The sequence below is a fragment of the Heterocephalus glaber genome, unplaced genomic scaffold (assembly GCF_053883595.1).
Source record: "Heterocephalus glaber isolate CG9 unplaced genomic scaffold, H.glaber_assembly_v1.0 deba00001572, whole genome shotgun sequence".
Lineage (NCBI taxonomy): Eukaryota > Metazoa > Chordata > Mammalia > Rodentia > Bathyergidae > Heterocephalus > Heterocephalus glaber.
This window is the reverse complement of record NW_028258357.1, coordinates 20,897,974-21,022,763: the sequence shown is the minus strand read 5'-3', so window position 1 is coordinate 21,022,763 and position 124,790 is coordinate 20,897,974. Positions and strand designations below refer to the sequence as shown.

At 47.8% G+C, this 124,790-nt stretch overlaps 2 protein-coding genes and 1 pseudogene across 13 annotated transcripts; 1 reads left to right on the top strand and 2 right to left on the bottom strand.

The window, feature by feature from the left end:
- Positions 1 to 18,362: 18,362 nt before the first annotated feature.
- On the bottom strand, positions 18,363 to 110,486 carry Txnrd1 (thioredoxin reductase 1). Of its 12 annotated transcripts, none has more exons than XM_087192731.1 (18): positions 110,388 to 110,486; positions 84,361 to 84,417; positions 83,495 to 83,565; positions 49,184 to 49,225; positions 48,897 to 49,003; positions 47,184 to 47,297; positions 45,625 to 45,697; positions 44,937 to 45,056; positions 39,690 to 39,832; positions 39,112 to 39,227; positions 37,863 to 38,088; positions 35,533 to 35,625; positions 34,918 to 34,994; positions 34,074 to 34,230; positions 32,087 to 32,194; positions 28,560 to 28,655; positions 25,614 to 25,748; positions 18,363 to 19,561 (listed from the first exon to the last, which is right to left on the bottom strand). In XM_087192731.1, exons 3-18 carry the CDS (start codon positions 83,532 to 83,534, stop codon positions 19,493 to 19,495), a joined length of 1,716 nt encoding a protein of 571 aa, XP_087048857.1. In that variant the 5' UTR covers positions 83,535 to 83,565; positions 84,361 to 84,417; positions 110,388 to 110,486; the 3' UTR covers positions 18,363 to 19,492. The 12 variants fall into 12 exon arrangements, with proteins under 12 accessions (XP_087048857.1, XP_087048856.1, XP_087048860.1 ...); XM_087192730.1 differs by lacking the exon at positions 110,388 to 110,486 and adding an exon at positions 109,620 to 109,768; XM_087192734.1 differs by lacking the exons at positions 48,897 to 49,003; positions 110,388 to 110,486 and adding an exon at positions 109,620 to 109,768.
- Eid3 (EP300 interacting inhibitor of differentiation 3) lies at positions 52,809 to 63,779 on the bottom strand. The gene has a single exon (XM_004844823.4). The coding sequence runs from the start codon at positions 54,098 to 54,100 to the stop codon at positions 52,967 to 52,969; it is 1,134 nt and encodes a 377-aa protein (XP_004844880.2). The 5' UTR covers positions 54,101 to 63,779; the 3' UTR covers positions 52,809 to 52,966.
- On the top strand, positions 73,768 to 74,924 carry LOC147823616 (serine/threonine-protein kinase 26-like; annotated as a pseudogene).
- Positions 110,487 to 124,790: the final 14,304 nt, after the last annotated feature.

The following is a 124,790-nucleotide window of genomic DNA, read 5'->3' as shown; positions in this document are numbered from 1 at the left end:
TCTCAGAGCAGTGAGCCAGCCGCAGGTCTGGACAGCCACAGGTAGAAAAGCCAGGCCGTCATCCCCTCAAGAGACCTGGGGGTAGGGGCAGGCGGGTGGCTCATTCCCAGGCCCCAGCCTCATAGGAGCCCCAGGAAGTGCTTCCGGGGTCAGGGGAGAATACTTCCGGGGTCAGGGGCTGTTTCTGGGTCCAGGGTGGAAATGTTCCCGGAAGCACATACGTGCAAGGAGATGCTTCATGGCCTCCCAGGTCTTGGGAGCTCCAGAAACTAAAACTGCAGGCAACGTCCAGGCACCCCGCCTCCCAGCTAGCTCACCCACTCCATGCTTGCTTCACCTTTCTACAACGTTCCTTGTTCTGGTGTCCTCATGCACTCACGCCCTCCCTCTCTCCCATTTGTGCTCACGACGCCCTCAGAGAGGCCAGCCCCGTCCACCCTGCGCAGAAAGCCCCGCTGCTGCTGTCCCAGCCACCCTTTTCCTTTGCTGCATCTTGGTGCCTCTCCTTGGAGTTACGCTTCACATTTACTGGCTACTTCGTTTATTGTCTGTTTTTGGTATTTAACCTGAACGCCTGTAGGGCAAGGACTCTGTTTAGTTCACCGCTGTAGCTGGACCCAGTGGCCAGGAGGCCTCCGATAAATGTGTCTGAGACATCATTTCTGTCCGCTGATGGGCTGGAAGCAGTACCTACCAGCTGATAAGCGCCCATGTGCACATTGGGTCCCAAGGTGTATTCCATGATGTGGGGTCCACATTGAGAATCCACCATGATGAAGGATTTACACCACAGCCACGGGCCAGGACTCTGTCTGCAAAGACTTCCCTGGGATGTTAGTGGTTAAACGTGAACTAGTACATCCTTTGACACATATGAATGTGTGTTATTAGAACACATCTCCTATGTTAAGAGAGGTCATTCCATACAACTCTGAAGAAAACACACTCATTAGAGGGATCAAGACCCCACTGTTTCAATTCCAAGTTGCTCTTTCTCTGGTGGGTCTAACAGATGGGTTGAATGGCACAAAGCCCAGCCAATACCTTCTGTGTATTTGCTGCACACTGTCAATATTAAAGCATTCTTAATGACACCAGAGCCATCTCATCTGAGGGATGACAAGTTTTATTGTTTTTTTTTTTGTTTCAGCAACTAAAAAATGCCAATTGCTAGTCATTAAAATAAGGAAGTAGATAAATAGCTGTGATAATTACCCCCATTTTTCTCTGCAGAGAAAACAGCAATACTGTATATAGTCATTTTCGATAAATACGAAAATAAGTAATTATTGCCAGAGCTACTCATTATGAATTGCTATTCCCAGTCTCACTTCTGCAAACTCTGTTCATTGCTGGGAAATTGCTGTTCTCATTAGAAGCAGCCCTCCCTGGGGCAGGCACCGGGGTCTGCCTGGGGACTCAGCCACCTTCTCTGACGTGGAAAAGCCAGGAGAGAAAGAGCAAGCAGAAGCCAGGGCAGCTTGGGGCGGCTGCCATGGGGAGATCTAATTTGCTGTCCACTGGGAAGGAGCCTCTGTCCCCTTGACCAACCGCAGGGCCGCTTTGCTGTCTCACCTTGATTGAACCACGAAGCTCGGCGAGCCCGGCCTTAATGGAAAATAAATTCCACTGGATTCCAATGGAACCATTAGTGTCTCCCTTCTGGGGGAGCTGAAGCATTTATTTGCTTTTGAAATACACACTCATCTCAGTTCCATTAGGAGTCAGCGGCAGCGTTGCCTCCAGAGACTTATCTCTGCCCACACCCTCTGCTCTGCTGCCCCAAGCAGGGACAGGAGACAGGGGCTCCCTCCTGGGGGGCTGGTGAGAGGGGCCTTAGCAGCACGCGGGAGCTCAGCCCTGACTCACCCCATGCCCGTGCTGCCTGTCGGAGCTCACCTCATGACCCCTCATCCAAAACACAGGTACCAGAGGGGTTCAGACCTCAGCTGTCTGCAGATCCATAGAGACATCCAGGCGATGGACCCCGGTCTAAACACAAAACTCATTTCGATTTCATGCACACCTAACACACATAGCCCAAAGGTAAATGTGTACAACACTGCTTAATAATTTAGGGCATACACAAAATGTTATGCACTGGAATTTTTCCCCTGTTCTTGTCACAAGTGATCCGATGTCCTAACACTTCAGCTTTTGGATTAGGGACACTCAGGCTGTTAAGAATGATTGGAGAAAGATTATTGGGGTGACATAAAGATCTGTGGCCAAACTCTGGGGTTCGAGGAGGCCTTCCTCCCTCCCTGGTCTTTGGTCCCGCCTTTCACTTGGGCAGGCGGATCGGACCAGTGGGGCACTGTTCCCCAGTGGGAGCTACAGGTCCGCAAGAGCCTCTGTGATGACCGCAATGGCTGGGTCACCTCTGGCTTTAGTGACAGGGACACTCTGCGTCCTGCAGTGCTCAGGACAGTTCACGCAGCAATTTATGCTGCCTCCCAGTGACCGCAGGTCCTGTGCCTCTGTGACGTTTGGAAGTCGCCTTCCTTTCCTCATCATTAGCTGAGAAGTATTGGTCCTGAGGCCCCAGCCAGTGTGGGCAGCATAGGAGTGTGTGAGCATGACCAGAATAAACACATTCAGCACAACGCGCATGTCCGGTGGGCCGAGTTTGTGCCGTGTACCAGGTTGGGTGCTGAGGATTTGGCACAGTCAGAGACCAGAGTCCCCAATTGTGTGGGGCTTGTGGCCCAGTGCCATAAGTAGTCCTGGAGAGACACAGGTGTTAGGCCCCTAGAAAATCGGCATTCAGAGGCTGGGGATTTAGCTCATTGGTTCCACCACCTGCCACACAAGAGCAAGGACCCGAGTTTGAGCCCCGGTACCAAAAAAAAAAAAAAATCAACATTCAGGTGTGTGGTGGCCCATGCCATGCCAACCGGAAAGTGCATCACAGGATTGTGGCCTTGCAGCCTCACCGAGTAGATGTGCAGGCGTGTGTGTGTGTGTGTGTGTGTGTGTGTGTGTGTGTACGTCCACATGCTCACATGCTACCATTGCAAATTTCGCCATTTCTCCTAACACCTGTTCTGTTATTGAAATGTTCTCTTACCTACGCTGAGACAGTTGGGGTAAGCCAGTATCTGCCCTAAATAATAATCTCTGAAATGATAAGGCTGACGAGGACATTGTGTGTGCAAGGAGATGTTTGTGTACCCCAAAGCCTCACAGGCTGAAATCCCAACACCCCAACCCCCAGTGCAATGGGATCAGGAGTCCAGGCCTTTGGAGGGTGACCGGGTAAGCAGGGTGGGGCCCACAGCACTGGGATTTGTGCCCTATAAACAGGCCCGGGAGCTGCCTGGCTCTTTTCCCACCGTGTGAGGACTCAAGGCCAAGACAACAGTGTGCATCTCAAGAGGGCCCTCCCCAAACCCCAGTGCGCACGCACCCTGAGCTCAGACTTCCCGCGACCAGGACAACGAGAAGCAAGCGTTTGCCCTCTGAGCCCCCAGCCTGTGGTGCTTTGTTATAGTAGCGCAGATGACCAGGACTCGAGTATGAAATGACCCGAGCCGAGTCACGTTCAAACCTGCCTGGGCGCCACCCAAACCACCCGCCTGTCCGACATGTTGGACACTGCAGGTCAGAGGTGCGGGTGGCCGCTGCTGTTCGGCCACTGTGGCCCCGGTCACTTTTGCTCACGGAACATCCAGTGCCGTGATGGGGGAGGGAGTCCCCACCGGGCATCAGGAACTCAGGTTTCCTCACTGGAGAGGCGCCTTGGCCCACGGAGCCCTGAGGGCCGCGCTGTGTCTCTGCTCGGTGGGCCCGCGTGCCGCATTGGTCAGACGCCAGCCGGGTGACCCCACCAGGGCAGGGCACTGACACAGGGTGGGTCCACCCGGCGTGAAGGAAGACACTTTGGCTTTGGCGAAGACCTAGCATATCTGTGACTCCCGAGAGAAGAATCCCTGTTCCGTGAACACTAAGGCAAGAACGACCCTCTGAGAAGCAAGGAAATGGAGGCCCAGGAGGGTACCGTGTCCTGCCACGGGGACGCCAGCATTGGAAGGTAAAGCCCAGCCTCAGCCTGGTTGGAGCCCAGACTGTAGCTGCCCTCTGCAGGGCCCATGGCTCTGCCTGCTGTGAAGGCCTCGCTCCTGACCCCAGACCTGCAGTGTGCATCTTTGCCTCAGGGTCCTCAGACACTGATGTGCTCCAAGCTCTGGTCATTGTTCTGCTCACTTTCCCAGTCCCCACGCCTTCTCCTTCTGAACTTCCTGGAAAATGAGTCCTCTGACCAAGCCTGAAAATCTGGTCTTCTAGAACTTTCCTGTTTCCCTTACAAGGCTTTTAGCTGCAAGTAATACAAAATCCAACTCAACATGGAAGTGTCCCACCTCCTATAAAAAAACAAGTCCCCGAATGTGGCAGTTCCAGGACTGGTAAATGTGACGCAGCCCCAAGGACTGAGTTCCTGTCTTTGCTCAGCCATCTCGGCCTGACGCCATCCAGGGTTCCAAGATGGCTGCCCTGGTCCCAAGATGGCTGCCCTGGTAATACATGGAGACAGCAGTGTCCAGAGGGGAAAAGGAAAGATTCCACCCAGTGGTCTCCTTTACAGGGCAAAGAAACCCTTCCCAGCGGTGCGACAGCGAAGAGCTCCTTCACGTGTCCTGGTCAGAGTGGTGTCACGTGCCATTCCCGAACCAGCCATGGGCAGGACTCCCCATGGAACTCCCAACATGGCCGAGATAATTGTAAGCCACCTTCTGCACCAGCCGGCCACCCGACATCAGACCCAGAATCACGGTGGTGCTCTCTCAGCGAGAAAGATGGGGGCATGAGCATCATATGGTGTGGCACACTCACTTCTTTAGTCTCATTCTCCACAGTTGTCAACATTCCCTCCTTCATTTCTCTTGGTTCCACATCTTACCTGGATGTCCACTTAGGCCACCATAATTTAAACTTCATGACGGACAAACTTCTAACAGGAAATGACTTTATCAACACATAAATGAGTCCTCAAACTCCAAAAATAAAACATTCTTTCTCTGTAATAGTTTGTACTGTCTAGTTTCTCTAAAAGTCTTTTCCTTTATAGATATATGAAGATAAATTTTTTTTTGGTACCAGGGATTGAACTCAGGACCTTGCACTTTTGAGGCAGGCACCGGAATCACTGAGCTACATACCAAGCCCAAAATAAATTTAATCATGGTTTTTGTGTAAACGGTAAAAAAAGATAAAGAAACTCTAAAAGTGAGACACAGATGTACCCGCACGGTACCGTATGTAGTGCTCTTTGTTTACAGAAATAATTATGACTTGAATTATTATAGAATCTGGATTTTGAAGCTATCTTAATTAGCTTTATTTTAAAGTAGTTCAAGGGAGAGATACACAGCATATATATTAGGAGCCAAATGCCATATGAAAAATTCATGAGATGCACTATCACAAAAGCAGAAATATGTGTGTATCGTATATATTCCAAACCAAACTTGAGACTTTTCTACTGAAAAAACCTTTTACCTCTATCTGATAATATGATAAATGGTGATTTTACTCTTGGAGCTGTTCAAGCTCCTCATGCATCCGTTGTGTTACTGCTGAGTAACAAATTACCCCCAAACTTAACCCTTCAAACACGCACTGCGACTTCATGGTTGCCAGGAGGAGGAACCCAAGCCCACCCCTGGTGCCTGCTCAGGATCTCTCAGGGTTGCAGTCCCACTGCTGACTGGGGCAGGACCTGTTCCAGGCTCAGTTCTTCCTGGGTTCTTCCAGGTTGTTGGCCGAGGGCTCAGCTCCCTCAGACCCCACCTTGTGTCACCTCTGCCGCTCAGGCTTCCTGGAGCCTGTGAGCCAAGAAAGCCACCAAACCTCCTGCCAGAGGACAGGCAATCCTGTGAGCATCACCACACCCTGCTCACTTCAAACAGCTCCAAGTCCTGCCCAGCCCGGGGGAGGAGAACGCACAGGGACAGGAGTCCTGGCAGGCAGGGACCGTGGCCCGGTGTTGCGAGCTTCCCGCTCTCTCCTGTCACAGAGTATGTCCGGTCCACCAGGCCCCTGCAGACCTCACTATCTGCTCCACGTCACTGTTGGGGATCTGCCAGTCCTCCTCGACATCTCATGCATGTCCATGACTCCTCCCTCCTTGCAGCCCTGGTCACCGTCCAGTCTCGACAGTGTGTTCATCCGTGAACAATCTGCTTGGCTTGTGCACAGGCTTCGAGAGGGCAGGGACGTGTTTGTGGCTGTATTTCCCACACTGGAGCCCCTCAAAAATATTGCTGAATGGGCCAGGGATTTAGCTCAGGGGTTCTGGTGCCTGCCTTGCAAGCGCAGGGTTGCAAATTCGATCCCCGGTACCAAAAAATATATATATATATATATATTGCTGAGTGAATGAATATGAAAACATACGGAAATGGATTCTCTTCATCGGAAAGCTCAGTACAGTAAGGAAAACCTTACTCAAGATCTGCAGACTCCATCCTCGGATCCTCAGAAGCCTGGGCTCCTCCAAGTCAGCCCGAGCAGCTCTGATGCCCGGCCCTCGGCCCTACACCCTGAACTAGATGAGGTTGGGCAAAGGCTCCATTGGGCCTCAAAATTCCAGGGTGGTCTCTGACTCGACCTTTAAAACCGCAGCCCCCGGGCCTCTCCATGGGGTGCCACAGCCCCGGTGGACAGCGCTGGACGGCAGCCCGGGACTAAGGGAGCGCCGTGTTTCATGGCTCCCTGACTGATGGCCAGAGGCTCAAGGGTGTCTTTGTGAAGCCAAGCTGCTCAAACTTTTCCACAGCGCTGCAAGGATCGCTCAACCCCGGGGGCTGAGGCTTCTGTCTGAAGGTGACCAAGAAACCAGAAATCTGCTAGCTGTGATCTCCTTATAGAATTAGTTCAAGTTCACATTTTTCTTGGTTATATAGCTGCCTTTGGTTTAATACCCAAATAATGCTGTAAATCATTTATGAAAATTTCCACTTCCTTTTTTCAGTCAATGAATAACAAACAGTGCTAAAGTATCACGTAGGGAACAGGGAAAGGGGACGTTACTAGAACCTCTGCAGTGAGTCCTAGTCTCCTGCGAGCCACAGCAGCACAAGGTGAATTAACTTATTATACAGGAAGAGTAGAAAAATGAGACTTGGAGAAGAAGCCAAGCTTTGGGTCTGATCAGTGCTGCTCTGGACAGCAAAGACAAAAGCCCGAAGCTTACTGTACCTCGGGAGAAACAGATATAACAGATGACTGGAGAGCAGCAGAATTCCTAGATCAATGAGGAACTATGCAGATGAAGAATTTCTTCCTCCCAGGATGTCTTCAGCTGGTGTGATCTTGTCCTGGAGAATCACAGCATCACCGGATCATTGAGGTCTCAGTTGTGACCAGAGGCCAAAATGGAATTATGTCTCGGAATGCCACAGCTGGCCTGTAGGCAGGAGAACTAGGCTAACCAAATGATTTTTCCCCAAAATTATGTAGCATTACTCCTGACAGTACCAAGAACTTAATACTATAACACACGCTATTATGTTATATATGCACCACTAAGACAGAAAAAGTGTTGCTACCTTATGATATGCTTCCTTATCTTTTACATTTCTTATTTATTTGTTTGCCTGTTTGAGACAGGGTCTCACTGTGTAGTTCAGGCTCATCTTGAACTCGTGGTGATCCTCCTGCCTCAGCCTCCTGACTGCAGGGACCTCAGGCATGCGCCACCACCCCCGGGTCAGTCTTTTAGGCTTACTGAAAGCACTTGAGTGTGTGGTGCTGGGGCTCAAACCCAGGGCCCTGCTCCTGGTAGCAAGCACTTTACTCCTGAGCTACACTGGAAGAACTCTTGGACCTGCTTAGACGTATTGCAGTCCCTTTGGGGACAGCCAAAGAGGAAGTAAGAGTGAAACAGAGTGATGCCCAGACCTCCTCACAGAGCCCACATCTTCTTAATGCTTTTCAACTCAGTCTCTTCAGTGTTCACTTTCAACCCAGCGTCGCCCTCTCACCGCCTTCAGCCCTGATGGGAAGTGCTGCTCACACCGGGCCTCCAGTCTGGCCCTGCAGCTCATTCTCAAATTCTGTCGCAGCTGGCAATGAGATGTCAGTCAATGACAACTGTGTCATGACCTTGTGTCAACAACTATAAGGCACTGATGAAAGACAGGCCCAGGGCCGGGGATTTAGCTCAGGGTTTCCGCTGCCTGCCTCACAAGCGCAAGGTCCCAAGTTCGATCCCCCCTGCAAAATAATAAAAAGACAGACTCTGGGTGGTGATGGGGGGAGTTGAGACAGGGTCTCACTATGTAGCCTGGGCTGGCCTTGAACTCACGGTGATCCTCCTGCCTCAGCCTCCTGAGTGCTGGGATACAGGTGTGCACCACCATGCCTGGTCCCTGAGGATGTGTCCTAATTACACACCTGCAAAAATCCTGCGTGTGGGATGGCCTCTTAGAATCAACGAAATATGTTAAGATTGTTTCATTCTGATTATGAGCAACTGGAAATGGTGCAGTGGAGAGCTTTGACCCTGGGCAGATGGAAAGCAGCCACTCCCACGCACCCTTTGGGCACACTGAAGCCGTCCTTCTGGAAGGGTACGCTCTTCAGATGGCCGCTGCGTCTTGACCCAGATGAGGTTCACACGGCGCCTCATCCCAGCTTCTCCTGGGATGTGCAGGTCAGAGGGGGAACCCGGGCTTTTCCCCAGCTGGGCTGTGCAGTATGCACTTCCGGGCACGAGGCCCAGCCAGGTGTCCTCGGGTCTTGGGGCTGCGGTGTCATCTTAGTGAAAAGACAGTGACGAAGTCCCCTGGGGGCTGGGAGGGGAGCAAAGGCAGCGACTCCCAGAGCTCAATCCGGACCCCGTGCCCTCCTCAGCCTGGGAGCTCTGCCTCTCGAGCCAAAGAAAGTGGGTACTGTGCTCTTGGAGGCCACCAGCCAGCTCGGCCCTGAGCACTCACTGAGGGCTCCGTGGGAGAAATGGAATAGAGTCCGCTGTAAAACTGGGTGCGGATATTTTTAACCACTCATAATCCCAGCAGTCTTACAACAAGCCATTTTCATTCATTAATTATGGCCTTCTAATTTTAATTTTTATAAACCTGCATAATGTTTACATAGCCATAATCACTATATATATATCTACAGCTTTGTGAATGCTTTTTCTCTTAATGTTACTCTGTCAGCCTTTCACACATTCTGCAGTCGCGCCACGATTTTGAATAATAGCATAGCGGGCTTTTAACTGATGCACCGCAGCTCATTGACCAGAGCCCTGGGGTTTCCTCACGCTGCTCCCTGTTCCCGGCAATGAGACCTGTAGCGCTCGGCGCCTTCACAAGCCCACACCTGTTCTCATCTTCATCTCCTCTCCAGTGCGGGCAGAGAGAAGAACAGCTCCTCCGAGGCAGGCAGAGGTCTCGGGTCCGATCCTGAACCAAGCACCAGCGGCCGGCCCAGCGCTGCCCAACGGTGCCAGGCCCTCAGCTGGCCCCAGGCACTGTGCCCGAGCGGACGGCGGCAGCACAGTTGTCGCCCGGGTCTCCGACATGCGTTTGCCTTGAAGCTGAAAGCAGGGGGAGAAGGCCGCAGCCTGGGGAGGCCCTCAGGTGTCTCCACGGCACGGGGTTCGCTTCTAAAGGCGCACCCTGGGCTCTCTCCCCACTCCCCGCTTCTTTCTCTCACCCCGGCAGGGATTCTAGCCCCCCGCCCCCCAGTCTGTTAGGGAGGAAGAAGTGGAGAAGGCGGTGGAAGAGAAACAGCGATCACGGACATGAACCAGGTTTCAAGTCACTCTCGCCCACCCTCGCCCACCGGCAGCGGCAGCTGCGCTGTCTGCTGGTGCGACCCAGCGAGCCCTGCCGCCGGGCGTCAGCAGAGGCCGCTCCTCCGCTGTCCTCCTGGGGCCGACGGGCACACGTGCTCGCCCTTACACGAGGATGACGACGGGCACACGTGCTCCGTCCTGCAGCTCGAGAGGCTGCACAGCTGCGCTCGCCGGCGAGACCAGCAGAGGGCGCCGCGGACGGCGAGAGTCTGACACAGAACCGGTCTTGGACCCCAAAGACAGGCAGTTCAAGGCCGCACTGTCTCCGTTGGAATGGGGGGCTCCGCCACAGGGACTGGCACCCCCAACTTTCTGAGTTTCTTCCCCTCTTCCCGTGCGCTGGTCAAGCCACTGACCCCAGGAGAAAGTGGCCCCTTGTCACGCCCCGGCCCAAGGAGCAGCGAGGAACTGGAGCCCGAGCAGCGGTCACGGCCACCGGGTCACTCGTTGGGTCCGTAGATTCTTTCCGGGCCAAGGGCAGCCGCCCACACTGCTGTCTTCGCCTCTGTGCTGTCACATGGCGCCACGGACCCGGCGGCTCCGGCTCCAAGAGACAGAAATTGGCTTCCTTGCGCTGAAGCCCCGGGCGCGGTTGGTAGCTGGCCCTGGCTCTGCTGTGTCATGGCGTGGCAGAAGAGCTGCTTTTATACGGCCTCCGAGTCCACCGGGGGGGGGGGGCCCTCCACCCTCGTGGTCTCATCTGCACCCGGCTGTCCCCCAAATGCCCCACCCCTAACACCCGCATCTTTGGGACTGAGCGCTCAGCATACGAATTTGGACACCACAAATATTCAGACACCAGGGATATAAAGATAGAAGTACGCACAGCCCTTTCCCAAACCTTTCTTGTCTTTTTTTAAAAACCCCATCTGAAGCTGGGCGTGGTGGTGCACGTCTGTAATCCCAGCACTCGGGAGGCTGAGGCGGGAGGATCGCCATGAGATCAAGGCCAGCCTGGGCTGCACAGTGTGAGAACCTGTCTCCAAAAACCAAATCAATTAATTAATTGATGTATGACCACATCTGTTCTCCCACTGCGGGAGGCTAAATGATGCCCCCAAAGAGGCCCCAGTTGGAATCTTTGAAGCCTGGGGATAGTGCCCCACGCGTGGTGAAAGGGGATCTGCAGCTGTCACGAGGGTCCCTGAAGTGAGAAAAGGGCCCGGGTGTCTGGACGGGCCCAACGTGGCCGCAAGGGCTGAAGCTAGCGTGGACGGGGCCCCGGAAGCAGGAGGCTGGGCACTTCCGGCCTCCCCAGCCGCAGCGAATAAACCCGTGCCATCATAAATCGCCTTTTGGATTTCCCAGCGCGGCGGGCACAGGGCCATCTCGGGAGGGTGCAGCCCAGGGCGAGCCCTTCAGCGTCCCCGGCGTCTCCCCGAGCCCCTGGCTCCGTCCCCTCCGCAACCGCAGCCTCGGCCCGCAGGGCGCCCGAGGAGGACGCTGGGCCGGGCCGGGCCGAGCTGCCCGCGGGTCCCGAGCGCCACCTGGTGGTCGTACCCGGAGCCAGCGGCCCTGCCCTCCAGCTGCGCGGCGACCTCCAGGGCCGCTGGCTCCCAGGGCCAGGACACTCAGGGGTGAGTTCACGCGGGACCCCGACTGAGCGTCCAGGACGCTGTCTGGGTCCAGCAGGATGAATGCCCGAGTCCGCAGCTCAGTTCACTGGGCGGAGCCCATAGAAAACAGTGGATTTTAAATCGCTGAGAGCACACATTCATCCGAGACTCAGATAAAACACCAGGTCCTTGGGAAAACAAATGACTACAACTCACCAATAGGAGCTAGATAATCTGAATGTAGCTACAACTGTTAAGGAAATTGAATCTGTCATTTAAAATTCACCAGAAAAGAAGTCTCCCGATCCAGATGGCTTCTGTGGAGAATAAAGAGAATTAACACCGTCGTGGTCCATTCTCTTTCAGAAAACAGACGAGGAAGAAACGCTTCTCGACTCATTTTAGAAAACTAGCATGACTGTTTCAAAGCCAAAGATGGTGCAGAAGAGAAAATTACACACCACAATCCCTCATGAATATGGACACAACACTCTCAACAAAGTCTCAGCGAAGAGAATTCAGCAACATATAAAAGAATTGCACACCACAGCCAAGTGGCTTTATCCTCTGGTGCCAGGCTGAGTACATGTTTGGAAATCAATCAATGTATCTACATATTAGCAAGCTAAAAAAGAGAAATTACACGGCCATATAAATTAAGGCAGTGATAGTATTTGACAAAATGCAATACTTATTCGTGATAAAACCCCAAAAAAGTGAGAATAGAGCACTTTCTTAGTTTAATAAAGAATATCTACAGAAGACTACAGCTGACCTACTAATAGTCAAAGATGGAATGCTCTGCCCATGAGACTGAAGAAGGCAGAGATGTCCACTGTGCCTCGAAACAATGCTGGCATTCTAGCTGATGAAATAAGAAGCACACAAACTAGAAAGGGAGATGTGTTGCAGACCCTCCTGCCTCAGCCTCCTGAGTGCTGGGATTACAGGTGAGAGTCCCCACACCTGGCTGGCAACAATCATTATGGAAGCGGGGAACCCGCACACCCCAGGGAGGAATGGACCACAACCTTATGGTGCCCCCAAGGCTGCAGGCGGCTGCATTTTCTGATTGAGGACAACCAAGAGGGGGCTCTTCGGGGTCAGGAAATGGCAGGCTAAGGCTGCAGGCTTCCCGGGGTCCCCTGTGTGTGCTGGGCTGTGTTCCCCAGGGAGAGCCAGTGCCCCAGCCGGGTCCTTCATGGTGGGTCACACACCAGGAAGCGGGACAGAATGGCCAGACACGAGGAGCCCTCTTCCCCCACTTCCCCTCGACTGGAGAGACAGCGAAGGACAAGAGCGCCCTGGACGTCACAGGACTCGAGTCTTCCACGTAACCGTCCTTGACTGAGGACCCAACCGGATTCGCTCTGTCCCCGCCCGGGGGGGGGGTGCACCCTCCAGCTCTCTGGGCTGCACCCAGCCATGCCCTCCCCTGCCCCAGGGATGGCCTTTCCCGTGTCCCCGAGGGACAGGCCACCAGCAGAGCTTCCTCAGGCTGGCTTGTCACCTCCCTGTCCCAGCTGGGAGTGATTTAAGGATGGGGACCACATTGCTCCATCTTTTATTAGTGAGCCCTAAACTGAGAGGCCCAGGCTTGATGCCACCCATGGGAGACAGCGGGGAGGAGCCCCGTGCCCCGTTCGTGTCCCACCCTGGCATCCTGTGTGGCACATGGAAGTCACTCCTGTAGAAAGACTGCACGAAAGCCCCCGCGTGTCCCCAGACCAGGGTGCATTTTGGAAGTGGCGCCACTAACCGCACTGCATCGCAGCTGTGGGGAGCCAGGCCTGCCCCACTCTGTCCTTGGGGAGGGGCAGCTATGGGGACAGGACCCCTGAGAGCCACACGAGGGCTGCAGTGCCCTTGCCCAAGTGTCCTGCGGGGGCCCCTTTGCCGAGAGCCCTGCAGACCCGGCTGTGCTTCCCCGGGGTGGGGACTTAAAAACCCTAGAGAGGGGCGGCGGAGGGACCCGGTGCACTTTGCACTTAGCCACAACCGACAGCGCACACTGCCTGGTGGACCCGCGTGGTGCTGCCCGCTGGGACCCTGAGCCTCCGGGAGGCTGGTCACAGCCAGGAAAACCCAGCGCCTCCCGTGCCCGCCCTGCGATGGCTCCCGCGCCAGTCCCCAGCGGGACACAGCGAGTTCCAGACGCAGCCTCGCTGTCACTGCCTTGCCTAAAGCCAGCTCAGCTCCTACCTGATTTGCTCATTAACTTTCCTTCCCTCCTGTGTGAACGTATTTAGTCTCCATAGCAACCACGCAGGAAGTTAACTGATGTCATCACCCCCGTTTTACAGTGGAGGAAACTGAGGCTCGGAGGGGTTCGTCGTAGCCCCATGTCGCACAGCAGGTGGGTAGGCGAGTGTGGGCCAGCCTGGGGGTTTCGGGGTGCGGCCCCCTCGAGCCCTAAGACGCCCGTTCGTCCCAACCTTTCTGAGGACCAGGATGCTGGGCGGCTGGCCGTCCGGGTTCGTCCTCTGATTTCTCCACGAAACCTTGGGACGCCAGATTTCCGAGGACGGGACGGCCGCAGTGGGGAGGATCTGAACCCGCGTCTCTGCCTGGGTCCCGGAAGCCCTGAGCTGAGCCGATTGCCCGGAGTGAGCGCCTGGGGTTCAGGCACTCGAGCCGCCCAATCCCGGGGTCTGGACCGGGGAGCGCAGCGGGCGATTAGGACTCACTCGCCCCCCGCCCGCCCCGCACCCCGTACGTGTCCACCTTGGCCATCCACAGTGATCCCATCTTGTGCAGCACCTCACAGAGCTCTTCACACACGCAGTCTTCTTACAGCTCAGGCACTGGGGTGAGAGGCGAAGCCCAAGGAGGAGAGCGACACAGAGCAAAGACTAACTCTCCCCTGCCTCGGGAGCCCCTGCGGGACACACGGAGATACACTGCTCTTGGCCCTACAGACTGTAAATGCTAAAAACTCACTTTCCCAGACGCCCTTGCGGCAAGCCAAGTCATGGGACATAAATCTGGCCAATGAGGTCAAAGCAAAAGAGTCCCAGGGAATGCTGGGACGGGTGTGTGATAGGTAAGGAGGCCCTTCCATGATGTGATGTCTAGCGCACAGCAGCTGTCTTGTGATGTGAGGGAAAGAGAGACCTGCAAAGTGTCAGACCCAGAGCCCTAGCATCTGCCTGCAGCTTCTCCTTTTGTGAGAGAAATAAACATCTACTGGCTTAAGGCCCTGTTAGTGGACATTTGTCACTTGCGCCAGAAACACTTGGAGTAATCCACTTGGATATCACTTTTTGAAATGTTTCATTAGTGCCTATTCATTTTACAAAATAATGGGGTTTTGGTTTGGACTACATGCATATATTTTCATCATCTGCATCGTCCTTTTACCCTCCTTTCTGCCCCTCATCCTTCATTTCTTTTCTTTTCTTTCTTTTTTTTTTTTTTGGTATTGGGGATCAAACTCGGGACCTGGCGCTTGCAAGGCAGACGCCGGAACCACTGAGCTAAATCCTTGGCACTCTTCCCTTATTTCTTTCCTCTTGTCTAGTAAGTGTCTCCCTCTTACTTTCCATGTTCCTCTTTTCTTAAGATTCCACATATTAGGGAAAGCATGGAACCCTGCCTTCCTGAGTCTGGCTTATTTTGCTTTACTTGACGATCTCCAGTTCCATCCATTCTCCTGCAATGACATAATCATGTTCTTCTTTATAGCTGAGTAATACTCCACTGTGTATAGACACCACACTGTCTTTATCCATTTATCTGTTGGATGGGCACCTGGCTGGTTCTGCATCTTGGCCGCCATGAGTTGTACTGCGATAAACATGGTTGTGCAGGTGTCCCCATAACACACTGGCTTTCCTTCCTTGGCATACACACCAGGCAGGGTACAGAAGGGAGTGTGGCAGTTCCATGCTTAGCTTTCTCAGGGACCTCCGTATAGATTTCCACAGTGGCTGCCCTGACTTCCATTCCCCCAGCAGTGTCAAGGGTCCCTTTCCCCCTGCACCCCTGCCAGTATTTATTGCTGTCTGTGTCCTTGGTGACAGCCATTCTGACTGGGCTGAGGTGAATGACCAGTGATTTGCATTTCTCTAGTGGCTAAAAAGGTTAACACGGGTGTTTCTGTGTCCTCTGTCCTGTTGCATGGGTCTATGTGTCTATTTTTGTGCCAATGCCTTGCTGTTCATGTTACTGTGGTCTATGGATCTGTATAGTTTGTAGTCTATGATGCAGTCTAGTTTGAAATTGGGTATTGTGAAGCCTCCAGCTTTGCTTTTTGCTTAGGATTTTTTTTTTTTGAGGGCCTCACTGTGTAGTCCAGGCTGACCTCAAACTCGTGATAATCTTCCTGCCTCAGCCTCCCGAGTGCTGGGATCACAGGCGTGCGCCACCACATCTGACTTTGCTTAGGATTGATTTGGCTAGTCTGGGCCTTTTGTGTTTCCATGAGAAATTCAGGGCCATTCTTTGTAGTCCTGTGCAGACTGCCACAGGAGCTCTGATGAGCACTGTACTGAACCTGTGGATCATTCAAAGACTGTCACTGTGGTCACTCAGTGTCGATCCTGACGCCTGCACATGGTGGTGTCCCACCTTCTACCAGCATCTTCCACTTTGCTTTTCAGAGTTCTCTAATCTTCATTGCAGAGGTATTTCACCTGCTTGGTTAGGTTGATTCCTAGGTGATTTGTTCTTGGAAGCTATCGTGCATAGAATTGTTTTCTGATTTCTTTCTCGGCTAGTTCATTATTGGCCGAGAAAAGCTGCCATCTCTTCGTGTTGATTTGATGCCTCCTTGCTGACCAACTCCAGCCCGCCCCGCCCCACACCCGCATCACAGCGCGAGAAGCCAGCGACCGGAGCGGCTGTCCGCATGCGGGCAGCTCCCGAATGTTCCTGGGTCAGCGGTGCGAGGGTTCGTGTGCAGGAGTGTGCCACGCAGGCACCCCGTCATCAGCACCTTGCACCCGAGGCGCAGCTCCCAGGCCCAGCGCTGACAACCGCCACCCAGAGTCCGCGGTTTGCCCTGGGCCTGCGCCTAACGCGCACATGGCAGGGGTCTGGACAAAGAAAGATCCGACTTCATAGCTATGCCAGTAGCGAACCCACTTTCCGGGAGTTCCTGCTAAGCGGCTTGCCCTTCCCTTTGAGATACAGGGCCTCCACCTCCTAGTTTGGGGCCCTTCTGCTTCCGCCCATAGCACGCAGTTTGGGCGCTCACAAAACTTCCGGGGTCAGGGGGAAGCGGGAGCTGCTCCCAGGCATGGGCACCAGGGGGCGCACCTTAGCGCGGGCTTCGCTGCTTGGTGTCACCAACAGTGGAAAGGACCTTCCTGTGCGGACCCTTGCCACGCCCCAGGGTCTGCACTGGTGACGCCGGGTGTTTTCCAGAGTAGCCGCAGCAGCTCCCACCAGCAACAGAGATCGCCCGAGTTGCTCCCGGGCCTTTCTAAGGCATCAGCTCCTGAGACGGCCGACCTGCAGTCCCGCAGTCCGTGCACAAGGTGAAGGCCTAGTGAAACCAGTGCAGTTCTGGTTCGAAACCAAAGGCCTGGCCCAGCATGGTGGCACACACCTGCAATCCCACCACTGGGAGGCTGAGGCAGGAGGATGGCAAGCTGGAGCCGAGCCCGGCCAACTTGTGACTAAATGAGAACCTGTCTCAAAATAGAGCTGGGGGTGTAGTGCGGTGTAAAGGCCTTAGGTTCAGTCCCTAGTACTGGGAAAACAATAAAACAAACCCTCAAGGCCTGAGACAGAGGGTGGGAGAGTCCCCGCCTGTGTCCGAATGCCTGAGAACTGCAGGGTTACACCGCAGCGGAGCCCACCCTGCTGCTTGTGTTCTGTGGGGGTCATCAAGGCCTGGATGGCACCGAACCAGGGAAGGGTGGGTCACTGATGCCAGCCTCCTCCAGACACCCGGCACACGGCTTGCCAGCTGCCAGGCAGTCTGCACTGTTGCTGAGCAGCTCAGCACGCCCGACAACTAGGGCCCTGTGGGCAGAGGCCAGGCTGCTAGCGACGCAGGGCAGGTGATGAGGCGTGCAGTGCTCAGGGGCAGAGCAGGAGGGAGCCCAGGGTCTGCAGGGCCCAATTACCGGCCTCAGAAGCCCTCAGGGATTCTGGGCAGGGCAACCTGAGCAATGAAATGCTGGCGACAGCCCAGTGGTGTGGTGGCACACACCTGTAATTCTAGCACTCTGAGGCCGAGGCAGGAGGATCACAAGTTCTAGCCCAGCGCTGAGGCCCTGCCCAAGTCCGGTCCTCAGCACGCTGCACAGTTCTGGCTGTTGTGTAGAAGGCAGTGGGCAGAGGCAAGAGCGGCCAGGCAATGTGAGGACGCTGCAGATGGTGGCCGTGTAGACGCCAGTCTGATGGTGAGCTGAAGTGGTCAGGGCCCAGGCGCGACTCTACCGCCTCAAAGCTCCTGTCAGGGAAACAGGCGCAGGGTAGCAGGTGACCGGCTGGGTTCCAGCCCTGGCTCTGTCCTCAGAAACTTCCTGGGCAGCAACCTGTAGGCCTGGGCAATCGGCCACCCCCTCCCCCAGGCCTGTAAGAGGCACCACGTGCTGCAGGCCCAGCACCCCACTCCCAGAGGCAGGACGTCACCGGGTGTGAAGGAGGCACAGCTCGGGGCGGGGGGGGGGGGGGGCTGGGGCTGGGAAGACTCGATGCACAGATCTGAGAGTGGCGGGCAACCTCTCTGCATTTCACTGCCTGCACACACCTCACTACTGCCAGGGGCTGGGGCTGGGGCTGGGCCCGGGCCCAGGCCCGGCCGTCCACACCGCAGACCCAGTCCTCTCAGTACTACGGGGGAGAAAGGACCCCACACGACCGGGGGACTCCGTGGGGAAGCGGGAGACGCTGGTGCTGGGGTCTCGCTCCCGAGACTAGGTCAGCTGGGTCACATGGGGCAGCCGAGGGGTCATCCCAACTCCACTAAGGACCCGGGCAGCCCGGCAGCTGCCGTCAGCACAAAGACCGCAAGACCCCGACCCTCCTCACGAAAGAAGGCACGCGTGTGGGTGTGAACACCTTTTAATGGCTCGTGTTTCTTCTTTTCCCAAAGATTTGTAATAAAAATACATGGAATTTCAGGAGTCACAGTACAGCGGGCGATGACAGAGTGGAACGGGGCAGTGTGTGCAGTTCGGTCCTCCTGGCGGGCAGGATTCACCCCAGGGAACCCTAACGCTCAGGCCTGGCACCCCTGCTGCCTGCTCTCGGGCGCTGGCAGCCTGGGGAGCCGCTCTTGAAAACAGAAATGAAAGGGAACGCGGTGGACGGCCTCACCCTGCCCTTTCCGTCCTCTTCACACACGCAGGTGGCCCAAGGTGCCGGGCCGACTCGGGTCCCTGAAGTGGCCCAGAAACGGGCTCTGAGGCAGCTGTTGCACGGCAGGCGGTGGTGAGGGGCCCAGAACTGCAGCAGGAGGCCGAAGTCCTCGGCCCAGCTAGGACAGTGAGGACAGGCACTGCCCAAACCCGCCAGCCAGTCGCCCATTCAACAGAAAAGGTCAAAACCACTGGGTTTTGAGTCAAAATCCTTCACATCCACCTGTGTTCAAAAATAACTTACCATATTAAGAGCTTCCTTGAAAGAACGATCGCACTGTGAACCCTAAGTGCGGAAAGGCCCACCTCCCTGCGGAGCGAAGGACACGGCGGAGCAGCGGGCACCTCGTGTGTCCAGCTTAGGGCTGAGCCCACCGCCCGGCAGCAGGTTAAGTGAGGCAGGCAATTTCTCCGCGAGGGTCTCGGCCCCGCAGACCGGCAGATTAACCACGGCCCGCGAGGCGGCGCCTCGGGCGCCAAGCTGGTCAAGTTAGGCACGTGTGGCGCCGGGACAAGCTGCCTGCGGACGTTCTGCCCGCTACAGTCACTGCCCCCGCGTGGAGCTAAGAATAGGGTCGGCAAGGGGCGTGGGCAGGGGGTGCCGCAGCGAGTCCGCCGCCGGCGCAGTGCTCGGTCACCGCCCACCCGAGGGCTTGGGGCTGGTGACGTCATGGGCGCGCCGGAGCCCCGGTGCCGCTGCGCGCAGCCGCGAGTCCGCGACCCCGGTGCGGGTGCGATGCCGCCTCCATGGCCGGCCAGGCCCGGTGCCTTCCCAGGCCCGGCCGGTGGCTCGGAGTCGACGGCACCCGCACCGGGGCTTAGCCTCAGCAGCCGGACTGGAGGATGCTGCCCCCGGAGCGCTTGGTCACCGACAGCGTCGTGAAGATCTGCGGGAGAGAAGGCGACAGTTTCAGACCGAGCAGGGGAGGGGACCGGGGCACAGAGAGAAAGCGGGGAACCTAGACGGACGGAACACGCCCAGTTATCTCTGAGGAACGACTGTGTCTGTCGCCACACCAGCCCGCAGGTGGCGTCAGCTCCGAGGCAGCAGAACCGGGACACGGAGGGGCCGCGCTCCCCTCCTCAGGCACCCCCGCCCGCCCCGCGCTCGTCCCTCCGTGCGCTCCGCTTACACCCCCGTGTGCACAGCTCGTGTGCACCATCGCACCGTCCTGCCACCAGGAGGCCCAGACGTCCGCGCCCCTCCTGGACGACACGACCTGTGCAGGCGACCCCAGGAACCCTGCCTGGCTACTGCCCATCCTCTCCTCTCCCGGCTGCGCGCTGGCGATGGCGATCAGCTGTCGGCTCTGACTTACGTGGCTGCTTTCCTGCGGAACTGGGTCTCACCTCTGCAGCAAACCAAGTGCAACCAACCAGCAGACAGCAGCCTCGGCTGGGACCCGAATCTACCGCGCCCCCGCGCGATAGTGCAAGTGCTCCGGCCCCCAGAATTCAGCTGGGAAGGGGCCCTTGAGGCCAGTGAACAGTCAAGGCTGCCTCTCTGGTCTGAGTAAGCCAGCTTAGGAAAGGCCATAAACAGATCAGCAGGCTCGGGAGGAAGGGGGCTGCAGGGTCAGCTGTGAGCTACTCTAGGAGTGCCCAGGCAGCAGATTCATAAAGGAAAGAACGTTTAGCTCCCAGTCTGGGGATCCAGGGCCTTGCATAGTGACGGCCTTCAGCCTAGCGGGCCGGAGGTGGCACAGGGTGCCACCCAGCAAGGAGGGAGTGTGTGTGTGCGTGCATGCATGTGTGTCTGTTTGTCCTCTTTCGTTCTCCTTAGAGAGCCACCAGGACTCCTTTGATCACCACAGCTCCACTCTAATGACCTGATCTCACTCTGATCACTTCCAAAGGGCTGGATTCTAGGAATTTTTTGTATCAGGACTTGAACTCAGGACCTTGAGCTTGCCAGGCAGGCGTGGCACCACTGAGCTACATCCCCAGCCCAAAAGGCCTAGACTCTAAAGACCAAGGCCATGGCATCTGCACCCTTTAGTATCTCACAGTGGGGGTCAGAGCTCCAAAGTGAGCCTCTGGGGATACTCTAGCCACAGCGAGACTGGTGAACTCAGAGCACCCGCTCCGCTCCGTCCTAGGGCATATGGACAGGCTTCTGGCTACCTGCCCCATTACTGATTCCCTAAAGACAGTGAGTTCTTAGATTTTAATACAGAAAGGAAAGAGCACAGGAAATAAAGGCCATTTTGACCTATACAGGTCCAAGCAACTGGAACTGGCACCAAATATACTTTTGGCTGGGAGGATCCCAAGTCTTGAACCTAACTTGGGCAAATGAACAAGAACCTGTCTCAAACCAAAGAAAAAACCAGAGACAGAGTTCTCACTATGTAATCCAGGCTGGCTTCAACTTACTATGTAGCTTAGGCTGGCCTCAAACTCCAGGCAATCCTCCTGCTTCAGCCTCCCGAATGCTGGAATTACAGGCATGTGCCACCATGCCCATAGTTCAGTGTAAAAGCCCTAGGTTCAATCCCCAGTACCACAAACCAAATCAAACAAAACAAAGACACAGTTTTGAACAAAATGGGGAATACTTTTGTATAAAGAAGGAATAACACTGAGAAAAGCCTTTGGCCTGTTTTAGTCTTAGAAGAAAGACCAAGCCTTTGTTTACTGCCTATGCCAATATACCATCAGCACTATCAGATGTCAGCAGCTAAGGACAGCATCTTAAAATATGAACCCAGAAGAAAATACAATGTGAGCACTTCACACTCCCCACAGTAATAATTAGAATAAGAAAAGGGCTCATCCCTGCTGGCAACTGTAATACTGATTATGCCAAAGCCTGCTGTGAAGTTAGCCCCGTGACTGGCTTGTTTAGAGAAGTGAGCCGGTCAGAGTAACTCGCACCCAAATTCCGTTCCCACAACTAAAACCTTCTGACTAGAAGGACAGTGTTCTAATTAGTCATATATTTTGTCTATTCTGTTCCTAATTTGAGAATGCTTTATCTTGTCCTTCCTGAGCCCTGTTTACATTCATTTCCACAGAAACCACACATCGCCTTTACCCCAACTGACCGTCAATAAAAGTCAGTGCCTGGGACTGTCAGGGCCTCTGGCAGCTGCTGCAGCATTGGCTGTCCTGGCCCCCGCTTTCTCTCCTAATTCTGTCTCTCAGTGTATTCTTTTTCTCAGGCCTGCGTTGTATACTGGGCCGGTGGGGACTAGAACCTGACTACAGGGGTCTCCGGCAGGAAAGATGTAAAAATCCTGGAAATAGCCGTCCTTTTTATGCTTACTGTGGAAAATACATTCACACTGAGTTCTGCAACACACTCAACGCTGCAACATGCTCATTAGCACTTACACGCTCATTAGCACTCTTATACCAACACTGATGGCACAGGAAACGCACACGTTTCTGAGAAGCAGTACAGTTCCTTTGTCTAAAGAATGTGACCGGGGGAGGGGGGGACACCCCACATGACACCAACAGTGGGTGCCTGTGCGTAATTTAAACACACTTCCTTTCCAGTTTTTACACAGGGAGGAAAGTGAAGAGCAAATTCAGGCTTGTGGGCTGGCGGGAGCTTGTTTGATTTCTTAGGAATTGATTTAGAAATAGACTTCGGGTCAAGAAAGGGGCACAGATAGCCCAGAGCTGCTGTGCAGTTTTCCTCTTGCTGCCAAGGCGCTTGTACCAAAGACAGCAGGTCTGGTTCCTACAAAGCTGTCATTCACGCGCGGCTCTTCTAGAATTGTCATGAAAATGCTGATTTTTAAGAAATGAGTGCAGAGGGCAGCCACCAGCCCACGGGACACCCACAAAGACCAAGAGCTGCTCACCAGGCGTGGCCCACGCCTGGAGTCCCAGCACTCAGGAGGCTGAGGCAGGAGCATCACTGTGGAGTTCAAGGCCAGCCTGGGCTGCATAGTGGTGAGACCCCGTCACAAAACTCAAAAAAAAAAAAAAGCTGCTGCATGGGAGCTCTGACCTCACCTCCTCCTCTCTGACTCCAATTTGTCCTGCCTGAGCTCTCCCCACCCCTGAGAATGGCAATGTTGACAAAACAGCAGCACAAACCCAAAACTTGATGTTCAGCACAAAAATGCATCTCAGGATATTTCAAAGGGGTCCTTTCAAATGCTCTCCTTTCTCTTGGTACTGGGGATCCAATTCAGGACCTTGCGCTCACGAGGCAGGTGGTGGAACCGCTGAGCTAAATCCCCAGTCCTCCAAATGCTCGCTCTCTCTTTTTTGTAAGCCTTGAAATTTTTATTTAACATAATGAGATATAGTAACATATTAAAGACTACATAGAGCTCTTCTGTTGTTCGCCAACTGTTTTTATGACATTAACTCTAAGATCTGGAATGTGACCGAAAATGAGAATGTTTTGCTGTTTGGGGAAATGCTCTCCCTTCGTGAGCTGTTGTTTTCCCCCAAGTAAACTTGATTAGTTGAAATTACGGCTGTAAATTAGGAGCAATCAGCTTCCTATTCCAGGACTGCCGTGTGGTAGTGAGGAGAGCTCACCGCACCTGGCCTCACGCTGGCCGGGCTCGGCCTCAGCCTGGTCTACACAGCAGGTGCCCAGGACGAGGCTGCTCCCCCGCTCTCACTTCCCCAGTGACCGGACCCGCAGGGAGGCAAGCTGCTATTTCTCAGCACTTCCAAGTAGTCCTCAGGTCCCATCTGAAATTACTGTCACTCCTAACCCAGCCATGGACTGACATTTGTGAAATCCAATAAAAACGAACCGAGAAAATGGGTCCCGGAAAGGTGCCTGATACCAAGGCCCGGGTTCTCTCAGTAGCCTGGACGCTGTCGGGCTCTGGAAGACCTGGCCCCTCATCCCGGGGAGCAGTGCCAAGCACCCCGCATCCTGGCCTGCAAGGCGGCCCTCCAGGAGCAGCGTGCACACGGAGAACAGGGGTTCACGGCCAACCCTGGCACTGTCCACACCAGGTGGCCGTCGCCAGAAGAGAGCCCCGGAGAGACCCCTGGGCAGCATCTCGCTGGCCCTGGGGGAAGGAAATTTTTAGTACAGGCCTGAAATGGGCCTGGAGTTGTTGAAACTCAGCCCTTAGCAGGTGTCAAAACAGAATTCCCCCAGGCCCAGTGGCGCGTGCCTGTGATCCCAGCACTTGGGAGGCAGAGGCAGGAGGCTTTCCATGAGTTCAAGGCTAGGCTAGGCCACACAGCAAGACCCTGTCTAAACAAAACACCAAAATAAAAAACCCCAATTCCATTGCCCAACAACCAGCAGTAACTGCATGACTGGAGTGCTGGTTCTGAATCTAAGGAAAGACTCCCCACATTTGGTGTCGCTGTCCTGTGAATAAAATACAGATCCCAAGAAGCCCTGAGCCAAAGCCCTGGAGGCCCTGTGTGGACCTGAGCAGAGGTCTCCCGGCCCTCAATGTGGGCAGCCCTGTCTGGCCCAGACCCCGAGAAGCTTGTGGTAAATCCACACTCGCTGCCGACATGCTCACAGAATGAGACAGCATCTTGCTATTTATCTTCCTAATCTGCATGGAGAAATAAAATACCGTAGTCCTAGCAGAGCAGTTACACTCAGCCTCTGGGCTGCACTCAGAGGAAAAGTGTGTGGTGGGCACTGCATCTGTCTAGGCCAGGGCACCACAGGGCCAAGTGCAAGGAGTCGAGCATGGCCAATGTCCCTCAAAGCCGCCAGCAAGGCAAACTCTCGCGGACAAGCTGGAAATGACCATCAGGAACAATGGGGACAGCTCTGGGGACCTGAGACTGGCACTTCGATTGCTACATTTGCTCTCTGGGTGTCAGACTATGTCCCCCAGAAGATGTATGCCCATCCCTGTCCCTGTGAACAGGCCGGATGTGGGAACAGGGTCTCTGCAGGTGGAGACTGCAGTGATGCAGCCACAGGCAGGCAACGGAAGAGCAAGGAGGGTTCTAACCACTGAGAGGGCTCAACCCGCTGACCTGGGTTCAGGTTTCCCAGGTTTCCATCCTCCAGAGCTGGAGAGAGCCTGGCTCTGCTGCAGCCCCAGGCAACGCAGGCACCCAAACACATGAAGTCAGTCTGGGTACACGAGTCTGGGTTACAGACACATGAGAGATGCATCCTGCATCCTTAACCAGAATTATCTATAGTCCTCACCTTTTAGCTTTCTACCAATCAAACCCCAGTTGCTGACATGTTACTATTTCACGTTTCCAAGCAGGCCGGGTACACACAATCCTGAGCAGGACACAGGTCCTAATCACAGGAAGCTGAGACATCTCCATGTCGTAAAGCTGACACCTCACATCCTCAGCAAAGAGGTCAGCTGTGAGTGCCGTCAGGAACGGAAACCAGGCAATGATCAAGCCTGCACGTACGCACGTACGCACGCACCCATGTGTTTGCAAGCACACTGTATTGTTGGAAACCACTCTCCACTAGTCTCCGCTCCACCCCTCTCCAAGGAAGCACCAAGCTCTCCGTGTAGGGACATCTGGGCTCCCCACCCCATGCTGTGAAGCGACACTAGGTTGCACCCGAGGCCTCCACGGTCACCTCTACTGTCCTACGCTCATTCTTTTGTTTTGTTTTCTTTTTTGGTACCGGGGACCGAACTTGGGTCCTTGCGCTTGCGCAGCAGGCGGCAAAACCACTGAGCTAAATCCTGGCCCCTGCCTCCATCACTCACAGGCATCGCTTTCCAACCCCACTCTTCCGTACCAAGTGAAGAGGCAGACGAGACACCAGTCACCCTAAGGCGGCGGCCCAGATGCTCCTTCCGGGCTGAAGGCCAAAGAGGTCATTTAGGAGACAGGATAAAGAAAAGACTTAAGGCTCTTCTCTGTAAGTCATTTTCATGTTCTTTTAACCACCTAACCCACGACAGCCGCCGCTAGCTGGCACCATGAGGATGCACAGCAGGAGAACGCCTCTCGGGGACCGGGCCCACCCCGTGCCCGGAGGCGAGGCCACCGACCCACCTCTGCACACACGGGGTGGATCCCAATCGTGCTGTCCAGCTGCCTCTTGGTCAGCCCGCACTTGAGCGCGGCCGCGAAGCCCTGGGTGACTTCTCCAGCGCTGGGCCCCAGTATGTGGAAGCCCACGACCCGTTCCTGAGGGGAAGAGAAAGTAGTATCAGCCGGCTGTTTTCCCCACTTCTATTCCCACGCAGCCCGATCACCACCCCAGGCTGATCTGGAACCGTGGGGGGGGGGGGGGGGAGCAGGTCGGTGGGACGCTCCTCCCCTCCCCCTCCTCAGAAGCTGCCTGGCCTGCGCATGCGCAGAGTTCTCGCACCCGGCGGCAGGGAGGGAGGCGCAAAAAGCAGAGCGTCTGTCCCTCCTTGACCAGCCCGATGTGCCCGAAAATGTTATCAGAGGGTGGAGGTGACCTCTTGGCTGGTTCTCTCACTGTCACAAAATCTACCTGTGGGGACTGTGACACTTCAGAGCAGCTGCTCATATTAAAAATCACTTAACTAAGGCTTGGGAAGAAAGAGCCATTAGGTACTACGCGGACCCTTAAAGTACTTTTGAAAGCAGAAGAAACAGGTCTGGCAACTCTGACATGTTCAGGAATTACTTTGGACAAACTCTAAATCTCAAACTCGGGCTGCAACTGCCAAGAGCAGAGCACGCCAGTCCATGCTGCTCTCGGCACTCAGAGCTGCTCCTGACTACGCCAGACTGGCGACTGCCTGCTGTCGGCCCTCGCAGCTACCTGGAGCAGAGCTTGTCTACCGACGGTCGCTTCCTACAAACAGGAAAGCCACTCTGCTGCCAAGCACGGTCACGGCTTCCACAGCGCACAGCAGGGGGCTCTGGGTGTGGATAAGGGACAGCTGGAAGGTGAATGCCACAATGTTGGAAAAGCAAAACCTAAAACATGGTAAGGTGCAAGGTTCTATTTACTGAGGATGACATTTTTTTTTGGTACCAGGGATCGAACTCAGGACCTTGTGTTGCACCAGTGAGCTAAATCTCCAGCTCTGACATTCTTAAAACACAACACAAGGCTATATACATAAATACCTAGCAAACAGAAAAACCTGACAGGAGAGTCCTGCGACTGGGGGAGTGAGGGTCAGGACTGCCCTGAGGGAGGGCACAGGCCCTGGCACGGACCTACGTGGCCTGGCAACGAATTCCGGCTCCACCACAACTTGGTAAGGGATCGGAACAGGTACCTGAAGTCCCTGTACTCTGGCTTTCCCAGCTGTAGGATGGGGACAGCAGGGGCTCACGCCCCACGGGGCCGTGTGGGATGCAGGAAGTCAGTGCCTCAATGTGTTAGTGAGCTGACCTGAGTCCACGCAGATCTCTAAAGGCCAAGCCCCTAGTAAGGCACAAGCTGCTGCAGCTGCATCTGCGTGGGTCACTGTCCAACAGGCACAGCCCACTAGCAAATAGGTCAAAGCTGACAATGTTCACCGGGTCTGAATGAGGGGACTTTCCCTATCTTTGTCTTTCTTTCAAATATTTTAAGAAAAAAATAGAAGAAAAACTAGCAGACAAAAAACTTAGTAAGTACTACTTAAAACCAAGGCGCCCCAGACCCTGGGCACACAGAGGACAGCGGGAGTCCCAGGAAACGCTCCGGCCCAGACTGCTCCCCACACAGAGCAAGTGAGACCCTGAGCTTTCAGTCAGACACATTACCGGCAGACCGGCTGCTGTTACCACTCTATAAGCAACCCACTCAACGCCAGCACAGTAGCGGAGAGGAGGACACAGCCACAGACCTAAGGTGCACTCGCGTGGCAGGAAGGGGTCCCCCGAGTGCTCCAAGCAACCAAGCCTCTCTCCGGAGGCAGGAGCAGAGCCTGGTGGAGACGCCGGTGTCCCACCACGTCTCGGTACAGTGCACAGCTAACGGAGGCTCTGGGCAACCAGCTTCTAGGAAAACTCACGGCTAACGGGAGACACTTCTTTCTGCAGTGGCATCATTTGTCACAGCTTCTCCGAGCAGATTCAGTAAATGCCCTGGTGATATGTGTGTTTATTTGTACAGGATCCAGGGAACTGTGTCCTAAAACACTCAGTTCCACAAAAACAATCTGCAGCTGTCCTTGTGTCTAGAGCAGACATGGACATGTGGCTTATTTGTATTAAATTTCAAGATTTAAAAAAACAGGGCAGCCCATTCAGGACCCCTCCCTGTCTCCAGGAGCTATTCTTATTCCCCTTTCCTATTCCCCAATAAACTTTCCTACTAAAAAAAAATTATATTAGGCTTTCAACATAGGGATTCTTTAGCATTATTTATGTTTTCACCGAGAGCATTTTTAAAGGTAATATGCTAGTGAGTTAAATATTTCAGTTTTCTAAGATTCACTTAAATTCTGAGAGAGAGAGAGAGACAGAGGAGAGAGACAGAGAGAGACAGAGAGAGAGAAGATGCACCCTGGACTATAATGTACACCGTCTTTCTTGCTGAGTGGCAGCACCAGTTTGCACAATGAGTATTCAACCCCTTGCACTGCTAAGGTGAAGCACTGCCCCACAGGCTCAGGTACCAGGCTACATGGGCAGCAGGCAGGAGCCCAATTAAGGGATCATCCCTCTGCGGCTTCCTCTCTGGTGCCAGTGGCTGAGCCTCAAACTGGCCCTGCTCCTGCACTTTCATGCGGCTCATTACTTCTAGGCGGTCAGAGATTGAGACACAGAAAGCTCCCGGGCCCCTGCCCTCAGTGACTCAGTGAGTGCTGACTGTGTGCGGGTGACATGCAGGGCCCGTGCCAGTCTAGAGGGCATGGCCGGCAACAGAGCCAGGCTGTGCCTCCTGTGATGCCCACATGTCAGGGAGACTGGGAGGGTACACCCAGGTGAGCACCGCAGGCTGCCATGCACGTCGTGTGACCAGGACAGAGCTCCAAGCCGAACGCTAACCCACATCACCAGGATGACGGGGAGGGCCGCACTTACATCATCTTGAAGATTGCACACTATCTTTGCGTAGCACTTGTTGTTGTCTCTTGATGGAACTGTCCATTCCAACGGCCAAAAGAAACTATGGTAGACCTAGGGAGACACAGTGCAGGCTCGTTACTTCCAGAGTACACAGTCGGCACCGGAGGGCTGCGGTGGAGGACTGAGTAATTAGGGATCCGCAAACCGTACAAGTCATGGAATAAACAGGATCTGGCCGAAAGGCAAATGACTGACTCGGAACTCCTTCCTGTCAAGCACCTTTGCTAGATGCTCATCCCTTAATCGTATCTCAGCTTCAAGAGTCAAGTCTAATAATGCCAAAGAGTAAAAGAATGAGAAGAAAGCAGCCATGTAATTACTGCCTTGCCTTAAAAACAACACAAAGAAGCTCAATACCATCTTACTGCCTGACAGGAAAGACAGCTTAGGCAAGAAACCAACAAGGTGCCAGGAACAATTACAGCAATTATCCAGGTCTCCTCCTCTGGGGTCATTCACCAGGGCGCTGCAGGAAGACGGGGTGGATGCCCTTACAGCTCCATTCAATACACATGATCAATGTCTTTGCAAAGCATGCCGCTGCTGATATGTCAGGGTTCTATGTAAAATTGTTTGGTTTGGGGTTTTTTGGGTACCAGGGATTGAACTCAGGACCTTGCACTTGCAAGGCAAGCAGCGGAACCACTGAGCTAGATCCCCGGCCCTAAAACTGTTTTTTATAAATGTACATTACAAAATGTAATGTCTAGGGCCTGGGATTTAGCTCAGTGGTTCAGCCGCCTGCCTCGAAAGTGTAAGGACCCGAGTTCGATCCCCAGTACCAAAAAAAAAAACCAAAAACAAATGTAATATCTAGTATCATGGTATTGCAATGAATTACACAGGAGAGGAAGAAAAAATTACTCCAACTGCTAACAATTGCTGAGTCACAGATTATATAATCAAAATGTGCTTCATTTTCCTGCAAAATTTTTTCAACTCACACTACTTTTGTAATGAGAAACTTAAAATTTAAATATCTTTGATAGGCAATTTATCTTCAAACTAATTAGAAAAACGGACACTGAATTACAAAGGTATTCACTAATCAATTTACAATTGCAGAAAACTATAAACTATCTAAGAAGGACTTAACAAATTATCCCTAAAAAGAACAACACTTTTTTTTTTAAATGGTATTTTTAGAGAATTAAAGGACAAAGGAAAATGTTCATAACATGACATCAACATAGGGCAGAAAACTGCAAGTAACGTAATCACACTTTTAAAAACTTAAGTGTATGTACCTACCTGAAACTAAAACAAAACACAATATAAAAACATATACAGGTTGGGCACCCCTAATATGAAAATTAAAAATCTAAAATGCTCAAAACCCAAGGATTTCACAAAGTATGCTGATACGAGGTCACCAGCAGAAAATCCCACACCTGACCCCCATGACAGGCTGAAGTCCAAACACAGGTGCATTAAATATACTGTGTTTTCTGAGCGTGGTGGCACATGCCAGTAATCCCAGCACTCAGTAGGCTGAGGCAGGAGGACTGCCATGAGTTCGACCCAGCCTAGGGTACACCCAGGGAGTTCAAGGCCAGCCTGGGCTACAAAGCGAGACCCTGTCTCAAAAACCAATCGATCAATACTGTTAGATTATCTTCAAACTAGATGAGAAAGGGGTACGTAAGACAAACTTCATGTTTAGTCTTGGTCCAACAATATCTTGTTACACAGATGGAAATATTCCAAAAACAAAACAAATCTGAACCCCAAAACACTTCTGGTCTGAAGCATTTTGGACTAACAGATTCTCAACCTACATAAATCCTTAGAGAAAAAAGGCTAAAAGGAAACATGCAAAAACATAAATAGCAATTATCTCTTCATATATTCAAATTTCCTTTTGGATGTTTTCCTAATTCCTCAAAATTTTTATAATGAAGATATATAATGAGATCTATGAAATTCATTATTTGGAGCAGTTTTGTGATTGGAGTAGTTATTTTATGTTGGAATTTGAATTTCACAATTCTTAGATAATTTTTTCAAGTGGATGTTGATGTACTTATGTTACCAGATGATTGGCCCATTCCATTTTGGTGAAACAGGTTTGTGGTTTTGGAAGTTGTTACTCTTCTCAAAATGAATAGTCTTGAAATACTTAAAGGCATGAATGTGGGAAGACTCTTTAAGGGATGGTATAGTACCAGGTCTTCCTCGAATGAAAGTCTGATATTTGCTGATGACACAATGACAATTCTGTGCTGTGGTTGATGTTTAGAGGAGACTGTCTGGTGCTCTTGTTTTTATTTACATTTGTCATTTTGTTATGAAAGAATTTTAACATGCTGTAAAATCTTCTGACGAGAGAAGTCTCTTGCTTTATATAGCTTCTTGAATTCAACTAAGAGATTTAAAAACTGATAGCATAAATGCCTAGAACCATCCCTGGCATTATTTTTATAGCAGGAGAATATTGTCTTAGTATTCTGTTCCTTTAAAATTCTTTGGTAAGGCAAAGTAGGATTGCCTCTATTATGTAAAAACATCTGTAAACAGAGCTTGTACGGTTTGCTGCGTCAAACAGTATTTCCAATCTAAAAATCTTATCTCATTTCCACTTTAACTACTTTTAGTCATATTTATTAAGTAATGAGTTTGTACTCTTTTATTTTGTAACGTTTTGTGATTTTTTTTGTACAATATTGTATTTGTAAAATAGCAGTTCTCAGCTGATAGAATGAATAAAATGCACTTTTACAAGTAAAAAAAAAAAAAAAAAAGATATATGAGAAAAAGTCAATGTGCTCCTAGTAGAATAAAGTATGACATGCTAATAGAGCAGTGTATAATAAAGGAAAAAAATTACAAAATATCTAAAGTACCCTTTTGTATCATAAAATTTACTTATATTCACAAATCTGGTTATTTAGAAGGTTTTATTGGAAGCTTTCCCCCCCCCCGGTGATTTAAACAGTAGTTGTGTGTATAAAAACACTGCGCATCTTCCTTGACTACATAAGAAGAGGTGAATGGTGAAGTCAGTATCAATTAGACCATAATGTCAGAAACAAAACAATTTATTACTTACGGTCGGAGCAGTAGCACTATAGTTAATTTTTAGTTTTCTTCTTATTTTGGTGTATTTTTCGTATTTCAACAATATTGTTTTAATACCAAAGGAAACCAATAAATGTGATTTTTAAAAAGCAGAAAGAATTATTACCAGGTCAATTGAGAGGTAAATCAGATAAAACTATTTTATCAATATTAAATTTCCTAAAAGTGCTAACCATACTGCAGTTTTATTAAGAAAATGACCTTGTTCATAAACACACACCAAGGTAATACAGGGTATGGGGTATAAAGGAGTCTCTAATGGTTCAGAGCAAAATAAATACAGACACAGATACAAAGAAGAAACAAAAAGTAGGTAAAATATATAGGTAAATTGCAATACGAAGAACCTGGACATTGGTTGTAAGGAAGAAAAAAACAGTAACACAGAAGAAAAGAGAACTTGCCTCAACATTTTCTTCCCCAAATTTCTCCACAGCTTTCTCCTCAGAAAGGCCACAAGCTCCATATTCCAAAGGAGTGAACACGGTGGTTGGAACATTTTCATAGTCACACTGTTTCAAACCAGAGGAAAAGAATTAGGATAGGCAAACCTGTGATTAAAAGGTTTACTTTTAAAAGGTTCAAAATTGGGAGAGGAAAGCAGGTAATTTTCTTTTCTGTTGTTGTGTTTTGTTTTTTTTGGTACTGGGGATCGAGCTCGGGTCCTTGCGCTTGCGCAGCAGGCAGCGAAAAAGCAGGTAATTTTCAACCTGAAGTACAGGAAGTCCCAGTCCCAGGTAATAATTGGCTACACTGAGAACTGCTGACTTCTGGGAAAGTCTTTGTAGAGGTCTGAACCCTCGTAAGACTGATGATGAAGAAAAGACTCCTTGGGCCAGGGATTTAGCTCAGTGGTTCTGGAGCCTGCCTCGCAAGTGCAAGGTCCTGAGTTCGATCCCCAATATCAAAAAAAAAAAAAAAAAGACCGGTATGGCTTCTTGTCCTCTCTCTCAGCTGAGGTCACCAATAATGACTACTTGGTTCTCCTCTAATGAAACAGTGATAAACAATATAGGGGTACCCAACACTTGACAATCTAATACTAGTGATAAAAAGTAATACAGTGGTTTGGAACATCAGATAATACATATTAAGAGCCATAAAAGTATTCTATGCCTTTGGCTCAATAATTTACATTTTAAGTCTATGATTATAATGAAAAAAACAAATGGTACAGGAGATCGAACTCAGGACCTTGAGCTTGCGAGGCAGGCGGCAGCACCACTGAGCTAAATCTCGGCCCAGTTTATGATTATAATGTTATTATAGTTACATATCATGTTACTGTAACCGTAATAATACGTGATACTTATATAGAAAAGGCTACATGTATTAAGTATCACTGCAGTACTCATTAATATTAGCAATACTGAAATGGCTTTAAAAAGGCCATTGGAAGTGGCCCTAGAATACTACATACTCTCACTGTATCATTATAAAGCCATTAAAATGACAATGGAAGCCATAGAAACCTTTTATTATGTTACAATTCAAAATAACTCCAGGTCACAAGTAAATTTTACTAGTATCAATCTGTGACATTTCATTATTATAGCCAACTGAAAGCAAGCTATGATGATGTATACTTAAGGAAAATGGCACTAGTAGGTCCTTTTAACTAGTTCATTCCTGACCCCTCTTCAACATAACATGAATATATTTATTCTCGTGTCATCTTGTCCTGTGCAACATAACCAAGAGTTTCAGCTTTCTACAGTGACTTTGAAAAAACCACTTTACTACATTAGTATTAGTACGCAGCACACCCACATCCCAAGAGCAAAAGTTTGTTGTTTCTTTTTTTTTAAAGAAAGGACAGGGGAATAAAGCCTGAACCAAGATAAGCCACTCCACATACCGACCTCTTTACCTAATTTCCAAATCCTTTTACAGCCTAGATAGGGGCCAAAAAAGATATAGAAAATTATACTTATGGTTATGATGAAACTGATGGAAAATGCAACTGCTTAATTTATAGGCGCAAGCTGTTCTTATTCTTACTATGACTTCAAAAGTGACAATTTTCATAAGTCACAAATACATAGCTATCATTTGGAATATAGTTAATAAAGCACACCTAGGATGACATAACAAAATAATGATATTATTCAAGGCCTGAAAAATTTCCCAACTGCCCCCCTCTAAATAGGGAATTGAGAGTATTATTTCAAAGGGTATCTTAAGCCACATATAGTAGCACACACCGTAATCCCAGCCCTTGGGAGGCTGAGACAAGAGGATTCTGAGTTCAAGCCCAGCCTGGACAATTCAGCAAGATGCTATCTAGACACAAAATAAAAATGGGCTGGACAGCTCAGTGCATAGTCCCTGAGTCGGACCCCCAGCAGTGCAGAAAGAAAGGCACCTCAGCAGTGGCAGCGCTGCACTCACCCGGACCGTGGAGCCTCCATACAGCCGCTGGGCCAGCAGCCTCCCCGCCTGGATGGCCACGGGGGTCAGCTCCAGCTTGCCCTCCAGGATGTCACCTATGGCGTAGATGTACGGCACGTTGGTCTGCTCCTCGTCCGTGACCGGTATTTTTCCAGTCCTGAAAATTCATTCAGTTAAAAATCACCGGGCCGGAGATGTAGCTCAGTGGTTCTGCCACCTGCCTCACAAGCACAAGGTCCTGAGCTCGATACCCGGTACCCAAAGAAATCACCAAGTCCCATTATTAACTGAGTAGACCTGAATCCCCCTTCTCCCAAGGAAGCCCTGAACTGACCCGTGCTGAGAACAATCTACTAATGCCTCAAAGCTCCGAGGAACCAAAATGCTGACTGACCACTCTTTCCAGCCATTATTTGGAAAATCAAAGAGATAAGAAAACTACAAGGATCCTTACAATACAGTGGTTAAGGGCTGGGAATTTAGCTCAGTGGTTTCATCACCTGCTGCGCAAGCGCAAGGATCTGAGTTTGATCCCCAGTACCAAAAAAAAACAATACAGTGGTTAAGAGTGAAAATCCTTTGCTTAGCATGTGTGAGGCCCAGGGTTCAATCCCCAGTAGAGAGGGAAAAATAAACAAAAGAGTGAAGAAAATTCTAAATTATGACAACCAACAAAACTAACCCCAAGCAGGAAATGTGAATGTGAGTGGCACTGATAGAAGAGTTTGTAACCCTGAAACAGGGACTCCATCTACGGCAAAAATCAAAGTCTAAAACTCTAGACTGGATTGATGTTGCAAATAACTGAAGTCATACTGAATATGACACAGTATTTTTTTCTTACTTTGCATTGATCTTTACTCCCACGGTTTCTAAGCCAATATTCCTTGTACAAGAATCTCTTCCTATTGCCAGCAACACCTGAAAAATCAATAATTACTATTAACAACCTTTGCATGAATCATTTAGTCACATTTTTCTGATTACTAAGCTAATCTCATTTCACTTTCCAGACTTCGAAATAAATCTTTAATTTAGAAAATAATGTGAAATAATTTAAACAAATTAAAACCTTTTTTTTTTAAATCCTTTGAACATGACACAGCTGAAATCCTTTTCCATTTCTCACTGGGATAAGAGGAGTTAATGTCTCAATAAACCTAGAGCCCCATGGTATGGAGTCATTTTCTAAGCGGTGGCTGGGGAGATGAAAGGAGGGACATGGGGTGCACAAGCTGGGGCCTGTTCAAACCTCCTGGGCCTTTTTCTAGGCATCTGAGGAATGTTTTAGATTACAGTGGAGAAAATCTGCAGCTGTCCTTGTTTCTGAACAAATGATAATACTGGAGTAATTGGGCTGTCTTCAAATGGGCACAGGCCCTGCAGTCGTCCTAGGCCCAGGGCAGACACCCAGTATGCACCCACCCACCTGCGAGGCACCCACCTGGCGGGCCCTTACCGTATTATACTCCCCTTCGATGGTCTCCATGCTGTTGGTGGACTGAGCTGTCACCTTCAGTCGGCCTGGGGTCCCTGCCTCAATTTGTTCAATCTGTAAAAGTGATAAAGTTTTGCTCTGAAACAAAGATATTATCAAAGAGGATAGCTGTACCTTTTCTATCTCTCTAGTCCAAGGTGAAACATGAAATCTGGCTTGAGAGTTCTTTCAGGTCCCTCCCATCTCCCTCACCTTAACATTATTGGGATGCAAAGTGACTGTTTATGTGTCTTACACTTTTCTCACTGCTTAATGCTGTTTCTTAGAGGAGCTTTTATCAGACAGCTCTTAAACAGTCGAATTTGGAGAGAAAAGCAGAAAGAAGAAAGCCAGAGAAAATACACCAAGATCCCTAAAATCAAACCTACAGAAAGCCTCTGACCTCATCCTTACTCGTAATTTACCCAGAACCATTAATCACAAGGAAGATAGTGAAAAAAGCCCAAAGGGATTTAGACAACAGCTTAGAAAGTCCTAGAGCCAGAGTGGGAAGGAGACACGTTCACCCTGAGCCCAGGTTTGTGGTTGCAAAGGTGGTGAATGGAGCACACAAGCCCTGGGAGGGGATCCCAGACAGGCAACAACTGCAGACAGGCGATAACCACGAATACCTTCCACCCGGACGCTTTCTCGGGTCTATAGTTACCTTCATTTCTGAGTAACAGGCAAATCGTGCATTTTTGTAAAATATTTCCTGAGAGAGATCAACATGATCCCCTGTAATTTTCACCCTAACTGTAGAATACAGCTGCTCCGCTCCGGTTTGGGAGCACTGTCAAGGTCGCCGTTTCCTTCTTAGATTCCCTTTTCACTTTATGCAATGGAACCTCTTCACTGCGCTGGAGGTCTTTCCGGTTCCAGGCAAAGCAGCCTGGAGCCCACATCTGTTTCAAATGGCAGGGAGGGGCCGAGTTGCTCCAGCCAAGCCTTTCCTGCCTAAAGCTGCATCCTCCCCACAGCCCGTTCCTTCTACTTCGTCACCTAAAGCACAGCAAGAGTGCAAGGCCTGCCACAGGAATCAGACACCCGTGGGCCAGTTAGCAGGCACTGCCCCATTCACCAAGTTTTCAACAGGGTTTACAGATATATCTATTATGTTATATATTATATGGGAGGTGTTATTTTTCTATCAGTACAGCGTGGATATCTACTCTACATAATTTATATGTAATAGGTGTATAATTGCTGTCTCCTCATCACAGCCCTAACACAGATAGAGCATCTCTACTCCCTGAGAAACAGCCGGAATAACCAAGCACTGGTAACTCCCACAAAATCCGCACTTCGATCTTCTGGACGATAGTGAGAGACACACTCCCGTTACATTTACTCCATGCCAGTCGTGTGCTGGTCACTGGAAGTGTTCACTAACACAGTCCTCACAAGAACCTTCAAGTAGATAGTACCATCTTTTTCACTTTACAAAAGTAACCAAGGCTCAGAGACATTAAATAACTCTCCCTAGGTCACATGGCAAAATGCTGCATGAAGGTCCCTAAATCCAGATCAGACTGACCCCCAAACTATACTCCTACCTCAGGATAAGAAACTCACCGTCATGCAGATAACCCAAGTCACCTTACTGAGAAAGACAAAATACACAAGCCACAGGCTAGGGATTTAGCTCAGTGGTTCCACTGCCTGCCTCACAAGTACAAGGACCTGAGTTCAATCCCTGGTACCAAAAAAAAAAAAACCCACAGGCCAACACTGCTACACCTTAATAAAGCAGTCTCTCCATTACTCTGCCACTCTTATGTATCAAAACATTTGTGGTAAGGTTAACAAAATCTCAGCTACAACCTGGGAAAGTTTAAGGCTTCTGAAACAAAGACTAAAAGTGAGCACGAAAGCCAGCCCACTAATAAAATGAGGTAACTGCTCCTGGGGAAGCTGGAGTTATATAGTCGATATGTCAGCTACACCATATAACCAGGGAAAATCTCTTCTGGGGAAAAATCGAATCAGGCTAGTCTTGAATTACTATTCCAGTCTCTGGGACCTGTACAGCAGACCAAAGACAGTACCAAGGAATGTATAGGGGAATATCAGACCGCAAAGAGAATGCGGACAAGGAAAGGCTCGTGGATGTGCACACAAGCACTCCTCAGGCATCCAGCCAGGCTACACACGTGTACACCAGTACAGCAGTACCGGTATTCAGCAGTGAGGAGCCGCAGGGTTCCCAGTGGGCTGTAAGGCTCACAGGGTGCTCCCACCACGAAACAGGCCCCCTTCCTGCCTCTTATCATGAATACAGAATGGACAAACTCACAGACAGCCCCACTTACTTTAATCGGTACAAACTGCTTTATGAACTTGATCCCGTGTTCTTCCATGTGTTCGCCAATTTTGTTGGCCATGTCCTGGTCAAATCCTCTAAGGAGAATGGACCGGACCATGACAGTGACGTCTAAACCGATACCAGCCAGGAACCCAGCACATTCCAAAGCCACATAGGACGCTCCGACCACCAGGGTCTTCCCCGGGCAGTAAGGCAGGGAGAAAAGATCATCACTGAAAATCGGGGTGGGGAGATAAAGCATTCACATATGAGTAATGGAAGGAAATAGTTTCACTTTCACAAGAACAAGAAACTTTTAGAATTACAAATATTTCATTACCCACACACACAACAGGATAGAAAGAAGTCTCTGGAAAGCCTTAGATATTGTCTTCCCTTGTTGCTCAAAGCACTGAGGCTCTCTCAGCACCCAGGTGATGGTGTTTCATTACCGCAGCCCACTGTCCCAGACAGAAAGGACGGCAGCTGCTGTCCATGCTGCCCCTGGGCAAGACCCGAAGGATGAAATCATTTTACCAAAGAGAGTCTGAAGGAGAAGATGAATGCGTAAATCAGAAACTCTCAGGGCAAAAGCACCGAAGAGGGCTAGCTACCAACAACCTGCCTTAATGACTTCGTGATTTTTTTTTTTTTTGGTACCGGGGATCGAATTGGGTCCTTGTACTTGCCAGGCAGGCGGCAGAACCACTGAGCTAAATCCCTGGACCCCTTACTGACTTCAAAATTTCAAAGCTCTCACCAATAATGTTGGCCGTGTTATTACTTGGTTGGCAAAAGGAAATCACACAGCAAATCCCTTGGTGGGTGTGCATATTTCCCAAGCTCTCTCTACAGGACAGTAGTGATTAGGGACCAGGGTCTGGTAAGTGTAGATGAAACGCCTGTTCCTAATTCTCACAGCGTCCACTGTGCACATGTAGAAGAGAAACATGATCCCGTCTTGCAAATCTTCATGTAAATGCACCTGCACCACACTTGTTTTACACAATGTCTGTGGGCGTCCACCCCGTAGGTGGGCCCTGAAACTTGCGCAGTCACGTAATGCAAGCATGCATCTGCATCAAGAGGGTTCGTGGTATATTAACATTCACTCTCTGTGGGAGAATAACCAGTATTTGCAGTTTTGAATTTTTAAAATGTTCTCTTGCTTAAAATATTTTCTCTTTTAAGAATCGGACTAAGTGGGCTTGAAGAAAAGAGCAAGATCCACCCTGGTCCCCCCATTTTCTCCTTACCTGCTAATGCAGAACTCTTTGTCACCGGGGATGCCCAAGTAGCGAGGCCGTTCACCAGTGGCAATGAGAAATCGCTCTGCTGAATAAATTTTCTCTTTGCCCTTATTATTTGTTGCCTACAAAGAAACCAACATGAAAGTTTAGTTAAGTAATTATTCCTTAGAACTGTAGGCTTTATAGTTAATAAAGGCTTTCCTGCACAATGTCTCAGCTGATCCTTGTAAAAATGAGAGCCTGAGAGAGGCGCTGGGTAGTGAACCACTTGCTCAAGGTCACAGTGCCAGCCAGATTCAAACTGAGCTAACCAGGCCCAGCTTAGCCACCACGCCCTACAGAAGGCCATGCCAGAGGTGTCAGCCCAACCACCAAACTGAAGTCTGGGTCACAGTGGCTAATGATTTTAATTCTAATACCTTAAAGTATTTTTTCTCCCCCACTAGCAGGAACCAAAGCTCAAAAAGAAATAAAGAGAAAGACAGAGAGAGAGATGAGAGAGTGAGTGAGAGAGAGAGAGAGAGAGAGAGAGAGAGAGAGAGAGAGGGGGGAAGCAAGCAAGCTGCACAGGATGCCAGGTTTACCTTAATCCTGTGAGGACCAATGAACTGCCCGAATGCATTCTCGTAGACAACCTTCTTCTCCCGAAGAGCTACTCGGTAGCCCCAGTTGAGCGAGCCGATGTGGTTCTGGACAGCTTCCGTCATCTTTTCCCAGTCATGCTGAACTGCATGAGAAATCAAGACAGAACATTTAGCTCTTCCACTGCCTGGAAACCAAAGTTCCCCAGACACTACTCATCCGGAACACCACAAGCAGGCTGTTAGTCTAAAGGAGTAAGTCCTGCATTCTGGGCACATGAGCTACGTTTGGCTTTTGGAAGACATCCATATGATGAAATCACGCGAGCTTTCCTGGAAATTCTCCAGACTGAAACAGCCATGACACAAACACTTTTCTCCGAACCTAGAAAGGAACTGGAACTTACTTGGGCTGTACTGGTAACAAACTAGTAAGAGAGTCTCACACAGCCAGCTGTACGGGGACTGAGCGAGCAGCGGTGTTCATGTAGCCACTGGTCCCCTGGCACCACGGGTCAAAGCTGGCCTGCCAACGTCTTTGGTAAACAAAGCTTTCCTGAGACGCAGCTGAACTCATCTCGGGCGGGTTCGCACCAGACCGTGAAGCTGAGTCAGCGCCACACACGTGGGCCGTGAACCCTGAAACATTTACTCTCTGCCCTCTACAGAAAACGTTCAGACAGAATTTTCAGTCTATCTCACTGCCCTCAGTTCGCTGTCTTCCCAAAGAGTTTTATTTTATCACAGTTAAATTAATCTTTTGAGGGTGGGGGATTTAGGTTCCACCACCTGCCTCACAAGCACAGGGTCCTGAGTCCGATCCCCAGTACCAAAAAAAAAAAAATTTACAGGAAATTAATCTTTTGAGTCCCTAAAATACTGAATTTCAAAATTCTAATGGTTAAGAATCAGCCTTTGTCCCTTGTTAGTCAATATCTTCCTAAGACTAGGAAACAATCACAACGCAGACGAACTACTCTCTGGTATCCGTGGTTCAGAAGCAAGGAAACAAATCCCAAGTCTCTCTCTAGGAAATGAGGACTCGAGGTCACAGGTTCAGTGTTAAGCAGCCTGGCCACGGAGGAAACGGTGAAACCAGGTCTATGAAACCTAACCGTCAGCCTCTGCAAGCAGAGGTCAGCAGAGAAACTGAGAGTGATTATGGATATTCAGTTCACGCAATCACACAATGTCAGAACTGGGGCAAACCTGAAGAGATCACTTCAGAGTAGAGGCCACTGTAGCTGTGGTGTCAAGAGGACCGGGATGCTACTGTCCACCTCAGGACTTGTAATCCCAGCGCTGCAGGAGGCTGAGGCGGGAGGGTTGCAAGTGTGAGCTCAGCCTGGGCAACTTAGTGACTTATTGCGATCTATCTCAAAATGAAAAGCACACAGGGCTGAGCATGTAGCTTAGGGCAAAGGCAGGACTTGCTGTTTGCCAACCAGGAATGGCAGGGAACAGCGGTACATCCCTCATGCCCCCTACGTGCAAGCATCTAACTGCAGCAGTTACCACATTTCACCAATCCCTTTCCACACCCTCTCCCCTTAACCAGAGTACATTACTATAGGGAAATTCCAGACACTCATCAGTGGGGGTCACTGGGACTCAGGGATGCCCTTGCCACTTATGCCCAGCCTGATTTCCAAATTCCTCAAACTCTCCCTGTGGCACAGTGCACAGCCCCCTTGTCCCCCTTGTCCCCATGTCCAGTGTGGCTGTGCCCAAGCAGAAGGACCCTAAATGCCAGGCCCCCAGGCTGGAGCAGGGCACCAAAGCGCTCCAGCTGCTGCCCAGACCTGATCACGCTGTCAGGAGTAGCCAGAACTCCAGCTCTCTGGCTAGGGCTGCCCTGGCTTCTGACAACGCCTGTCAGGGCTGAGATCTACAATGTCCTCCAAAGCCTCATGTGTCCAGAGGCCAGGCTTCTGGAAGGAGATCAGGTCGGTTAAATGTGATGCGAGGATGCAAGGCCTGGCGGGAAGAGACTGATCACTGGGCTGTCACCGACAAGCATCTCTCTCTCCCGGCTCCTCCCTTCTGCTTCTGGCCTCTGGCTTGGTCTCGGGCTGAAACCCACCGAGGAGCCTGGAATGTACACTCCAGCTGGCCGGGCAGAACTGGCTTGCACCTCAGGGTGCCCCTGTGCCATCGACAGCAGCTCTCCTGATGAACCCCGTGCACTAGAGCGCCAGGCCACTCCCTGAGATTCAGTGAGGAAACTAAACTAACGCGAGAGCTGAACAGTTTTTAAGGTGTTTGGTGACATCTGAATCTCAAAGCACCGAAGAGGGAGGAATTACTCCAAATCTACCAGCTGTGATTGAAGAACACAGTGAATGTTTACATTGAGACAAACTGCCCTGAGTCCCTCTCTAAACACACTTCCTGGTTTTGAACACTCTTATCCCATTGTTCTTGCCACTTTCTGCAGTATCTCTGGAGTCCTCTTTTGGATCTTTAGTTGTGCTGTCCTGGCTGCTTCAATGTCCTGAATCCATTCAAAACATTTCCCTTTCTTGGTCATTTTGACTTCGGGGAAGAGCCAGAAGTCACAGATGCCAGATCCAGTGGACAAGGTGGGTGAGCTACATTTCTACTGAACGGAACTCAGCAAAAGCATTCACCATTTTTTTGATCACACCTCGTAAAGACACTCACGAAAGGGGACTCCAGAACTGCTTCAGAAAGTGGCAAGAACAATGGGATCAGAGTATTTAAAGCAAGGGAAATATTTTGAAGGGGATTCATGGCAATGTGTCTTTAATGAATTTTTTAAAAATTTACACATTCACTGTACAGTCTGATCATACCTTGGATATCCAGGAAAATAAAGGGCAGATGACCTGGCCAAGGCCAGGCACACATCAGCAGCACTCACCGTGCGTAAAACATCAATTCAGTTGTGTGATGGGTGAACACAGCCCAAAACTCTGCAAGCCCCTCCCGGTGAACTAATGATCCTGCCTTCTATGCAATGACAATGTGATCCTAAACCTTCTTGAACACTTCATCTTTTAATGACGCATTTAATTCTTCAGCGTAAGAGAATTCAAATAGATAAATCTAAGCAATATAAACCCAATCAATCTTCTAGAAAGGACCAATTCAGATTAAATGAGCTCAAGGTCACTGAGCTTTTCTCCGTGTCTTTTCAATCTGAAGCTTGGGGAGGGGCAGGTCAGAGGCAAAGTCCTGGACCTGACGGCCGCTGCTGTGCTTGGCCAGGCCCCCTTCATCCCTCGGCACCCTGCGCTACTTGGTGTCAGAGAAGAAAATCCTGCTAGAAAGCAAGAGGCTGCTCTCTGGTCTGGGACATCAGACTGGATGTGCTGCTATTCTGAGAGTGCAGAAGCGGCATCTGCTGGGACACGTGGATCAGCAGCCTCTCTCTAGGTTCCCATGGTCTCATTCGGAAAATACTGCTCCAAGTTTCTTTCTAACCCTAAGACCTAATGAAATAAGACAGGGTTTATCTAAACCCATCATACTCCTCACCTGTTATTTTACCACAAACGGGGGAAGATGAAGTACTGGTCCCTTGGTGACACTGCACACACGCGCACACACACACACGCTCACACACCACTTCAGCACAGGGCCCGGACGAGAGAGCCGGAAGGACACAGCGAGAACCCAGGAAACGCCCACATAGGAAGGGCGCATGGACTTAAGCAGGGACTTCACATGCTCACATCTGTCTCTGGAATTACTGCCACTGAGAAATACAGGAGGGGTCAATGGAAAGGTAGAAAACTATGTGTTCCTACCTTAAAATCTAGCAAGAGAGAAGAAACACAATAGAAGTAAAACCATTAAAATAGTTGGATAAATAATTTATTTAAGCTAAGATAAAGATATCAGGAAATTCAAGGACTTAGCACTGGCTTTCATGCATAGGTCTGAACTATGTATTAGCTTTTTATTACCTTAGTCTCCGTACATTTAAAACCAGCAGGTTTTTAAGATTCTAAATGACTCACCACATATATTTTCCTACATTTCTAACGGCATTAAGCAAATCTGTTTCACCAGCTGCATTTGTCTGTAACACTTGACAACTTATGAACTAGGACTCCGCGGAGACCCCATGGAGGGAAACATCATTAGCTGCCCAGACTTAGCGGCAGGCTAGCAGTCACTAGGTGAGACAGCACACGGAAATTATAAAATGCACCAATCACAATGTGCCTGGAACAACCTCCCCTTTTCCAACATGTTCTAGATCTTTCTACATTAATAGTCCCACTTCAGGTCCTTCATCAGAAGAATTTCTAAACTACTATGCAGGTCTAAGAGGTGAGGGGAGGCTGTGTTAATAGGGTGCACTAATAGCGTCAAGAGAGGAAAGAGGGGCAAACGGCCAGTCCAAGAGGGCAGGCTCTGCAACGGCAGACCCACTGGGGTTTGGCAACAGAAGAGTGGCAGACTAGTGGCAGGACCCGGGCTAAGTCCATGCTTTCTGGGTCAGCTGAGCTGAGTCTAACACAGAGAAAATAACACCGCCCTCAGAGCCAAGAGAGGAAACGCTCAGCTACAGCCTCAAGGCTGCAAGGTCATGGACAGAAAGCAGCCTCGTAAGCATCGAGGAAAGAGATATGACCCTGACACAGTAGAACCTTAAAATGACTGATTTTCTAAGGTTCCAGACTTGAAAAAAAGCTCTCTTCATCTTTACTGTTCAACTCTTTCGTTTTTTTAAGACGGGATCTCGCTGTGTAGTTCAAGCTGGCCTTGAACTCATCCTGTAGCCCAGGCTGGCTTCAAACTCTAGCAATCCTCCTGCCTCAGCCTTGCAGTGCTGGGATTATAGCCATGCGCCACCACATCCAGCCCACTCTGAGTACTGTAATCGAGCGAGGACTCAACAGTTCCTCCTCAACAAACAACAGCCCCCACATCTGCCAGTGAAAGAATTCTCTAGCGAGAAAAATGTAACAGCTTCCAAAAGAAGCAAATGAAATTTGTACTTCCTGCCTACCACAAACACTGCACGACTGCTTACACCCACGATCTGAAAGACCTCTGGTTTTCTATTTAGAAAGCAAGTATTAGAAAGTATTTAGAAAGCATGACATAAGGATGATAGCCAACCAAGGGTAACTGAAGTGATTTTACCCATAAAAAATCTAACAATAAAAACAACCTCCCAGGTATTTGCTAACCGTGTAAGAGCAAACAATACCCTGCAAGATCCCAGCTCAAACCCCACAAGCACAGACGAAAGAGTAGCTTTCACTCCCATACCTGTGTCCTCGACTCTCCACCCGTAGTTGCGAGAGTCTCGCAGGGCCTGTCCTAGCAGAGCCGCCTGGTGCATCAGTTTTTTAGGGATGCAGCCCACATTCACACACGTTCCTCCGAGACCTGCGACAACATTGAGAAAACAGTTTATAGTGTTTCACAGGCCTTCAAGGAGAAAGTCAACAACGATCATAATTCCATGACACCTATTTCATTAGCCAAATGTGGTCAACACTGCTATTATTTTATTCCTTAGTCTCATGACATTTCTAAAATTTAGAGTTTTATCTACTGAACAAGTAGCACTGTAAAACAAAACTGAAAGACAGCTTTCAGCCAGACATGGTGGCGCATGCCTGTAACCCTAGCCCTCCAGGAGGCTGAGGCAAGAGATCCGGAGTTCAAGCCCTGTGTGGGCAACTTTGCGAGACCTTGTTCCACAACTTTAAACAAATTTTAAAAGGGCCAGGGTTGTAGCTCAATCTCTAGTACCACAAAAAGTTCCACATACTTCCAAGATTCAAAACTGATTTTCAGTATTTAACCTGAGTTCATCTTCACTGGGCTCAAGTGAAACAGATGCTGTTAGTTTAATTTTATTTTTTAAACTGGATTTTAGAAACAATATAGATTATTCCCAGAGGAAAACCTGCTTCTTCAAAAACACTTTAAAAATATTTTAGAAGCTTACCCCATCTAGTTCCAAGAGGGGTTGGAGTGACAAAATCTAAGACCATCACCTTCTTGCCATATTTGGCTGCCTCCTGGAAAATAAATATTACCAAAATGAGCTGGAAAAGTTAACATCACATACCGGAAGTGAGCTGCTAATATCCATGCTGTTTGTATCAAGCTGTAATGCCTACAGTATAACCAACTATTTTTTTTTTTTTTTTTTTTTTTGGTACCGGGGATCGAACTCAGGTCCTTGAGCTTGCACAGCAGGCAGTGAAACCACTCAGCTAAATCCCTGGCCCTAATCAACTATTAATTCTGGGAATTTTACACACATAACGATCAATTCAACTCCAGTGCAAAAATCACAGAGACACTCAAAACAGTTGTATGGGTAGCTTTAAAGATTATGGAGATCCCAGTTGTAAAATTGTTAGAATCAGCTGGAAACCTTACAATCAATCCTCTTATGTAATTGCACTCAACAGACTAAGCAATAATCTGAAACACATGTGGCCTTTTCCAAGCAAATTTAAATAGCTGGTAAAGCCACTTACTGATGGCCTACAGCCCTCGACTCAATGCATATTTACGGAGTTTTACCCAATTCAGTTTCTAAGGCAGAACAGTGCAGAAGCTTTTCCTCTGAAATTTTGAGATTTCCTCAAATTTTCATGTGAGGAGCTCGTTAAAAAGCCGACGTCTGTGGGGTTCCCAACCTGTCTCAGAGTGGGGAGACAGCTGTCAGGGTCACTCTGCAGAGTACCTGCTCCCAGTGGGCGACCAGACCCCACAGGCCCTCTGGGAAGGTGCGGCCTGCGTGTCCAGCACACACAGCGTCGCCACAGTAACATGGTCAGCAGGGGACTGTCCCCGTGTGGGCAGCCGCTGACCATCTTGCCAGGAAGCCGCTAGAGAGGAAGACGGGGCTCAGGGCTCCCCACAGGCACAAGGCAGCTCAGCTGGGGAGAGCCCTCTCCTCCCCGTCCTTCCTTCACATCCTGTCCCCAGCCGGCCCAAGGATCACCTCATAAACCCGAGAGGCAAATCATCTTTGCTTAAGTTCAAGAAATCCAACTGTTCTTCACCTTCCTACTGGACAGAAAAGGGGCTGTGAATATGAAAATCAAAGTGAAAAAAAATCTAAGTCCAGGACTGTATTTATAAAGAAGAAGAAATATATTTGTTTAATGTCAAACCATTTCCACACACCTTTATTATCTTTGAAAAAAAATCAACCAGACCTAAGACGCATGAAAATGTGTCCTGAAACACTGTCCCCCCATACTTTTACATGAAGAACATGTAATTCAATCAGAAGAAATGATTTATAAGTGGGACATTAATATGTCTCGTAGGGCCGGGGATTTAGCTCAGTGGTTCTGCTGCCTGCCTCACAAGCGCAAGGTCCCGAGTTCGATCCCTGGTACCAAAAAAGAAAAGAAGAATTAATATGTCTTGTCTAAGTTAATGTGAAAACAGAAGAATGGATCCAACAAATCCCAGAGAACTTGGGGAACTATGAGGGATGGAAAGACGCTAACCGGAAGCCAGACACCCAACCCAAGGCCTTGCCTTAGCAGCTGCCAGACCACCAGAGCCTCCTCCGATGATGATGAGGTCGAAGTCGTAGGACTCGGGAAGGTCCTCAGAGCCGTTCATTTTTACTGGCTGTTGAAGCTGATCAACCTAAAGACAAACAATTACAAAGAGCAATGTCAAAAAGCATTGTAAGAAAATCTTTCTTTAAAGAAAGCAAAATGAATTTGCAAGAAAAAAAATGCTATTTGACTTAAAGCCTACAAATGAGAACACCCAGCCTTCAAGTGGGGATGGGTACTTGCCTTTCCCTGAAGTTAGGGCTCGGAGGACGGCATCCTCTTCCTCGGACATGTCCTTACTGCACACTTCTAGATTCAAACGGCCTTGTCAGCACAAAACCAACTTAGCCCTAAACTGAGTTTGATCATCAGCCTTTCTTCCTTAGAATTTTCTTTGCTGTTGTTTTTGTTTTGAGACAGGGTCTCACTCACTGTGTAGTTCAGCCTGGCCTTGAACTCACTGTGTAGCCCAGGCTGGCCTCAAACTCATGGCGACCCTCCTGCCTCAGCCTCCCGAGTGCTGGCGTTACAGGTGTGTGCCACCATGCCTGGCTATTTCTTAGAATTTTAAAACCAAGTTTTAAATTAGGTTTTTAAAAACATTTGTACAGTATGTTTTTAATGGAGCTGTCAATGCTCTTTCAGTCATCATCTTTACTCTCTAGTCACAGGCAGAATGACTAAGACAGGGAGGGGCCTAGCACACTGGGGAATAACCCTCTTAATACAGCAATATCAAAGTCAGTCAAATACTTTAAGACTGTTCTTTCTACACTCTTTAGCTGAGACACAAAAATCTAGAGAGATTCAAAACAATCACTGACCTGCATGAAAAGTTAAATATGTAAGAGTTCCTGCTTTTGCAAGGCACTTCACGGTCTGTTTTTACTGTGTTTTTTGCAGGGCTGGGGATCAAACCCAGGACCTTGTGGATCCCAGGCCAAGTGCTCTACCACTGAGCTACATCCCCGTCCTTGTAAGCAATTTTAAATCTGACTCTACAAAGCTCATTCCTTTAAGCTGCAAGTGCTTCAAGTCTCCTGTAATATATTTAGTTTCCATATACTTGGCATGTAACAAACAGGCTTTATAATTTAATTTTTATTAGTACATGTTTGCAGTATGTGAAATTTACATCCATCTTAGGGAGCAGGTCCACGTGCATTGTACTTCTTTTTATTCCTTCCTTCTCCTCCCCAGCCACCTCCTTCCGTTTCTAGTTCCCCTTCCCGTTTCCACTGTTATTATTGTTTTAGTTCATGCTTACAACATATGTTTACTGATATTCATTGTGGGCATTTGGTACATGTACATGGCACACCTTGAATCTTTTTTTTTTTTTGGTACTGGGGATCAAACTCGGGTCCTTGTGCTTGCGCAGCAGGCGGCAAAACCACTGAGCTAAATCCCCGGCCCCATCTTGAATCTTTCTATGTCCCCTTCCTCCCCATACCCTTGGTTTTATTATTTAATTTTTACAAATCTCTTTCATTCCACAGGTTTTTAAACGTATCTTACTCATACTTCATAGCGGTTTGGAACACTGAGTGATCCATTTAAGGCTACCTTTCATTAAAATTTTTAAAAACCTGTGCCAACAAGAAATGACCAAAGTGTTAACAAGCACATTAAAATGGCCTTTTAAAAATCAAGTTTTGACCTTAAAAACCAAAAGCCTTAAACTTACCAGCCCAGACTGCACAGTTTTCTCCTGCCTACAATCAGGTGTGGGGGGTGAAAGTCGGATCTTGGGGTTGGCAGGAGAACGGGTTGCTGGGGATGTGGCAGGGGCTTCTGCAGAGGGAGGAGGAGGTATGGGCCTGCAGGTGCCCCAAGGCAGTGTGGCAGGTGTAGGCGGCGGCAGTGTGGGAGGGAGGACCCCGGGGAGCCAGCGACAGCAGGGGGCCCGCAGCACCCTGACCGTGAGCACCAAAGGCCTAAGGTGAGAAGCAGGAAGACACAGCCAGTACTCACGGCCTGACATCAGGGCCGAGGATCCGCCTTCGATGCCAGGCACTGTTGGGGAGACAAGCCGGTAATAATCACGTTCAGATGGGAGGGTCAGCAGCATCGAACAGCTAGCTGGCTCAGGGAGGGAAGGAGGACTTGCTGGTTCTGAAGGTTAACAAATAAGTCTAACTTGGTGTTTGAGGGAAATAGCCACTGTTAAATCCCAACCTCATTTTTTCTCAGGAACTTGGTAGAGGTGGTGAAGGAGTACAATCATTAGGTGTCCAAATGAGAACGACCCTTGGGGGCGGCTCTGTCCCAGCACACCTAATAAAAAGAAGTGCATTCTCAGCCCGCAATCTACATCCTCCCTCAGTCCATGTTCACAGTGTGTACTTCACTGAAATTCTCTATTGGACCTGGGTTCTTACAGTTTAAGCTTTAAAGTGAAATTCTAACAAGCAACACACAGATTTTACCAAAGAGCTGAGGACCTGAACATTTTAACTCTGTACAGTGAAACCAGTAAGACACAGTCAGTGGAAACATTCAGGTGACCCTAGAACCAAACTTCATGATTTTACATTTTAACCCAACTTAAAATCGAAATCAGTGCCGCTCAGATTCAGGTCAATGATAGCCCACATGAAACGTAAAGCAGGTAAAAGGTGGGAGACAGCCCCAGACAGCTCAGTAGGCAGAGCAAGGAGAGGAACACAGCCAACCTCCCCAGTTGCCGGAATAATGCTGCAGAGTGGGGACACCAGAGACTCACGCCTTACAGTCTTGGGACCCTTTTACAAGGAATTTTTTATTAATGTGTTTTATCTATTAATATCTACTACACTGAAATTAAAACTAAGAAAAAGTCAAAATATTAACATATTTTAAAATATTAATATACCCGCTATATTAACATAAGTATCCTTGTTAAAATGCTTTAGATTAGCGAGTGGCACTGCTTCCTATCTGATTCTCTCTAATGTCTGGCTTAACAAAAGGCAACGCATCTGCTGTACCACTGCCTGTTGCGCCTGTTGCGCCTGCTGCCAAACTCCGCAGCTGACTTGCAAGAGAATTAGAGGTCTCAAAGTCCCCCTGAAAGGGCCCCAGGGCCCCCAGCCCACACCGAGAGCCACTGCTATAGATGTGAGACACAGCCCAACCACTAGCTATGGATTCCTCAGGAACAAAGGAAAGAGATCTAAAAAGTCTGAGGAACCATTAGGATGTCACCACGGAGTTTCCTGGCCCTGATCTGGAGAAGGGAGCAGAAACACACGTGTCCACAAACATGGGACAAATGCTATGCTGGGTGTCACACACAGGAATTCCTCGCCTCTCCTCACTACATTGTCTACTAAGCAAAGGGTGTTCCTGCTTCCCATGTGAGACAGGGGCTGTGAGATTAAGAAATCTACTCACCAGTCAAGAACTGAACCCAGGTCTGTATGAATACAAATCTACTGCTTTTCCCACTCTACCAGGTCTGGTAAGTTTTATTCCAAAGCAGCTGTTGCATACATTTTCTAATCTAATCCTTACTGCAATCTTAAGCGACAAGCACTATACTATCAAAATCTCAGGTTTACGATTACTCTGCCTAAAGTGCACAGCTAGAATGTCACAGGGTTGGGACTGATCCTTTACTGTCAGATCAAGGGTGACAGACACTAGAGGGTTACACTCCCCGATGTGAGAAAGGGGCAAGAAAGCCTGCTTTAGAAATGAGTTTCAAAGATTCACGAGGAAGTTCCATTTTTTCCTGAAATTCTCTATACCATACTACTGGCAAGGAGGCCTCCATACACAAACGTGAGCACCACTGTCTCAATCTTGGTCACTGGTCTGGATTTCCCCTCCCAGCACCACACACCTTACCAGGAAAGTGCTGTACACTGTTAAGTATAACTAACAGGTATTCACTCACCACACTGGCGGCACAATTCCTTTACTGCCAACGACTAAGTGCCTGAAGAGTTGCTGCTTATGGGCGTGTTCCCTGCACCTCCTCAACCTGTCTTCTCAATGACCAAATTTTTGGCAATGATCTCCAAGTAAAGTTGGAATTTGTATTTTCTTTTTCCTGCGGTGTTAGATCAAACCCAGAGCTTCACGCACGTCAGGTAAACACTCTACTATTGAGTGATGTATCCTAGCCCCATAAATATATATTCTTAAAACTAAGCACCCAGGCCAGGGATGTTGCTCAGTGGCATCATGCCTGCCTGGCAAGCACAAGGTCCTGAGTTTGATCCCCAGTGCCTCAAAAAAAAAAAAAAAATCCTCTAGATTTACACTAAGTGAAAAACATCTGTTATAACTTATTTAGCTTAGTTTTAGATAAGTGATACATATTTTAACTCAAATAGGGATAGTTTCCAGTTTATTAAGAAATGCAAAATTGGGACAAATATTCAAAGTTGCAGTGACGTGCCACGCAGTAAGCAGTGAGGACGCGCACATTTTCGGCTCCATCTTTGAGGTGGTAGCTGGTGGGTCCACCACTGTCAACTTGCAGCTGTCTGTCCTAGCCCAAGGCCTACCCACCCTTAAAGTGACCAGGGGGGAGCCGGTCCCCAGATCAAGGCTAATGTGGCCTCCCTGGAGGGACCAAGTTGCACTCCTGGCAGGCAAGTGGCTGAAGGATGAGGCCACCCTAGGCCAGTGTGGGGTGAAGCCCTGGCCACTCTGAGGTAGCTGCCCACATGCTTGGAGGTAAAGTCCATGGTTGCCTTGCACAGGCTGGAAAAGTGAAAGGTCAAACTCCCAAGGCAGCCAAAGATAAGACAGCCAGGCCAAGCCACAGATGCAGTACAACCGGTGGCGCTCTGTCTAGGTCATGCCCACCTTTGGCAAGAAAGTCCCACTGCCCACTCTTAAATCCCATGTAAAACCACACATGTACACAAAGTTTTTACATGTTACTGATTCTGAAGGACAATCTAAAAAACTGGAGACCAGGAAAGAGATTAACCAGTAAGGCAGCTCACAGCTGTGTTTTGGGGTGACAAAATTTCTTTCACCTCCAAGGATACTAATAGCTCATGCAATTCTCATCCAGCTTAATCTGTAGGTTCCACTGTGCCTTCTCACAACTCCAGACATCTGCCCTTGTTACTTCCCTGCCTAGAATGCCCTTCCATCTACTAATCCCTACTCTATTCAGTGCTTAGTTGATGTCTTCACTATAGTGAATCTTTGTTGAATCCACTTACAGAAATTGTTTAGAATGAGTGCCCACTCTTTACAGTGAAGTGAGGCATCTTGATTTGTCTTAACCTTGCATATTAACTGCCTTACAGCATTTTTCTTAACTGTTCTGCTCACTCATTCCCCAACTTGTTTAGTAGACCTTTATGGGCTTCTACCTGATTCACATACAGGGGGCAATGCAGAATCACCCAACACAGGGGGTGATACTGGGGATGGACCAGGATGCTCAGCCACACCCCAGCCCTGTCGGTTTTATTTTGATAGGGTCTTCCTAAATGGCTCCTGCTGGCCCGGAAGTTGGATCCTCCTGTCTCAGCCTTCTGTGCAGCTAGGAATGCAGGTGTGATCCACGACACCCAACCCAATACCTTCTAGTTGATGAAATTCAGAACTTATTATTAATGATAGGGCAATCAAAAAATTTCCCATAAGCAAGCTGGTGAGTGTTTAATAACAGATCATGCCTTTATGAATTACAAAGAAAAACACACTATACAGAAAAACAATTTCAGATGGTCTCAAAAATACTTTTTGGAAGAGATACAGTACGTGCTTCAAAAAACAAAACAGACTGCTGCCCCACGAAAATCTTTAGCTTGAGCTTGTGATCATGGCCTGGGAGATCTTGAACGTGGCCACGATATCCTCCCAGTCCTGTAAAGTCAAGGCTATAACTTCCTGCTTCCTGCCGTAGGTGCTAGGCTCGTCTTCACCCATCTGGCTTGGATCCACGGGTTCTAGTACTGGCAGCCCGTCTTGGTCCAGCCTCATTCTTGCAAAGCCGTCTCTTATGATGAAGGAAACGTGGAACATGTTCTCCACGGTGCGCGCAAACGAGTGGGGGTCCACCACGAACTCGAAATAGGACACGGGCAGGCCGAGGCACTGGCGGAAGTAGGCCTGCAGCAGCCCCAGGGTGCGCTCCACCTGCTGCTCCGTGGCCTCCTGCCGGGCGCCGAGCTCCAGGCGCGCCAGCTCGGTGGGCATGGCCGGGCCGCCCTCTACTTTGGGCGCCTTGCGTGGCCGCTCCTGCCGCGCCGGGGACTCCAGCCTCAGGGGGCCGAGGAGGAAGTGGAAGGTCTCGGCCTGCGCCACCCACGCCGTGGCCTCGCGCTGCATGGCGTCCCAGAAGGCCAGGCCCGCGCCGTCGCCGCCTTGGCCCTGCTCAAGCACCACCTCCAGCCAGCTCAGGCCGGCGAAGGCCAGCAGCAGCTCCCAGAAGGCGGCCAGGTTGAACACGTTCAGGTCACAGTTCAGCTGCCGCGCCTTGGCGCAGCCGAGGTCTGAGGCCAGCACCAGGAACCGCGCGTCGAGGGCGGCCTCGCGTGTGCGACTCACGCCTTCGAACAGCGCGTCCGCCTCCTCCAGCGCCTCGGCCAGCGCCTGGCCCGCCGTGCTCACGGTGGCGTCGCGCCGCTGCTGCACGCTGTCCATCAGCTGCCGGTATTGCCGGCGGGTGCGGCGGCACTGCTCCTCGTCGGCTGGCGCCAGGAAGCCCACGGGCAGGGCGGAGGAGCCCCGGCTCCTCTCTTCCAGGGACCCGTCGGGGCCCACAGCCTCCGCCTTCACCTCGAGTTCCCTCAGGCAAGCCTGGCCGCCAGCCATGGCGGGGGCGAGGTCGGGCGGCGCGCAGCTACCCCGGCTCCCACAGGCTCCCGGTCCGTTAGAGTGGGGGCTGCACATGCGCATTGAGGGCAGCTCGCAGCGCGGATCGCCCCACCCCATCTGGCAGGAGGCAAGTATGGCTCCGCCCCCACCGGCTCCCCTTCACGCACACACCCTAGCAGCGCACTGAGCCTGCGCTGTAGGAGCCCGGCCCCACGCTGGAGCCTTCTAGAACAGCTACTGTGATTTCCAGTTTAAAGAAAACGCTTCTAGACAACTCTGTGACAAGGTTTAGCGGGGACTAGGGGTCCTGCGCCTTAAAACGTTCCGTCCGTCGACCTACACCTCTCGTTCTTAGGATGAAGAGGTGTTTTTGGGTTTTGTTCGGTTTAGTGCGGTACTGGGCACTGAACTCAGGTCCTTCACACTGAGCTACGTTCCCAACGCATTTTTCTTTTAATTTTTAAAAGAAAGAGCAGTTTAATTTGGCTCACACCATTTCTTATTTTGAGAAAGGTCAGAGTCACCAAGTTGCCCGGTCTTGGCTCGAGCTGGTGATTCTCCTGCCTCAACCTCCCGGAGTGCTGAGGTTACAGGTGTGCAACACCATACCCAGCTTTTTTTGTTTTTAAGAGGCTGCATTCGTCAGGCCATGGCTCCCAGGGTGCAAGGGAGAGTGGCCGTCACCAGCAGAGAGTGAATGCTGCAGGCCTACCCAAAGAGGACCAGCACAGGGCCGGGGATTTAGCTCAGTGGCACCTCGCCTGCCTCGCATGCGCAAGGTCCCGAGTTCGATTTCTGTACCGCCAAAAAAAAAAAAAGACCAGCACACTCCCAGCTGACAAGATCAAAGCTCTCAGGGCTGCAACAGGTGTCCCCTGGGAAGAAAAGAAAGCGGGACACACTGCACCTATGGGGGTGGGGCTAGGAGGAATGAAATAGTAACCGCCCCTTTGCCCTCTTGTGCGTCTACACTGGGTCATTTCTCTTTGGCATCAGCAGAAAATTTCTTGCAAATACATGAAACGCAAATCCTGGTATTTGTTCCTCCAAAACCCTTATGTCACAATACAACCCCAACTGTTTTTTAAAGGGCACGCCTGACTAAAGTGCACGCCTGTAATCTCAGCACATAGGAGGCTGAGCCAGGAGGATCACTGCAAGTTCAAGGCCAGCCTGGGCTACATAGTAAGTTCAAGACCAGCCTAAACTACACAGCAAGACCTTGTCTCATAAATAAATAAGTAAATAAATTAGGGGCAATTCAGGAAGAAATCTGCTTTCCAGCAACACTGTAGATTATGGTTACCTAGCATGTACACACTGTATATGCTGCTCCATTATAGACTTCGACATTCTCAAAGACAAAAACTTGGTTTTAAATCCTCAAACACAATTGCTGAAATGCACTTAAGGCACAGATGTACTGAGTATGCACTGACCTCGTAAATTAATCTATGTTTACAACCCAGGTCCAGTACTTACTGAAAGATGTCAGCAAAGATTAATTTCACAGAAGGAATAGGTCCTACACATTGAAAATAAAAGTTAACTGCAACCTGAGATCATGGAAAAATAAAGCTGAGACCCAGGATCATGAAAGGGCCTCATTCTCCCAGTCTGTCTTGCTACATACTAACATTCAAACCTTTTTTTTTTTTTTTGGTACCGGGATCGAACTCAGGTCCTTGCGCTTGCGCAGCAGGCGGCGAAACCACTGAGCTAAATCCCTGGCACCTATTTTAAATCTTTGGTGAAAACAGAGTTAAGAATTCTAAGATCCAAACCCAAAAAGGTTTGCTTTTCCAGTGGCCCATATTCTCAGGAGTTTATGATATTCATTTTGATTGTAATAATAATAAAAGCAACCTATAAAACAGCTCCAAAACACAGGAGCCCCACCCCACCCCCACTCGGGAGGAAAACAGGCTGATACCAATCTGCTCCCTATACAGCCCCCTGTAAGCACTGCAAAATGCTTTAGGAAATGTATTCATTCTCCCAGCCTACTTCAAAAGCATCATCACTAAAGTGTCTGCAGGGATTTCTCAGAATATAACAGCCCACCTAGCTTGCTCACAGTAACAGCACATTAGAACAAGCACCACACACCACTGAACTGTGACTTCTGGCTCTGAATTCAATCTGTGCTGGAGCCCGGTACCACGAAATCTTAGGAACCCGGGATGTAGCTCACTCTCAGGCGGACTTCCTACCTTATATTTTAGCCTTAAAGACCCACCTCTTGCGCTGTTACCTTTGCTGCCTTGTGCGTGCCATGTTGTTTCTCCCCTGCGATGCCTGTTTGCCATCCCAGCCTCGCATTGAAACCTCTATGAACTGTAAGCCAAATAAACCCCTTCCCCTCTAACTTTGGGTGTCGGGTATTTTGTCTCAGGAGAGAAAGGTAACTAACACAGTAAACATATTTTCTTTATACATTCATCTGATGATGGGCATACAGGCTGTTTCCAAGATTCAGCTATTATGAACTGTGCTAATATAAACTTGGGTGTGCATGTACTACTGTTATCTGATGTCTTTAACTCTTCTGGGAAGATACTAGAAGGGGAACAGCTAGGTCAAATGGAATTTCCACTTTAGGTTTTTTTGAGGGCTCTCCACACTGATTTCCACAGTGGTTGTACTATCCACCGACAATATGTCTTAACTCTTTTCTCTCCTCAGCCTCTGCAGCATTTGTTATTATTTGATATCTTGATGATGGCCATTGTTGCCGGAATAAGACAGAATCCTAGCATTTCTCTATTGGCCAGTGATACTGAACGTTTTTTCATGAATTTATTGTACATTTGTACTTACTCTATCAAGTGTCCCTTGGCCACTTTTTACTACTGGGTCTCTTATTTTGGGGGATCTAATAATTTTTTAGTTCTTTATGTATTCTGGGTATAGTCTCTGAGGACTTACTGGCAAATTCATTTCCCATTCTGTACGTTTTCTTTTAAATCTGATTTTTGTTTCCTTTGTTGGGCAGGTCTGTAATTAGATATGATCCCATTTTGACTCTCAGTACTACTTTCTGTACAACCAGGTTTCTGTTCAGAAAGGGCTTACTGGGTCGGGGATTTAGCTCAGTGGTTTTGCTGCGTGCTGTGCAAGCACAAGAACTGGAGTTAGATCCCTGGTACAAAAAAAAAAAGCAGAAAGGACTTACCTATGACTTTAAAAGTTTTATGTATTTTATCTTCCAACAGGTTGTGTTTTTAATATTAAGTTCTTTGACTCATTTTGATTTTAGTTTAGTATATGGTGAGATATTGGTCTAGATTCAATTGCACGCATAGCCACTTTACACACCACCATTTACTAAAGAGGCTCTCTTTCCTACAGTGTATGTTTTTAGTTCCTTGCACTTCTTTCTGCATCCTTTTTGTTCCATTGACCCTATTTGTCTTTGTATCGACACCATGCTGTTTTTATCACTAACTTCCAAGTCTGGGTTTGTGCTACTTCCTGATTCGCTCTTATTACCCAGGATTGCCTTTTCTGGGTCTTTTCTTGCTCCCTCTGAATTTTAGGGCTGTTTTCTCCATTTATGTGATGAATGGTATTGGATTTCTGATGGGAATTGTGTTAAATCTGTGTATCAGTTTTGGAAGTATAGCCATATTGACTATATTGGTTCTGCCTATCCAGAAACAGGGAATATCTTTCCATTTTCTGACGTCATCTTTGATTCTCTTTTTCAGAGTCCTATAGTTTTTATTGTAGAGCTATTTTACTTTCTTGGGTTAATTTTTAAGTATTTAAATTTTCTTAGTATTATTATAAATGGTATTTTTCCCTAATTTCTTTTTCAGTGGGTTCACTATTAGTGTACAGAAATGCTACTGGTTTTTGTGTGTTGGTTTTGCATCCTGCTACATTACTGAACTTGATTACTAATTCTAGGAGCCTTTTGGTGGACTTTTTGGGTCTTCTATGTAGAGGATCGTTATCATCTGCAAATAATAATGTGACTTCTTCCTTTCCTTTTTATTTCCTTTTTTTGTCTAATTGTTCTTGGTAATGTTGAGCTTGCTCTGTTTAGTCTTTTTTTTTAATGTGGGCATTTACAGCAATAAACTTCTCTTAGGACTACTTTCACTGTGTTCCATGGGTTCTGGCATATTGTACTGGCATTATCACTGTATTTTAGAAGTTGTTTAATTTCTTCCGTGACTCACTGAATGGTCAGGAAATGTGTTATTTAATGTCCAGGTGTTTGTAAAATGTCTGTGGTTTCTTTTAAGATTGATTTCTTATACTGCACCATGATCTGATAGCATATAGAGATGATTTTGATTCTTTGCATTGATTTAAGCAGGTTTTATGGACCAAGATACTGTCTGTTTTGCAGAAAATTCTATGTGCTGCTGAGAAAAAAATGTGTATTCTGTTATAGTAAGGTAGGTCACACCATAGATATCTGTTAAGTACATCTGTTCTAAGGTTTGACTCGCCTGGTATTTCTTCATTAAATTTTTGGTTTCCTGATCTATTTGTATTCTTTTGATTTTGTTTTTTGGTACCGGGGATCGAACTCGAGACCTTGTGCTTGTGAGGTGGGCTGCAGAACCACTGAGCTCCATCCCCGGCTTGTTGATCTATTTGTGAAAGTGGGGTGTTAAGGTCATCCTATGATTGTTTTTATTTGATCTTTTATTCTCAGTAGCATTCTCAGTAGATAGATGGATCAATCAAACAAGAAATAAAAATCCACCTCTTGAGCACAAGGTTATAACATCACTGCAAAGGAAAACAATCTCAAGTTTAATGATTTTTTCCCTAATCACTTAAATGGGACTTCTACATATGTGAATCTTTAAATCATTAAAAGTGATTTTCTAACATAAGGCTAGCTCACTTATGATCACTTAAGTACAACTTTAAAAGAAGGAATGGCAACATATAATTTAAAGTTATGCTGGTGAACTTTTCTATGACTACGAACGAAAACACACTGTTCCTTTGAAGGCCTCACTGAAGTCTGCTTCCTCAGGCAGCAAGAACTGTGCCAGCAGCCCTGGGACACCCAGTGGCTTCCCCAGTTTTCCTCTTTGCTGTCTGAAGAGTTCTGGCCTAGGATTCAGTACAACCCACTTCCTTTCTCCTGCATATTATTTTTCAGTCTCCTTCCTAGCAGTTCTAATTCAAGAATTCCAAGCATTCTTCTGATCCTTCTCAGAAACCCTAGTGCTCACCACAAATCCTGGTGGGACACTCGACGGGCCACAGGTCTATATACGGCCAAGTCACGAAAGGCCTCCCAGGGCCACTCACTTCTGCAAGGCTAATCCATAACAAATGGATTTTTATGAGACTTTTTGGAGGCAAAACCAGGAAGTAGGTTTGAGTCCCACACTTGAACAGATATACTTGTCCTGCTTTCAAACACTGTGTACTTATCCTCCCTGCATTTTTCTGATGCTTTTTCCTCTCAACCCACCTAGGTGTCTGTCTAATACTGAGTTGTGAAGAGATGTGCTAAGAGCTCTAGTATGACATGCCACGGTAGCAGGCTAGGAGGTACATTTTCTCTTCCATCTTAATTTCCTTTGTCGTCCCCACCCCACCCCCTGCCAGGAATTGAACTCAGGAGCTTGAGCTTGCCAGGCAGCACAGTGTTTGTGTCTATATATTTTTGCACTCTTTGGTTTTTAGTATGTATTAGAGATAAACTGGTAAACTTGGCTGTGATCAAGATAGCTGTTTTTAAAATGATCTTCTAGAGCAATGGATTGTGGAAAGAGACAAACGTGGGTTCCAGTCTTGCCCCATCAGCTACTGATATGGTCCTAAGTGGGTGGCTTAAGCGCTCAGCCTCCGGTGACCTTGTGTGAGATGGGAAGGCTGAGCAGTGAGAAGTGAATGGGGATTGTGAGGGGTTAGGCAGTGTTCTCAGCTAATGAGCAGGTACTTATCCCACAGACAGCCTCGGTTTAATAAACAAATACTACAAAAGAAAGCTTGTAAACACACCAGTAGTTTCATTCCTTGCTTTAGGAACAAATACATATATATTTAAAGTGGGATATAAAGAAATATATCCTACTCTAGAAAATACCACTGAAAAGAAACTTGCCATAACAAAAATTTAAATCTACTAAGCTTTCTACTTCTGAAAGTATTCAGCTTGGAGGGGTAAACTTCTCTTTCAGACATTCTGAAGCAAACCCGCTTGAGTTTGTATGTAAACTGTTTTGTTTATTTTCCTCATGAATGGCTCCCTGGATGTCAGCAGAATCTCTGAAAACTGCAGTATCCAAAAGAGGCTCTAGGGCTGGGGATTTAGCTCAGTGGTTCCAGCGCCTGCCTCGCAAGTGCAAGGTCCCAAGTTCAATCCCTGGTACCCAAAAAATAAAAATAAAAAAATTTAAAAAAGATAACTTTCAAAAGAGGCTCTGAACAGCTCTCTGCTCAAGGAGGAGGGCTCAGCATTGTGAGTGTGGCTCGAAGTGCTGGAACCTCCTGTGCCGGGCAAAGCTACAGCCCCAGCCCAAGACAGCATCACTGGTGGTGAAGAAACACCAGCCTGAGGTCAAGGCACACTCGACAGTGCGGACCCCCATGCCGAAACGCTCTGCCCTTCAGAAAGCCACCACCTCGCTGGGTGAGCACTTCAAGACTGTGCCAGACCCTCAGGAGCACCCCGGAGGGCAGAGGCTCCGGGTCAGACAGGGGCGTCCAGCAGCGGGCCAGGGGCAGGGGCACTGGGTGTGTGGCTGTCCTGGGAGTTTGGCCCTAGAGGCCTGTCTCAAGAAGAAACCTGCTTTCTTAGCTTCCACTGACTTTCTTCAGTGTCTTAAGACTTTCTCTTCCGTTTGTAAACAATCAGTCTGTTGGTTATCTCACTTGCCTTACAGTGTTCATGACCTTTCTGAGAAAAAGCTCACGTGGGAACATTTACTATGTATGTACATTTCCCAGTGCTGGGGATTGAACCCAGGTCTTGCACAAGCTGGGCCAGCTCCACCCCCAGCACCAACAACCACACCTTAGATCCAACAGCATGGCAGACCCGAGTCAGGAGGAGGCGCCTGGTGAACAGCAGTGCAGACCCGAGGGGTTCAGCCCGCAGTGAACCCGGGCACGCCTGCACACCATGCTGAAGGGCGCCATGCTAGTGTCCTCCAGCCCCAAGTTCAGAGCTGCTCCGCACCTTGCTGCGGAGATGCTCCTCTCAAGGCTGAGGGACCAGAGTCCCTCCCTGATCCCGACCCCAGCACCCGCTCTCTCCAGTGTTTACCGTATGCCACGGGGGGACAGAAATGCATCACTCTCAGTGTACCGGGCACCATGGGATGCAGCTCCTTCACTCCAAAAGCCCACCACAAGCAGGGGCCATGCCAGGACCATCAGGCAGGCCGCCCCACAGCCTCCAGGAGCAGCACCTCAAAGCCAGGGCCAGGAAGACAACATGCAGGCCCCAGGCCCAGCCTGGCACTCTGTTAGCTGTGTGATCCTCCCCTGCTCAAGACGGAAGACAGGTCAGGGATGGAGTATGGATCAGGACAACGGAAGGGCAGCTGAGGGACTGTGGGTGCGCGCAGGTCCCCACAAGCCCGCAGTGCAGCAGAAGACCCACAGGGCGCAGACCACCAGGCCGGGAGCAGCGCTGCAGCCTGCACGCAGGTGTGGGCAGGAAGTGGCCATGAGGAGGGGCGGCTCAGGCGAGAGGAGCACCCCGTCCTGTCCAGGCAGCAGGGACACATGCGGGAGAGCCCACCCAGATGAACAGACAGGTCAGAGCAAGCATGCTACCGTGAGGGCAGGGCAGCGAGAGCTCTGGGTGTCACCCTGGGAGTCCGGCTTCTGTGACTTTAGAAGGCCGCCTGAGAGCAGCCTGTGTCAGCGTCTGGCCCCGAGACTGGGCCCTGGGGCCACTGAGGCCCTGACAACAGGGTTGCCCGTGCTCCGCTGGCACTGTCTGCACACCACGTGGGTGTCCACGCTCACGCACTGCTCGGTCACCTTCTCTATCACTGTCACCAAAAAGAGATGACTTAAGTCCCCTACGGTGGGCTTTAGTCCTGCCTAAGCCTGACAGTATCAGCTAAGTACTGGTGCTTTCACTTTTCTCTTCCCCTTAGTACCACCAAGAGGCTTTTATACTTTTAAAACTGGAATCCTGGAGACACTGACTCGCTTGTATGGCAGGCTCCCTATAAGAATATTTGTTATCCTGCCTTAAAAATTAAGGTATTAGGACCGGGGATTTAGCTCAGTGGCACTGTGCCTGGTTTGCAAGTGTGAGGTACCCCAAAAAAACCAAAAACAACTAAGATATTAAGCCAAGCGTGGCGGTGCATGTCTGTGATCCCAGCACTCAGAAGGCTGAGTGAGGCAGGAGGATCGAGGTGACGCCAGCAGGTGGGAACTGACTATTGTAGTGAGTTCAAGGCCAGCCTGGGCTACATAATGAGACCCTGTCTCAAAAAATAAATGAATAAAAGAATAAATAAATAAAAAATAAATGAATAAAATAAAAAAGGGAGCCGGGGTATAACTCTGTGGTAGAGCATGCTTGAGTAGCATGCATGAGGCCCTGGGTTCAATACACAATACCAGAAAAAAAAAAATTAAACGTCAGATCTCATCAGTAAAGTAAGTTCCAAAGCTTACAGAATGATTCTTTTTGGCCCCACTGACATTAAAGCCAGTAGCATTGGGCGGGGGATTTAGCTCAGTGGTACGGATGCCTGCCTCACAAGCACAAGGTCCTGAGTTTGATAGATGGTACCAAAAAAACAAACAAAATCCAGAAGCATTAGCAGGATTAATAATAAAATGCCGGGGATTTAGCTCAGTGGTTCTGCCACCTGCCTTGCAAGCGGAAGGATTCGAGTTCGATCCCCGGTACCATAAATAAATAAATAAATAAATAAATAAAATGCCTGTATAACTTTATAAATGTAAATTTACGACACAGGTAAAGAGAAAATAGGCTGAAAAAACATTAATAGACCTCTGACTCATTTTACTTGCAAACTAAAGTTCTGAGTAACACAATTACTTTAAAGCTTCCTTACGTCCTTTAATGTTTTTCATTTGCTGTGTCTTTGAAGTCTAGCTCCATTTCCTACACTCCTTCAAAAAAGGTAAATATGGGCCGGGGATTTAGCTCAGTGGTTTAGCTGCCTGTTGCACAAGCACAAGGACCCGAGTTCAATCCCCGGTACCAAAAAAGGTAAATATGATTCTTTCAGAAGCAAGAAAATATAGGAAATAAAAATACAAGCAAATGTTAATAACTCTCCTAAGGGCGAGCCCATCTATAAATGGATCTTCAACCCCGGCCGCAGGTTCACCCCCGAGACAGCAATGTTCCAATGTTCGTACTCAACACAGGGACAGGAAGGGTGTGAAGCCCAGAACAGAGCGTCCAGGTATCCTCCGGGCTCACAGCCTTTCCTCGCCCCCAGGGACGGCCCAGGAGGGAGGCACCGCGCCTGCAGCCCCAGGAAAGGGCTCTCCTTCCCGGCCACCCGGGTCGGGGCTAGAAAAGGCGGCAGGTGGAAAGTGACTTCTCCCGGGAGCCCGGGGTCACAGAGTATGCAGGGCGCTAACCTGTTTAGTTCCTGTACTAACTGGGAGGGAAGGAGGAGGGGAAAACGAGACACAAAGGGCACCAGGAAAGTACTATTAAAAGATGAAAATAAGCCCGTACTTCCCGCCGTCTCCCCTTGCTCCGAATTGTACCGGGGCTGATCAGCCCTGATCCTCACGGCGCTTCCCCGTCCTCCCCAGGGGGTCGGGCATCCCGGCCCGGCCCACGGCCCTGCCAGAGCGGCTCTCCTACCTGCCTGGTCGGACCGTGACCCCAGCAGGTCCGCCTCGGCCCTCTTGGCTCCCGGGCAGGAGCCTCAACGCACAAAGAGGCTGCGTGCGCCCCGGCGGGCGGGGCTTCCGGCGCGTCCCTTGCGCCCCCGGGCTCGCCTGCCACTCACAGGCCGGGCTCCGCGGGCCACCGGGACGCCGGCCGGCAAACGTGCAGGCGCGCAGGAAACGTGGTCCGGGGGACCGGCCCCGCTCCTCCAGGGGACGGGAACTCCAGCGCAGGGGAAGCCGCGCGCTTTCCCGGCCGCACACGGAGCCCGCCTCGCTCTCGCCCTGGATTCTGCACGCAGACACCGCACCCAGCGCACAGCCCTGCGAAGCGCGACGCCCAGGGCAGCGCAGCCGCTGCTGACCCTGCAGGCCGGCGCCGATCTCCACAGTCGCCTCGGGTGTCGGTGTCACCCGGCCACTCGCAGGGGGAAACTGGGGCACGGGCAAGCCGAGGATCGCACCGGGGCGCCCCCGCCAGGCCCGAGTGGGGTGCGTGCCCGACCCGGGGTCCTGCTGCCGCCCCTCCCGCGTCGCCGCGCACTCACCTCGCCGCGTGTGAGGCGCCAGCCCCGGGACAGGACGGGACGGGACGGGACGGGACGCTACGACGCTCCACTCCGCTCCGGCTCCGGCCGGACGCCGACTGCTTGCCCGGTCCCTGGGGCCTCCTAGTATTGCCACAAGCCCCGCCCCGCGCTCGGCGGCTGGGCGGGCTCGGGACACAGTCAGGGTGACAAAGCAAAACTCCGTGGGGCGCGCGCCGCCAGCCGGCACTTGGGGAGCCCTGCCGCCCGCCACCCCCTCGACGGCGGGGCAGTTTCGGGTCCCGGCCCCCGACGCTCCCGGCCTGGGCTCCACACTCTGGCCTGGCGGCCCTGGGCCTTCGTCTGCGGGACTCCGAGGGCGCCGAGCCCTGGGCAGCAGCGAGGGGCCGACTGCCCTACGCCCTGGGATACTCAGCCCAGTGATTCCGGGAGGAAGTTACAGCGTTTTTAAAGAAATGCCCAGCGCATCCTGACTAATCGTCTGGCGAGTGACGCCTTCGCACACCTCAGACCTCCCCGGGGACTCGGTTCCTCTCCTCTGCGTCCCGCTCCCGGTGCTGGGCCCGCCGCCCCTCGCTCAGCGCCTCCTCCACCTGGCCCTGAGCACGCCCGGGTACATAAATAAGCGCGCCGCTCCGGAGGCACCGGCTGGAAGGTAGCCGGCTCCGCACTCGGAAACCACACCTCTGACCTGGGGCCACCGCCGCCACTGCCAGCCCCTTCCCAGGTGAAAGTCAGGCAGGTGTAGCCTCAGGCCCAGCCCTGCGCACTTCGCACTTCCCGGCTGCACTGAGTAGGCGAGTGCCCCACCTAGAAGACAGGATGGGCTTGGCGTGGGCGCCCAGGAAACAGTGATGAAGGGGTAAAGAAGCCAGCAGTGGTGACCCACACCTGTCATCCCAGCACTCTGGGAGGCTGAGGCAGGAGGATCATGAGTTGCAGCCCAGCCTGGACAACTTAGCGAGTTATCAAGACTCTGTCCCCAAACCAAATCAAAACAGGGCTGGGAATGTAGCTGTGTGAAGGCCCAGGGCCCAGTCCCAGACACATGAGCAAGGAGTTAAAACTGAGGAGAAAGAAAGCTGGGACTGAGGGAGAACACGCAGTCTGTTCCTGGCTCTCCTGAGCAGAGCTAACCATTCCCTAGCCTCACCTCACTCTGCAGCAGCAGCCCTGGCCCAGACCACAACTCCTTATTCTGAAAATGGGACCAAACTCCAGCTCATTTTAACCCCAGTTTGGAACCCACACGTGGCCGACTACACCTGTCATCCAACAGGCAGCTGAATTCCATAAAAATTAATATATGAGGGCCGGGGATTTAGCTCAGTGGTTCCGGCGCCTGCCTTGCAAGCCCAAGGTCCCGAGTTTGATCCCTGGTACAAAAAAACGATACATATATGCAAAAATTAATATACGATCAGAGAGGGCTGGGCTCTCCAGGAAGTCAATGAAAGGTGGAGACATCAGCTTTGTGGCTGGCAGGCCCATCGGAAGAAGGCAAGGCCCCGAGATTACACTGCCCCCTGTGATGGCACACGCCTGTAATCTCAGCACTTGGGAGACAGGCAGGAGGACTGCCACAGTTTGAGACCAGCCTGGACTGCACAGTGAGACCCTGTCTCAAAAAATAAATAAAAGAATGAAAAGAAAATGACAACAGCCAGGCTTACATACTGCCCTAAGGGATGAATGGAAATTGAGACTATATGGTATGATATTTGGTACCAACCATTAAATCCAGATATGCATCAGAAGCGGGTGGGTGAACAGAACACCCAGCCCACCCCTTCCCCAAATGTTCCCGGTTTAGAAGTCACGGATAAGCCAAGGTTAATGACGTCAGCCATATGCCTTTGCTACCTTTGCTTCCCTATGGATCAATATTAGCTAAGCGGCTGTACTTGTAATCTTACTGGTTTATTACAGCTTGACTCACGTTGTACCCGCCTCTTGATTTTGCCCTATAAAACATTCTCGGAGAAATGACCTTTGTGGCAACCCACTCAGGACCCCTCTTGTCCTTCAGGAGCTATTATTCCTAGTCCCCAATAAACCTTTCCTTACTCTTCACCTCCTTTGTCCTTTGGAATTCATTCCTTGATTTCAGGGGACAAGAACTCAGCACATCTGACATCTAGCAGGTTGGAGTTATAGTTCTCCTGTATCATTCCCAGCACTCTGGGAGGCTGGGGCAGGAAGATGGTACACTTGAGCCCAGCCTGGGCACTTTAGCAACTCAGTAAGATCCTGTCTCAAAAAATTTTAAAAGGGCTTAGGGTGTAGCTCAGTACAAAAAAAAAAAAAAAAAAGACTTAGGGGTGTTTCAGTCACATGACTTGAAAGGGTGTACCAAATACCAGTGACACCGAGAGCTTTGACCAGGGCTAGATAAGGAATTTTAACTGAATTGTTCCTGGGCTAAAGAGGAGCTTCCCCTCCCCCACTTCCCACCATGCAGCCTCATTCTAATCCCATAGCTGCAGTCTCTTGGCTGGGCTCCTATTACCCTCCCTGGCTAAAGTGACCTTCTCCCCCTGACAGCCTAGTCCACAGAAGCCCATTGAAAGGCCACCTCCTCTGGAAGGGCTTCCCCAATTCCCTCCCACCCCGGGCTTATCTCCTTCCCTCTCTGTGTCCCCAAGTCCTTAACAGTATCACACATCTCCTAAATACATTTGTACTTGGAAAGGCAAGTCCTTGTTCTGTCTCTCTTCCCCAGAACCTGGCATACAGAGGGTGCTCTGAAAACTCCAGAAAGGCCCCCGGGCCTCCAGGCCTGCTCTGAGCTACAAGGTGGTTCCAGGCGTTTGGCCCAGGGTCCCACTGCATCAAACACTCCCCACCCATAACAAGCCTCCCCACACCACTAGGCTAGAACCATCCTCTCCAGGTCTGGGAGGTCAGCTGTCTAAATGGAGGTGCTGGGTCGGCAGCATGAACCTGGGGTTCAGGAGAGGTCCTAGCTGGAGAGAAGATGGGGAGTCAGACATGAAGATAGTTAATGCCACTGTCCATGAGGGCTCTCCAGGAAAGCAGACTGGCAGGGTAGGGTGTGAAGGGCTGGCTCACTGACCCTAAGGCTGAAATCTGTAGGGCTGGGAATGCAAGCAGCATCCAGACAGAATCTTCCTCCTCACTCCTCAGGGCCCTCAGACAACTGGGAGAAGCCCACAGGCATGTGGAGGGAAGCCTGTTTCGCTCAGGCTACTAAGTTCAAGTGCGCATTTCCAGAAGTATGCAGCCCACACGCAGCCCTAGGCCACCCTGTCTTCTGCGAGACCCTCTAATTATGTGCTCCCCGACTCCCTGCAGTGCCTGGCTCACTCAAGTATTCTGTGAGTCTAGTTCAAACACGCCTTCCCTGAAATCCCCCTCCACAACGCTCCCATGCCCCGGTGCGTTCTTTATACTGACAGCAATTCCAAGTATACTTTTATTTACAGCGAGATCCATGTCAGCCTCCCAAATAGCACCACCCGGCAGAGCTTTCTGTGAGGATGGAGATTTCTGCATCAATCCTACCCCACAGCCACTACCGCCATGTGGGAGCGCTTCAGTACGGCTCGTGGGAGTCTAGATGGGAAGTGACTTCGGTTTAATTCATTTAAATGTAAATAGCCACCTGTGAGCAGGGGATTATTATTTATGACCACCACCGTGTCCCCAGCGCTTCAGTGTGCACACCTAGTGACCATACAATGACTAAGTGACCGAATCCATAAAATAAAGGCCTGACTGGTTCATCTGTAGATTCCAACCTTTGCCACAGAGGAAAGGAAAAAGTTTTTACTGCAAATGTCAGGCGGTCCTCAGTTCTCCTGAAGTGAGCCTGGCCTTTAAGAACCTGCTCTGTCTCAGAGGGAACACCGGATAAGGAGAAGGGACAGTGGATTGAATAAAACATCTGTAATACACTCAGGAAAGTGTCTACACCAGAGTAGGTGCTACAATGCGGGAGTCCATACACTTCAGTGCTACACAGAGGAGAAATTATCAGGGGTGTGGGAAAATTGGTGAAGGCTTCATAAAGCCTTTAATCCACATTTTAAGGAATAATTAAGGGGGAATAATGGGAGTGGGAAGAATGCCTAAGAAATCCTCAGTCCTTGGTATGTGCCAGTCATAAACTTAGGTCTTTCCATGACTAGTTTAATCCTCACAACAATCCAAAGAGGCAGAGCTGATGCTTTCACCCACTATACAAGTGGAAACACTGAGGTATAAAGAGTGCAAGTGCCTTGCCCATGGTCACCCAGTCATAAATGGCACAGCTGGGTGACCGAGCCTCGGTTTTTGCCACAGTCAGTGCTGTTCTAGCTCTTGAGCACAACATCTCGATGCGGCAGCAGGAGACAAATGTGCATCCTTTGCTGGGGCTTACTCAGAGGGCTTAGGAAAGGATAGAGAAAGACTGGATTCAGCCTGGGCTTCCCAGGGCAAGGAACGTCTTGAGGCAGGAGATCAGGGCGAGGTAAACTGGCTGGGGAAGTGGGCGTGACCTGTTAATTAGGAGATCCAGGACACATGCGCAGAGCCCTGAACATGAACATGAACTCTCTCGAGAACCTGAGCAAGTTTCCAATAGGACGCCTACCTGAGGTCCACCTGAAACCTGGGATCCCAGTGCTTTTCCCTCTTTCACTCAGCCCAAGCTTGCTCTGCAGAGCCAGTTTTTCCCTCACTCTTCGCTTTTACTTTTTCAGATAAACTTTCCCACTGTTTTTTGCTCGTTTCATTCAATTCTTTCTTCAAAACAAGAAAAGCCTGGAATCTTACTCCCAAAGGAGATACAAGCAACCCAGAACCCCACAACATTTAATTGGCCAGCCACTTGAAGGAGGAGCTGCCTGATAACATTTTGGTTTTCCCATATATTCTCAGTGAGTCCTAGCATTGTACTTGTGCTGTCATTATTAAAACTGACATTTCAGGAAGTGAAGAATCTTGCCAAAGCAAGTGAGTGTTGGAGTTCAAAAAAATGTTGGGATAAAAATCCAGGATGCCACCGGGCACGGTGGTGCACTCTTGCAATCCCAGCACCCAGGAGGCTGAAGCAGGAGGATTGCTGTGAGTTCTGGGGCAGCCTGAGCTACATAGTGAGACTCTATCCCTCCAAAAACCAAAAAAACAACAACAACCCAAGATGCCTACATCTAAATCCATAGTTTGTTATACAGTTAAATAACAGGGAGATGCACGCTAAAAAAAGGTACAAAAAAATACAACTTCCTGACAAGGCCCAGGGAAGGGCTCTCCTCAGAACATCCACGCTAGAAACAAATCCCAAGAAGACTTCTGTCACTAGATGCAGACCGGCCACTCCTGTGCTTCTCATGCCCAGGTACATGAATGCCATCCTGTTCCTCTGTGCCACCCAAAGGGTCACTCGCTGAGCACGTGGGAGCCGGGAGTGCCTTGCAGGCACCGAGGCCAGACTAGGCATGGCACACAAGCAGCCCAGGGCTGGCTGGCCCCGATTCCTCCCCACACGCAGGACTTCTTGCTCGGCTGCTGCGTGTCACAGCTCTCACTGTAGGCTGCTGACCACCAGTGAAGTGGAGAGGAGGCGGCGCTGAAGATGTTCTGGTGACTAGTCCTGACTGAAGGCAGGCGCCCTCGATTGGGGGCCTCACCAATCTGGATGGAAACTCTCTCCCACGCAGTTCATGGTTGTTTCATGGCTCACTGCAGCTTCCTCTCCACCCAGCTCCTCTGCTGTCCCTGCAGCCTCGGGAAAGGCGGGAAAGCTCTGCTTCCCCAGGGCTCACCCTTCCCAGAGCCCGCACCTTCCTCCACAGCCACTCGGCCGGTCGCTCCTCTCCTATCCTGCCATCCCAGCCATTCGGCCTTCAAACGTGGCAGCGCCCTCCCAGCTCTCTGGCAAGCTGGGGCCACCCGAGCTGCAGGAGCCTCTCTGAAGCCCCCGAGCCTAGCTTTTCTCCTGGCCAGCTGGGTGCCCTTGGGCAACCTCTGCTACCTCGCTGTGCCTCAGTTTACTCATCTGTAAAAATGGTGATAAGTCATCTATACCTCAGGTGGAAATTAAATAAATAAATGGACGTGAAGGACTAAGAATGTGGTAGGTATTCAATATTTGGGTTAGCCAGGCATGGTGGCACACGCCTGTAATCCCAGTACTTGGGAGGCTGAGGCAGGAGGATTGCCACAAGTTCAAGGGTAGTCTGGTCTACAGACTTAAAGGCCAGCCTGAACTACATAGCAAGACCCTGTCTCAAAAAACAAAAAGAAAAAACATTTGCGTTATTAACATCACTGTGTCCTGCATGGTGTAAGTCTGTGAAGCCCCTGGTGAGGTTAGAAGTCTGGATCGCCCCATTTTACATGTTGGTCATGCAAATGTGTTACCTTAGACACTGCTCACGACCCCACTCCAAGGTAAACCTCCGTCCTTCCATCGCCAGTCCCAGCCAAGCTGCCATTTCCCCCACTGCACACATTCTCATTACCCACACTTTTCCTTGGCTGGAAAAAACATACTTTTCTTAAACAACTTGCTAAACTGAGAAGGAATCTGAGAAACTTAAACCTTAGTACATGCATCTTGGATTACTCACACACGGGTGCATAATGTATGTACACAGACATACACACGCGTGCGTGTGCGTAGAACGTTCCCCCCAGGCCTCATTTCAGTCCTGGGAAGGGAGGATTTCCGGAGTGCCACTGGCTCCCTGCTCTCAGATGCTGGAGATAGTCACCCTCACGCCCACCAGAGGGCTTGTGTGAGTATTAATTAGCAGTGCTGGAGAGCTGTCAGCGCCTACTAATGAGGGAAGTGTCCTAGAGCTTCACACTGGTTCCCTCCCCTAATTCTTGTGTGTGTGTGCACGTGCGCGCGTACATGGGGAATCAAATTCAGGACCTTGTGCTTGCCGGGCAGGCATGGCGCCACTGAGCTACATCCCCGGTCCCCTAATTCCTAAGCACTGGGTAGCTGACATGGAGAAGGGCACTCCTCTCGTTTCTCTACAAGCCCCAACTCTAGACATGGCTGACCAGGGGTCACTGGCAGAGCCCTGCACCTCCTGCGGCTGGGCCTGGAGCAACCCTGGGTCTTCCTTGCTGATAGCTGACACTCTGGGCCATGGTTTGAACAGGAAGTGACCTACATCTCATTTAGTTGTGTCAAGACCAGTTTTTCCACTAAAGACAGATAAAAACCTTGTAGTTTCCCTTCAAATATTTCTTTTTGTTTTGTTTTGTTTTGTTTGAGACAGGGTCTCACTATGTACCCTAGGCTGGCCTCAGAACTCACAGCAATCCTCCTGCCTCAACCTCTCAAGTGCTGGGATTATAGGTGTGCACCTCCAAGCCTGGCTTCCTCCAAGTATTTCTGAATGGTTTTATCTACAGATTCAAAATGCTCAGCCAACTTTTCAGTCATCTCCGAAACTCCCTGAGACTGAGGATAGATTACTTCACACTGCACTGCCCTCACAGGGTTCAAGGGTAACACTGAGGAAGTTTCTCCTTCCTCAAGGCCTTGAGTGCACGTTCAGCCGCAGGCCTTTCTCACTACCATGTCACTACCACATGTAACGATGGCGCTTCTTGTTTTTGTGAGACGGGGTCTCACTATGTTGCTCAGGATGCTTGTGAACTCCTCAAGCGATCCTCCCACCTCAGCCTTCCGTGTCTGGGACTAGGTGTATTGACATCACACCTATCTTACACTTGTGATTTAAACTGGGGACCAGTGTGTGGTCTGCATGAAGTGACTGTACTGATCTCTTCAGATGAACCAGTCCCCACTGAACCCACAGGCAAAACCAGAATGTTATTACCACCACTACCCAGACCTCAGGGTATATGACCTCCTAAAATGAAGACTTCGTTTGCCATTCTCCTTTCAGCATATACACAGCTAAGTGATTAAATTCTGGCCAATGGGAAATCAGCAAACTATTATCCAGGACATGTTCTCAAATACAATAGGCTGCCCTCCTTAGCCCTTCTTCCAAGTGTGGCGAATTTAGACTCCATCTTACAAGGTGAGAGGGAAGACAAATGCCTAGGGCCGTGGAGATTGCAAACAGGACTCGATGGGCTGCCACTATCCAGACTTTGGGTTTTTTTTGGCACCAGAGATTGAACTCGGGTCCTTGGGCTTGCGCAGCAGGCGGCAAAACCACTAAGCTAAATCCCCGGCCCAATCCAGACTTCTTTAGGCAGAGATATGCTTCTAATGGGTTTAAATTATTTTTATGTTGGGTTTGCTGTCACATGCGGTCAAACCTAGAGGTAACTAAAATACTTACATCATAGGAAGCACATTTACATTACAGGAAATACAAAGAGAAAAAGGAAGAGTCTTTCAGGATCTCATGCACTGAACTGAACGCAGTCAGGATCTAAGGCTCTGGTTTCTCTCCTCAGGGTTTCCTGGAGATTCCCTTCATTCCCAAAGCCGTGCGTTATACCTCCCCAAACCGTACCTCCAGCCCACCAGCCCATACACCAGGACAGGGACAGCGACGACAAATGCAAATCCCCCATCGGCCCTGGTCCATGCCTGTTTCCACTCAGTGAAATGACGCACCACCCACCTTCCTCATCACAGAAACCTGAGCGGCAGCCTCCACGCCTCTCTCCACCGCCTCGAGCACCTGTGCCCACCTACCCCCATTAAAACTCTTCTCAGGAGGAATTAGAACTTATCCACCCCTGCTTCCTCAATGCTGGTCACACTACAAGATACACGTGCAAATTTACATATTTTATCTATTTTCCAAGCTTTTTTCCTAGGCTTTTAAAAACAAGGTGCAATTGTTTTACAAAAATTATTTTCAATGCGTTGCTTTTTTTCATGAAACGCTACAGTATAGAAAATGTAGTCATGCTATTGAAACTGCCACTGAATCACTGTTAACCGCTGCACAGTGTCCAGGTCAGCAGCTGCCATCGCACAATGACCATGCGTCAGGAACTGCACTGGGTGTCTTCTGCGTGTCCTCATTAGGCTCCGTGGTACAGACGAGGAAACCGCAGCTCCGAGGGACAAAGATCCCACATCATCTCAGAGCTCACGCGAAGCAGGACTTGTCACTTGTGCGTATTTGAGTATTTGCTCTGTGTATTTGGAAGGAAAACACATCCAAAGTTGACTAGAATGTCAGTTAAACAGAGCTTTATCCTGCCATACCAAGCTGGTCGTGGCGATGCTTTTTTGTCTGAAGCAGGGGTGGCTTCGGAGAAGGTGTGTGGCATGGACTCCCCTCCACGGTGGCTGAATGGCGGCGTCTGGAGCAGGCGCGCGCGCACACCCAGGCACGCACTGGCTGTGGCGGTGACGGGGCGCCCGAGGTCTGACAGGTACAGCGCAGCCACAGCCCCGAGTCCGAGTGCACACTCTCTCTCGGCGGCCACTGCGCCCATGTGCGGAGCATGGCAGGTGCAAAGAAGCCTCGCTTCTGGCCGGGTGCCAGGCCTGGACTGTGGATCGGGGGCTCACTCAGGCTGGGAGAGGGGCTGTTCCTTTCCCTGAGTCCGCCTCAGTTTGCTGCTGTGTCGCCTGCCCTGGGGACAACCCCAGTAGCGAGAGACTCGGAGGGACACGGTGCTGGGAAGCGCACCCTGATAGCCTCACCTTTCTCCCATGTGCCGCGCTGTCTCCACCACCTCAAGGTTCAAAGCTATCAATCATCGCAGAACACCCAGTGGAGTGTCGGCCTGGGACCTCCCGCGAGCCGGTCCATTTGATGAGCTCCAGGCACTTCTATACTAAAGGAAAGTGTGAAAGGTCCGGACTTTCATTGTCATTCACCAGACAGAAACGCTGCCAACGTCTCACTCTTGGCACAAGGACATGTTAAACTTGCTGACTGCAGAGCTGCCAGACAGACAGCCTCAACAGACAAACGGAAATGAGCAGAAACACCTTTGTGCAAACTCCATTGTGGATGGTTCCCGAAGCTACTCAGCATCAGCTTCTGGCTCAGAAGCTGACATTTTGGTCACGGGGAATTACTGCTATTGCACTAGCCAAGGGGAGCCGCCCAACTGACACACATCCGAGGAGAGTTCTGCTCCTTATTCCAAAGAGCAACCCTCTGGCTCTTGTCGGGGCCTTCCCGGGTCTGCTAAGGAGTTTATGGATGCTTGCCCGAAGAGCTTCTGAAACTCAAATGCACTGGGAAAAGTTTGAAGAAGACTTCTTATCTGACTGAGCTGCTGGATGGATTTCAGAGGAGGAGGGCAGAGGACAAAGGAGGGTGGATCTGACTCTGAGGGCTCCAGTCCAGAATTCACCAGTCAGGAACGTAACGCCCACCCGTCCTGAACAAACACCGAATAAGAAGCCTGACATGTGGAACCACAGAATGGGGCAGAGCAAGACCCCGTGCACACCCCGAGCTGCTGGTCTCTAATAATCACACTTGAACCTGAACAGCAGGACCAAAATGATGCCAGGAGGAACCGGGCAATTTAGGGAATCGAGAAAAGTACCTCTACGGCTAAAGCCACCTGCCCTGGCATCTCTGCTAAAATCCTGAAGAAATTAACTGAAAAATTTCAAGTGTTCTGCAGATGAACCCCCCTAAGAAACTTAATGGCTTCTCTCCTGTACAGACTGAGAGAGCCCTCTAAAGCCCCGCAATCTTCTTCAATGCTTAATACTTCACAATGCTTAACTCATCAGTGCCATATGCTTTGGGGCCTGTGCAACACTTAAGATTTGGAAGAAGCTATTCAACTCTTGTGCTGATGGTTATCATCTTATATTATGAAGAGCTTTCTTTTTTTTTTTAATCTTTTGAGACAGGGTTTTGCTATGTAGATCAGGCTGGCCTTGAACTCACAGCCTCTGCCTCCTGAGTGCTGGGATTATAGGCATGCGCCACCACGCCCAGCTAAGAAATAACTTGTAACATTGCAGTTTTACCTGTATTATAGTTTTCTGTTTAGGTATCATTATTTCTTTCTTTCTTTTTTTTTTTTTGGTGCCGGGGATGGAACTTGGGTCCTTGCCCTTGCGAAGCAGGCGGCAGAACCACTGAGCTAAATCCCCCAGCTAGGTATCATTATTTAAATTACTAGGATGAATATCTTTCATGTTTTGATCGTTGGTTAGCCTTATGCTCATGAGACAGAGGTTATTCTAAATATTCGGCTCTTGAAAGTTATCAAATTTTAAAATGCTGCTTTTTGTAAACACAAATATATTCTAAAAATGACTATTGTGGGGAGGTGGAAACAAGTCATGCCTTCTTAAAATAGAAGTTTTTAATAAACTCTTATTAAAGAGTCCTTTCCAGTGAAACCTGGAAAAGGATTAACTCTTACACCAAGTTGGTACAAATTCCAGACATCTCAGTGCTTACTAGTTCAGAGCCCTGTAGGAAGCTTTTATGGGCAACATGTAGCAACAGATCAACCTCCTGGTATGCAGTATTTATCTTCTCTTCTAAACTGAAGAGGCAATTAACCCTTATTTAATAGGGTTAAAAACGTAAAGCAATATCATTTGTCCAAGGATGATTGTTGGTAACACTGCAGGAATTAGTTTGGCTTCATTCTTTAAATCTTCAGCTCAAACTGCTCATTGTATGCTTGGATTTGGAGAGCTTATAGCAACACTAATTGCCATGTGATTAAATGCCTGATCAACAGGTATGAACATAGCTTGCACCAGCATTTTTGCCCTGGTAGTAGATTATTCTACAAACAATTCATTCATTTTTGTTCTTCATAATTATCAGTACATAAGAAGCATGTGTTCATTTTTGAAAGACCGAACATTTTGCAGTTCATATGAAAATAACCACAGTACAGGCTTTCTGTCCTTACCCAGTTAAATTAGGCTGTACACTTGATTTTCATCATACTCATGGTACTGCTAAGTGGGTAATACCTTTTTCTTTTAAGTCTAGTATACATATTTTGTGCCTGCATAAGTGTTGAACAAGGTTATAGATCAGTAGTTGCAGAGTTACTGATATTAATTAGTTTTGTTAATTTTTTATTATTTAGATCTGTACATTTCATTTTTGCACAAGTCATTTTTTTTTTTTTGGTACTGGGGATCAAACTCAGGTCCTTGCGCTTATGAGGCAGGTGGTGGAACCACTGAGCTAAATCCCCGGCCCATAAGTCATTTTTTTAAAAAATCTGAATATTTGTAAAATATTAAAAGATGTTTATAAGTAAAATTTAAAAATAGTAAAAAAGCTTAATGTAAGTTTATCTTTTTCATATCTAAACTGAGTAAGAGGCATTAATTAAACACTACATTAAATATATTAGAAACATTATCCTGTTTGATTCTAATAACTCAACCAGACAGGCAGGTAACGCTGTGCTCTTTTGATGTGGATTTGAACCCACGCCTGCCTGATACAAAAATATGTTTTCTGCCTTCTATGTAAAGAAATCCTTGCATGAGGTGTGGAAGGTCCTTCTTAAGTAGATGATCAGGCTTCCCACTCTCTTTGCATTAATGCAAAACCAAACTGCACCTGACTAGAGGGACGTGTGGGAGTTCTCACGTGGATGCTGCATGATCCTGGATTGTCTCTCCTTCCAGTCCACAGACAGCAGAGTGGTGCCCACAACAGGGACCCGATGAGGAGCAGTTATTGCCATGAACCACACTAACCCGAGGGCCTGTGTGTGTGTGTGTGTGTGTGAGAGAGCTTCAGGTTCTGGCTCGGTCACCTGGTCACCCGCTGGCTACACGACCTTGCCTTGAGCAAGGAGACAGCCTCTCTGTGCCTCTATCCCCACACCTGTGAGATGGGAACAATCCTAACATCCACCTCATAGAACAACGTTGAGATTAGGTCATGCTGGATGGCAGGGCTGGTGGCTCATGGCCACTGCTATGGAAAGCTTCCCTCCTCCTATAATTATCCCATGAGGAACACGAATACACAACTCAGGTACAGAATACTACATATGGAATGCAGTTCAGATCGTGGAATTCAACACAAGGGAAAATGCTGCACCTCATTAATAATCAGAGAAACACAATATAAACTTTTTTAACCTTTCAAGTTGGCAAACAATAACTTTGGAAAACCTGTTACTGCCAGGCATGGTGGTACACCCGTAATCCCAGAACTTGGTGGGCTGAGTCAGGAGGATCACAGCAAGTTTGAGGCCACCTTGGGCTACCTAGTGAGTTCAAGGGCAGCCTGGAATACATAAGGAGACCCTGCCTGAACCCCTCCCTAAAAACTATTATCATTTCTTACTCTTCACTAAGCGCAGGGAACTCACTGAGCTTGTGGAGTTCCTCTCACTACACTCAGTGAGAAGGCCCCAGAGCCAGGCACGGTGCCCAAGCCTGGTGTCTCAGCCACCACTGGAAAGCTCAGGCCAGGTACTAAGTTCAAGCCCAGCCTGAGCACCAGAGTGAGCTCCCTGCCCGGAAAAAAGAAATGAAGAAAGAAAAAAAGGGAAAAAGCTCTAGAATCTTGAAAGTATTCATACTCTGGCCTAGAAATCCATTCCAGTAATCTGTCCTAAGAAAAATAATTCCTAATACAGCAAAAATCAATGTACAAAGAAAACTATATCTGATCTGTTGTGCTATCACAGCAAGAAAATTGGTGGCAGACTATTTGTTCAGCTGTAGTAAATGGTTAAATAAATATGTGGACTGTTTTACACCCACTGGGAAAACTACTAAGAGCGTGTAACAAGTCGAATATTTATTAAACGACAAAACAGAACCAGGACACCTAAAAGATCCACAAAAATGACAGTAGTGGGCCAGGGACTTAGCTCAGTGGTTTCCCCGCCTGCTGCACAAGTGCAAGGACCTGAGTTCGATCCCCAGTCCCCAAAAAAACCAAAATGATAGTAGTACCTCTAGATGTGATTACTTGTGATTTTGTGTTTGATCATACTGTGATCTCCGAATTCTTAGAGAAGAGTACCTTTACAGGAAAACCCAGAGTACTGACAGTACTTTGGGCTGACTTGAAGACAACGCAGCAGCCTTTCTCACTCTCGTCTCTCAGGCAACGCACTCCACAGGGATGAGCCACGGTGTTTTCTGGCTGTGAGCTCCTTCCCATTACCTCTGGCCACTTGGACAACGCCCACCACAGTCGAGACCCTCTCACAGCTCCCACTTGACCTACAGCTCTTACGCAGACCAGGCTGTTCCGAAATTCAGGGGCAGCAGATGCGAGCGAGCAGAATGATCTTACAGGGTGAGCTTGTGCCTCATTCATGCATCCACCTCTTCTTTTTTCCTTTTTCTATTCTGAGGCAGGGTCTCACTATGTAGTTCAGGCTGGGCTTGAGCTCACTATGGAGCCCAGGCTGGCCTCCAACTCAAGGCGATCTTCCTGCCTCAGCCTCCACAGTGCTGGGATTGCAGGGTGCACCACCACGCCCAGCTTTTCTCCCTGCCAGTGCTTGGCACATAACTAGAGGGCCAGACACACCTGCTGAAGAAACCCCAGTGCCTCAGTGGCAAGCGCAGAGCTGGCCCGAGGGACCTCTGCTGTGAGGCGCTCTTACTGGTGTGAGGAAAGCGGTCCCTGAAGAGGCAGCTGGGAAGCAGACAGGCATGGGCTTGGTCGCCAGTGCTGAGCCGGTTACTCAGCGCTGAGCATCTGCCTCTTCACTGGTAAAACAGAATTCCGTCCAACAGCCACACTTGGCAGTGTGAGGATTCAGGGAGGACCCGCAACCCTGACATGAGAAGGAACACAGGCAGCAGCAGCTCCTCCACTCCAGCGGAGGGCCTTACAGTGGGCTCTTCCGAAGCAGCCAGGGGACAAGGGCGATGCACAGCTGAACCCCGAGCTGGTGCCCTGTGGCATCTAGATACACGCGTTTGGCAAAGTGTCGTGCAAATTCTTTCAAAGCTTGTATCTGTTTCCCACATCAAAGGTCCAGGATGGCAGCTGCTGCCAAACAAAATGAAGACCCTGATGCTGCCCGTGTGTCTGTTCTTAGATTAAATGAAGACAAGGCTTCATCAGCAGCCAAGGGGCAGCTTGGATGCAGCTGGCACAAGGCAGGGTGCACAACCACCGCTTGCAACAGCCCCACCACACACAGGAACACTGTCACCCGCGGGCGGGCCAAGCAAGGCTCTGACAGCGCTCACAGAAGCAGGCGGCCGGGAATCACCAGTGGGTCCCCAGGAGCCGGCATGTGACTTCCGCCTCACAGGAAGGTGAGCTCACAGCTGCCTCCTCGGTGGACTCTGACACTCAGCGGGAGAGCACGCAGGCCCTGGCACGGTGGGTGGCACATCCGCCAGTCACCACTGCCCACACAGGGGACTGAGCTCTGCACCAAACCCTGAGGTTGCTCTCCAGTGACAACCTGAAGTGACACAGACTGGTCCAAAACACAGCACCCAGGAGAGGAGGAGGAGAGAATCTCCCTGGCACCACAGACAGCCCTTCTTGACCATTTCTGAGACGAGACCACTGCAAACACAGGCACTCGCGGGGCAACCACCCAGCATCAATCCGGCTAGGCAGCCCAGGTGGCCCAGGCCCCGCACTAATGGACACTGGAAGGGAAACAAAGGAACAAAGGAGCCCACCCCGGTACCGCGGGAATCACATCTGCCGACTGCCCAGTCTCTCTCGGGCCTGGTGCAGAGCTCGGAACACAGCAGGCACCCCATAAACCCTCCAACCAAAGAGATGCACCCACACCCACTTGCTTCTGAGTCGATACCCCATCTCCCAGTTCACCTTCCGGCCTTCAAAGGTCTGCTGTGACACAGGCCTGGGAGAGGAAGCCAAGACTGGGAGGGAGGCTGTGCCTCCCAGGTTACCGAGAGCCGCGGAGAAGCCAAAGAAGGAGGTGCAGTGAAGGAAACCAGCACTTACAGCGGCATCAGCGACTCCAGCTCCGTAATGACAGGGTCCTTGGACACAGGGAGCAGGTCGGATACCCCTCCCATGTGACCTGGCCACGCTGCATATGGGATGGTGGACTTCTATTTTTACAAATGAATCATACAGAATTCAGAAGTGCATCGTTAATCCTCTTCCTACTTGCATTAGAACAGGAGTTGTCAAACTTTTGATCTCAGCACCCCCTTTACACACCTAAGTAATTTAAAAAAATTAATTATATTGGTACATTTTAGGTATACAATAGTTACATTCATCATTGGAAATTTGCACCTTTACATAATCCATCTTGGTTCTTATTTTTTCCCCATTCCCACACTTAAGTAATTTTTGAGGACACCAACATTTTTGTTTATTTGAGACATAGCTATCAATATTTATGGTATTAGGAATTAAAACTGAGACATTTAAAAATATTAATTCACTTACAATTAACGATCAACCCATTTCACATTAACATAAATAATATACTTTAATAAATATATTTTCTAAAACATGACAAATAGCATAAGAAGATTGATATTGTTTTACATTTCTCTGGAAATTTTTTATTATCTGACTTTATGGAAGACAGATTTCCTATTTGCTCCTCCATCCAATTTGTTGTAGTAAACGTTACTTTGGTAGAAGTCCAGAGAAAGTCCAGCCACAGAAAAGTGATTGGAGAAATGGAAGGATTCGTAGCTTTTCAGTTACCTGGATAGTCTTGATACCATCCCCAAACTCAAAAGCCACTGACCACAGGTTAGGGGCCAGCTGGGGTCTGAGCATGGACAGATGAACTTCTCGCTCTGACCCACTACAACCCACCACACCAGCCTGCACTTCGGATGGCTCTGTATAAGATCACTCACTTATCCTCTGGAAACATTCCCGCACTAAGCCATGCTGATAGTCCAAATACTTCAAATATTTCAATATATAATAATTTTGTCTTGAGACAGGGTCTCGCTATATAGCCTAGGCTGGCCTTGAACTCACGGCAATCCTCCTGCCTCAGCCTCCTGAATGCTGGGATCACAAGTGTGCAGCACCACCCCTGGCTAATACATACTTTTTTTTTTTTTTTTTTTTTTTTGGTACCGGGGATCGAACTCGGGTCCTTGCACTTGCACAGCAGGCTGCAAAACCACTGAGCTAAATCCCCGGCCCTATACATACTAATTTTTAAAGCTCATTAAATATTATCATCAATCTCATCAGAAAAGTACTGAGAAGCTATTGAGCTCCAATGGCAGATACATCTTCCAGAATTCTAATTTTCAGTACTGGCAACCAATACAGCCAGTCGTGCTGCTCGAGGTGACAGACTCGCTTTGTCCCCTATGGGAGAAATGCCTGCCAAATACCCGGGTGTGACAATCACAGTCTGTCAGCCGCGCTCGGTGCTCCACCAAAAGCGGATGGTTCTGTCTGCACTCACAAGTGCTTCCTGTCAGTGCACAGTGCTTCCGCCCCAAAGGCGCACGCACACTTCGCTCGAATCACAGCAGCAAAATGAGGGCGACCCACAAAGCACTGAAGTGTAGCAGAGGAAGAACCCTTACTACAGCGTGAGGCAGTCCCTTCTACTGTGTCACTGGTGAAGGAGACATTTTGGCTCCTCCCCGCACGCTGAGCCGCCAGCATTGTCACCCACCGTTGCTTTTGCATGATCAGTGCCAGTGGCAAACCACCAAAGCTGGCAAATAAGGTCTTATTAGTATGAAAAGTTTCAACCCGAGGACCCCTAGAGAGTCACAGGCACGCCCACGTGTCCACAGAGCGCACTCTGAGACCTGCTGCCGTCCTCTACTTGGGTCCTGGGAGCTGCCCGGGTGCAGACGGGAAAGAGCCTGAGGCCGAAGATAAGGTCTGAGGCGAGAGGAGGTGAGGAAGCAACAAGCAAGGACACAGAGCAGCATTGGCTCAACCACAGACCTGCTGTCTCTAGCCAAGCCACTCTCACGCGCATGCGCTGCCCGGGTCCCCCGGACTCAGCAGGGGTGAGCGGGAGCTCCTGGTCACACTCCACCGCGGCGTGGCCACTTCCCACAGGAAAGGGGAGGACTTCCGGTCCGCTTAGTGCTGCAGCACTTGATGCTGCCTCTCAGGACCTTCCATCCACTCCTTGGCATCTCTGTCAAGCTTTTTCCAACTCCTGCCCCCAAGCACTTAGTACCACTACCCTACCCATCCGTTTCCAGTGTTACCCACCCCTACTTTCCCACCCTCGACAACCACAAAGGACTTGGCTTGCCTTGCTGTTGGGTTACCCCCTAATTCAAACCAAGTTGTGTCTGAGGTACAGATCCGCTGCTTATATGACTTTGGGGAAGTTATTCAACTTATCTGGGACTCAATTTCCTCATTTGTGAACTAAGGGGAAAGTCTTCCTTGAAGAGTTTTTTTGTTTTGTTTTTGGTACCGGGGATCAGACTCGGGACCATCCGCTTTCGAGGCAGGCGATGGAACCACTGAGCTAAATCCCCGGCCCCTGAAGAGTTTTATTACGGTTAGTGATTCTGTACTAAAGCCAGAATAGTCTCTATAAAACAGTAAGTGCTCAATATATGGTAGTGACTCTCTGACTCTGCATTCCCTAGAAATGAACTTTACCTCCCCATTCCTTTATATCTCAATTGCTGTGCATCTTTCTCTGTATCTGTGTCCCTTCTTCGTTGTTTTATTCCCTTGGTGACTGGATGGAGACTCTGCTAGGCATGAAGGACACCTCTGCTTCCTGTCCGGTGGGGCCTACTTCCCCTACGGAAAGGATGGCCAGATCCCTGCTGTCTACCCATGACTCCCTGGGCTTTCTGAACCACAAGCGAAAACACAATCACTGTGGTCCTACAAGGCAGCGTTCTACTTTACTCCACCAACTTTCTGTCCCTGGGATTTCCAGCCTTTTTTCCACAGCCCTGTTCATGGATCCTTGTCTTTACTGGTCTCAGTATGTCCCTGACACAACTTCTGAACGCATCTCTATTGATTTAATTCAAATACTCTTTGGAATTACTTACTAGAAAGGAAACAGATTCATAAAAGCAGCAATGATACCAGGAAGTACTATACTGAAACCAGCCCCATGATTCCTCGGAAATGTCAAGTTATACCAAGACTATAAAGGAAGAAAGGTGAAAGACGAGTCTCGGGAGTGCCGTCTACACCCCCACAAAGAAGAGTTGGAAGGTAAGAGCTCACTGAACAGTCTCAGGAAGAAAAATAAAAGGCAGGCAGAACAGATGAAAGGAAACGTACAATCAGCAGTTGCAATTAATATATTAGAATCTTACCTGCTTGATCAAGTTCGAGCAAAAAACAAGGGACACTCATAGTTTTAAATAACTTCTTGACCTGGAAGAGGCTGAAAAATGGGAGAGAATGAAAAACTAAAGGTCACAACCAACAGGAGAGCCTCTTAGCCAGCTGTTCTTGCCTCCCCAGCCAGCCTCCTCCTCCGGAAACTTTCCAGCTCATTTTAATGCGACCCACAAGGTTCTCCTGTTGTCAGTAATGATCTTTAAAAGAGTGTTTGAAGTTTGTTGATTTATTCTCCTGTCCGTGATTCACCTGTGTAGCTTCGGAAAATACATTTCCCATGTTTGGTGACTCGGTCTTCCCCATTGTGAAATGGGCCTGGCTTGATAATGACCACTGGAATATTTAAATGTTTCCAAAACACCAGGTGGCAACCCCGGGGGAAAAGATCCTCACGGTAATAAAATATTATTTTTCTTTTTGCCAAATAAACTTCAACCAATAAATCAGTTTAAAAAGTCATATGTTCAAGGTTATACAAATTGTATTGGTTCAAAACTAAAATTTTACTTGATGGGGCCAGGGATTTAACTCAGTGGTTTCGCCGCCTGCTGCGCAAGCACAAGGACCCAAGTTTGATCCCCGGTAACAACAACAACAAAAAATGTACTTGATGGATAAAAGTTATTTTTGCCAAGCTTATACTATTAAATAACATTCAAATTACTGATAAAGGAGACTATTACATACAAGACATTAATGTACAAGACTATTGTTAATATTTGGGGAGATTTTAGAACCACATTCTACCTTCGTACTTGCTTGTTCAGTTAGATAAGAAGGCCAGAAGAGCCTGAAGTTCACAGAAATTATCAGTTATCAATCAGGAAGCAGACCTTACCTCACACTACTGAAACACAGCAGCAGATGTCTTGCACAGAAGCTGGCTGGCAGATATCTGCAGGACCAAGAACAACACTGGGGTCAAGACAGGAGGATGGGCGCATTCACACAGCTGGAGCCGCACACTCTTCCCCAAGGCACCCGAGTCCCAGGCTGGATGCAGCTTCCTGGCAGGATACACTTAACAAGATAAAAGTCTTTCTGAAGTGAGAAGAGGTTAGGAAAGAGGGACATCAAATAAAGAAGACCAAAAGCCATGGCAATAAGCCTGGTGGATGAAAATCAATTCATATTCCAACTTTCTAAGACTAAAAAGTTGATATACATATGAGATTAAAAACTCTTTCCATAGCCACTTACTTTTATAAGTACAACAGTTTGTTACAATAAAACACATTTTTCAGGTTTAGGGAGTAAATCCTAAAAACCACTCCAAAAGTCATTATCAAACTTCAATAGGTGAAATGCACAAAACATACTCTCTAGATTCCAGAGTACACATAAGCCCACTTTACGAAATTTACTTTCTAGGTTATCTTAATTCGGAATGAGCTTTAGCATAGTTCCATAGTACAAGATTGAAGGTCTGCCTGGAATTATAGAAGTCCATTTTCTAGAATCTTCTCATTGATAAAAGCAGAGGATGTTAAACTTTGCCTTCAAAACAGTGTTGAGAAATGGCAATGGGTCTACCTATCAAGCAAAAGATAGGCTGGAATGAGTCACCATTTGCCAATTGCAGCTAAAAACTTCTACCTTCCACTGAGACAGCTCTGAGAAACACATCACAATTTCTGAAAAGGTGGGAAGGTTGATCTTTGCCCTTCAAAATGCCCTCTCCATAGGAGGACAAATTCAAAACACACATGGTAAAAGCGTTATACAACCCCAGGGAAACTGACTTTAGGTAGAAGGCAATTTCCCTGTGGGTACTTCCCAGCTTGAATTAATGCAAATTACATTACTCACCCAGAGAAAGGGAAACTCTAATCTGTCAAATAGAAATACAAAAACTAAGTTCCTCCTTTCCAGGTTACTCAAATCACAATTGTGAAAGGAGTTGCTAAAATCAAGGAAGAAATAACCTGAGGAAATTTTATCTCAAGGTAATTTCTTTAATATAGAGGTTGTGCTATGTTACCCAGGCTGGCTTAGAACTCCTGGGCTCAAGTGATCCTCCGGCCTCAGCCTCCCAAATAGCTAGGACTACAGGTATGGACCATCATGCCCAGCTAAGGTAATTTTTTAGAAGGTAATTTTTAAAAGAACTAGTACAAACAGCTAAGTATATAAGTTGTAACCTGCAGAGAAATTCACCATTTTTCTTTCAGAAGAGTTACTTAACTATCTTTCATGGCCAAAGACATTGATTCATATCCGTTGGCACCAATACGAAACCAGCTGCACATTCAGGAAGCAAAGGAGCTCGAATTGCCAAGGAAAAACCAGAGGCTGTTTGTAGGAAGACCTGGTATACCAGGGGTGATTCAGATAATGACGCAAATAAGGTTGTCAGTCCATTTAAATAAGTATGGAAATACACAGGCAAGTTCTCCATTCCGGAGTAGATTTGAAGAGCCAAGAAGTGGGGGAATTAGTGGAAGAATTCAAGAATAAATTAGAACAAGACCAGTTACAGGGCCGGGGATTTAGCTCAGTGGTTTCGCCACCTGCTGCGCAAGCACAAGGACCTGAGTTCGATCCCCGGTACCAAAAAAAAAAAAAAACAAGACCAGTTACAGGTCCAAGTTGTGGGATTTCAAGAAACAGTCCTGGAATCTAAAGCCCCATCCAGAGGGGCAGTCCTGACCGACAGCCTCGCCCTTCTTTGTAGAACCAGACGCTGTCAAATTGAAATTTTCCAATTCTTTCAATTTTTTTTTTTTGGTAGCAGGGATTGAACTCAGGACCTTGTGCTTTTGAGGCAGGCGCAGTGCCACGGACCTAAATCTCCAGTCCAAAACATTGAGAAGTCTAAGTAGAGTGACCAAAAATTCCTCAGCACTCACCAGGCACTCAAATGGTAGCTCTTTTTTTTTCTTTTGTACTGGGGATTGAACTCAGAACCTTGTGCTTGCAAGGCAGGTGCGGTGCCTCTTAACCAGAATTGTGCTAGAATTAAGTCAAGTATTTGGTGACTCCTTATAGAAAGGAAGATCACCATCCAAGATTTTAAGTTGTGACTGGAAAACAGGAAGAGCAATAGTTTGTTTGATTTTTTTTTGTTTGTTTTGATACTGGGAATCGAACTTAGGACCTTGTGCTTGCCAGGGAGGGGCAGTGCCACTAAGCTAAATCCCTGGCCCAGCAATAATTTGTTTTTACAAACATTTACACAGATTTATTAAGTACCAGGTGTATTCTGTGTCTTTTATAAATAGTAACTAATTTAAGGCTCACCACAAACTTATGACATACTCATGATTATACACATTTTGCTGATGAGGAAACTGAGGCTCAACAGGTAAATAACTTAACCAAGGTCACATGGCTACTAAGTCACAGGACCAAGATCCAAACTAACTTCAGAGTCCAGGCTCTTAACCATAATTTAATAAAAGAAAATATTAGAAAGCCATATAATTATAAAGCTTTAAAAAAACCCCTCAATAATGAACTAGCCCAAACCCCTCAATTTTAGAAATTAAACAGATATGGGCGAGGGGAGCTCTCAGAGCAGACAGGATCACCAGAACTACACAAGTAACAGCCAGAGGCCAGAATCACACAGCAGGTTCGAATACCCAGCCTTCTTCTAGAAATAAGCCCATGGCTCGATGAAGCATAGGTTCTGCCTTCTCCATTTGACCTGGGATGGGATGTGTGTCTTGTACCTCTCTGCAGTCCTACTGCCAGCACAATGTGCCACACACAAGGCCTCGTGTCCCGTTGACAGGGACGCAGCCTCAGGTGGCAACAAGGCAGCCTTTGTCCCGCGGAGAGGCAAAGAGGAAAGCGTCTTCCTACTCTCTGCCCATCCTCTCTTTTCCCTTCTTTGGAAAAAGAGAACACACACACACACGCACGCACGCACGCACGCACGCACGCACACATGGCCTGGGGTTGAGGTGAGGCTTCCAGAGTAACAGGTATTAGAATCCACCCTCCTTGGGATCTGGAAAGGAAGAAGCTGAGAGAAAACGAAACCTAAATGAGCCAGCCAGTGGGTCTGAGAGCCACGGTCTCTAGGCAGAAAGCTGTCCTGAGTACAGCCTCTTTTTTCCTTTTTTTTTTTTGTACCAGGGATTGAACTCGGAACCTTGGGCTTTCGAGGCAGGATTTACTGAGGTAAATCCCCAGCCCCCTTTTTTTGTTTTTTTGAGACAGGTTCCGGCTATGTAGCCCAGGGTGGCCTCAAACTCAGCAACAGTGCTCTCAGCCTCCCTCCAAGCCTCCTTTCAAGCCTGGCCTTCATGCTGTGGTGAAGTCAGGGCTGTGCTTACTGCCCTTTTCTCTCCGCTCAGTTAGGGTGAAGAACCCAGGAGGAATCAGTTTTTTTTCTGTGAAGACATTTTCCCCATAATAAGCCAGAGCCCAAACAGATACTCATCAAAATCTAGGCATACCCTGAGTAGTTCCTTACGGACTCATCCCTATAGATGTGCAAAAAGAGCCACAAATCAACCGAATAGCTTCCGTGACCTGGATGACCTTAGAACATACCATACTTTGCAAAAGCTCAGAAAAAGATTACTCAAGCAATAATGATTCTCAAACCAGTATTCTCCATTATTCCGAAGCAAGTTACACCTCCACACGCCCCTTTGAGGGAGAAATCCAATTGTTTCCACCTCAGCTCAGAAGTCTGCCAGATTCTCCAGATCCGACAACTCCTCAGCCTGAGGGGAAGCTTACCCCAGCAGAGCGCTTGCTCAGGGACTCTTGGGGGATGACTGCGGCAACTGTCTCTTGGGCCACTGCAAGCTCCTGGTCTGCTCAGGCCAAGCTAGAGGAGCCTCGTGGGATGTCTGGCAAAGCTCAAGCAGGGCGATGATCCTTAGCTAGAAGCAGTGGGAGCACAGGTGGCAATTATCAGAAAGGAAAACACGATGATGCACTGCCTAATGTGAGGCTCACTCAAAACCACACAGTCTTAGCCTCAGGCTGGAGTAAGGAGTCTGAGGAAGGCCTCGAACTCCCAACATACCCGTCCTCTGTCACCTGACCAGGAGAGTAAGGGACAGGCCACATTTGCCCCTCTGCATCCACTCGTGGTTACATGCAGAGAGCCCAGCCCTGACTGAACGTGACCCATCTTGGTGCTACGCCATGCTCATGTGGCAGCACTGTAACCCTGGGCACCACCACCAGCCAAACCACCAAGGATTGCTACCTCTGGCTTGTAAACTTTGAAACTGGCTACTTTCCTCAGGGCCTACAAACAAACCAAGCTCCACACTGCCCTATTCCTTCCCCCTTGAGTCCCTGTCACGTGCGTTTATCTAAGACTGGTCCATTTTTCTCCGGTCTTCTCACCACTTTCCTAGTTGACACTGACATTTGTCCAGAATTAGGCGTGGGGGGTGTTATGGCTTGTGTTTAGATGTCCCCCCAAAGCCTCAGGCGGTCATAGATGGAGCTTCTCTTTTGAGGTGGCTGGATCTAGGGTGTGTGACGCTGGGTGCTAGGATTAAGGTTGTAAGTGCTACCTGCCCTAAGTAATCTGGATGAGATACAAGGGACTGAAAGTTTTCTTGTTTTGCTACCTTCCCTCTGCCATGAACCGTTGCCCCTCTGCCATGAGCCACCCTGCTTGGAGACAGCCGGTGATGGACTGAAACCGCGACAAACTGTGAGCTAAGTAAGCCTTTCCTCCCTTAACTTGGCGGGTGTTGGGTATTTTGTCTCAGCAATGAGAAAGTAACTAACACAGGGTGAATTTGCAAGCACCCTCTCATTCAAACCTTACCGGGCCACCAGTGGGCACGGTTACCATGAAGCCCAGTTCACAAACCAGGAAACTGACTCCCAGCAGTTGAGCAACTTCTCCGAGGCTGCGCAGCCTACAGTAAGCATTGGGGCTAGGTTTCACGTCCAGGTCATCATTCTCTGTAACCCATGCTTTTAAAAACAGTTTTGAGATAACACATATACCAAAGATTCACCAATTTCAAGTGTATAATTCCACAGTAAAATTTTTAGTATGTTCAGAGTTGTGTGATTATCATCACAATTTCAGAAAATTGTCATCACCCCAAAAGAATCCCCACACATAGTAGAAGTCACTTTCTTTCTCTCCAGTAAAGTTTCCCCCTCCAGCTTCTAGGCAACCACTAATCTACTGTATGGAATTATAGGCTATGTAGTCTTTGTGGCCAGCTTCAGGTCTTCAAGGCTCATTAGTGCTGTAGCTTGCTCAGCTTCCTTCCATTGCCAAATAATATCCCATTATACGGATAAATTGCTGCACCACATCTTATTTCTTTGTTCATCAGCTACTGGACACTTGGGCTGCTTCCACTTCTAGGCTATTGTGACTAACGCTGCTGTTAAACATTCATGTACAAGTGTTTGTCTAAACACCCGTTTTCAAGTCTTTTGTATAAATACTTGGGAGTAGAATTACGGAGCACACCATGACTCTGGTAAACTTTCCAAGGAACTGACAAACTGTTTTCCTATTTTACACTTCCTCCAGCAGTGGGCGAAGGCCCCAGTCTCTCCACACCCTTGTGAGACTTCACATCTGATTGTTCTCATTCCCAACATCCTAACAGGTTTTAAGCAGTGTCTCACGGTGGCTGTGATTTGCATTTCCCTGAAAGCTAATAGGGACCAACCTTTCCTGTGCTTACCTATCTGTACACCTCCTTTGGAGGGATCTGTTCAAAGCCTTCTCCCATTTTATAATGGAATATTTTTATTCCTGGGTTGTAAGAGTTCTTTATACATTCTAGATATACATTTCTTATCAGATATATAAGTTGCAAATAATTTCTCACATTCTGTAGCTTTTCTCATTTTACTTGATGTCCTTTGAAGCACACAAATTTTTTAAATTTTGATCAGATCAGCTTCATTTATTTTTTCTTTTTATTTGTGCTTTTGGTGTCATATGTAAGAAATTACTGGGCACCACAACCCCAAAGGTCACATTACCAAAGTTACAGAGATTAATTAGCTGGGTGTGGTGGTGCATATCTGTAGTACCAGCACTGGGAAAGCTGAGGCAAGAGGATTGCTGAGAGTTCCAGGCCAGCCTTGGCTTCATAGTGAGTTCAAGGTCAGCATGAACTGCATAGTGAGACCCTGTCTCCAAAAATCCAAACCAAAACAACAAAAAACTCCAAAGAGATTTACCCCTATGTTTTCTTCTATGAATAATTTAATTCCCATATTAAGGTCTGTGATCCATTTTGAGTTAGTAATTTATTTAAGGTGAGAAAGGGATTCAGTTTCATTCTTTTGCATGTCAATTACCAAGTGCCTCTAATCCGTTTGTTGAAAAGACCATTCTTACAGTTTTGTGGGGTTTTTTGGTACCAGGGATCGAACTGGGTCCTTATGCTTGCGGGACAGGCAGCAGAACCACTGAGCTAAATCCCCAGCCCTAAAAAGACCATTCTTTATTGATGACTTTTTGCTACCCTTGTTGAAAATCAATCGACCATAAATCTAAAGCGAGTGCCTTTTTTTTTTGGCAAATTTATATTGTCACTGCCTAGACTGATATATAAACAAAGTGTTAACAAAATCTTGTAAACCCTAAAAAGTTAGAATTTGTTTTTTTGGTACCAGGGATTGAACTCGGGACCTTTGGCTTGTGAGCCAGGTGGTGGCACCATTGAGTTAATCCCTGGCCTACACTGAAATTTTAACTCCCAAGGTGTAGCCCCTGGAGGAAGGGGCTCTGGGAGGTGATTAGAGGCCCTCATGAATGGAATTAGCGCAGATATAAAAGAAACCTCCTAGAGCCCTGGTCTCCTCCACCTTGAGAGGGCCACAGCAAGAAGGCACCGGCTCTAAACCCGGAAGTGAACCTTCACCAGACATGGAGTCTTCCAAGACTTGGATCTTTGACTTCCTGTCTCCAGAACTGTGGGAATAAACTTCATTTGTTTATAAGCTAACAGTTTATGTATTTTGTTCCAGCATTCTGAATGGCTAAAACAATCAGGAATAAATTAGCGATGTGAGCTGTGCCTCTCAATCCTTATCTGCATCAGAATGGCTGTGATTTCCTGGCTCTTACCAATGACCCGGATCAGAACCACAGGCAGGGCCCAGGATAAACACTTATGTGCAGGGCCGGGGATTTAGCTCAGCAGTTTCGCTGCCTGCTGCGCAAGCGCAAGCATCCGAGTTCGATACCTGGTACCAAAAAAAAAAAAAACCAAACAAACATTTATGTGTATACATTTGTGTATGTGTGTGCATATCTATGTTATTGTTGCTATTTTGAGATAATGTCTCACTACGTAACCCAGGCTGGCCTCAAACTTGCAATCCTAAATGCATGTTTTAAATGTTCACTGGTAATTCTAATGCACACTCTTAATTAAAAACTTTTAAACTAAGGCAACATGATGCGAGACTAGAGGCCCGCCAATAACACTTCAAAAATGTTTAAACTCTTGTGCATTTTCTCTTTTTCATTATTTTTACTGAGAAAGCAACATAGAAATAAGGATGCCTAGTGGTAGCATCTCATGGAAAGAGAGTCACAGAATGTCAGCGTGGGAGAGACTTCTGGCCAAGTATTCATTATGCTGATGAAGACACCAAGGTCAAGACAGGTAATTAATTGTGCTGGGGTTGTCACACAAGCTCCTAATTCCATCATGCCTGACTCCTTCAGCTTTGCCAGATGACGGCCTCTAACTGGAAGTGACAATATCTTACATAGCTCCCATGCCCAGGGCGCCACCCAACTATTAAGCTCAAGTATTTGTCAATATGCAGAACTTGTTACTGAGAGCCCCTGGGAAAAAGGTATAACTTCTGTGATCAAGAAAAGCTGCACTCTTCCTGGGGAGTCACTATCAAAAATAAACAGCTGGATAAATAATAAGAGATTACCCCAAATCATCAGAATTTTTACTTAAATTCCACCTCTTAAAATAAAAATAAATTAAGTTTTATCTATAAGTTTATCATCTGTTTTTAAATTTTTGGCTGTCAATTTTGAAATAAAATTTAAAGCGGTGTTCAAAGAAATATATTTGGTAAATCTGAGACAAGGACAAAACCAGGTGGTTATAAAAACTCAGATAAAACTGTAATTATGATGTTTTTCTATTTTGCTCCTAATTTTTGGGTTAAGACCGGCTCCTAGTATTTGGATCCATGCAGTAAATACCTATTGTCCATTCATAAACCCTCAACCTAAAAGGTAATAATAATACATGTTCCATGTATATATTTGTAAAAATAAACATAGAAATCAATAGATGATATTGGATATCCCAGATATAGACATATATAGAATAAATTATGATAAAGAGCCATCACAAACCAATAAAAAGAAAATTTATTTTTAAATAGCATAGTGATGATGACTTGATAATTTGGAAGAAAGTTGTTTTCTTTATCTCTTTCTCTATAAGCATATCATACAAAACCTTTTCCAGATCTCTAATAGCAAAGCATATTATATAAAACTATTTCTCAATCAATCTTTAGAGGAACTAACTCCCTAAACTTAGAAGTAAATACAAAAGAAAAACACAACAGACTACACTACAAAAAATAAAAATTTAAGGCAAAAGAACAGCATAGAAAACAAGACAAAGTCAACAAACTCAAGCAAATTGGTTAATAAAAAAAAGGACCACAGATGATAAAATGAATAAAAAACAATAGCCAATAAGAAAGAAAATAGCATACCTAGAACAAAAGATCGATTTTTTAAAAATTTCACACTCAGAAATGCAGATCAAAATGAAAATGGAAAATTTAAAATGTGAGTCGCTATGACTCCATGGACATGAGCAAATGCTAATTTCTGGAGGACAATTTGACAGCATGGATCAAAATGAAATGTCCCTGCCTTCGAGCTCCCTTCCTCTGAACCTGTCCGAGGTCTTTTTGGGCACAGGGACAGGGACCCCTGCTCGGCTGCCTTTCTCCCTTCCTGGCTAGGCTAAGCCCCGAGAGCTTTGGGCCCTACTTCCCAGGCTACTTCACCCCTTTCTTTTAACCTAGTTATTACCCAAAATTTCATTCCAGGATCATCAGGTAACACAGCAAATTAGAAACAAATGTCTGGCATTAGGGGAAGGCTAAACTATTACATTTCTCTTGTTCTACAGTAATTTTAAAGGCTGCATACAATTCAAGGTTCTGAAAACACGGAAATCGTTCAACATACTGTTAATTGGGGAAAAAACCAAAACAAAACAGGATACTAAAGCCTATGTACCACAGACTCGCAATTCTGTGAAACTTTGCGTGAGGAATCTTGAAATGGGATACACAAGGTGGTCCTCTTAGTTACACTGGCATGACAGGATTATGCGTGACTTCTCATGTATTTCCTTTAGTTTATACATGTATATATATATATTAAATATATATATTAAATTTGCACACCATCCTATCAAGTGCCAACAAAATTCTCTTACTTCAATAAACAGAAATCATTTAAACCCTTGCATTTGGAGAGGTAAAGCAAGATCTCTGAACTGTGGGTTCATTATGGGACACTCCTGTTCCAGAGCCTTCCCAGCCCGAGAGGCTCCCATCCTGGTACTGCATACTTTCACCTGCCAGACAACTGTCTGCCACCCCTGACCACCGCCACCTGAAACCCGAGGCACAGCAGGCAGTGTGGCACTCTCCTCTGGGGTCAGAGGCTCGCGGGCAGAGTGCACGTTGCTTCCAAAGTTGGGTAATTGGTATTTATCTCTTGGGAGAGACCCAACCATCCACTTTTGTAGCCATAGGTGGAAGCTCTAGCTTCACAACCCAGGAACGTGACAGCACAGAGAAAACAGAAGGGTAACATGAAATATGGAAAGCACAGGTCAGTAAAGCCCATTCTCAATTACCCCTAAGTGACATCTCACAGAAACTAGGACAAGAAGTCATGCCAAATGTGCAATCAGAATCAACAGGAGGACTGGGGATTTAGCTCAATGGTTTCACCGCCTGCTGCGCAAGCGCAAGGACACGAGTTCGATCCCCAGTCCCCCTCCCAAAAAAAAGAATCAACAGGAAAACTGGTGTGCCTGCCTACGTGGCTTCCTGAGGGTGAAAGTCACCCAGCATCCCACGGGGTCACCCCAGGGTAGGCAGGGGCCGCCCTAGAACCAGCCATCCCTTTGATGGGGTCTTTCTACCCTTCCTACCCTGTAAAATAGTAACTGGCTACAAACTACAACACATGGTTCTTAATTATATCTTGGAGCCCCCATTTACAATTGAGTAGATTTTAGTATGGACTTACACTGGAAGATATTATTGGAGCAACTATAAATTTCTTGGGCATAAGCACAAGAACATCATTGTTTTCAGGATACACACGGTGAAATACGTAGGGGTAAAAGTCATGATGTCTGCAATGTATTTCAAATGGTTCAGGAAAAAGGTGTGTGTGGATGTGTTTGTAGAGAAAACAGAAAGAAAGAAAACAAAGCAGATGTGAATCTCAGGGAAGGAAATATAGTGTTTATGATGTTATTCTTACAACTTCTCTGTTGACTGGGTAGACCCCTAAAATTGCTTTCAAAACTTTTCTATAAACTAGATGTAGTGGCGCACATCTATAACCCTAATAGTGGGAGGCTGAGGCAGGAGGATCACAAGTTTGAATCCAGCCTGGGCATGTAGCTCAGTGTGAAGGTCCTAGGTTCAATCTCCATTACCACCAAAAAAAGAAGGAAGGAAGGAAGGAAGGAAGGGAAGGAGGGAGGGAGGGAGGGGAGAAGAGAGAGAAAGGGAGGGAGGGAGGCAGAGAGAGAGAGAGAGTTAATACAGCCCATATGGTATATTCCTTTCAGATTAGTGGGGACGGTCTGACTCCTTCACTTCTTCCATCACCTGCAGTCCCGTTACCGCACCCAGTTTGTTTGCGTTGGGAAAACTCAGGAAGTGGAAAGTCAGCCAAGCCTTCGTACCTCAACTGTAGTTCCCAGGTCCTCTGAGCCCCAGTGACTGCTGACACGACACAACCGTTTCTGAAAACAGCTTTCTACGGCGGCCCGCCCGGAACTCTCAACGCGAGATAGGCCCATCTTGGGGGTCCCTGAAGTCAAAACTATTGTCACAGCAATAGGGGTCCTCGTTACTGTTTGAGTAAGAGTCTTTAGACCAAAACCTGGAAACCACCCCCTCTGACATTTTGAAAAGTCAGAAAGAAAGAATAACATGTGAAAAGTGGAATCACAGCTAAAAGCTCTTTATCTGGGACTGGAAAAAATCACCACTTGAAAATTCTCTGGGAACTCCATGAAATAAATGAACAGCAGTTGGCTTTTCTTCCAAAGCGCCAAAACCTAATCCAGACAGGGCAGTCCTTTATGTAGGCCTCTCTAAAAAGGAAAAATGAAAGGATTTTTACTGTTGAGATTTCTGATTCCAGGCCATTCAGACAAAATACAGGAGGAGAAAAGAGCTCTGCAGCTTGGCTCCTACCACGGAACAGATTCACGAGCAGTGCAAATCCGTCCTTTCTGGGTCCTTCCGCACGGCGTGAGGTTACAAAGGTCTGTGTTTCCGATCTGTGGTCATAGGAACTAAAGACACTCACACTCACACTCACATACACAAACACCATTAGCCGGTCATTACTTCAGTTCTGGTAAAGAGCCCTACGCCTCCCAAAGGATGGGAGAAGAGACTGTGAACTTCTGGGCCAGGACTTGAGGGAAGAGAGCAGACCTGCAAAAGAAAGCCGGAGGGCAGGGTGACCTCAGACTGACACCCCCACCTGCTGGGACTCCAATTCTTGCCATTAACTTGATCAAAAGCGCAGTAACAAAGGTTTATAGCACTTCCTGGTTCGCAGCCTTGGTCACATGCCAGCTTTAACCTCGTGGCCTGCAGTTCAAGGCACCTGACCAGCAAGAGTCAGAAGAAACCAAGGATCCCTGGGGATCCCGCATCCCTTAAAACGACTCCTTATTCAGTTCAAGGGCAAAGGTTTCTGCAAACACACCACCACTATGGGAAAATTCCTTTTAATGCAGCAATAATTTTTAATAGTATTTTATTCCACCCACAAGACACACGGATGTCATTACACCGGGGTCTAATAAGACTCTATCAAGTAAGTTCTTACATCAAAGAGCTGGGGGGAAGTGCACATGGGAAGGCAGGACACGAGGTACAGAATGAGCAGAGTAATTACATGTGTGTTTGAAAGGCTGCAGTGTGAGAAACGCTGGAGAAATCAAACAGGAGTATTTATGGCCACACAAGGAAGAGGCAGAAGACTCCTTAATAGGAGATGATGATGACCTTCTGATGCTGAAAATAATACATCTTAGTTTTGGTATTATTAACTTATCAAACTGGATTCTCCCTGGGGTCAAGATCAAACCCAGGGTGTGTTGGGGGTTCCTGCCTCCCTCCACAGGTGTATCCTGATTGTCCTGAGGCTGCCTGTGCCTGAGAAGCAAGTTCACAAGGAACCAGCCCTCCCCCAAGGCCTGGCCCTTGGGGTTGCTTAAGGTGAGAAGCCGTACCCACCACAGGCTCCAGTGGGCTGTCTCTGGGAGCAGACTCTGGACAGAGGAACATCGACTTCCTTCTACCTGGCTGTTAAATGAAATACTGATGTTAATAAAATAAGAAAATCTTTGTTTGTTTGGGTTTTTGGGGGTCTTGCTGGGTAGTTCAGGCTGGCCTTGAACTCACTAAATTGCCCAGGCTGGCCTCAAATTCCCAAGTACTGGGATGATAGGTGTGTGCCACCACACCTGGCCCAAATACCCTGGGTTTAATCCCCAGTACTGAAAAAAAAATTTTCTCTTTTTTCCCCTATTGTATGTCTTTTATTTTGCTCTTTATTTATATCTTGGTTTTCTCATATAAGAGAAATCATGCAATATTTAAGCTTATGTGTCTGATTTACTTCACTTAACATTATGGTTTCAAGATGCATCCATTTTCCTACAAATGACCCAAGTTTATTCTTTATGGCAGAGCAGTACTTCATTGTGTATAAAAGCCACATTCTTTTTATTCATTCTTCTATTGATAGACATATAGGTCACTTCCAAGATTTTGCTATATGAGTTGTGGTGCTGTAAACATGAGTATGCATGGATTACTGGAATATGATGTCTTTAACTCTTAATAGCTGGGTCAAATGGAATTTCTATTTTGAGTCTTTTGAGGAATTTCCATACTGATCTTCATGATGGTTTTACCAGGTGTTTTTTTAAATTTTTAAACTTAAAATTTAAAAAAAAAAAAAAGAATTTAAACTTTTCTTTAGTATTTCACCTTTTGAAAATACCTTACAAAATCAGACTTTTCTTTGAGAGATATATCCTTGGCTTAATGATGTCCTCGTAGCGGGCATGGTGGCACACACGCCTGTAATCCCAGCACTCAGGATACAGAGGCAGGAGGATCTCCACAAGTTCCAGGCCAGCCTGGGCTACATAGTTCACGGCCAGCTCGAACTACATAGCGAGACCCTGCCCCCCCGACACCCAGAAAAACAAAGCCCAAAAAAGAAGAAATGAAAGTTGAACAGACTTATAACAAGAGCTCGAATCAGCATCAGAATCTTTCTGCAAAGAAAAACCCAGGCTCAGAAGACTTCCCTAGTATTCCTACCAAACATTTAACACAGAACTGGTACCGAGATTTTACAACCCCTTCCTCTCAATGCACTCCATGGGGCAGCACTGCCCAGTTACAAACAAGGCAAAGACACCACATGCAGAGAAAACTACAGATCAGTGCCCTGGCAGACACAGACTCAAAGATTCCCCCCAAAATATCAGCCAAACCCACAAATACCTAAGAAAGATTACACCTGATGACCAAGTTGAATTTATCTTAGGATAATGCTTGCATAGACTGAGTAAACATGAAAATCCATCAATGCAATTCACCATATTAATAAAGGACAAAAAAAACCACATGGGAATCTCAGATGCAGAAAGAACACGGACAAAATCTAACATCTTTTCACGATAAAAATATTGAACAAACTAGGGTTAAAAGGAAACTTTCTCGAGCTGATAAACGCTATCTATTAAAAACCCACACTTAGCCTTATTCTTTTGGGGGATGGATGCTGGGAGTTGAAAAGCACAGGACATCATGGACAACACTAAAGAAGGCCCAAGTAGACAGGAAGGTGCCCTCAGCTGACCGGAAGGCTTAATACTAAGATGACAATGGTCTCCAGAATGTTCTATGGACTCAAGAGGACCCCTAACCAAACCCCAGCTACCTTTTTTTTTTTGGTACTGGGACTCGAACTCAGGGCCTCACACTTGCCAGGCATGCACTGCGCCACTGAGCTACCTCCCTGGCCCCCCAGCTTTTTTGCAGAAACTGAAGAACTGATTCTAAAATGTAAATGGCATTCCATGGGACTCAGAATTGCTGAAACCACTTGAAAAAGAACATAGAGAAACTCATACTTTCTAACTTCAAAACTTACTACAAAGCAATGGTAATCAAGACAGCATGCCAGCACTCAAGAGGCTGAGGAAGGAGGATCACCATGAGTTCAAAGCCAGCCTGGGCAACATGGAGAGACCCTATCTCAAAAAACAAAACAAAACAAAAAACAAAAACAGCATGGAACTAGCATATGGATAGTCACACAGATCAGTGAAATAAAATTGAGATTACAGAAATAAACCCTGATGTTCATTTTTTGATGAGGATAATTAGAAAAATGGGAAAAGAGTAGTCTTTTCAACAAATGGCACTGAGGCAACTGGTTGTTGAAATGCAAAATAAAGAAGGTGGATCCCTCTTTCACACCAAATACAAAACTTAATTCAAGACAGACCAAGACTTAAATGTAAGAACTACAACTATGACATTATTAGAATGACAAATAGAAGTAAAATGAATTTCATGGCAAAATTATATCTGTTTTTAAAGAGTACACAAATGTTTATATTAACGCTGTAATCACCAAAAAATTGAAAAAGCCTTCAGTGAATTACAAGGATAAATAATTGCACACTCATAATACCACTCAGCGAGAAAATGAAATAAACTATAGGCACACACAACAATCAGACAAATCTCAAAGTTTTATGCTATGTTTAAGTAGCCAATATCCAAACTTTCTTCATTCTGAGATAGGAGATTAGGGTGTGGTAAGGCTGGCTGGGAAAGTGGGTGTGATTTGTCAATCCCAGAACAGTGTACAGCAGAACAGTTCCCAAAGCCCTGCGCCTGACTCCCAAGAACTCCAGCAGGTTTTCTTTTCTTTTTGTACTGGAGATCGAACTCAGGACCTTGCACTTGCAAGACAGGCAGCGGAACCACTGAGCTAAATCCCCGGCCCACCAGCAGGTTTTCAATAGGATGCCTAGATGTGAAGTCAGGCTGAGACAAAAGCTCTCACGGGTTTCCTAGAGATCGAGACAGGGTAAGAGGACAGACACCAAGTATTTGCTATCCTGACTTCCCACAGTAGCTTGCCTGCTTTCTCCAGGGTGTCTTTCCATTGCTTTGTCTCCTTTTATTCATCCCAAGCTCACTCTGCAGAGCCAGTTTCTCTCTCACTCTTCACTTTTACTTTCCTGAATGAACGTGGTCACTACTTTTTGTTCACATTGTTCAAATCTTTGTTCCAAATGAGAGGAGAGGAACCTGGAATCTAACTCCAGGGGGAGAGGCGAGCAACCAGACCCTGGTAGGTTTAGTTGCTGAGCCACTTTTAGAAGGCTACCCAATAACAGTTCTTCTGGGACATTTCTGAAAACACGGAACTTCATTGATGGAGAACAGACCAAGGTCCAGGGATTAGGGATGAGAAGGGCTGGTGAGCACGCAGGGGTGGCATGAGGAGCCTTGGGGTGCCAATGGCACTCTATGTGACCTGATTGTACACACATGTGTTAAAAGTTAGAAAACCGGGCCGGGGATTTAGCTCAGTGGTTCCAGCACCTGCCTTGCAAGCACAAGGTCCTGAGTTTGATCCCCAGTACCAAAAAAAAAACCAAAAAAAATTAGAAAAGCGACGTCCAAAAAGTCCATTTCAGTTACATGCCAATATAAAAAAGTAATATTTGAAAAAATTTCCCAACAGATATACTAATTTATTAAACAATTGTTACAAAATTTTAAAAGTGAGACTGCACTAGAGCTCGCACACAGATGAGGAGCGTGAATTTAGGGGTTGCTCCACCTAGCGACCTGCTCCAGGTATGTACCAGAATATTTGCAGAGTCTTACATTCAGATCGTCATCAAACACAATTGACAATGTCTTGGGTTTTATCTATTACTTCAAAATAAGTCCTTCCTTGTTACCTGGGATAACTAACTTGGCCGCATAAAATGAAACGAATGAATTTAAAACCTTAGTAGCTATTCAGGTATGCATTTCAGCAGCCAAGACCAGAAAAAAGGCGTGTCTTAGACAATACGCATCTCATTATCCTGTATGTGGTGGAACCCTATAAAACTCTAGGCATTTTTATTTGGAATCATATTTCTTATGCCCAAATTTAGAGACTTAATGTTTGTTTAATTTTCTGTGAGTCAGAGCTGGAGAATTTTAGAGCCTGAAAGGTCTTAAATGTTCAGTCACTTACTTTATTTACTTATTTATTTGGTACCAGAGATCAAACACAGATTAGGCAGGCACAGTGCCACTGAGCTAAATCCCTGGCCCTATCTGGGTTCCTAAATGTTTTTTTCTCATGAGTATATGTTTACAGTACTTGTTTACATTCACTGTACAGAGTTGCTACATGCACTTAACATTATTATTTTCCCTCTCCACTTCCCTCCCTCCCCTCCCTTTGACTCTAGGTCCCCTTCTCATTTGTAAAAGATTGATCTTTCTGTTTCCTATTGTCTTTTATTTTATTGTTCTAAAATTATTTATTCTTGGAGTTCCTCATATGAGAAGTTATGTAGCATTTAAGATTGTGTGTCTGATTTCACCTAACTTTATGGTCCCTGGGTGCGTCCATTTTCCTACAAATGACTCAAATTTATCCTTCTTGATAGCAGAGTGGTACTTTATTCTATATATATACATTTTCTTTATCCATTCATCTGCTGATGGACACTTAGGGTGCTTCCAATATTTAGCTATTAGGAGTTGTTCTGCTATAAATAATCCATTCACTTTGCTTTGCAAATGAGGAAACTAAAGCTCAAACTAAAGCGCTTTGGAACTTGTCTTAGACTCCACAGATATTTGATGATATAACAGGAACTAGGACTGTGTCTCATAACTCAGTTCTCTTTCTCCCCTCCTCAAGTCCCTTGTGGAGCTATAATCTCACTAATAAGTGGCCCCACCTCTCTGTGAAGAGTGTCCTACAATAGGCACCAGTCTTAGAAGCTCAGGTGTCTGTATATCCTGCTCTTCCGGTTCAAAGCACACACCAACTTTCACACATGAAGTGCTTCGTAGGCAAAGGTCAGCGAGCCACAGCATCCGGCACTCATGCCCTAAGCTAGGTATTTTCAGGGTCCTCAGACTGGCCATGTCCACTCTACCAAGGCGCTGAGCACACTGGCTTCCTGGAGAACCACCACCCACTGGCTGAACGCTTTCCCTCTCTGGGCTTCGCTTTCCTCATCCACTGGTCGCAGTGGTTAAACGACTTAACACCTGTGGATGCCTGGATCACAGTGAGTGCTCGCCAAATAGTACTATTTTTCATGAACAGTCACAGAAGTTGCCAGTTCCTCGAGAAAATGCCCCTATTAGGGCACCACCCCCAGCACCTCCACCACCATCCAACACCAAAGACAGCTGGTAAGTGTCAAATCCAGTAAATGCAGTCCAGTTTACCAGACTACCTTGGGGGTCATCTTCTTTCAAAAGACTATTACTGGCTGTAATCCTAGCATGTGGCAGGCTGAGACAGGAGGATTGCCCCGCAAGTTCAAGGCCACCCTGGGCTACACAGTGAGCTAAGGTCAGCCTGCACCACAAAGGGAAACCCTGTCACAAAACAAAAACAAAAACAAAAACTGTTACTGGGAAGTACAGTGTCCCGAAATACCCTGAAAAGTCACCATTCTCCCGCCCTGTGACAATGACATTTTATTTATGTGAGATTTCCCAACTGGGAAACAACAAGATCTCGAAGGGTCACGGAGGCAAGAGAGGCAGATTGATAGAGAAAATTTAAACTATAGGTTAGTTATTAAGGTAGCTGAAGTAGAATAAGTAATCCATTCCTTTAAGATTTACCTTTCCTGTAATTCTTATTGTTTAAGGTGATGGTTCACTGAACCTTTGACCTGTAACCTAGCTGTAGATAACATTTAACCTGGAGGAAAGCAAAACAGAAATGTTTGGGTAGTTTACAATGCATGTGTTTTAGGTGCCATCTGTTTGTTATATGTCTGTGACTATAACTATTAACAGGAACTAGTTTTAAAAGAGAAACACAAATTTTACTAAGACCACCAGAAATGAGGTAATGGCTAAAAGAAGATATAAAAGGAACTGTTAAAGCAAAGGACGGGGCGGACATTGATCAGACGAGTTTCGGGCGGTCCCCCTCGCTAGCAAGTAAAGGCTTTGGGTTTTTACCCAACTTCTGTGTCTCTGTACATTTCTTTCCGCGATTCCAGAACAAGATAAAGGGTTTCTAAGGGGAGAAGACAGATTGCTGGGTTGAAGAAGAAAGGGAATCTTTCTGGAAAATCTGGGAAGAAAACCAGACAGGAGGGGTCTCGAGACTCACTTCAAACATGTCCTGAGCACCTACTCTTGGGCCATGTACTTTCCCAAACAGGACATTCACTACGGACCAGACGGCCCTGCCTGGGGTCTCAGTCTAGCACAATGTACTACAGGACACACTGAGCGGCCAGAAGTGGGAGAAGCCACGGGTGCCCACTAAGGACAAAATTCCTGCTGCCTGGGGAATCACAACCCTGTCATTTGGACTGAGTCTTTATGGGTGAGGACACTTTGCTGGGCAAAGGGGAGACAAAGAAAAACAAAACAAACGGTATTCTAAACTGGGTGTGGTACTACAGACCTGTAATCCCAGCACTCTAGGAGGCTGAGGCAGGAGGACTGCAGGTTTAAGCCCAGCCTGGACAGCTAAGTTGACTTAAAAAGACTCTCAAAACTAAAAAAACAAAACAAAAAAAATTATGAAAGGGCAGGGCATGCTGGAGACATAGCTGAGTGCAAAGGCCCTGGGCCCAATCCCCAGTACTAAAAAATAAAAATTAGAAATGTATTCTAATCAGAAGAGACCAAATTTTAATAACATGAATGAAGGAGGCTGGGGGAGGGGGAGCAGGTGCAAGAAAGGATGGCTTAGGAGAAGCACTGGGCCCCCGAAGGGCCTTTGCTCTTAGAGGAAAGTTCACCAGGGAGGCGGTGTGGCTGGCCCATCAGCGAGTGATTGCTCCTCAGTGCTGGCGCGATGGAACCTCACGCAATCCGTGCTCCGCCCAGTTTCTGCCGCTTTAACTGACGGTAACACCGCAGCCATGGAAACGAAGCCCGGCCACCAGACGGGCGCAGGCCCAGCTCCCCCACCAGCCTTGCTGTCACCTGCCTGGCCTCTCGAGGTTTGGGAGCTCTCAACACTTGTGCCGGCTGTGGGTGGAGGCCAGGTCCCAGGGCGGCTTCCCTTTCGCCCCACTTCTCTGGGTGAGCACCCCCCCCCAGCCAGCCCGCCCCTTCCTGAGGATTGTGCTGTCGCTAGCGCATGGGCCAGCACCCAGAGACCCCAGGGGACCCGGTGAAGGCCCAGGGAAACCTGTCCTCCCAGCAAATGCAGTCCAGTACCACACTCCCGACGAGCTGGACGGGTGCGGCAAGCGGCTTGCTAAATTCTGCTTCCTTCTACTCTTTCTTCCCGGTTCTCACTGTACTTAAAAGAATGGAATCTAGATCTTCCTCCAGTAGCTCAGCTTACTTCTGTGAACCTAAAACAAACCAGATGGAGAATACGGTGCCCACTGCTAAACAAACCTCTGGACTAAAGCGCTCAGTGAGACAATCCGGCCAGACTGGACGGCAGACCCCTTCGTTGCGCTGGCGTTGGCTTAAACCTCCTGCGAGCTGCTGAGTGCACTTGAAAAGTGGTAGTTTTAGTTGTTGCACATTTGAGAAGGTTAAGCAGCTTAAAATACCACTAAGTAAGGGAGCAATGAGTCCAAGGTAATTTTAGGTGCATGCACTACTCACTGTCAAGAGGAATATGAAAAACCTGGGGAAAAGGAGTAAGTTGACTAAATGTCCCTTCAGTGCCACTGGAGGCCTGTTTAACAAGCCACTGACAGATCATGTAATTCTCCAAGAGCGTCCCGTGCTTGCCTTGGCTCTTTGCTGCTTTATCAGCTGAGGCATGATGTTCAATGTTCGCCAGTACATTTCTGTCAGTCACCCCAAAGGTTACAGCTTTATGGCCCTGCAGGACTTTAACCTGCTTGGAAACTTCCAGCAAATCCAATTCAGCATTTCTTTAATTACATAACCGTCTATTCTTTGGGTTCTCCTTTTAATCAGCTTAACCACCTTAATGGTTCTTTTCTTTTTGATGAGTTAGTAAAGGAATAAACCCTTACATGCTCACTCAACTTTCTGAAGGCCCTAAGCTGACAGCCATCGTCACTGTTCATTCAGTCACTTCTCTGCACTGTTACTAAGGAAAATGGTCTCCAAAGGCACTCTCTTGTTCTTTCCTTTCATGTGTGCCAGCCTGACATTCTTCTGTACATCCACAGACCATATTTACCTGCAGTGATTTCTTGTTTGACCTTCTGTGCTTGAATTGAATTACACTGCTGATATTTTCAAACAGGAAGTCACAAAAATTTTTCTCTTGAAAATCCAGCAGGCCTGGCAACTCTATACTCTTGTTTCCCGCCCCTAGGTGGAAGAAGGGCTGAGAGAGGGGCTCCTGCCCAGGCCCCACACTCCCTTCTGCTTACCACCTACTGTCCCTGTCCCTGTGCAACTCATACCTGGGGCCTCTGAGTTCTCAGAAGCCACTTTTCAGAACACCACTTCCCAGCACCCACCCACCTGCATTTTTCTGCTAACAGACACGGGGTGTGTGTATGTGTCTGTGTGTGGAGGGTGTACACACACACACACACACACACACACACACAAATTTGGGGGGAAAACCCCTTTTACATACTGATCAGTTGAGCACAGCCCTGAAAGCTGGAAGCTGAAAGCACTTCGCAATCACATAACCTGATAGGTAACAAGTGTTCACTTGTAACGTCAAGTAGTGATGGTGACGTACAGCTATGCACAGGTGGACTCTTCGAGCACAGCAAAGCTTAGGGGTGGGAGTAAGGGACGCTCCGTAAACAGTCTCTGTGCTCCATAAAGGCACAAGGGTTTACTCTGGCGGCAACTCTAAAGCACACCAGAGGGCCTGGGTCATTTAAACCTTTACGTAGTCACTGAACAGTAACACAGAGAAGCAAACAGTGTGAAGAGCCAAGTCGTGGGCAAACATTTCCCGTGTAAGCGGCCCCGCTTGCGCGCCCAAAAAGCAAGGTTCCTCTACAATTACTCAGCAAACCAAGCAACGCGAACTTCTGTTTGCGGATTCCTAGCAAGAAATCAAATTTCCATTTCCTCTTTCTGCCTGACTCACTTTTTCATACTTCGATCTCAGGGGCTCAGAGCCTCCGCCCTGGGGCCAAGACTCTTCCCAGGAAGGGGAGGGGGGACAGGTGGGCCGGCGCCGCGGGTAGGCGCAGACTGCCACGGGCACCTGAGGCGGCCCCAGCGCGCTTCCGTCTGGCCGGGAACCCGGTGTGGGCTGGTGTGGGAGGTGCCGCGCTCTTTACGTAGCTGCCCTCGCGCACGAGACAAGGGTTGAATAAGACACATTCCTGGTCCTCACCGTCCACCTGCACTAGTGTTTACACGCCAGTTAACGTAGAACGGAATGTGAGCAGGGATATGCGTCAATGCTCATCCCTCTGCCAGCTCCCGGGTGGCTTTGTGACTACACATCATGACGCTGCATTTTCTCCGGACGTTGTTCGAGGGCTGCGCTGGCCTCTCCACCTCTGAGTCCCCGTGCCCGATAATTAACAGAGCTTGGCTGTGGAGTCACTGGATGGAGACATTCTTCAGCCTTCAGCCATAGGGGTCACATTGTGAGGAGGCCCGCGTCAGACGCTGCGGCTCACTAAGGAAATGAGTTTCTCATGGGTTCACTACTGGGCTATCTCATCTGCCCAGCCAATTTGCTTCCTGGCGTTTGTGGAAAGCCAGGCAGCCACTGCCTCTTGGGGGTAACCGTGCTGTTTCATGATCGTGGATATTTTGGTAATTCCATTGGCTGTTGTTGGTATTTCACAGACCTCATCTGTTGCCCACATATTGGTTTTTAGAATGGCCTTGTAAGGGCTTAGTCCACCCTCTAGCCCAGCCACTTTGTGGGAAATTTATTTGTATTTTTAGGAAAGGAAAAACAAATCAAGAAAGCTTCAAAGTAAAGTTTCTTTCTTTCTTTTTCTTTTTTTTTTTTTTTTGGTACCGGGGATCAAACTCAGAACATTGCGCTTTCGAGGCAAGCAGCAGCACCACTGTGCTAAATCCACAGCCCAAGTTTCTTAAATTTTAAATTGTGAAACATGATGTGGCCCAGCATCTCAGTAAATCTGATATGCAGATTACTGGTGGTAATCTAGAAGACAGCTTCTAGAATGTTTGTAGGTGATACAGAAAAGAGTAAGTCTAGAACTGGGATATAGCTCAGAGGCACTGCACCTGCCTAGCAAGCACAAAGGTCCTGAGTTCAATTCCCGGTACCAAAAAAATGAGAAACTGAAAGTTAAAATAAGGCCTGAAATGTATAACAGATGTTGGGAAATGGGAAGAAAATGTTCAAGTGGGAAGGGAACAAGGGAGGGAGGGAGAAAGGAAGGGACAAGGGAAAAAGTGAAAATAGAAGGAAAGAATGGAAACCAAGCTTTTGTACACAGCAAGGGAAGAGGGCTTGAGGGGAGTAATGGGATAAAATAAAATTTATTTTTAAAAGACCAAGTCTATCAAGGATAGCTGTTATGTGTATGTATAGAAAAATGAGTAAAACAAAGCATGCTTTCATGGATTAGTTGTTTGTTTTTTTTAATTTTGGTACCGGGGATCGAACTCAGGACCTTGCACTTTCGAGGCAGGCGCTGGAACCACTGAGCTAAATCCCCGGCCCTATGGATTACTGTTTCAAATGAGCCTAAATTCAAGTTTCAAAAGTAAAAGTGTGCCAGGCATAGTGGCACACACCTGAAGTCTCAGCACTCCAGAGGCTGAAGCAGAAGGATCACTGTGGCCTACATAGTGACCCCTGAGCTACATAGTAAGTTCAAGGCCAGCCTGAACTACACAGCGAGACCTCTTATCTCAAATTTTTAAAAAGGTAAAACAACGCAAAGAAGGCCAAAACTCTTCTATGCTGTTAGAAATCAGAGTAGGAAAGAAAAAGAAATCAGAGTAAGGGGCCAGGGATTTAGCTCAGTGGTTCTGCCTCCTGCCCCACAAGTGCAAGGACCTAAGTTGATTCCTGGTACCAGAAAAAAGAAACTTGAAATCAGAGTAGTGGTTTCATTGGAATGGGAATGAGATGGGGGGGGGGGGGGGGGCGGCGGCGCTATTGACACGCTGTTTTTTCCCAAGCTGAGCGCTGGCTGCATAGTTGTTCAATTTGTAAAAATTTAGCAAGTTCTATTATGATAAGTGCCCTTTATGTGTGGTATACTTCAATAAAAAGTAATTTTAAAAGCGAGTGTACTGAATGGATAAACAAAAATGTAGTATCTACATACAGTGGAATGTTATTCAGATTTAAAAAGAAATCCTGTCATATACTACTACACAGACGAAAGTTGAACACCTTATCATAAATGAAAGAAGACAGTCACAAAAAGACAAGTTCTGTGTGATTCCACTTATATGAGGAATCTAAAGTAGGAAAATTCATAAAAACAGAAAATAGAAGATGGTTACCAGAAGCAAGGGCAGGAGTGAACACGGAGGGGTCTATAAAGATTTCGGAGATCTGATTCACAACAATGTGACCAACTTAACACTCCCGAACACTTAACAATGGCTAAGAATAAATTTTATTATGTGATTTTCACCACCATAAGAAAATAAGTGAATTCAGTTAAAACAAAAATGGTAAATACAGGGGCCGGGAATTTAGCTCAGTGGTTTCGCCGCCTGCTGTGCAAGCGCAAGGACCAGAGTTCGATCCCTGGTCCCCCCCCCCCCCAAAAGGTAAATACAGGGTAGTACACAGGTAGTAGAAGGAGAATCCCGAAGATGGCTCGGGAAGGGCCAGCGCGGGCCACACCTACTGAAACCCCACAGATGGCGCTCAGACGGGCCCAAACTGCTGCTTAACCTTGACTTTGACCTCCTCTATGCTTTCCCATCCTCCCTTCCCAGGTTCCAGCAAGAGATGCTGCCTCCCTACCACCCCGATGGTCTCCGAAGCTGCTCTCACAGCAAATATGTGGGGTCCCCATTCAGACCCCTCCGCCAAACCCCGCCTTACGAAGGGGGCTGCCTGACTTCCGATCCTCTCTGTCCGTCAGCACAGGCGGCCTTGGAATCGCACCCTAAGCCTCTGAAAGAAACAGATGCGACAGCAACTGGGCAGGGCACTTTCGTTGTGGTCGGTTTTTGTTTGTTTTGAGACAAACTCTATGTGCGGTGATCCTCCCGCCTAATCCTCCGAGTGCTGGGAGGACAGGCATGCGCCACAGCCTCCAGCAAGGCACTTTTCTTGATTTTCAGTTTCCAACCTATAAAAGTAGTGCAGGAGGCTGCACACCGACGACATAAGATGGTAACCTGTGCTTTCAAGTCAAACTGACCCCGCTTACATCCCAGCTCTGGGGGGGCCCGGTTGTGTGATTTCGGGCAAATTTCCTCGCCCGTGTGCGCCTCGGTTTCTTCCTCTGTGAAATGGGGGTCACGGTGACGCTATCATCTCTGAGAATCTGTGAAGATCGCCCCGGGATGCCCAGTGCGATGAGCCCCAGACAGCCGGACAGGAGGACACGAGCAGCTTTGTCGTCGGGGTCGAGGACCGGTAGGCTTGGAGTGCGCGCGACTCCGAGGCGGACAGGGTCCCCGGCCCCCACCCCCCGCCGGCCCCTGGGCTCCGGGCGACTCGGCGTCCACTCCACCTACCTCCCCTCGCGGTCTGCGCGACTCGGGGTCCACAGCGGGCACCCGTGTGTGGGGGTCCCCGCCGGGTGCGGCCGGTCCCGCGGCGTCCGCCAGGGCTCCTAAGCTGAGGACTTGGGCACCCCCCTCTCCCGCGTCGTACCTGACCCACGACGGCGACAGCCGGACACCGGCCGCCCCGGCTTCCAGGCACTGCGCGTAGCGCATGCGCGCACGGGGGCCTCTGGGAACGCGCCGGCTGACGAAGCCCGCGCGCCCCCGCCCGGCCACAACGAAAAAGTGCGGTGGGCGGGGCCGCGCGGTGGGCGGGGGCGCGCGTGGCTGTGTCCCTGAAGCCTCTTCTATGTGGTGGATTTTTTTTTACGTTAAATAAAATGCTTGCCAACCGGCAGTCGTGGCGCACGTCTGTTATCCCAGTACCGGGGGCGGGGGGTTGCGAGCCACTCAGCGACACCACGTGTCAGATACAAACAGTTTAAAGGGCTGGGGCTGCCCGGGGCTCAATCCCTCACACTGGAAAGAAAATGGTTCAACATTTCCTGTTGTTTGTAACCCGTTCCCCGCGGTGCGGTGCGCGTGGCTTTTCCGCGCTGCCCCGCGGGCTCCCGACCTCGCCCCGTGGGCTTTGGCCTTGCTGGGTTTAACTGGACGCTTTTCAGAGCAGTTCCGGTCCCAGAGCCTGCTCGCCCCAGCTCCCCGGTTCCCGAGGCCTCCCAGCACCCCTGCCGGACTGCCCCCCCGCCCCCCGGAGCCTGCACCCCCGAACAGCACCTCCTAGTCCTCCGATGGGTCCCGCTCTCCCAGAACAGCGCCTCGGGCCTTGCAGGAACTCAGCGTGGCTGAAAGGAAGAGAAAGGAGGAAATAGTTCTCCTGCCCGTGAAATAACCAACGGACTGCACGCTACTCTGATTCGCTACTCCCCGGGTTTCAGCGCAGGACTGTTTCTTTGGACAAACCGTGTGGAGTAAGGCTGCAAGCATATCTGGGCGCTCGCCTCGCCTCGCCTCCGCCTCCGCCTCCCTCCGGAAAGCGCCCGCGCACCCGGCGGGGATGAACATCCACGAGGATCTCTACCTCTGAGGCCCGGCGTGGCCGTCAGTGCTGCTCCGCACCAGCCCGGCACTTTCCCTCCTCTCGGTTACCTGGCTTTCCCGCCTCCCGGCTTGCTCCGTCACCGGGTCGAACCCAAGCTCTGCTTTTAAGGGACTTCCGGCCACTGAGATTCGCGGGTCACCAGACATGTGGCGACGACATGGGCCTTTATTTTGAGTAGTGTTGGTTGGAAGGCTTAAATCCTGCATTTCCCGCACCATCCCGGGACCGAATGCTCTAGAAAACCACCGGGTGTTTACCTAAATACAGAAAGAAAATAAAAGCTAAACCAAAGCTTTTTAAAAGCTGACAGGACAAAACAGCCCAAAGGCTTAACTACATTTTTTTTTTTCTGAGACAGGGTCTCGCTACGTAGATCGGGCTGGTCTTAGACTCACAGGGATCCCCCTGCCTCAGCCTCCCTAAACTAATTTTTTTTTTTTTGGTAACAGGGATTGAACTCAGGACCTTGTGGTTGTGAGGCAGGTGCAGTGCCACTGAGCTAAATCCTAGGCCATCTAAACTAAATTTTAATAGCAACTTCATCTAGATGTTTGGTGTCTACCAGCTAAGCCAGAGACCTCTGTCAGTCAGGTCTATATGTTCTTCATTCATTTGGATTGCTTCAGAGATTATTTTTTAATTCATTAAGTTTATTGGTACATTTTAGGTATATAATAGAATGACATTCATCATTGGGAATTTGTACCTTTACATGATCTATCTTGGTTCTTATTTTTTTCCCATTCCCCTGCCCTCCCTTCAATCCCTCCACCCCTCTCTATTTACAAAGACTTTTTTTCCATTTTTTCCTTTTCTCATATTTATTACTGAGATTTTTTTTTTAACATGCTGTTCAATTTATGCTGAACTACCATTTTATCAGCAAAACATCAATTTGGGTGTCTTTTTCTCTTTCTTTCTTCCTGCAGTACTGGGAATTGAACCCAGGGCCTTTGCACTGAGCTACATTTTCAGCACTTTTTTACTTTTTATTTTGAGACAGGATCTCATTAAGTCACTAAGTTGCCCAGGCTGGTCTTGAACTTGCAGTCCTCCTGCCTCAGCCTCCCAGAGTGCTGGGATCACAGGCATGCCCCACCACCTCCAGCATTTGTTCTCCATTTAAAGCACACATTTAACTGAAAGGATTGCTTTTCTGTTTTTTAAATACTTAGGCAAAAGTAGATGAGTGTCATATGGCCACCCATGTCACCCTATATGTAACAGCCACCAATGTTGGGCACCTAAGAAGAGCCACGGTGAAGCTGCATCCTTTACCCACACTGGCCAGTAGAGCCTAATGGGGCATGGTCCATACCGTTCCCACTTTACAGATCGGAGTCCTGACACTCAGCACGGTCACTGCCCAGGATCTCAGCGCTGGATGTTTGAATCCAGTTTTCCTGACTTTCATGCTCAGGCTCTTAACCACTGCCTTCTCCAGTCACTGCGACACTGCAGGCTACTTGTCCCTGCTGTGAAGAGTTGGCTGCCTGGAAAATGGGTTCTGAATCTCAATGACACATGACCTGTCTACAAAGCACCCCAGGAGAGAACGTCCCTGCTCCACCCGGTGACAGTTACTGCCCACCCTCGTGTCACTGTCATCCTGTCCTCCCTGGACACCTGGCTTCCGGCTGCCATGCTCTGCCCGACATCCTCTGTCATGCTGGGCAACCCTGTCACCTTCTTTCCAGGCTCCTTCCCAGTGTCCTTGGCACTTACTACCAAGTGCCCTCAGTCTCTGCCCTTGGCTTTTTCTGTCTCTCTCATTTTAAAAATCTGTGTTTGCCCCTTGGGGAACTCATCCAATGTCAAGCTGTAAATGTCATCTCTCCATGACGACTGCCAAATTTCTCTCCTGCCTGGCCACTGCTCTGTTCTCTGGGCTGGCATGCCCCACACCTCCGACCATGTCTAAGAACAGCTCTACCAGACGCTTCCACAGAGACTGATTTCCCTCCCTCCCCTCCCTCCGTGGGTCTCCGCCTCAGAAGGGGCAGTTCTGCTCTGCCCACGGCTCAGGCCCCAGACTTTGGAGTCGTCTCTGACCCCGTAGGTTGGGATGTCAGCAAATCCTGTCACACCACTTTCAGATGGCCTTCAAACAGACGAAAATCTCTCTGCACACCATCTACAGGAGCAAGAGAATGCAGGTAATGAAAACCATGGGGCGAAGGTGTCAAAATACAGAAGGAGCCGACTCCATCCAGAGATGATGGCCGGGAAGGGGAGAAAGAGGGAGTGTGCAGGAAGAGGGACTTGAGAGAGGAAATATCTCAGTGCTGTATTGGTCCTCACTGCAGATGCGGGATGCTTGGACCCCACAGAATGGTACAGAGAAGGAGCCTGGGAAGGTGAGGTCTTAGCCCTAGCGTCACAAAGGGACTGGCGATCTCTGGCTGAGTCAGGTTCCTTTGAGTGTACATGTTCCCTGCAAGTGTGCTACAGGAAGAGCCCAGCCTGTGAGCACTGAAGAATTCACCAGAGAAGACAGACGGGCTTCTGCCTCTGCACCTGGGATCTTTTCTTTATGACGTGCCCAGCCTCAGTGTCCTGGTAGAGCAACACATAATGGACCAAGACTCTGCAGCAGTCAAATGCACAAAGGGAAGATGGTAAGGCTGGTGCACAGTAGAGAAACAGCCTCTCTGAGATTTGGTGTCCAGACGCTGGAATACAGCAATGTGAAGAACAGAGGAAGGAGAGAAGTGGGTCCTCAGGACCCAGAAAGGATCTGAAGCAAGAATTGAAGCCAACTGGGAGAGGAAAGAGAGAGACTTCAATGCAGAAGAAGGAGGTCACAAGCTGCACTTTCTCCTTGAGCCCTGATTCACTGTGTAGGAGGGGGGGCTTGAACCTACAGATGCCTGGTGACTTCTGACAACCCTGGAGGCCTCCACAGAGAAATGCACCAGTGGAGCAGAGCAGCGGACACATTGGACTGCAGTGGCTGTTGAGTTATTTAGGTTCAGACATCCTCCAGAAGAGACCAATTGGGTGGTTGCCATCTTGGAGAGTGTTCTGCTTGGAATGCAGAACAACTGCAGGCTGGCTCCATCAGGGCAAGGCAGAACAAAATTTAAGTAATCAGGAGGTCAAGGACCTGAGTTCAAGCAGGAAGCACACGGAATGTTGCAGACTGAACAAAGTGGGTTTCAGCCTCATGGCCAGAAATCAGCTTGAACTTCACTGGAACTAAAGGTACAGGTTTGCTGGGATCAACCACTACCCCACTGTAAATCTCAGGCTAGGGCCAGAGATTTAGCTCAGTGGTTCTGGCACCTGCCTCACAAGTAAAAGGTCCCAAGTTCGATCCCCAGTACCAAAAAAAAAAAAAGATAAATCTCAGGCTGCCTTGCTGGGTTTAACCAACATAGATCTGAGCTCTGCTGCCCACTCTGTCTACCAGTGACAGCAGAGAAACACCCTGAAGTGGGCAATTTTTTCTTCTTTTCTTTTGTTTTTCTTGATTGCTCTTGTTTATATATGAGGATGAACATTGTTTCCAGTTTCTAGCTCTATTCTGTACTTGTTTTTATTTCTTCCTTCTTTCTTTCCCTCCTGTCTTTTTCAGCAGTTCGCAAAGTTTGTGTAATCTTCCTTTGTCCTCCAGCCTTGCTTCTAATTTCTTCTTCTATTTCACTCTTTTTCCCTAATCCATTTTAAATTTTCTCCCCTGAGGGTAAAATCACCATATTGAAGACATATTTACTGTAAACAATTTTCTGGTTTGTTTTAGATTTTGTTATATAACCACAAATATAGTTCATACAGTAAAAGGTGGCAAATTAATAGTTACCACAGTTTGTCATTTCCTAGGCTGTGTTAGATGCTATTATTATTGCTGGTTGTACCACGTTAGCCAAAGTATCATAATGTTCTGATCAGTTGTTCTTGCTCATAAGCCAAGACAGAGATTGCCTAAGGATTACAAACAATACTATAGGACAGTCCCAAAGAACCAGGGGTTAGGCCAAATAGATAGCAACTTCCCATCCCCAATAAATTGAAGAGGTTGGAACTTTTTTTGGAGGGGGGAAGGTTCTTGCTATATAGTTCAGACTGGCCTTGCATTCATTATGTAGCCCACGCTGACCTCAAACTCATGGTAATCCTCCTGCCTTGGTCTCCTGAATGCTGGGACTACAGGCATGCCCCACCATGCCTGCCTGAAGAGTAGGATCTTGCAACAGACTCAAACCCCAAAAGCCAGCTACACCTGGAAAACATCTTGGAGAAGCAGCCATTTCTTAAGGGTTCTAAATATTATCAATACAGCTACTTGCCATAAGCAATTTACAAGCATGGGACCAGGAATTAAACTTTAAGAAGTACAAAATGAGGGGCTGGGGATTTAGTTCAGTGATTCCACCACTTGCCTCAAAAGTGCAAGGACCCAAGTTCGATCCCTGGTACCAAAAAAAACAAAAACAAAAACAAAAACAAAAGAAGTACAAAATGAGAAGACACTTAAGCAAGATGTAACCCTAGGCTTCCAGGTCACCAATGGCAAATCCAGGGGGCAATGAGTGGAACAGTTTGAAAGCCACCCACCTGGAATCTCTGAAGTAGTAACAGTAGAAGTAACAAAGAAATGAGTAAGACTCTAGAAAAAATTAAATCAGAAGTAATCTCTCAGATAACTAAAGAGATGGTGACCATATGGAAATACAGTTAGTGACTCCAGAGCAAATACAGATTAAAAAAAAAAAAAAAACAAGAGTGGTTCCGCCACCTGCTTCACAACCGCAAGGACCTGAGTTTGATCCCTGGCACCAAAAGAAAAGAAAAACAAAACAAAAACAAAAAAAAGAGGAGCTTAGGAAAATGATGGAAACCATAAACACCCAACATAGGAAAGAAATAGAATCCATGAAACAGATTCAAACAGAGAGCCAGGAGATTAAAAATTCCATTGAAAGTATCAGAATGAGCCAATGAGAGGACAGAATATCAGATCTAGAGGACAGAATTGCAGTTAGTGATCATGAAAACAGATTTCTTAAAAACAGCAAGAAAGGGCCGGGGATTTAGCTCATTGGTTTTGCCGACTGCTGCACAAGCGCTAGGACCCGAGTTCGATCCCCGGTACCAAAAAAAAAAAAAGCAAGAGATATTGAGAAATCAATCCAGCAGCTGCTAGATGATGCAAAGAAGAATAACAAGATTGACTGGAGTCAATGAAAAAGCAGGAGATAGCACAAATGACACAAAAAACCTTTTCTCAGAAGTAATAGCAGAAAATTTCCCAAACAGGGAAAAAGAATTTGACATACAGATAAATTAACCTTTAATATATGACTCCAATTAGCCATGATCAAAAAAATCTTCCCAAAGGGCTATAATAGTCAAGAGTCCAGAAATTCAACAAAAGGACAGAATATGAAAAGCTGTTAGAAAAAGGAAACAAATCATCTATAAAGGTAAGCCCATCAGAATCATAGCTGGGCCAGGAATATAGCTCAGTGGTTCCATCACCTGCCTTGCAAACGGAAGGTGCCAAGTTCAATCCCTGGTACAAAAAAAAAAAGAATCACAGTAGACTTCTCAACACAAACACTCAAATCAAGGAAATCTTGAAGTATTTCAAGCCCTAAAAGAAAACAACCTCCAACCCAGATTGATGTACCCTGCAAAACTTTCAAAATTGATAGGCCAGGGATTTAGCTCAGTGGTTTTGATGCCTGCTGTGCAAGCACAAGGACCCAAGTTCAGTCCCTGGTACCAAAAAAGTAAAAAATAAAAAAAATAAAAACATTCAAAATTGATGGAGAAAAGATACTTCCATGACAAAAAACACCTGAGGAAATTCATGACCACCAAACCAGCACTTTAAAATGTTCTGAAGGACATTCTAGAAAGAGATAATGAGGACTACAACTCCATGAACCAACAGAATGAATCCAACAAGCAAGACAAGTAATTAAACAGAGGGGGACAAAAAAGGGAACCAAAAACAGGAAAATAACATGACAAGTATAAGTCAATACATATCTCTTATAACCATCAATGTAAATGGTCTAAATTCCACAATCAAAAGAAACATACTTGTAGAATGGATCAATAAGCAAGATCCAACAATATCCTGCATACAAAAACTACATTTAATTCAAAAAGAAATTCACAGACTGAAAATCAAAAGGATGGAAAACAATACTCCATGCAACAGGAACCTGGAAAAGGGAGGTAGCTATTCTATTCAGGGGTAGCTATTCTATTTGCAGACAAAGTGAATTTCAAGACAAGACTGATTGGTCTGGGATGTAGCTCAGCAGTGCAGCACTTGCCTGGCAAACATGAGGCCCTGAGTTCAATTTCCAGTACCAAAAAAAAAAAAATGACAAGATTAAGAGAGACAAAGAAAGTCACTAAATCCTTGTAAAAGGAACAACCCAAGAGGAAGAGATAACAATCATAAATATATGTGCACCCAGCTATATAAAACAAATATTAACTGATATGAAAAATCAAGTAAGCACTAATACAATTGTAATGGGGACCTCAACACCCCACTGTCACAAATACATAGATCAGCTAGAGAAAAAAATCAATAAAGAAATATCAGAACTGAACCAAACTCTTGAACAAATGGACTTAGTAGATGTCTACAGAATGTTCTACCCTGAAGTATCAGAATACACATTCTTCTCAGTTGCATACAGGACATTCTCCAAAATAGACCACATACTAGCTCATAAAACATGCTTAAGTAAATGCAAGGAACTGAATTTATCCCATGCATATTATTAGACCATAGTGTGATGGAACTGGAAATCAATGGCAAAAGAAACCACAAAAACTTCATAAACACAAGGATATTAAATAACACCCTCCCAAACAACCCATGGGTCACAGATGAAATTAAAGAAGGTATTAGACGGTTTCTACAATTAAATGATAATGCCAATTCAACATAACAGAACTTATGGGACACAGTGAAAGCAGTCTGACGAGGGAAATTTATAACACTGCATTCTCATATCAGAAAAACAGAGGAAGCTCAAATCAACAACCTAATGTTGACCCTCAAGCTTCTATAAGAAGAAGAGCAAGTTAAGCTCAAAGTTCGTACAAGGGAGGAAATTATAAAGATCAGAGCAAAAATTGATGCAATGGAGACTAAGAAAACAATACAAAGAATCGACAAATTGAAGAGATAGTTCTTTGAAAGATGAAGTAAAATTGACAAACCCTTAGCCAACTGCGGTGGATTAACAAATGGTCAGCTTGAAAGGCCCAGCTGAACCAAGTCAGCGTGGTTCTGCGCGTGGAAGACTTGCCTGAGGATCGTTGCCAACAGCATAAAAGGAGAACTGGAGTTGAAAACTGTATGCTGTCAACTTTCATGGAGAAGCCTGCCCCGGCTGGTTTTCCTGGTACGAATTCTGCTGTTCTCATCGTCAGAGGAGCTCAGGTCCTTGCGGTCGGTGCGGATGGCTGCTGTTCTCCTCAGGGGAGCTCTGGTCTTTGCCTGGCTCCAGGGCAGATCCTCAATGCAGACTTACCTGATACAGAGCCGAGGGCTCTGGGCCTCTGGCTCGACTGGTGGAGGACGTTGCCATGGGCTCTAGGCCTTCAACCAGACTCGTGGGGGACACTGCTGTGGGATCCAAGCCCTTGGCTGGATTCTTTGGGTCTCTAGGGCATGGACAGATCTCTTGCACTCCTCTGCATTTGACTTTTTGGGGGAATATTATAAAATAGTCCTGTAAATTATTAAATCTATTAAATAATATTAAGTCTATTCCCTTGGAAAACCTGACTACAATACCAACTTTATCAAAAAAAAAAAGGAAAGAAAAGACTCAAATCCTGGCAGTTAAGAATGAAAGAGTTGCCGGGGATTTAGTTCAGTGGTTCCACCACCTGCTGCGCGAGCACAAGGTCCCGAGTTTGATTCCTGGTACCTAAAAAAAAAAAAAAAAAAAAAAAATGAAAGAGTGTGGTCCAGGAGTGTAGCTCATGATGCCTGGCAAGCATAGGGCACTGAGTTCATTCCCCGGTAAAAAACAAAAAAACAAAGCGTGAAATCATAACAGATCCTGCAGAAATCCAGAAGATCATTAATATCTACTTCAAGAAGCTGTATTCTAATAAGATGGAAAACACAAGAAGAAATGGAAAGATTCTTAGGTACATATGAATTACCAAAGCTGAATCAAAAGATATAAAAATTTTGAATAAACCAATATTACTCAATGAAATTGAAGACGTAATTAAAAACCTACCAAGAAAAAAAAGCCCAGGGCCTGATGGATTCACTCCTGAATTCTACAAGGAATTTAAAGAAGACCTAATGCTGCTATTTTTCAAACTCTTTAATGAAACTGAAAGGGAAGCAGTACTCCCAAATTCATTCCTGGAAGCAAGCATTACCCTGATACCAAAGCCATTGAAGGATCCAACCGAAAAAGAGAACTATAAGCCAATCTCCCTAATGACCATAGATGCAAAAATCCTCAATAAGATACTGGTGAACAGAATGCAGCAAATCATCAAGAAGATTATACACCATGACCAAGTAGGATTCATCCCAGAGATCCAGGGATAGTTCAACATATGCAAATCAATAAATGTAAGACACCATATTAACAGAGTCAAGGACAAAAACCATGTGATCCTCTCAATAGATGCAGAAAAAGCATCGACTGACAAGGTCCAACACCCATTCATGATAAAAACCCTACAGAAGGGCCAGGGATATGGCTCAGTGGTGCCGCACTCGCGTGGCAAGTGTAAGGTCCTAAATTGAATCCCTGGTGTCAGAAAAGAGAAGAGCTTGGAGTAATGTATTTCAAGCCCTAAAGGAAAACAGTCTCCAACCCAGATTGATGTACCCTGCAAAACTATCTTTCAAAATTGATGGCGAAATAAGATACTTTCATGATAAAGAGCACCTCAGGAACTTCATGAATACCAAACCGGCACTCCAAAAAATTTTAGACAATATCCTAGGAAAAGACAATGAGGATCACAACCCCAGGAAACCCAGCAGAATGAATCCACTGGGCGTGACAAATTAAACGCAAAGGGGGAGAATCCAACAAAAAGAAAAAGTCATGACAAGCCTTTTAAAACTTTTAACTTTATCTCCCTAATGAGTGTATAATTCAATCTTATTATTGTACTGATTAGTACTTTTCTGATTCTAGAGTTGCACACCATTCCTTGTGCTATACTGGCTATTTATCATCTTATGTCTACATTTTAATTGGGTTGTCTATTAATGAGCTCTAAGAATTCTTTATATATTCTGGTCATAGGTTATATACATTGAAAATATGGTCTGTTTAAGGACTACTTTTCATTTTAATGATGTCATTTAAAGTTCTAAAGTTTGATGGAATCTCATTTATCAATTTTTTTCTTTTATACATCATGTTTTTTGTATCCTAGGTAATTCTTGCCTACCCTGAACTTATAAATATTTTCCCTTATAATTTCTTCTTAAAGTTTTATACTTTTAGGCTTTCTTATTTAGGTTCATAGATCCCTTCAAGTTATTTTCATGTATGGAAAAAAAGGGTTGAGGTTAATTTTTTATATACCGATACCAGCTGTTCTAGTGCCATTTGCTGAAAACACTATCTCTTCCTCGGCTATTGAATTGAGTTTATATTCTGTAAAATGCTAATGTTAAATAATCTTTCAAAATTCAGTGGACCATTATGTGTGGTTCTATTTCTAGATTCTCTATTTTATTCCAATGATCTATATGTCTTTCCTTACACCAACACTGCCTTGATTACTGTAGCTTTAGAAGAAGTCTTAAAATTAGGTGCTAAATGTCTTCCAACACTGTTTTTGTTTTTGTTTTTAACTTTTCTAGGTCCTTTGTACTCCTACATAAAACTTTTAAATTTCAATATCCAATTCTTCATTTATAGCAAGTATATACAGACCTGCATTTTTATATATACCTTGTGTTTTCTAATCCTGCTAAATTCAAGTACAAGCTCTAGGGGCTCCTAGAGATTTCTTAGTATTTTCTCTGTAGATGATCATTTCATCTACATATAAAGATTTTGCTTCTACCTTGCCAATCCTACCCTAGTCGTGTCATTTTATTGCCCGACTATTTTGGTGGGGACTAGGTTTCAAAGTTTAATGGACAGATAAAGAGTAAGCATATCTGCCCTTGTTCCCCACCTTAAGGAGAAAGCATTGTATCTTCTCCATTCATGTAAGGCGTTCTCGCTGGAAGTATGGAGTACATGTCTTTAATCTGTTGAGAAATTTCTGTTCTACTTCTAGTCTCCTGATAGCTTTTACCATGAACAGCTGTAGAATTTAGTCCAATACTTTTTCTCCAACTAGTGACAGGATCACATGGCTTTTTCCTTTCCTCTGTTAAAATGATGACTTTTGGGGGTGGATCTTCCAGTGCTGAACCAACACTGCCATCCCTGTAACAAAACCACTTTCTACATTCTGCCAGATCTGACTTCTAATAGTTTATTTTGTTAAACAAATTTCTCTCTATGTTCATACTTTTTTCTTCTATTATCTTTATCCAGTTTTAGGATTAGCACAATGTTGAGTTCCTAAAATGAGGGGAGAAGTGTTTCTTCTTTTTTCTGCTTTAAATGTTTGATATAATTTATCAGTTAAAATGTATATGAGCCTGCTGTTGTCATATAGGTAGGTTTTCAAGCTAGGAATATACTTTCTTTAATAGGTCCTATTCAAATTTTTTATTTCCTCCAGAGTTAGTTTCATTAATTTGTCTTCCAAGTTACTTCTTAGAAGTTGTCAAATTTATTTCAAAACAGATTTTTGTAATATGCTTTCTATATCCTTTTAAATTCTGTAAACTATGTGGTAATGTCTCCTAGATCTTGAGATTGTAATTTTAAAAATGTATAATTGATATTGTGTAACAGGAAGAAAAGGTCTAAAAGAGCAGGGGAATTGGGAGGGGTAGGGGAAGGGAAAAAAGGGAAAGGAAAAAATATGAGAAGAGGAAAAAAATGGAAACAAGGTCTTTGCAAATAGGGAAGGGTGGAGGGGTTGAAGGGAGGGCAGGGAAAGGGGAAAAAAAATAAGAACCAAGAAACTCATGTAAAGGCACAAGATCCCAATGATGAATGTGAGTGTATTTTATACCGAAAATGTACCAATAAAGTTAATGGGGGAAAAAAAATCAGCTTTAACTACATAGCAAGACCCTGTCTCAAAAAAAAAGTGACTAACGTGAGGCCACCTCCTCCTATGGCCTAGGTCGTTTGCTCACCGCAGGCAGCTAAGAAGTACACCAGAGAAAGATAACCTGACTGTTTTCTCAAGAAATACAAACGAGTTTGTACTAGAAAATAGGTCTCTTCCCTGATCACTCCAAATCTTCCTGCCGAGAGGCCAGAACTGTGGACAGATTCCGGCGGGTCCTCCCAGAGTCTGGGTTTCCAGTTGGGGTGGCCCTCAGGTGAGGGTCTGGGCCCCGAGGCGCAGAACGAGGCCCAGGCTGTTCTCACACGGACCCGCTCTCTTCCTGCGCTGGCCTCCTCAGCTGTGTGACTTTGAGCAGGTGACCGGACTCTGAGCCTCCACTCTGTCCATAAAACAAGAAGGGTCACCTCCCGGGAGACAGCTGCACAAATCAAGTGGAACCAAACACTCAGCACGGTAAAAGGCACCTGGTAGACATGGGAGAGACGAACTGTCTCAGTCTCTTGGCTGGTCGCTGGGACAAAATACCTAACACTGCAACTTAAAGGAGGCCGGTGCATCCTGGCTCATGGATCGGAAGCTTCGGGCCTCGCGTGGTCGGCGAGGCAGAAAGCTGCTCACCTCATGGCGTTAGGGAGCAGGAGCGCAAGGGGCGGGGGGACCCCACCTCCTCCCGCCAAACCCCATCCCCTCCCACGGCCCGGCCTCTGAGCCGTGAGGCCGGGCGACATCCAGATGTGAACCTGACACCAAGGCGTCCCCCCTCCCCGAGGGGGTGTGCTCTCCAGGAGCCCCGAGAAAAACACCTGCCCTCCGGTCTTCACCACAACAGAGGCCCTGCCGCCCCCATTTTGTAAACAAGGAAACCGACTGCAAGTCTAAGTCTGAAGTGTGCCACAGCTTTCTGCTCCCACAAAACAGGCTCCAACTACTTGGTTAATTTGATCGCTAAACACTGACAATCCAGATTCAGTCATTTCTCTTTATAGAAAAAGAGCAAAAAGTGTCAAAACAAGAATTTGCCTCTAATATTATCCGACTCACACGATGTTGACAACTCCTCCGTGCCATCGCCTCTAAAGCGATTTCATCTGGTTTATAATTTTCTCGAGGCAGACTCTGCCTTCTGATGCAAGAACCATTTCCTCTGCTATTTTTATCTCCTTTTCCCGCTGTGACTCAGTGTTGGTGAAACCCGCTCTTTGTACTTACTGTTGCTTCAAGAATAGTGGGACTTTTCAAAAGTAGTACATGCACGACAGAGAAAATGCTTTCCCAAAAAGTCACAAATGAGTTTACACTACAAGAAAGTCTCTCTCCCACCTTGCCTGAGCCCCAGATCCTGTTAATAGATTCTTATGGTTCCTTTCTGGGAGAATCTTTGCATTTACAGCTAGGCAACAGCTTCCCGGGAGAATCAGGCCTTGCCTGTGGCCGGCAGATGATATTGTTACAGCACCAGGCAGCAGGCCAAGGGAGAGAGTAAGGCTCAGAGGGCTGAAGGAAGGGCAAGCAGAAGTCGCCTTCCAGAGTCTGAGCCTTGATTCTGTTTGTTTTGATTTTTATCTTGCTCTTCAGGCAGGCGGGGGGAAGCAGAATCTTACAGAAACAGAATCTAGCAAAGGGTGGGGAGGTGCAGGCAGATGCTGCTTTAACAGTTTATCTCTCAGACACAGGGAAGTACAGGCAGGCATCAGGTCAGCAGTTCATCTTCTGGGCACAGTGACCTTCATGGGTTTAGCAGGAGGGGCAAGTCCTGAGACCATCAAGACCAGTCAAGCTTTGAGACTATTAGTCTCTGCCTTTTCTTATTTCAATATCACAAATCAACCAACTTCTGGAGGAAAAAATTAGGTTGGCCCCGAGAACACTAAGGATGAAGGATGAGATGAAGGCTGAGCTGCCTTGGGGACACCCTGGCACATGATGTCACTAAATGGGCTTTCAGTGAAGTCTCAGGACTCAGGGGCCCAGTGGAAAGGTGCTCCGGTGACTGGATTCTGTATGAAAGCAATATTGTGCACAACCTGAAAACTCATCCCTAGGAATTTTCCTTCCTCTCTGCAGTAATAAGAGGAAGTCCAGTAGCTTTCCCAATCTAACAGTGCTCTTACAAAGAAAGATTTAGGCTGGGCGTGGTGGCACACCCCTGTAATCCCAGCACTTGGGAGGCTAAGGCAGGAGAATCGACGCAAATTCGAGACCTGCATGGGCTACATAGTGAGTTCAGGGCCAGCCTGGATCACATAGTGAGAAAAAAAAAGAGAAAGAACAACATTCCTTGTGGCAGAAACTGTGGCTGGCATTTCCCCAAGGGACAGCTCCAAACTGTCCCCAGACAGGGCTGTTGGGGACTCCAAGACAGAAGTCCTAAAGGCCAGGAGAATTGGTGCAAAGCATTCATTGGGGGAATCTACATCGGTCTGAGCAGCACTTGTAAGGCACAGAGAGAGGGCTAGTCCCTGACAGTGGAGTTGGGATGTGGTGTTTATAAAATGGTTCAAGGGGCCAGGTGTGGTGGTGCACACCTGTAATCCCATCACTCAGGAGGCTGAGGCAGGAGGACTGCTGGCAGTTTATGGCCAGCCTGTGCCACATAGTTTGAAGCCAGTCTAGACTACATAGAGAGACCCTGTAGAAGAAGAAAAAGGAAGAGGAGGAGGAGGTAGGGGAGGAGAAGAAAGAGAAGAGGAGAAGGAAGTATTGGCTGAGGGGGAGCAGGGAAGGCAGAGGAGAAAGGAGGGAGGAGGAAGGAAAGAGGAGGAGATTTTTAAAGGTGTTTGGCTCAGGGCTGGGACTGATTCTTTCAGCGTTGGGGCAACATGCTAAACAGTTTCTTGGGTGCATGGCTCATCAAGGTCCTCCATTGGGTTCATGTCTCTGGGGAAATCATGCGGCTGGCCGATGAC

What these genes read in the sequence shown, in the direction of transcription:
- Eid3 (XM_004844823.4), bottom strand. Translation starts at nt 54,100, where the DNA reads ATGGGGTGGGGCGATCCGCGCTGCGAGCTGCCCTCAATGCGCATGTGC.